Genomic DNA, 144179 nt, shown 5'->3' with positions numbered 1-144179 from the left:
ATTGAGGTTTCAGACAGGCAATGTGCAAACAGGCACTGCCTGGCTGAAATCCAAACTGCAGCTGCTGGTCTCAGACTGATAGCTGCACTCTAAAACCCTGAAGTACAAATTTCACTGCATGTTTCGTGGTTGTAAATTCCAGTGAATTGCACTGGGATCCAATCGACGATTTTGATCTGTTTTAAACAGAAGTTATTGTTTCTCCAAGCTGCTCTAGTGAATCTGTCAAATAATCGTTCACCTCCAATCCTAGTGATGGATTTTGCTGTGACTGAGATTTAGCCAAAATGATCACTGTGAGCTGAAGGGTTATCCAATGAATATCAGGGAGACTCAAGCCTGAGGAACTCTCATTCCCTCCTTGGTGTTGACCTGTTTTGTAACCAGGATCAATGTTTTTTTTTCTGTGAGTGTTTCACTAGTTAGTTTTATTCCTGAAAGCTGGGATGCGTTGAAATTGTATCTTCAGTGTGTTGAAATCAAGGCTCATCACACAGTCTTCAATGTTGACTCATTCTTTCCCAGGATCTCAAAACTGGAACTTTTACTTGGTCTTCTCAAGCGCTTAAAAACTAAGCTTGGTGCCATCTAATCACAACTTCCAGTTTCGCCTACTCTTGCTGATAGTCTTAAATGGCCAACTCCTTATCCTGAGACCAAATGGCCGACTCCTTATCCTGAGACCATCAACAAGGTTGAGGAGATAAGGAGTTGGCCATTTAATACTGAGATGAGGAGAAATTTCTTCACCAGAGGCTTTTGAATCTTTGGAATTCGCGACCCCAGAGGGCTGTGGATGCTCAGTCATTGAGTATATTCAAGACAGAGAGTGATAGATTTTTAGACACTCAGGTAATCGGGGGATCGGGTAGGAAAGTGGAGTTGAGGTTGAAGATCAGCCATGATCTTATTGAATGGTGGAGCAGGCTCAAGGGCCGTATGACCTACTCCTGCTCCTACTTCTTCAGTTTCATATCTGGAAGTATAAGGCTTTGTCCTTATCACTCGGCTTCTCAATAAATAAAGGTCATAACCCATCCTTTACAATTCACAGATGGAAATGCGTTTCCAAAACCAGACCTTGGTGAAACAGTTGATGGAGCTTCACGTCGGGATCCAGGAGTTAAAAAAGGAATATGATAGCGACCGAGAGCTGTCCGAGAGTGACAGTGATGATGGTGGCAGCCTAAACCGCTCGCACCATGGCCAGCAGGCAGCAAAGCCCCAGATACAGAATCGCAGGAACTCCCTGCCCTGACTTGTTGGTGGTGGGAACGGTGGGATAATTCATGCCTACGTAACTTAGTATGTCAGTGCAGTGGGATCGCTGAGACATTGACAAGTGCCACATGACTACTTCAAACTATTTTGAATATTGTATATTTTGTACGGTTGTTGTATTGCAGTGTTTTGCAACGTATTTCACATTATGTAAAGGACACATTCAGAACTCATCGAGCTAACGTAACATCAAGGTCATATGTTATTTTTGGCAAAGAGTAAAAAGTTTCCAATGGACTACTCATCCATGTTTAGTATGACTTGGTTTCTGTACCCCTTGAAAATGAATGAAGGAGTATTAGTGAACATAGACAAATGCTGCTCTGCCCACCACCACCTCTTGTTAATGTCATTAATGATTAGCTTTCTGAAGCTGCAATGTCCCGAATATTTTACTCCAGGTCAGATGTGGTGTTAGTCGTTTGGGTTCTTCCGATCTCCCGCCACAATTTTAGCGCGAACCTCTGACAAACAGAGTAAATGGCCATTTATGCTGTCTGCCTGGGGTTTCTGCTGATGTGGACATTTTACCCCAGCGAGTTTAGGAAACTGAAGGTTTTAAAGAATCGCCATAGCAGTTACAGAAGTAAATAATACAAAGGGCGGTGGAAGCCAATTCAATATTAACTTTCAAAAGGCAATTGGATATATACTTGAAAAGGAAACATTTTGTAGGGTTATGGGGAAAGAGCAGGAAAGTGGGACTAATTGGAGAGCCCTTTCAAAGAGCACAATGGTCAAATGGCCTCCTTCTGTGCTGTATGATTCTATGGGCTTTCTGCCCGAGAGTATGGGTAGTGAAGGTTATTGTTGCCCTCAATCTTAATGTCACACAGACATTTCAGACTCCCACAGGTGGATGTCAGAGAGTTAATGAATTTACTTTCTTTTGGACAAACATATTTTAATTTTCTACAAGGATGACTGGCTTCCAAGATATAGTAAAAGTCCATTTGTTTCATTAAGTTGCACAGTGCTCGTAGGTAACTTGTTTTTGTGTTTTCTGCCTTCTTTAGCCCTTCTGCTGGGTGCGTTTGTAGTATGAAGTGCATCCTAGCAGATGAAGTAGTACTTGTGGCTGGTTGCATAGCCAGTAGGTGCAAGTGATCCAGAATGCCATGTGGCTATACCTGTTCATAACCAGGAAGATCTGCCTCAGTGCCAGGGTTTCCTTGAGGTTCATTACCTTCCGAAGTGGTGCCTGCTTGTGCTGCAGTATGTGATCGCACAGAACTGCTGCTGGCATGCATACTAATTGCTTGCCCTAGTACTCCTCTGCACATGTCACCGCTGAGAGGCATCTCCTCGTGATGCCCACTGATCTGTATCAGCATAATGGGCGTCAGTGAGATCTTTGAATCCCTTCCTCAAGGATCCCTGCAATATTCTCCAAGCGAGTTGAAGTCAGCTGTGAATATTTGGATGTTTGGACCCGAAAGCCTTCATAGTAGCATTGGGAACATTCATAGAAAATGATTTCACTGTGTTTTTGGCTGTATAATAGATATACTAATGTGGATATAACAGTGCCATGTGGATGTCACTGGTATTGTTTTCTGCACAATGACAAACTGCAGTGTGATAACCAGAGGTCCAATATAACCATGCCATTCTCCATGCTGTGCATGTGGAGGTATTTAACAAGAACCATGTGTTCTAACAGCTTCTATTGAAAAGCAGGCACACTAAGCTATGTATCTTGATAGAACTTAAAAGGGGCATTCCACAAATTGTAACAGCTGCTCCCTGATCAACACCCACTGCAATTGCACTTTCATTATGAGTGATTGTGGGTAGCACTCTTGCCTCAGTCAGAAGGCTGTGGGTTCAAGGCAGACACTTGAGCACAAAATCCAGCCTGACACTCCCAGTGCAGTACTGAATGAGTGTTGTACTGTTGGAGGTGCCGGCTTTTGGATGCAACATTAAACCGAGGTCCCATTTGGTCTCTCAGGTGGACATAAAGATCCCATGGCACTATTTTGAAGAAGAGCAGGAAAGTTGTCGCCAGTGTCTTGGCCAATATTTATCCCTGAACCAACATCACTAATACAGATGATCTGATCATTATCATATTGCTGTTTGTGGGAGCTTGCTGTGTGCAAACTGGCTGCTGCGTTTCCTACATTACAACAGTGAATATACTTCAAAAAGAACTTCATTGGCTGTGAAGTGCTTTGGGATGTCCTGAGGTTGTGAAAGGCGCTATAGAAAGGCAAATTCTTTCCATGACACTGGAGGATGAGGAGGCAGTTAAAATGGAGCAATCGATTTACCCACTGGCCTCTCACTCTGACCGCACAGACTGCAATTATAAATTGGACGCCACTTTCCTCAGGGTCACTCCCTGCAGTGAACCTTCCAGCTTCTGCTCAGCGAAGTGGACAGTTTAGGGAACTCCCATAGCCATGTTGTGCAGTAACATTAATAACAATAGCTGCCTCCCTTTAAGTGCAGCAACATTTTAAGAGCTGAAGCATTCAGATTCTCTGACCCTTCAGCTGGCACAATGTTCCATGCATACATTAATAGCATGCAAGGAGCAAATGGGGTTTATTCTACCACACGTGGTGCTGTACATAGAATTATAGAAATTTACAGCACAGAAGGAGGCCATTTAACCCATCGTGTCCATGCTGGCCGACAAAGAGCTATCCAGCCTAATCCTACTTTCCAGCTCTTGGTCCGTAGCCTTGTACATTACGGCACTTTAAGTGCATATCCAAGTACTTTTTAAATGTGGTGAGAGTTTCTGCCTCTACCACCCTTTCAGGCAGTGAGTTCCAGACCCCCACCACCATCTGGGTGAAAACATTTCCCTTCAAATCCCCTCTAAACCTCCTACCAATTACTTTAAATCTATGCCCCCTGATTGTTGACCCCTTTGCTAAGGGAAATAGGTCCTTCCTATCCATTCTATTTAGACCCCTCATAATTTAAAACACCTCAATCAGGTCTCCGCTCAACCTGCTCTGTTCCAGAGACAACAACCCCAGCCTGTCCAATCTTTCCTCATAGCTAAAATTCTCCAGTCCTCGGAAATCTCCTCTCTACCCTCTATAGTGCAATCACATATTTTCTGTAATGTTATGACCAGAATTTCATGCAGTACTCTAGCTGTGGCCTAACTAGTGTTTTATACAGTTCAAGCATAACCTCCCTGCTCTTATAATCTATGCCTCGGCTAATAAAGGCAAGTATCCCGTGTGCCTTCTTCACCCCCTTATCTACCCATCCTGCTACCTTCGGGGATCTGTGGATATGCACTCCAAGGTCCCTCTGTTCCTCTACACTTCTCAGGGTTCTACATTGCAATACTAATTCATTGCACTCCTGCACAGACACATCAATGTACTGTAATGCTGCACCAAGCCACTGCACTGACACACATTACATCCCACTTTTATATCGCAGAATAGCATTGTATCAACACACCAAAAACACCGTCAATTAATGCAGCACAGCACTTTATTAAGGCACCATCTCATTGCACTGATGCACCAATGCAGCACACTACTTCACTGATGCAACACAATACTGCACCTGCACACCAATGTACAGCACCACAGTGCTGACACACCGATGCATATCCACACTGCACTCAGGCATCTCTTCCAGATGTGCACTGTTTATCATTTCAATTTTCTCTTGTGAATTTTGTCCTCATCAAGTTGAGGGATGTTGGTGCTGGAGAACAGAATATTTTCCACTTTTTGTAACCAGCCTCAGCATCGAGCACACAGTCGGGTACAGTATGAGGTAAATGCAGAGTAAGTCTCTCTCTAAACTGCTCGGGCACTCCCATGATTAGTACAGTACAGCTATTTCTGACAAAAGGTGATTGACCTGAAACGTTAACTCTGTTTCTCACTCCACTGATGCTGCCTGACCTGCTGAGTATTTCCAGCATTTTCTGTTTTTATTTTAGTACAGCACAGGTTAGTTGAAGAGTAAAGCTCCCTCCCTGTACACTGACCCATCAAGTACTACCAGGTCAGGATAAATGTGAAGTATTCAATATATGTGAAGTATTTAATATATCTCTTGACACCTACTCTGCAATCAAAAGGTTTTCTGCTGTTATAATTCTGGCTGAAAATGGCATTTGGGAGTGCTGCTGAATAAAGGGCAAATACATCTTTATGGCAAGAAAGGGAGTCCTGTTGGGGGAGTCATGTAGGCTCATCTCCTATTCCTAATAGGCAACTAAGTAGTATCAGAAGGTCACATTGCAGAGGGCTGGAATTTACAATGTCTTACCGTCCGGTTTCTGGGCGTTATTGGCCATTGTGGGCGCTAATCAGGTAAGTGGAAAATTCCCTACCTGAGTTACGCCGGCGGTTTTGAGGTACCGCTGGGGAGCGCACCGCCGGTGATCACCATTCTGAGATTGCCCTGGCGCGATATTTGGGTCAACGGTGACCTGTAGATGTTTATGGAAAAAAACGCCCACGAGGATCTGTAAGAAAAAGGTTAGTAATTGTTTTTTTGCTAATTATTGTACCTCTGCAAGAAAAAGGTTAGTAATTGTTTTTTACTAATTATTTTAAAAATCTGTTGTAGTTATTTAGTTTAAAAGGGTCTTGGGAATTTTTTTTTGGATTTTTTTTAGGTGATGTTTTTTGAAAATTATTTTTATTGTTTTTCTGCTGTTAGGCCCAACCTGCAGCCTCGGGCATCTCTTCCAGATGTGCACTGTTTATCAATTTTTATTGATTTTTTAAATTTATCGCTCATTTTATTTAGGAACTGCCAATCGACCCTAAATTGCACTTTATCGCCCAGAATGGGGGTGCAACGCCCATGTTTTTCGCTCGGTGGATTAAAAAATTTTTGGAGGGAAAGTTTTCGCCGGCGATAATCTTCCCCATCTTAGCGGTCTTTTGGGCAGCAATCAGGCTGATAGAAAATTCTAGTCCAGAGTATCCAACATATAATCTGGGAGACCCATATAGGGGGGAGGGGATTCAAAATAAGTTAGAGTAAATTTGAACCTTTGGCTTCGTGGTAACATTCCAGCCTGAGTCAGAAGGTGAAGGGTTCGAGCCCAATTCCAGATTGCCCCGGTGAGTGGAGACTAGAATATGGTCTCTAAACACTGGGTAGACACTCAGCGGGGGGCTCGTGTCTGGATGGAGTGAGCACAGGCTCAGGGGTAGTGGTCCCACCTCTGGGTCAGAAGGGTTGGGTTTGAGCCCCACTCCACACAGCCCCGGCAGGCGGAGACTGGAGCACCAGCTCGGAATACTGGGTTCACGTCCAGTGGCGGCACTTGTGTCCGATGGGTGCGGGTGATCCTCCCCTTGTAAAGGGTTGGTGGGGCTCCTGCAGCTTTAGTTACAGCCCACCTTGGAGAAGGTACTCTGCAGATAAACACCATGAGAAAGGCAACGGGAAAGCACGCAGCTACTCTTCCCTATTAAGTAGCTCAAGAATATCATGTGCTTGGCTTGAGTTAGTACCTGCCCCAGGGCAGAACACGATGGACTCAGAGTAGATTGTACTCCTCGGGGAAATGCCAAGGAGTTCTTTATTGCCTAAAGGATATTGAACTTGTTCAGATAAGAAGGATCACAAACAGTGTGGAAGGAAATGTTCATTAGAAAACAAAGTTTGTAGTGAAAGTGAGAACTCTTTTTCTCCCTCAGGAGAAGGTGATCCTGAAGAGACTGGAATGAGAAGATACTTGGTTAATTTGCAATAATGGCGGCATTTACACAGCAACGGCAACGTCGGTGTGAAGTGGTTTTGCTTTGTACCAATGATACATTTGTAGTGTAAGTTCACAATCAGGGCCCAACTGACTCTCAACAAAGTCACTTTGCACCAATGCTACAATTATAATTACACAGAATTACATAGGTCTGTTTCTGTGCTGTACGTTCTATGTAACTCTATGTATATCCTTCTATTCCTTTCTCCCTCATGTATGTATCGAGCTTCCCTTTAAATGCATCTATGCTTTTTGCCTAAACTACAAAGTGGTAGCAAGTTCCACATTCCTACCACTCTCTGGGTAAAGAAGTTGATGGGGGCACCACCCACACCCATTGGATACAAGTCCCCTTGCTGGGTGTGAAGCCAGTATTCAGATCCGGTGCTCCAGTCTCCACTATGCCGGGGGGCCCAAAGCCAACCCTTGATCCTGAATTCCTTATTGGATTTATTAGTGACTATCTTTTATTTATGGCCTGTACTGAGTGGAAACATCTTCTTTACATCTGCCCTATCAACCCCTTCATAATTTGAAATATTTCTATCAGGTCGCCCTTCAGTCTTCGCTAGGTGACGGCAATGTATTCTGCAATAGTTTCAGTTATAGTAGCAGCAATATTAAAAACAAACTAAGGGGGCGAAATTGACCCTCGCCCCGTTTGGAGCGCACAATTCAAATTGAATTGGAATTTATCGCTCGGCAAAAGCGGAACCTAAATGACCTGAAATTAGGGTCTTGGTGAAGGTACTCTGCAGATAAACACCATGAGGCGGTAGCAGGGCGAGAGAGGGGCGGCAGCGCGGCGATGTCACTCAGCGCAGTGCTGACCGGACGTGCCGCGTCACGCTGAAGCGTCACAACATCCATACCCTTCTCTTAAAGGGGAGGGCCGCTGCAAACTCTGCAGCCACTTCAGTGGCACCCACAGGGCCACCAGAGAAGGTGCCGGGTTGCCTGTTGGTGGCCCAGCCAACTGCAAAGTTGGCCGACAAAGAAAAAGATGGCAGCCGCGGCGCAAGGCCCACTCTGCAAAGCTGTCGGTGGCATCGCCCCGCGCAGACCTCGCTCCTGCGGGGCGATAAAGGGTCGGTGCGCATGCCGATTATGTCATCATCATGTGCATCGCCACCCAGGGCGAAAACTACGGGGTGCGGTGCAAAGTTTCCGCTGCCTGCCCCTGGGCATAAAGTCCTCATTGCCTCGTAACAGGCCTTTGGGAAAGGGGCAATTTCAGCCCTTAAATGTTCCTCTCCTTCTGTAGTTAATACATTCCGCCTGCAGAATTTAAGTTTTTTATTTGCAGAATAAGGAATGAGGAGTATTAATCTATATAATTAAATGTTTTGCTTCTGACACCTATTAAGTAGGCAGAGTACCTGTACGGTGCAGGAAAGTGTTGGGTGTGTTTGTATGGTGCCATACTGCTAGATTCTAATTTTAAGCAAATTGTGCTGATTGGTGCTTTTTTTTTAAAGAAAGTTGGTGAGGAAGCATAAGATGAGGCACCAAAAAAAATGCAAACCCTTGTCTTAAACTATCTCTTCAATTCCAAGCCACAAAATAAGAAATCATCCTGCTCTTTTTAAAAAATTCTTTTAAGCAGCCATGTTGCTTTCACACCCAAACCTAAAAAATAAAATTATTCGCATATAAAATAAATCAATAATTCTGGAAAAATTAATACATTGTCAATCTCATCTTCCATTATCTAAAAGAGCTCTTCACTCTATGGACCTGCTACTCTCTTACTGATCCTGGGCTTACCTCTGCTCTGATGAACCTTCATAAAGCACTGGTTCGGCCTCAACGAGAGTATTGTGACTAATTCTGGGCACCACACTTTAGGAAGGATGTGAGAGCTTTAAAGAGGGTGCAGAAAAGATTTCTAAGAATGGTTCCAGGGATGAGGGACTTCAGTTACATGGATAGACTGGAGAAGCTGGGGTTATTCTCCTTAGGGCAGAGAAGTTCGAGAGGAGATTTGATAGAGGTGTTCAAAATCACGAGGGGTCCAGACAGAGTAGATAGAGAGAAACTGTTCCCATTGGCGTAAGGATTGAGAAACAAAGGACACAGATTCAAGGTAATTGGTAGAACCAAAGGCGACATGAGGAAAAACCTTTTTACGCAGCGAGTGGTTATGATCTGGAATGCGCTGCCTGAAAGAGTGGCTTTCAAAAGGGAATTGGGTAAGTACCTGAAGGAGAAAAAATGCAGGGCTACGGGGAAAGGGCGGGGGAGTGGGATTAGCTGAAGTGCTTGTGCAGAGAACTGACACGGGCTCAAAGGGCTGAATGGACTCCTTCTGTGCTGTAACCATTCTATGATTTTTGATTCAGTTCCTGGAGTCTGAATTCTTTAGCTGGTCCTGGTATATTTCTGGTGTCTAAACATTCATGAACTCAATAGTCTCCCTTTCTGCAGGGAGTGCTGTACATTTAAAATTTGCAGCCATAGTATAGAAACATAGAAAATAGGTGCAGGAGTAGGTCATTCGGCCCTTCGAGCCTCCACCGCCATTCAATTAGTTCATGGCTGATCATGCAACTTCAGTACCCCATTCCTGCTTTCTCTCCATACCCCTTGATCCCTTTAGCCATCAGGACCACATCTAACTCCCTTTTGAATATATCTAACGAACTGGCACCAACAACTTTCTGTGGTAGAGAATTCCACATGCCCACAACTCTCTGAGTGAAGAAGTTTCTCCTCATCTCGGTCCTAAATGGCTTACCCCTTATCCTTAGACTGTGACCCCTGGTTCTGGACTTCCCCAACATCAGGAACATTCTTCCTGCATCTAATCTGTCCAATCCTGTCAGAATTTTATATGTTTTTATGAGATCCCCTCTCATTCTTCTAAATTCCATTGACTACAAGCCTAGCCGATCCAATCTTTCTTCATAGGTCAGTCCAGCCATCCCGGGAATCAGTCTGATGAACCTTCGCTGCACTCCCTCAATAGCAAGAATGTCCTTCCTCAGGTTAGGAGACCAAAACTGTACACAATATTCAAGGTGTAGCCTTACCAAGGCCCTGTACAACTGCAGTAAGACCTCCCTGCTCCTATACTTGAATCCTCTCGCTATGAAGGCCAACATGCCATTGAGGGAACAGTTCAGTACTAGGATTCTGGACAGAGTGCACAACTGGACAGTTCAATAAAAATGACGAGCACAGCCTGACTCAGGTAAATGATTAACCTCAGCTTCCTCCATTGGCCTTTCTAGTTCCACGCCATAGCTTTCCCTCTCCTGAACATGTTAAACTCCTAAGCCTTAGATCCTGCTCCCCCAGGGAGGCTTTGGTAGGCATCTGCTACGTTTTTGAATGTGATGGATGTGTTGAATTTTGAAGAAATCCAAGCTTTGCAGTTGTGATGTTTGAAGCATCATTACTATTGAATCTGCTCATGTTGAGCTACTGAAGCAAGCTGGAGACAGCCAGCTACAACATTATTTTTGTTAGGTGCGGGAAATGGAGCAAAGGTGGGTAAACAGAGTTGAGGTACAGATCAGCCATGATCTAAGCGAATGGCGGAGCAGACTCGAGGGGCTGAATGGCCTCCTCTTATCCCCATCCATCTTGCCCATGAGTACAACTGGCCCCCAAATGTGCCAATATCCTAGCCTCCCTCTCAAGTGCTGCCAGACTCAGCTCCCACCGGGTCTCTAACTGTTCCTCAATGGGGTTTATTTCTCTCCTTATTTCCCCCCCCAACACAAATGATCCTATATCCTAACCTCACACATCCTGTCAGACCCAGTCCTCTCTCCCGCCCAAACAACCTCCAAGTACTCCATTGTACCAGCCCGAGTGCTCCAAGTCCCAAGTCACCAAGTACTCCTGTATCATAACTTCTCCCTGACTCCTGCACCTCAGCCTCTCTCCCCCTACACTGAATGCTCTCAGGTCTCAAGCCAGCCTCCACAAGTAGTCATTGACCCCTGGCCTGCCTGCACTGCTCACAAGATGCCCAGACCTAGCCCCACCCCCAAATCTAGCCACCTACTGTCTCAGCACAACTTTTGTTCTCTCCTTCCGAGTCCCCAGCCCTCTGTCTAGTTCACAAAGTCTCTCCCAAACCCCACCCAACGTTTGGTCTTTGAGTTATCATCCACCAATACTGTCCATGGAGAATTGTTTGAAGTGACCTTCAGCACTGGTCAGTTAGCAAAAGACTTAGATAGAGACACAATTGTGCCACCACAAAACTGCCGCCATTTGCCTAGTTGAAATCACTGCTTCTGGACATTTTTAAAAGGGCTGCGTGCGTGCTCTATTCACTCAGCACACTTTAAATGCAGTAGTCAAAAACTTTTCTCTCCAGGTATCATTCCTCAAATTTATTGGGGGTCTTCGCCCAAACAAAACTCCTGAGATTACAGCCCCTGAGATTACAGCCCCTAATATTGGGTACGGTAACATGTTGCTGGACTAGTAATATAGAGGTCTGGACTAATGATCCATGAGACATGAGTTCAAATCTCACCACAGCAGCTGGGCAATTTATATTCAATTAAATAAATTTGGAATACATTTTTTAAAAGCTAGTATCAGTAATGGTGACCATGAAACTACCGGATTGTTAAAAACAATCTGGTTCACTAATGTCCAATTGGGAAGGAACTCTGCCGCCCTTACTGTTATATATGCACTCTATAGATATACTCTCTGTGTAGTCACAGTATAGTTGCATAAGATGGAGACTTGTTTACCTGATGTATTATCAATAAGGTTTATATTGTGTATATACATGCTGGCACCACTAGAGGGTGCAACTGGTGGAGACCGGGGTTTCCTGCCCTGGTGGCAGGGGCTGTATAAAAGGGGAGCCACCATGCTGCTGCCTCACTCTGGAGTTTGGAATAAAGGACCAAGGTCTCTACAGTTTGAGTACAACACATTGCCTCGTGGAGTCATTCATAAGTGCATTACAGACATAATAACTGATGACGAGAATATGGACCTTCATGCGATTATGGCTACCTTTGGCACACTAAAAAACTTCGCAGAGCGTGATGATTGGGATGCTTTCACGGAAAGGCTCGAGCTATCTTTCGTGGCAAATGACCTGACAGAGGAGACCAACGCATTGGCGGAGAAGCGCAAGGCTATACTGCTGACCAGTTGTGGGTCCGAGGTCTACCGCCTCGTCAGGGACTTGCTGGCACCCACAAAGGCCGAGGATAAGACATACAATGAGCTGACTGAACTAATTCGCGACCAACGTAAATCAAAAGAGAGCATCCTCACGGCCAGGCACAGATTCTACACTCGCCGCAGACCTGAGGGCCAGGAGATTGCAACATATGCTGCCAATCTCAGGAGACTTGCGGCACCGTGTGATTTTGGCACTCACCTCAACAAAGCATTGCGAGACATCTTCTTTATAGGAATTGGCCATGAGGGCTTCCTTCACAAGCTATTATCTGCCAACACCACAGTCAACCTGCAGGAGGCCATCAGCATCAGTCAGGCGTTCATAACCTCGACCTGCAGCACCAAGCAAATTATTCATCCTGTGGACTCAGCAAGTATTGTACACAGAATGGCGCCTTTCGCAGGCAAGACTGTAGAACATGGCTCTGCTCAGGGTAGAGAGCACAGACCTCAGAGTTCCAGAACTCAGAGTCTGCCGAGGGGTGCTAATTGAGTAGCACCATGCTGGCGTTGCGAAGGAAACCATAGGACTCACCAGTGTCAGTTTGCGGAGTACGTATGCAAAGCCTGTAACACGAAGGGCCACCTCCAGCGTATGTGTAAAAGAAATGCGACTCACCATCTAGCAGAGGAGTCGGTAGATGACTTTGAATCCAGCAGGAAGTATGATGATTTGGCCAGAGAGGCAGCTCAGCCCCAAGAAGTGGTGTATGGAGTGTATACCTGCACCACCGATTGTCCTCCAGTGAAGATGGAAGTCGAGATAAACGGCGTTCCAGTCTTCATAGAAGTGGACACGGGATCGAGCCAGTCAGTGATGAGCCAGGATGCCTTTGAGAGGCTATGGAATGAAAAACGACCCGAGCTGGTTCCAGTACAGGAAAAGTTGCGCACCTACACCAAGGAGCTGATCCCAGTCCTTGGTAGTGTGGATGTAAGTCTAATCCATAATGGAGTGGTGCACAAGTTACCTCTGTGGATTGTTGAAGGTGATGGTCCAACGCTACTTGGAAGAAGGTGGATGGGGAAGATCCAATGGAAATGTGAGGACCTCTTCACTCCAGCAATTGATGTCCCCCGTGCTCAGAGGCAGAGCAAAACCTTACCTTCGCTTGGGCCAGGCACCAGAGAACAGACCAGCGCAGCACCTGAGGCACAGACTGCGTGGCAATGATCTAACCGGAATGATCTCAAAGTACCTTCCCGGCTCCAGTGGCAGGACTCCTGGGGAGGAAGATCGGATTCACAAGCACTCTTCCAGCTTTTATGGCAGAATCGCGGGAGAGAAGGATCAAGGCGGTTGACCTCGAGGACAGAGGCAAGATGGCGTCCCTGCTGCAGCGAGGTGCAGCGTGGTGGAAAAAAAAGATGGCCGCGGCCAGACCACGAAGTTAAACGCTGAGGGACCAACACATGGTGTCTAACAAAGGAGTTGATTGGGGTAAAGCCAGCAGGGTTCTCTTAAAGGAGACCTGCAACCAACTGAACTTAAATAGACATTGTATGCATGGCAATCAATGTAACGAACCAATTAGAATGTAAAGAACAAAATGTTGTTGTGAGATGTCGGGAATAGAGTGTCCCCAAAAGTAGCAAGCGAGCGAATTCTGGAGGGTAAAGGTGCTGATCCTGATACCCTGCCCCAGGTGTCCCCTCAAGTTATAAGCGAGCGACCTCAGGAGGGTGAAGGCACTGATCCTGATGCCCTGCCCCAGGTCTATCCCATGCTGCAGGCACCCGATGGCACTATTCACCAAGGACTTGGAAACAAAAACGGCGCCAATACGCGCAGTCGGCCGCCGGTGCCCACCTCCCGGGTGGAGGCGGCGCAGCCCCCAGACCCAGTCGCTACCTCAGCCATGTCCGGGAGCGAAAGGTCAGAACCAACGAGTTCCCCAAACAGGACCTAGAACAGCCAGGTTCCCAACACCATTAGAGAACAGGCAGAAGATTCTGCAGCCCTCAAAGGAGGACAGGGAGGCCACACACATCTGTGACTCTGCCCACCACTAGGCAACGGCAAAGGCCCCGAGTCCTGGCAAGGTGAGCGAACTAAACCCACCCCGCTAGCAGGGAGCGCAGCACCGCCAACAGATGACTAGGACCTCGTCCGGTTGCTCTGGAACTAGTGTCCTCACATACCTGTACTACTACCTCAGTACTGACCATGACTGAACCATGAATGCAATCTACCCAATCCTGGTGCACGACCGTAAAACGTAATGAATATAAGTCACTGAACCAAGGTGTCATGATACAAACTGTAAAAACAAATCTGTTTTTCTTCCTTTCTTTGTACTTGATATGAGTCTGATCTTGTATGTTAATGTAATGGGCCAGCTGCATGATTTCACTGGGGAGGGGGGGGGGGGGAAAAGAGGAAAATGGATGTATGTAGCCATGGACATACACATGGATCACACCCAGAACCCATTGAAACCTCCACTGCATCATCGAACTATCCAAACTGGTAGCCACTACCCAACGTTGTGGCAAAAGGACTTGGGAGTTAACAGGGAGAGAGCCAAGCCAAAGCACAGCCAAGGTGCAAGGGCTATTGGCACTTAATTTTGGGGAGAGCTAAGCCAGAGCACATAGTGCAAAGGTAATTGGCACAAAGGACTTGGGGGGTGAGTGATGTTATATATGCAGACTATAGATATACTCTCTGTGTAGTCACAGTATAGTTGCATAAGATGAAAACTTGTTTACCTGATGTATTATCAATAAGGTTTATACTGTGTATATACATGCTGGCACCACTAGAGGGTGCAACTGGTGGAGATCGGGGTTTCCTGCCCTGGTGGCAGGGGCTGTATCAAAGGGGAGTCACCACGCAGCTGCCTCACTCTGGAGTTTTGAATAAAGCACCAAGGTCACTACAGTTTGAGTACAACACATTGCCTTGTGGAGTCATTCATAAGTACATTACAGACATAATACTTACCCGGTCTGGCCGATATGAGACTCCAGACCCACAACAATGTGGTTAACTCTTAACTGTCCTCTGCCACTCAGTTGTATTCAAGAAGATGACACACCACCAACTTCTCAAGAGGCGATTAGGGATGGGCAATAAATGATGGCCCTGCCAGCGATGCCCACATCACAGGAATAAATTGTTTTAAAAAAAATTTACACCCGCTGATATTACAATCTCTGGCATTACAGCTTTGGAAATTAGTTTCTGATAAATCTCCCATATTACAGGTTCAAAAATTAGTCTTTGATATTACATCCTGATATTAAAGCTTTAGGTATTGCACCCCTTGATATTACATCCTCTGATAGCACAGCCTCTCATATTACACGTCCTGATATTGAAGTTCTTAATATTGCAGCTCCTGATATTACAGCCCCAATGATGCAGCCCACAACATCACAGTTCCCGATATCCCAGCTCCTGACATCAGATTTTTAGATTAGATTGTAAGATTACAGCCTGACATGGCAGCTCCTGATGCTGCAGATCTGACACTGCAGCCTGATATTGTGGCCTTGATATTACTGTTCCTAACATCCCAGCCCTCGATATTGCAGCTTGTGATTTTTGCATCCCGAGGTATTAAATGTCTCTGATAGCTTCTGATCCTCTGGTGCTTGTACTGCAGCTCCCTCTGAGTAATGCCCAAATGTACTATTACAATGGGGGCATTCTATGATTTCAGTGCCTCTACCGATGTCTACCTGCCCAGCAAGTTAGTGCACTTAATTAGAAGACGAGTTGACATCCCTTTTTGTTTTGAAACAATTCTCCAGATAATATATATCTTTGTGATTAGGGTTTTATATGAGATCATATATCCACATATATGCCTTGGTATTCGGAGAGTGCTTCACCTCCTGTAACAACAGAAAATAAATCAATACCTGCTTTATCTGGGATTTTTAGCATGAATTCCTCTTTCTTGACCGTCACCCGGAAGCTTGATAAAGATTAAGCAAAAAGCTGGTAGTACTTTCCCAGTTACATTTTTTAAAGTAATTTCAGGACCTGGGGGAAGCTGGTAAAGCTGCATTTATTAACCATCCCTAAACAAGGAATTATAGACCGGTCAGCCTGACCTCAGTAGTGGGTAAAATGATGGAATCAATTATTAAGGATGTCATAGCAGCGCATTTGGAAAATGGTGACATGATAGGTCCAAGTCAGCATGGATTTGTGAAAGGGAAATCATGCTTGACAAATCTTCTGGAATTTTTTGAGGATGTTTCCAGTAAAGTGGACAAAGGAGAACCAGTTGATGTGGTATATTTGGACTTTCAGAAGGCTTTCGACAAGGTTCCACACAAGAGATTAATGTGCAAAGTTAAAGCACATGGGATTGGGGGTAATGTGCTGACGTGGATTGAGAACTGGTTGTCCGACAGGAAGCAAAGAGTAGGAGCAAATGGGTACTTTTCAGAATGGCAGGCAGTGACTAGTGGGGTACCACAAGGTTCTGTGCTGGGGCCCCAGCTGTTTACATTGTACATTAATGATTTAGACGAGGGGATTAAATGTAGTATCTCCAAATTTGCGGATGACACTAAGTTGGGTGGCAGTGTGAGCTGCGAGGAGGATGCTATGAGGCTGCAGAGTGACTTGGATAGGTTAGTTGAGTGGGCAAATGCATGGCAGATGAAGTATAATGTGGATAAATGTGAGGTTATCCACTTTGGTGGTAAAAACAGAGAGACAGACTATTATCTGAATGGTGACAGATTAGGAAAAGGGAAGGTGCAACGAGACCTGGGTGTCATAGTACATCAGTCATTGAAGGTTGGCATGCAGGTACAGCAGGCGGTTAAGAAAGCAAATGGCATGTTGGCCTTCATAGCGAGGGGATTTGAGTACAGGGGCAAGGAGGTGTTGCTACAGTTGTACAGGGCCTTGGTGAGGCCACACCTGGAGTATTGTGTACAGTTTTGGTCTCCTAACTTGAGGAAGGACATTCTTGCTATTGAGGGAGTGCAGCGAAGATTCACCAGACTGATTCCTGGGATGGTGGGACTGACCTATCAAGAAAGATTGGATCAACTGGGCTTGTATTCACTGGAGTTCAGAAGAATGAGAGGGGACCTCATAGAAACGTTTAAAATTCTGATGGGTTTAGATAGATTAGATGCAGGAAGAATGTTCCCAATGTTGGGGAAGTCCAGAACCAGGGGTCACAGTCTAAGGATAAGGGGTAAGCCATTTAGGACCGAGATGAGGAGAAACTTCTTCACCCAGAGAGTGGTGAACCTGTGGAATTCTCTACCATAGAAAGTAGTTGAGGCCAATTCACTAAATATATTCAAAAGGGAGTTAGATGAAGTCCTTACTACTCGGGGGATCAAGGGGTATGGCGAGAAAGCAGGAAGGGGGTACTGAAGTTTCATGTTCAGCCATGAACTCATTGAATGGCGGTGCAGGCTAGAAGGGCTGAATGGCCTGTTCCTGCACCTATTTTCTATGTTTCTATGTTTCTATGTCCTGTGAAGGATGGTGGCTCTTCTGTTTGAACCGTTGTAGTCCTTGCCGTGACAGTGGCCCCCATAATGGTGTTAGGTCGGGAATTCCAGGTTTTAGACCCAACAATGATGAAGGAACAATGATATATGTCCAAGTCAGAATGCTGTGTGAGTTGGAGGGGAACTGGCAGGTGCCGGTGTTGCCATGTTATTGATGCTCGAATCCTTCTTCGTGTTAGAGGTCGTGGGGCTGGGAGGTGCCATCAAAGCTTTTGCAGTGCATCCTGCAGGTGTTTGAAAACTGCTCATCGGTGGAAGAGGCACAACTCGTAGAAAGAGTTGGGGGAGGAACATCAGGATTCCATCCTGGGATTTGCAGGCGGGGGGACAAACCAATTCCAAAAATAATTTGGGGAAGCAAATATATATTTCATTGTTCACACGGTTTATGCACGTGTTATTTCTGGGTGATGCAATGCAGTGCAATTGTAATCTGAAGCCAGATTGACTAGCCAAGTGCATATTACATAACCACTAATATTCTGTAAGATGACCTGATTTCCTTTTGGTTGAATTACCCAATTTATATTGCAAGAAAGGGCGACAGTCTCCCTGTGCCCAGATGCAAGATAGCTAACTAAGGAAATAAGGGGTAGTATCAAATTGAAAACAAGGGCAACGTGGCCACGACTAGTGGGAGGCCAGAGGATTGGGAAACTTTTAAAAGCTGGCAAAGAATGACAAAAAAAAAAATGATAGAGGGAAGATAGATTATGAGAGTAAGCCAGCAGGAAATATAAAAAGAGATAGTAAGAGTTTCTACAGTACATAAAAAGGAAAAGAGTGGCTGAAATAAATGTTGGTCCTCGAGAGAATGAGACTGGGGTAATTAATAATGGAGAACAGGAAAATGGCAGAGACATTGAACAAATATTTTGTATCGATCTTCACAGTAGAAGACACTAAAACATCCCAATAGTGGATAATCAAGGGGCTATAGGGAGGGAGGAACTTGATACACTCACTATCATTAATGAAGTAGTACTCGGTAAAATAATGGGACTAAAGACGGAAAAATCCCCTGGACCTAATGCTTACATCTTAGGGTCTTAAAAGAGGTGGCTGCACAGATAGTGGATGCATTGGTTGTAATCTACCAAAATTCCCTGGATTCTGGGGCAGTCATAGCGGATTGGAAAACCTCAAATATAACGCCCCTATTTAAAAAAGGAGGCAGACAAAAAGCAAAAAACTATAGACCAGTTAGCCTAACATCAGTCGGGAAAATGCTGGAGTCCATTATTAAGGAAGCAGTAGTGGGACATTTGGAAAAGCATAATTCAATCAAGCAGAGTCAGCATGGTTTTATGAAAGGGAAATCATGTTTAACAAATTTGCTGCAGTTCTTTGAGGATGTAATGAGCAGGGTGGATAAGGGGTAACCAGTGGATGTGGTGTATTTGGATTTCCAGCTAAGGTGCCACATAAAAGGTTACTGCACAAGATAAAAGTTCATGGGGTTGGGAGTAATATATTAGCATGGATAGAGGATTGGCTAACAGAAAACAGAGAGTCGGGATAAATGGGTCATTTTCCGGTTGGCAAACATTGACTAGTGGGGTGCTGCAGAGATCGGTGCTGGGTCCTCAACTAGTTACAATCTATATTAATGACTTGGATGAAGGGACCAAGTTTAATGTAGCCAAGTTTGTTGATGATACAAAGATGGGTGGGAAAGCAAATTGTGCAGAGGATAGAGAATATCTGCAAAGGGATATAGACACGCTAAGTGAGTGGGCAAAAATTTGGCAGATGGAGTATAATGTGGGAAAATATGAGGTTATCCAATTTGTCAGAAAAAATAGAAAAGCAAATTACAATTTAAATGGAGAAAAACTGCAAAGTGCTACAGTACAGAGGAACCTGGGAGTCCTTGTGCATGAAACACAAAAGGTTCGTATGCAGGTACAGCAAGTAATCAGGAAGGCAAATGGAATGTTGGCCTTTATTTCAAGGGGGATAGAGTATAAAAACAGAGAAGTCCTGCTACAACTGTACAGGGCATTGGTAAGGCCACACCTAGAGTACTGCATACAGTTTTGGTCTCTGTATTTGAGGAAGGATATGCTTGCACTGGAGGCTGTTCAGAGAGGGTTCACTAGGTTGATTCCGGAGATGAGGGGGTTGACTTAATGAAGATAGGTTGAGTAGGTTGGGCCTATACTCATTGGAGTTCAGAAGAATGAAAGGTGATCTTATCGAAACATGTACGATAATGAGGTGGCTCGACAAGATGGAGGTTATCCACTTTGGCAGAAAAAATAGAAAAGCAAATTATAATTTAAATGGAGAAAAATTGCAAAGTGCTGCAGTACAGAGGGACCTGGGGGTCCTTGTGCATGAAACACAAAAAGTTAGTATGCAGGTACAGCAAGTAATCAGGATATTTCCACTCACTTATAAGGGAAACTAAAATTAGGGGACCTAGGGCCCAAGTTTCCACACGATAAAAAACAGGCGCTCCTCCGAGCTGGGTGCCTGGTTTTCGCGCCTAAAACCGGCGCCGGAAATAAAACTCGCGATTCTGGAGCGCCCTGCAGCTCCTTGTCTGTTTGGCGCGGCGCCCAGGGGGGGCGGAGCCTACACTCACGGCGATTTTGTAAGTGGGAGGGGGCGGGTACTATTTAAATTAGTTTTTTTCCTGCCGGCAACGCTGCGCGTGCGCGTTGGAGCGTTCGCGCATGCGCAGTGTGAAGGAAACATTGGCACTCGGCCATTTTTGTAGTTCTTTGTAGCTGTTTAATTTTTGAACATTTTTTAATAAAAGCACATTGCCATCAGCACATCAGCATTGAGGCTTCCTGCAGCCTTCTCACTGTCTCCTTCCCGCCCGCCGTCTGAAACGGCTTCCTCCCCCCCCCCCCCCCCCCCACTGCGGGCGGGCGGTCGGTCGATCGGTCCCGCACTCCCTCCCTCCCGCCCGCCCGCCAGCCGTCGGGAACGGCTTACTCCTCCCGCCCTGCCGTCGGGAACAAACGAACGAACTTGTGAGGCTGACTGAAGCACTTTCACACAGGTAGGAAGATGGTTTATTTAATCTTTTCTTTGCTTATAAATTTTTATTCAGGTTGGATTTATTTGTATAATATTTGTAGAAGTATAAATAAGGATTTATTGTAGAATTTAATGACTTCCCTTCCCCCCCTCCCCCCCCCCCCCCACCTCGTTCTGGACACCTAATTTGTAACCTGCGCCTGATTTTTTAATGTGTTGAACAGGTTTTTTCAGTTCTACAAAAATCTTCACTTGCTCCATTCTAAGTTAGTTTGGAGTACGTTTTCACTGTGGAAACTTTGAAATCAGGCATCATTGAAGAAAAAATTCTGTTCCAAAGTAGAACTGTTCTACCTGACTAGAACTGCAGAAAAAAAATGTGGAGAATTGCAATTTCTAAGATAGTCCGTTCTCCACCAGTTGCTCCTAAAAATCAGGTGCAAATCATGTGGAAACTTGGTCTCAGAATAAAGGGCTGCCCATTCAAAACTGAGATGAGGAGGAATTTCTTCTCAGAGGGTTATAAATCTATGGAATTCTCTGCCCCAGAGAGCAGTGGAGGTTGGGTCATCAAGGCAGAGAGAGACAGATTTTTGAGCGATAAGAGAGTAAAGGATTATTGGGAGCGGGCAGGGAAGTGGAGCTGAGTTCATGATCAGGGCAGCTATGATTTTATTAAATGGCGGAGTGAGCTCGATGGGCCAAATGGCCTAATCCTGCTCCTATTTTTTATGTTTTTACGTTTCTTATGGCAGTGATCCCAAGTGCTGCCCATGAAGCTGCTTAAATTTGATGTTGGCATTGGTATCCAGTGGTAGAAATCATCTGGGAAACATCTCGCAAGGAGAGTGTCAATTACAGCACTGGAACAATTTTGTCTCACAGGTTTGTGTCTGAAGGTGCTTTTCCAAACAAAGGAAGCATAGTGGAGCTTTAAGGGTGTGTATTTATACGTCAAGTAGGATTTGCTGTGCATCTGTAAAGCATGCACTCCCATATTCCACCACCAGGGAGCACCTTCCCTGAAGTCCCAAGGGAGCCCAGCATCCCTTGGGAGCACTGTATATAAGCCGGCCCCTAAGGCCTGCTCCTCACTCTGTAGTATCTTAATAAAGCCTGAGGTCACTGTTACTTTAACCTTCCTGTGTGCAGTCTCATCCGTGTAAGGAACACAATAACTGGCGACGAGCATACAAATCCAACACAACGATGCAGCAAACTGTGGGCATCCTGGAGAAATTCTCGGAGGATGAGGACTGGGAAGCCTATGTCGAACGGCGAGACCAGTGCTTTGTAGCCAACGAGCTGGACGGAGAAGGAAGCGCTGCAAAAAGGAAAGCGGTCCTCCTCACAGTCTGCAGGACACCGACCTATAGCCTCATGAAGAATCTTCTGGCTCCAGTGAAACCCACAGATAAGTCGAATGAGGAGCTGTGTACACTGGTTCGGGAGCATCTTAACCTGAGGTAGAGCGTGCTGATAGTGAGATATCGGTTCTACACATGCCAGCGATCTGAAGGTCACGAAGTGGCGAGCTACATCGCCGAACTAGGCGACTTGCAGGACAATGCGAGTTTGATGGCTACCTGGAGCAGATGCTCAGAGACTTTTTTGTACTGGGCATTGGCCACGAGACCATCCTACAAAAACTTTTGACTGTAGAGACACCGACCCTCAGTACGGCCATTGCGATAGCACAGGCGTTTATGTCCACCAGTGATAACACCAAACAAATCTCTCAGCACACAAGGGCTAGCAATGTTCATAAATTAACTGGATCTGTGTTTGAGAGCAGAAATGTACAGGGCAGAAACCACAAGTCTGCAACTGCCAGCAGGCCGCAGGTGACCCAGATGACTCAAAGTCCACAACAAAGGATGAATGCAAGGCGATTCACACCTTGTTGGCGTTGTGAAGGCTTCCATTCAGCCTATTCATGCCGCTTCAAAAGGTATGTTTGCAAGAGCTGTGGAACAATGGGGCACCTCCAACGAGCTTGCAGAGGAGCTGCAAGCTCTGCAAAACCTGCTAACCACCACGTGGCAGAGAAAGATCGGTCCATGGTGGATCGAAGCAATTTCGAGCCTCAGAGAGGTGGCAGATGCTGAAGTGCACAGGTGCACACATTTTCGATGAAATGTCCACCGAAAATGCTAAATGTAAAATTGAATGGCTTACCCGTAGCCATGGAACAGGACACTGGCGCTAGCTAATCCATCATGAGTAAAAAGATGTTTGAGAGACTGTGGTGCAACAAGGCACTCAGACCAGCCCTGAGCCCCATCCACACGAAACTGAGAACGTACACCATGGTCAAGGTTAGCTCCGAGGGCACGGTGCACGAAATGCCACTCTGGAATGTCCCGGGCAATGGCCCCACACTGCTTGGAAGGAGCTGGCTGGGCAAAATCCGCTGGAACTGGGATGACATCCGAGCACTATCACATGTCGATGAGGCCTCATGTACCCAGGTTCTTAACAAATTTCCTTCCCTTTTTGAGCCAGGCATTGGAAACTTTTCCCGAACCGAATCTCTCTCCCCGACCCGACCCAACGCCACCTACCTCTGATGCTGGGGACGGGCCCTGCCCGAAATCTCGGGCCCGGCCCGTTCAGCCTTCGGTCCCGACGGCAAACCGCTTCCTAAAGGCCTGCCTGAAGAACTTTCACACGGGTAGGAACATGGTTTATTTAATCTTTTCTTTGCTTATAAATGTTTATTCAGGTTAGATTTATTTGTATAATATTTGTATAAGTATAACTAAGAATTTATTGTAGAATTTAATGACTTCCCTTCCCCCCCCCCCCCCCCTCATTCCCTACGCCTAATTTGTAACCTGCGCCTGATTTTTTAATGTGTAGAACAGGTTTTTTCAGTTCTACAAAAATCTTCACTTGCTCCATTCTAAGTTAGTTTGGAGTATGTTTTCACTGTGGAAACTTTGAAATCAGGCGTCAGTGGCCGGACATGCCCCCTTTTGAAGAAAAAATTCTGTTCCAAAGTAGAACTGTTCTACTTCACTAGAACTGCAGAAAAAAAAATGTGGAGAATTGCGATTTCAAAGATAGTCTGTTCTCCACCAGTTGCTCCTAAAAATCAGGCGCAAATCATGTGGAAACTTGGGCCCAATATGTGCACATTCACAACCAATTCAACAACTTGTGTTAAACTACCTCATGGTTAATTACTGAAACAAGATCCATTTTTATTAATTCAGCTAATCTCTTGCTACACGGGTAAGAAGTAAATGGGCCTTCCTGTAAATCCATCTGAGCTTCTGTTTCTAAAATAAATAGCCGGTGGAGAAGCTAACAGGTTGTTAGTTTAAGGTGTTGCAAAGAACTTGTGGTCCTATTATGGCCATAACTTTCTCTAATCAGAGACTAAAACAAGGAATAAAGATTCTTATTTTTGTGTGGCATCCAGTCTGTTTCTGTTATGCAACAATTTAATGTTGGAACTATACAGCAGGTCAATCACATCTGAAAGAGCAAGAAAGGTTCATGTTTTAGGTGGCACCTTACACCAACTGTGTTGCGTTATGTTTATTTTTATTCATTCACGGGATGTGGACTTTGCTGGCAAGGCCAGCATTTATTGCCCATCCCGAATTGCCCTTGAGAAGGTGGTGATGAGCCTCCTTCTTGAACTGCTGCAGTCCGTGTGGTGAAGGTACTCCCACATGCTGTTAGGGAGGGAACTCCAGGATTGTGACCCAGTGATGATGAAGGAACGGCCGATATATTTCCAAGTCAGGATGATGTGTGACTTGGAGGGGAACGTGAAGGTGGTGGTGTTCCCAGGCGCTGCTGCCCTTGTCCTTCTAGGTGGTAGAGGTCGCGGGTTTGGGAGGCCAATTATTACAAAGAAATCCTACCTGAGTGCCTTAAAGAAGTACTGCAATGCTTTAGATTTGTTAACGTAGTTGATTTGTTTTACAGAGATTTAGCAAATTAAAATCCCTCCAGCCTATCTTATACCTAACGGCTGGATCTGACACATTCTTGGTTGTTGCATTACTTAGTCACTTTACAGGGTGTATAAGCCCGGGGATCATGATGGATAACTGGAGTCTTCCTCCTTTCTTGTCCCCTTCAAGTTGGAAACAGTATCTAGTCAAAATCTGGTAATATAATATGTACTTGTTGATGTGTCTCTTTGCAGCATATTATTTCCCAAATATATCCTTCTGAGTCCTTATCCAGATCTGGCACTGTTGATATGCTCTTGATTAGTCTCTTCTATTGGTACAATTGATAATAACAATGTTGACTTTGAGGATCCAAAAATGTAAACTCTTTCCCAGCTTGACCTGGTTGGATCATAGACCAGGTAAGCTGACCCGTCCTGGAACACAACCCCTTCGCCAAGCACATCTGAGAGTTAGTGAGGAAGGTAGAACACAGAACTGGAGATGGGACCTATCCAGCAGCTTTCTTTGGCTTCCATTTGAAAGTATTCCTCCTATCTTTAGCTCACCGGGAGTAACTCTGTAGAGCTTATAGCCACCTCAATTTGTGCTCAGGATGATGATAAAAAATCAAGAACTCCTGAGTGATGAAGCGTATCACAGTAATGATCAAGCAAAGGTGAGATAGTTTGAACTGGAAAGCACCTGGAAAGATAAGTATGGGTTACCAGAGAAGGACAATTTACTCAGCGGAGGAGGACCTTCACCCATGGGCATTAATTAGGGTTGGAGGAGTAGGATTACTCTTTCCATTACAGATCACCTACCATAAAATGGTGTCATTTATTACTCCAATATGGGAGTTTATTAATTCAATATGGATATATGCTATGAATTAATTGGTCCCAACATATTTAGAAAGCTTTATATTTGTCAGAAATTCTGTTTGAAATGGCGGTGTCGCTCTGGCAGTGAATGAACGTACCAGACATTAGTACTGCTCATATGATAACACCCAGAAATCTCAGACATGCAATGTAAGATGGAATCCCAGATACTTGTCTCTGTCCACATTTGAAATGATTCAGAAGCAAAAAATGGTCAATTTCTGCTGTGACCTTCATGTTTATAAGCAGAATATGACTTTTGAAAATGCTAGTCTCCATAAATCCTGCTCAGTATCTTTGTTGGCATAAAGCCTAACTGAAGGAAACACAACAATAAAATTGAGATTGCAAAACAGCACATCTCCCAATTGGTCTACATTTGTTCCATATTGCTCGTCATGCAGGTATTAGATCAATTAATTTCAAAGTAATTGCAAGTTATCTGGGCATAAACCATATTCCAGAATATCCAACATATAACTTGTACCTGCCACCTATATAAGTGGATGGCTGGATCTGAGCCAGCATCTCTCTATTGGTGATTCTCCTGGAAACAACTGCTTTTTTGAGTTTCCAGAGAATATTGTTTTGTACACACAGCACAATGGGATTGCATTTCAGTGGTCCTCTATCACTCAACTTGGCTAAGAAAAAACAGCAACAGCAGGAATGAGAACGAGTCGCAAGACATATAAGATGGCACCAACCAAAGACAGGAGCAGGAGACAGATACAATAAGGCCCAAGCAATCACTACTGAGTATATCCTTGGCATTCTTGAAGCAGTGTTCCAGATGTCTGGTCAGATCAGGAGGCAGATTACATTCAGGCTCTCAAGATCTCCAAATCATCATGTACTGCATGCTCCAGAGCACTGATCTGCAAAGAGGTCTGACCATTGAGGAGGAAGAGCAGAATCTAGGAGGCAAGAAAGAGGTAGTGAAAATGCGATAGCTCCTGGAGCATTGTAGCCAGTTCTGGTTACCAAGATAAGAGATGGATAAAGAGTTCAGAGAAGAGCCACAAGACTGATCTATAGCATTAGAAGACTGAGGTATAAAGAATCACTGGAGTAATTTGAGCATTTCAGTCTGGAATGAGAAAATGGAGAAATGGTCTCTAGAGGTACATAAGATAGAAAATGGTATAGAAAAGATAGACCTGTAAAATTACTTCAAAGTAAGTCGTGGAAGGTTAATTTTAGTGAGTCTGCTGGACCATTGGTCTTAGTGAGTCCCAACAGTTTTACATTTGGTTTGCATCTGGCTACACAAGCCCCGCACTTGTGCTCCTTGGCAGCACTACTATCACAGTAGAAAACCATCTAAACCATCTTAGGTAGAATAATCAAGGCAGAATTCCTACAATCACACAAGAAATAATTGGGTGCATTAGGGTGAGCTAAGGGGGCCGAATAGCTTTTCACATCCTTCTTTATCTTGTGATTTTGTCTGGTGCTATAGGAAAGTAAATCTTATATATAAGAATTGTATTGTTAATCCTCTGGCTACAGTGGGCTGTGCAAAATGCTGCTGCTCTCACATACTGAGCATGGCGTTTAAGGACCTTTTTTACAAGTGCTACTTGGTTTGGATAATGAGACACAAATCAGCACAAAGATGTCCAATCTACCCCTTATCCCACTGCCCATCCTCCCACTTGGTACGACTACTAGAGCAATGTGGTGGCAATTAGTGGAAGCATTAAGATGCCTGTTATAAGAGCAAACCTTCTATTTATTCCACTGCTAGAGTTGAAGGTAAGTTAGATCTGGTAGTATCTCACCAAGCTGGGTACTTTATCCAGTGTGTGAATAAGCGATGTGATGCTATAATGGTCCTTTAGCATTGAATTCTGGATAGGTTACTCTGTAAATCTATTTCAAGACACACTTTCTTTCATGTATACTTTCTATAACTCTATTCTGGAGAATAACATAGCAACACATTCATCTACTTTTCCTACTGAATGTGTGGCACAGAAGATGGTTTTTAAGAACAGATAACAGGCTTTGTACAGAGGAAATAATCTTAGATGGTATTCATGGTGTACATTTTTAATCAAAAAGAAGAACTGGCTGAATTCTTGCATTATTAATAGGAAAAAAACAAATCAAACCTTCATTCAGGGAATAATGTTAGAAGAATATTATATTTGAATTGTTCTTTAAATTATTTATGATACAATGATGAATATTTTTTTCTGACATTTGAGACAGAATGCCATGTAGCTCTGAAATTCACAAATATACATTGCTTAGGAGGGCAAGTGCCTGTCAGAGGAATTGGTGCCCTGCAGTGCTCTCTAATAATATTCAATTTGATCATTAATATCTGCTGATATTTTGGCTGTTGTCCTCAGGATTCAGAACTCCTTCTGGGATCAGATAACAGTGACAGCAAATTGTCAGGTTTCTATGCAAACAATATGTGTGGGAACCTCTGAGTTGGCATTATGAATCACACAAATATTTTCTCAGAGCTGAGAATGTATTGTAAGGCTAGTCTTGTTTGACGTTTCTCTCTAATACTTAAAATATTTAAATTCGGTAAAAATGGAACACCTCAGAGCTCCCACAAAATGAGAATATTTCTAATTCCATTAATAGTACTGTACAGCCATAAAATTAAATTGAACCCAGAGAAAGAGAAAAAAACTGAATCCAGTAACTGCACATTTAAAGTGGAAAAAGGAAAAAAACAAGGCCATTATTTAAGGGAACGTGAATGATAATTTCCTATACTTTATCCCCCTTGCATTAAAGGCCAACATTCCATTTGCCTTCCTGATTACTTGCTGTACCTGCATATTAACTCTGTATTTCATGCACAAGAACCCCCAGGTTCCTCTGTACTGCAGCACTTTGCAATTTTTTTCTTTGCACTTTGTAAATTGTAATTTACTATTCTATTTTTTCTGCCAAAGTGGATAACTTCACATTTTCCCATATTATACTCCATCTGCCAAATTTTTGCCCACTCAATTAGTCTGTCTATATCCCTTTGCAGATTTTTTGTGTCCTCCTCACAATTTGCTTTCTCATCTTTGTATCATCAGCAAACTTGGCTACATTACAATCAGTCCCTTCATCCAAGTCATTAATATAGATTGTAAATAGTTGAGGCCCCAGCATCGATTCCTGTGGCACCCCATGAGTTACTGTTTGCCAACCAGAAAATGTCCCATTTATCCTGACTCCCTGTTTTCTGTTCGTCAGCCAATTCTCTATCCATGCTAATATATTACCCCCAACCCTGTGAACTTTTATCTTGTTCAGTAACCTTTTATGTGGCACCTTATCGAATGCCTTCTGGAAAACCAAATACACCACATCCACTGGTTCCCCCTTATTCAACCTGCTCGTTACATCCTCAAAGAACTCCAGCAAATTTGTCAAACATGATTTCCCTTACATTTGTTTTAGATATCAGATCTCATCTCCCAATAGCTGATCTCTAAGTACTGTTTAAGACTTACAGCAGACCAATATGGCCTCTATTTAAATTTATGGAAGCAGCAGGCAAATATGTATTCATTGTACAGGGAGATCACCACTTTCTAAATAAGTGCACTAGGGATGTGCTATGATACTGGAATACTGATTCCACAGGTTATAATATTCATATTCCACTGGGACTTTGCATGGTACCTTTATTCCTGTTACATGGGGGATAAATTAGACTTTGTGCAAGTGTAAAGTGGGTGACAGCGAATCGGCAGCCTGTTTTACTTCTTTACTGATTTTTATTTCCAAGGATACAAAAATCTCAAGAGATGTAAAACGGGCTTCCAATTCGCTCTCACCCGTAGACTCTTGCGCAAAGTCAAAATTACTCTCCACAGTGTCTTGTTTCAGTAATAAACTTCAAAGCTCATAATTTATAAAGCTCATCCCACTTAAGTGTCAGTTTAGCTCAATCGTAGCACTCAGTAGCGGCACTCCTGCCTATGTCAGAAAGTCGCAGGAATCACGTGAAATTGATGCTCATTATACTGATATATATACTCATTATACTGAGCCAGGCGTGCAGCCCGAGCTATTTATCGACTGCGTGTCTAATCACACAAAGGCAACCAGCTAGTCTTAAAGGGGAGGTGGACTGTGGCCACAGACAAAGGGTTAAATTGGCTGCAGGAGCTTCAAATAGGGCACCCAGGTTCTCCAATTGGAGGCTCTAGCCCAGGCGGTCAGGAGAATGGAGATACTATTCCCTAATGAAAAGAAAGTCCTCAGAAGACAGGAGGAGGTATCTGAAGAGATGAGTGCAAAGAGTTTAGCTCCCAGGACATGGCTGCATTGCTGAAAGAAGTCCAGGAACTCACTCTCTCCTCCCACCTACACTCTCCCTACTTGCCTGCTTCCCTTCACTCTCCTATAATCACTGGCCGGCACTTCATGCCAACACCTATGCTTAGCACTACTGAAACGCTCACTTCCCCACACCTCAGATCTTGCACGTAACATCTGCATTATTCAATCATTGCAGCAACATTCACAAAAGTCCTGCCAATCTAGTTGTGAATAGTGGTGGATAATTAAACAACTAATGGGAGGAGGAGGCTCCATGAATATCCCCATCCTCAATGATGCTGGATCCCAGCACATGAGTGCAAAAGTCAAGGCTGAAGCGTTTACAACCATCTTCAGCCAGAAGTACCGAGTGGATGATCCATATCGGACTCCTCCTGAGGTCCCCACCATCACAGAAGCCAGTCTTCAGCCAATTCTGTTCATTCCACGGCTGCACGCACTGGATACAGCAAAGACTATGGGCCCCAACAACATCTCGGCTGTTGTGCTGAAGACTTGTGCTCCAGAACTAGCCGCACCTCTAGCTAAGCTGTTCCAGTACAGCTACAAAACTGGCATCTACCCGACAATGTGGAAAATTGTTCAGGTATGTCCTGTCCACAAAAAGCAGGACAAATCCAATCTGGTCAATTGCTGCCCCATCAGTCTACTCTCAATCATTAGCAAAGTGATGGAAGGTGTCATCAACAGTGCTATCAAGCGGGACTTACTCACCAATAACCTGCTCATCGATGCTCAGTTTGTGTTCTGCAAGGACCAATCAGCACCAGACCTCATTACAGCTTTGGTCCAAACATGGATACGAGCTGAATTCCAGAGGTGAGGTGAGAGTGACGGCCCTTGACATCAAGGCAGCATTGGACCGAGTGTAGCATCAATAGTAAAATTGAAGTCAATGGGAATCAGGAGGAAAACTCTCCACTGGCTGGAAGATGGTTGTGGTTGTTGGAGGTCAATCATCCCAGCCCCAGAATATCACTGCAGGAGTTCCTCAGGGCAGTGTCCTAGGCCCAACTGCTTCATCAATTACCTTCTCGCCATCATAAAGTCAGAAGTGGGGAAATTCGCTGATGATTGCACAGTGTTCAGTTCCATTCGCAACTCCCCAGAAAATGAAGCAGCCCATGCCCGCATGCAGCAAGACCTGGATAACTTTCAGGCTTGGGCTGATTAAGTGGCAAGTAACATTCGCAACACACAAGTGCCAGGCAATGACCATCTCCAATAAGCGAAAGTCTAACCACCTCCCCTTGATATTCAACGGCATTACCATCGCCGAATCCTCCACCATCAACATCCTGGGGATTACCATTGACCAGAAACTTAACTGGACCAGCCACATAAATACCGTGGTAACAAAAGCAAGTCAGAGGCTGGGTATTCTGCAGCAAGTGTCTCATCTCCTGACTCCCCAAAGCCTTTCCACCATCTACAAGACACAAGTCAGGAGTGTGATGGAATACTCTCCACTTGCCTGGATGAGTGCAGCTCCAGCAACACTCAAGAAGCTCGACACCATCCAAGACAAAGCAACCCACTTGATTGGCACCTTCAACATTCACTCCCTCCACCGCCGGCACACCATGGTTGCAGTGTGTACCATCTACAAGATGCACTGCAGCAACTCACAACTCACCAAGGCTTCTTCGGCAACACCTCCCAAACCCGAGACTCCTACCATTTAGAAGGACAAGGGCAGCAGGCGCATGAGAATACCATCACCTGCCAGTTCTGCTCCAAGTTACACACCATCCTGACTTGGAAATATATTGCCATTCCTTCATCATTGCTGGGTCAAAATCCTGGAACTTCCTCCCTAACAGGAGTTCCTTCATCACACGGACTATAGCAGTTCAAGAAGGCGGCTCACCACCACTTACTCAAGTGCAAATTAGGGATGGGCAATAAATGTTGGCCTTGCTAGCGACGCCGCAGAATACCCAACCACTAACCTGCTAGAGGCTAGAGGCGCGACTAGTTTTGTAACACGTCTTCAGCACAACAGCCAGGATGTTGTCGGGGCCCAGAGCCTTTGCTGTATCCAGTGCACTCAACTGCTTCTTGATATCACGTGGAGTGAATCGAATTGGCTGAAGACTGGCTTCTGTGATGGTCGGGACCTCAGGAAGAAGCCAACATGGGTCATCCACTCGGCACTTCTGGCTGAAGATCATTGTAAGCACTTCAGCCTTGTCTTTTCCACTCACGTGCTGGGCTCTGCCATCATTGAGGATGGGGATATTCATGGAGCCTCCTCCATGGTTGGGCCTATACTCATTGGCGTTCAGAAGAATGAGAGGTGATCTTATCAAAACATATAAGATAATGAGGGGGCTCGACAAGGTGGAAGCAGAGAGAATATTTCCACTCATAGGGGAAACTAAAACTAGGAGACATAGTCTCAGAATAAGGGGCCGCCCATTTAAAACTGAGATGAGGAGGAATTTCTTCTTTGTAAATCTATGTAATTCTCTGCCCCAGAGAGCTGTGGAGGCTGAGTCATTGAATATATTTAAGGCGGAGATAGACAGATTTTTGAGACATAAGGGAATAAAGGGTTATGGGGAGCGGGCAGGGAAATGGAGCTGAGTCCATGATCAGATCAGCCATGGTCTTATTAAATGGCGGAGCAGGCTCGAGGGGCCAAATGGCTGATTCCTGCTCCTATTTCTTATGTTCTTATGTTCTCCCGTTAGTTGTTTAATGGTCCACCACCATTCACGACTGGATGCGGCAGGACTGCAGGACTTTGATCTGATCCGTTGATTGTGGGATCGCATAGCCCTGTCACACTGCTTCCACATTTTAACATGCATGTAGTCCTGTGTTGCAGCTTTCCCTTGTTGGCACCCCATTTTTAGGTAAGCTTGGTGTTGCTCATGGCATGCTCTTCTACATTCCTCATTGAACCAGGGTTGGTCCCCTTGCTTGATGGTAATGGTAGAGTAAAGGATAGGCCAGGCCATGAGGGCGCAGATTGTGGTGGAATACAATTCTGCTGCTGCTGATGGCCCACAGCGCCTCATGAATGGCCACACCTGATCCCTTCTCACTTTTATCTCAATGTTAAAGCATAATAATGTATAGGGACTGAGAGGGTCTTATTTGCTCTGACTTTTTTTTAAGTTCTTACCATCACCGATCCCTCTCTCACACACATAACATGCTGGTAAAATGCATAACATCTCCCTCCTCACACATTTTCTTGCCAAGGCAAAGCCTCTTTGAAGAAGCATTCTGACTCCAAATTGCTCCTTTTTGCTTGTGTTTTGATTAACTGACAATCCTGTTTCTCTGTTGCATGTCTACAAGCTTGGTTGGTTTTACTGCCTCTGTAACAAACATGGGTTATACATAAACATGTCGCTATAGTAACACATCACTATAGTAACCTGTATTTGCTTATCAACATTGCCTATTTGGGCTGCCAGAACCCCAGAGTCAGCCTTGCGCACTGTATTGCACAACTGCTGCCATAGCAAATGACAAATACTCAGTACTATCCTTAATCTAAACAAGTTTTGATTGCAGGTGTGGTGTAGGCGTTGCCATTAAGTATTTGGCTTGGCATGAAAACTATGGGATCTTGTTCTTTTACATTCTGAGCTTGCAGCAATAATGTATGACTGTGTAGAATAAAGTCAGGAATGTTTAATCTGCTGGAACAAAACAGAAAATGTACCTGTATCATTATCTATTAACAGTCCTTCTTCCAATACAGCTACTGCCAGACATTGAACTACACACTGCTACATGCATTCACTTACCTTCAGAATGCTACATGACTGATACATAGAATTACATCGAATTTACAGCACAGAAACAAGCCATTCGGCCCAACAGGTCTATGCAAGTGTTTATGCTCCACATGACCCTCCCCCCCACCCCTCTTCATCTAACTCAATCTGTATCTGCCTTTGTTATCTCTAGATTTAACCAATCCAATGCACCCCTGGCTGGCCTCCCACATTCCAACCGACGTAAACTGGAGGTCATCCAAAACTCTGCTGCCCGTGTCCTAACTCGCACCAAGTCCTGCTCACCCCTCACCCTGTGCTCGCTGAACTACATTGGCTCCCAGTTAAACAACGCCACGATTTCAAAATTCTCATCCATGTTTTCAAATCCCTCCATGGCCCTCGCCTCTCCCTATCTCTGTAATCTCCTCCAGCCTCACAACCTCCCCCTGCCCCCCCCCTCCCATTAAAGATGTCTGAGCTCCTCTAATTATGCCCTCTTTAGCATCCCTGATTATAATCGCTCAACCAATGGTGGTCGTGCCTTCTGTTGCCTAGGCTCTAAGCTCTGGAATTCCCTCCTTAAACTCCTCTTTATCTCTCTTTCCTCCTATAAGATGCTCCTTAAATCCTTCCTCTTTGACTAAGCTCTATCACTGCCACACATACAAGCCAGGACTAACATGAAGCCAGTCAAAGTATCTAATTAATTCCCTATATTTTCCTTCAAGTCTCACTCCAGAGACTTGAGCACAAAAATCTAGACCAGCACTCCGTGGCAGTACTGAGGGAGCACCTCCCTGTCAGAGTTGCATCTTTTGGATGCAACATTAAACCGAGGCCCTGTCTGCTCTCGGGTGGACGTAAAAGATCCCATGGCCCTATTTCAAAGAAGAGCAGAAGAGTTTTCCCCGGTTTCCCCGGTGCCCTGGCCAATATTTTATCCCTCAATCAACATAGCATTTGTGGGAGCGTGCTGTGCACCAATTGGCTGCTACATTTCCTACATTACAACAGGGACTTCACTTCAAAAGTACTTCATTGGCTGTAAAGCATTTTGAGATATCCAGTGGTCATGAAAGTTGCAATAATAATGCTAGTCTATCTTTCTTGCTTATGGAAATAGTGTGCATTTTGTGATATGACAAAATATGTCCAAGTCAGGATGGTTTGTGACTTGAAGGGCAATTTATAGGTGATGGGTGTTCCCATGACATGGCTTCTCCTGTCCTTTTTGGTGGTAGCAGTTCTGGGGCTTGGAAGTGCTGTTGATATAAGCTTGGTCAGTTGTGCATACAATAATTAAAACCACAATCTCTGATCAAATCCTCAGAATTCATTAAAAAATAACCTACTTTGTGGAATTTTCCTCTTTGAATAAATGCATCCATCACACACAGCTGGAGGTGAGCCAGACCTGGATCACACATTGAGGAAACCATGACTGGAGCCAGGTCTCAATAGTGACATTTATGATTGTATTTCAGAGTCGGGAAAACAGTTTGGTGGAGGAGTGTGTTTGGGGACTAAGGGTGGGTGAGATTGGGAAGAGGGTAAGGGAGAAGGGGAGGGTGGATTGGGGGAGCAGGAGGACAGCTGGTTTGGAGAGAAGGGAGGGGAGGGGAAGTGGAGGGGTTGGTTTTGATGGAAGACTTTTTTTTTGGGGGGAAGGCTGATTTTAGCGGGAGGGGGAAGGTGGAGGGTGGAGAAGGAGGGGACGGGTCGAGGGGGAAGGGGAGGTGGAAGGGCAAGGGAGAGATTTTGGCAGGAGGGGGAGGCTTGTATTGGCAGGAGATTTGGGGGTGGGGGAGGGAAGGGGAAGCTGCTTTTGGCGAGGGGAGGTTTGGGGGGAGGGGGCTGGTTTTGGCAGCTGGGAAGGCTGGTTTGGGGAGGGAGGTTTTGGGTTGGGGAGTTTGTGGAGCTGGGTTTGGCGGGCTTGGTTTGGTGAGGGAGGGTTTTGGTCTGGGTTGGGAGAGGGGCTGGGTTTGGGGGATGTTTGAAGAGAGGTGAGGGGGGTTTGGGGAGGGAGTTGGGTTTTAGCCTGGGTTGGCGATGGGGCTGGGGTTTTTGGTGGGCTGGGTTTGGTGAGGGAGTTTTGGGGAGGGGTGAGGGGCAGGGTTTGGTGAGAGGATTTTGGTGAGGGAAGGTTTGGGGGGGTTGGGGAGTGGTGAGGAAGGTTTTGGTTTGGGGGAGGGGCTGGGGTTTTAGCGGGCTTGGTTTGGTGATGGGGATTTGGGGGGGATTTAGTTTGGGGTGAGGGGCTGGGTTTGGTGAGGGTTGTTTGGGGACAGGGTTTGGTGAGGGTTGTTTAGGGGACCGGGTTTGGGGGCAGGGGTGGTTGGTTTGGGGTGAGAGGCTGAGTTTGGTGAGGGTTGTTTGGGGGCAGGGGTGGTTGGTTTAGGGTGAGAGCTGGGTTTGGTGAGTGTTGTTTGGTGGACAGGGTTTGGGGGCAGAGGTGGTTGGTTTGTGGTGAGGAGCTGGGTTTGGGGAGAAACATTTGGCGGGCTTGGTTTCGTGAGGGAGGGTTTTGGTCTGGGTTGGGAAAGGGTCTGGGTTTGGGGGATGTTTGAAGAGAGGTGAGGGGGGTTTGATGAGCGAGGGTTTGGGGAGGGAGTTGGGTTTTAGCCTGGGTTGGCGATGGGGCTGGGGTTTTTGGTGGGCTGGGTTTGGTGAGGGAGTTTTGGGGAGGGGTGAGGGGCAGGGTTTGGTGAGAGGAGGGTTGTGGGACTGGGTTTGGTGAGGATTGTTTGGGGGACAGGGTTTGGGGAGGAGAGGGTTTGGGGGCAGGGGTGGTTGGTTTAGGGTGAGGGGCTGAGTTTGGTGAGGGTTGTTTGGGGGCGGTTGGGGGGAGGGGCTGGGTTTGGTGAAGGTTGTTTGGGGGATAGGGTTTGGTGAGGGGTGTTTAGGGGACAGAGTTTGGGGCAGGGGTGGTTGGTTTAGGGTGAGGGGTTGGGTTTGGTGAGGGTTGTTTGGGGGACAGGGTTTGGGGGCAGGGGTGGTTGGCTTGAGGTCAGGGGTTGGGTTTGGTGAGGGTTGTTGGGGGGAGGAGCTGGGGTTTTGGGGAGGGTTGTTTGGGTTGGGGGGAGGAGCTGGGTTTTGGGGACATGGTTTGGGGAGGGTTGTTTGGGTTGGGGGGGAGGAGCTGGATTTTGGGGGCAGGGTTTGGGGAGGGTTGTTTGGGTTGGGGGGGAGGAGCTGGGTTTTGGGGACAGGGTTTGGGGAGGGTTGTTTGGGTTGGGGGGAGGAGCTGGGTTTTGGGGACAGGGTTTGGGGAGGGTTGTTTGGGTTGGGGGGGAGGAGCTGGGTTTTGGGGACAGGGTTTGGGGAGGGTTGTTTGGGTTGGGGGCAGGAGCTGGGTTTTGGGGACAGGGTTTGGGGAGGGTTGTTTGGGTTGGGGGGCAGGAGCTGGGTTTTGGGGACAGGGTTTGGGGAGGGTTGTTTGGGTTGGGGGGAGGAGCTGGATTTTGGGGGCAGGGTTTGGGGAGGGTTGTTTGGGTTGGGGGGGAGGAGCTGGGTTTTGGGGACAGGGTTTGGGGAGGGTTGGTTGGGGTGGAGGAGCTGGATTTTGGGGGCAGGGTTTGGGGAGGGTTGTTTGGGTTGGGGGAGGAGCTGGGTTTTGGGGAGGGTTGTTTGGGTTGGGGGGGGGAGGAGCTGGGTTTTGGGGACAGGGTTTGGGGAGGGTTGTTTGGGTTGGGGGGAGGAGCTGGGTTTTGGGGACAGGGTTTGGGGAGGGTTGTTTGGGTTGGGGGGGGAGGAGCTGGATGTTTGGGGAGGGTTGTTTGGGTTTGGGGGCAGAGTTTGGGGAGGGTTGTTTGGGTTGGGGGGAGGAGCTGGATTTTGGGGGCAGGGTTTGGGGAGGGTTGGTTGGGTTGGGGGGAGGAGCTGGGTTTTGGGGACAGGGTTTGGGGAGGGTTGTTTGGGTTGGGGGGGGGAGGAGCTGGGTTTTGGGGACAGGGTTTGGGGAGGGTTGTTTGGGTTGGGGTGGAGGAGCTGGGTTTTGGGGACAGGGTTTGGGGAGGGTTGTTTGGGTTGAGGGGGAGGAGCTGGGTTTTGGGGACAGGGTTTGGGGAGGGTTGTTTGGGTTGGGGGGGGGGAGCTGGATTTTGGGGGCATGGTTTGGGGAGGGTTGGTTGGGGTGGAGGAGCTGGGTTTTGGGGACAGGGTTTGGGGAGGGTTGTTGGGGTGGAGGAGCTGGGTTTTGGGGAGGGTTGGTTGGGGTGGAGGAGCTGGATTTTGGGGACAGGGTTTGGGGAGGGGCTGGGGTTTTGGCGGGCTGCCTCGCGCTCTGCTCCAACCGCCCCCCGCAGTCTCGCGAGCTCAGAGCGCGCTGCTTTTGGCGCGCTGTCGTGTGGAAGATCGGCGGGGATTGGAGAGGCCGGAGCCAGCGCACCCTGCGTAAAATCCACCGCGGCAGCCGCTCCGTGAGTAAAATCCACCGCGGCAGCCGCTCCGTGAGTAAAATCCACCGCTGCTGCCCCTTTTCCGGTCCGAGTAACGGGAAGGCGAGCTCTTGTCCCCACAAAAGGCGCGACGTTTCCCCTCTCTAACTGAGGAGGGGGACGCGGCGAATGAAGCCGGCGTCCCCCCCATTGCACATCGAGCATTGCAGGCGTGCCGAGGGGAATGGGTGCAAATGCGGGGTCTGAGTGGCACCTTTCCCCGGAGAACACCCGGGTCGGTGCCGCTCCCTTCATCGGAAATGCGCTTCCCAGGTGCAGCATTGAGGCCCATCGCAGGACATCTCGCTGCCGTATTGATCCAAATTCGCAAACCGGGATGGAACCCTGGTGGCATGCAATCTTTCATTTGGACATTGCCTCTCCCTTGTAGAATAAGAACATAAGAATTAGGAGCAGGAGTAGGCTAATCATGCTCCATTATTGGCCATCACTATCGCTCAGAACTGAATAAGGTGATGGCACAAAGCCCACATATGTCAGGTCTGGAAGGGTGGTCGAGGCAGAAACCCTCGTCGTATTTTTTTAAAAAAGTACTTAAATATGCACTTGAAGTGCCCCAACCTACAGGGTTACGGACCTCGTGCTGGAAAGTGGGATTGGGCTGGATAGCTCATTTTCTGCCGACATCTGCCTCTTTCTGTGCCATACATTTCTCTGATTCTGTGCGGCTGCCTGCCCACTCTCGGATGCATTTCTGCTACCTGGAGATCTTGGGGTAACAGTGTCACTGCCCGGGACTCTCTGGGTGCACGATCCTCCTCTTGGCGTGCAAGTTTTGCTGACACTTTTGCATTGGTGCAAAGTTGTTTTGGGTGTGCATTGACGCAAAAGTGCCGGCAACAACTCCGGATCAGTACTGCTGCGCACGCTAAAGCCATAAGATACGAGACCCCTTCCCACCCAAGTGTTCCTCTCGCTCTGAGGCGAGTTCCCACTACGTGCAATGTTACTCCAACCTTAGTTACTAGTTTTTAAAGCGGAAAATCTCTGGCACTGCATCCACAGACTGCAAGTGGGATTTCATAATAAATATGAATGTACAGCTCACTAGTGTAACATCAGTGACCAGCTAATGCAGCTACAACAGTAATTTTTGAATCACCATCCCATTATATTAAATTGGAGACAAGCTACAAAAGTTATATACCGAGAATGGTGCAAGGCTGTCCATTAAATCGTAATAGCTAAGATTACAAAAACATGTAATTGAAGGTTTCATCTGAATTCCCTTGATAAGATAATTTTCTTCAGTGCTTACATATAATGCTTATATGGATATGGCATATTACCACATCAAAACCTCAATGCTTCACACAAAAAAATACTTTTGAAATGCAGTGACTGTTATGTTGATAAATATAAAAGCCATTTTACACTAATGACATCTCAACAACTTTTGATGTGAATGTTTTTTTGGTGATGTTGTTTGAGGCCTGTAGTTCTTCACATGCCGTGGGATCTTTAACAATACATCAGAATAGGCAGACAGTTACTGTTTAACATCTCATCGAACAGATGGCACCTGTAACAATGCAGCACTCCCATCAGTACTGCTCCAGGTTAAGCTACACCTCGATTTTAAAATTCTCATTCTTGTTTTCAAATCCCTCCATGGCCACGCCCCCTCCCTATCTCTGTAATCTCGAGCCCCACAACCCTCTGAGATATCTGCCCTCCTCAAAACATGGCCTCTTGTGTAGCCCTGATTTGAATCACCCCACCATTGGTGGTCGTGCCATCAGCTGCAAGAGCCAAAGCTCTGGAATTTCCGCCCTACATCTTGACCTTGTTCTCCTTTAAGATGCTCCTTAAAACCCACCTCTTTGACCAAACCTTTGATCATCTGCTCTAATACCTCCTGTGTGGCTCGGTGTCAAAATTTGTTTTATAACGCTTCTGTGAAGTACCTTGGGACATTTTATTACGTTAAAGGCGCTAGATAAATACAAGTTGTTGGTGTTGAGTGGCAGCCTAGGTTATACGCTTAAGTTCTAATATGGGGCTTAAAGTCACAACCTTCTGCTCCAGTGCTATCAACTTGATCACATTCTCAAATACTTAATAATATTTTTTATGTGATTAAATGTGTGTGTGTATATATATACATATATAATATCGCAAAAGTCTTGTGTTTGTATGCACTTCCTGTTTAGTCTCTTGTCATGCTATTTCCAACCTGCTTATTCTGTCACACTATCGAACGTACTACTATATTTACTCACCAATGAATTCTCCTCGTTCCATTTCCAAGGTAGTTGGCCCTGCTGTCCACCGCACCCGTCTGAGGCCTGCTAACGTGGCTGTTGCTCGATGCTTCCCTTCCAGATGCCTTTAGCTATCTCTTGTGTTGCCCCAACCTGAGCTCCACAACCCTGAAGTGGCCTTTACAGTCTTTTGATCTGGCCTATGACTTCACAGAGCACTGGCCTGAGGTGGTGTTTCTTCCATTCTCCTTGCAGAGGTAATGTCTGTTCTTTCCAGGTGATGGTTGTGAATAATAGAAGCTACAACAACAAAGATACCTTCTGGAGGAGGTGGGTCCTGGGAGGGGAGGCAGGCCAGAGGCTGTAAACAACTGCACTGTAAGTATTAATTCCTTCTGGAAGATGGCAGGAAATTTAGAGATGTGAGAGGAGGAATGGCCCAAGCCAATAACAATAAAAGAAATTATGTTTTGGGCGCCGGAATTTGGAATCTATGGTGAGGCTAAGTTGTCAAAAAAAAATCAAGAACCAGAAGAAGAGAGGCGGGTGTATTACCCAGGCCAATGGCAAGCAAATCAAATAAATAAGGGGAAAGAATTGGGAGTGAGGGAGATTTTCAAAATGAAATTAGGTAAAGCATAAATGGGCAAAAAAACAAGCCAATAAGTATTACTTAAAATTATAAAATATTTAGTTGCACCAGCCCCAAGGGAAATGGACTTGGGAGATGCAATTTGGAGATACGACAGAGTCACCTAGTATTTGCAGGCTTGTTACAAAAGTAACAGAAAGTATATCAGTTTAGTTTAGTATATCAGTAAGTTTAGAAGCCTGATTAGGCATTTTAAAATACCCAAAATGACTCCAGGTGTATCAAAAGTGTCAGAATATCATGACACTAGGTCTGATTTAATGGTACAACATTCAGCCTTCACCCTCTCTGTCCCCTACCCTTCCTCCCGCCTCCTTTCTCTTCTGTGCACACTGTTTCTCTTCACCCCCTCTACCCTCACTTCCCGATGCTCCCTCCTCCCCTACCCCTGCCTTGGTCCTGTTACCCCTCACACCCTCTACCCCTGCTGGACCTGAATAGTATCCTTAATCTCAACTCACCATATGCAATATCACGGGTGATTGACTGGTATAACAGATCAATAAAGTGGTATTACTCAATCTCCTGTTGCGTTGTACACAGAAAGTCAAGATTAACTGTTGCCTTCAGGTGAAACGATATTTGAGGGTGGGGATTAATTGGAACAAGGCATGCAGGTGTAAACTGGACCCTTTTAAAAGTCATACAGTCTGTTCTTTAATATAATTTTATTTTATATTATTTACAGTTAAATATCAACATACAGTAATTTGGGAAATAGAGTTGGTTGGAGCATATGAGCAGACTGAGGTGCTGGGAGGTGCAAAACTAAGGCACCATAGTGCCGCCACTGATGGGAAGATTCAGTTATAGTGTGACAAATTTACAATTGCACTTCCATTATTTATATTTATATATTGGGGGGAGGAAAGTTAACACGCGATTGTTACAAAACCATGACAACTAGAGCAAAGGCTTTGTAGATAGGAAGTGCATGTAAATGTATTTTTTTATATATATATAATATATAATATATATATTATATATATATATATATATCAATCAATCTCCCATGGTATTGTGGATGGGGAGTGAAGACCAAATGTTCAAGTGAAGCGGGGTTAGAGCCAGGAGGATAATTGGACCAGGGAGTCCTTGGGGCTGGATTTTCCAGGGGATCAGTGGGCACGATCAGTGGCGGGTCGGGTGGGAAAGTGTTTTTTCTCCCCCAGCAAGTTGGAACCCGGCTGTGAACCTGCCTCTATGCACCTTTCCCTGATGCTCGCCCATGGGGTTCACGCTGGTCGTGGACCACGTCTGTCATGCTGAGGCGGGAGTTCAGTGGCCATTGAATCAGCTATTGAGTTGACAGCTTCAAATGTACACTAAAAGCTCCCACCTTACAGAGATATCTTCCCTCAGCTACAAACTCTTTCTCACTGCTCCTGGCCCTCCCAGTGCTTCCTGTCTCCGGGCGACGACCCTATCCCAGGTCGAAGGGATGTCACCCCTAGCCCGGGCTGAGTGGCCTGACACATCTTACCTTGTCGACGGGGCCCACCCCCAGCGAGAGGCCGGGCGGGTGGGCCCCACCGACGACGACGCCGGGCTCCCACGGAGTACTTTGGGCAGGGCCCGCCCCCAGCGAGAGGTCCGTGGGAGCCCAGCGGCGGCGGCGGGGCCCGTTCAGCCCCCCGTTCAGTTCCCCCCCCCTTCAGTCCCTCTCTCTCCTCTCCCCTCCCCACCCCCTCTCCTTCCCCCCCACCCACCCTCCTTCCCCCCCCACCCCCCTCCTCTCCCTACCCCTCGCTGTCAGAAACAGAGAGAGAGAGACACTGACAGAGGCAGAGAGAGAGACACTGGGGGGGCCGTCCCAGCACGCTGTTGGAGGGCTCCTGGTGCTGCAGTCGGTGAGTAGAAACTTAATTTTTTATTTATTGATTGATTTTTTAATTTTTTGGGGATTGATTTATTGGTTGATTTATTGATTTATTTATCATTTATTATTGATGATGGCTCTTTATTTGTAAAAGTGAAGTGTTTAATGTTTGTAAACCCCCTTCTCCCTCCCCCCCCCCCCCCCCATCTCTTGTTCCCTATGCCTGATTTATAAGTGTAGGCAAGGTTTTTCCAAGCGTACAAAAATCTACACTTACTCCATTCTAAGTTAGTTTGGAGTAAGTTTTCGCTGCCTAAACTTGCAAAACGGGCGTACGTGGCTGGACACGCCCCCTTTTGGAAAAAAAATCTGTTCTAAAATGGGACTATTCTAACTTACTAGAACTGGAGCAAACTAAATGCCGAGAATTGCAATTTCTAAGATGCTCCATTCTAAACTAGTTGCTCTAATAAAATAGGAGCAACTCAGGCTGAAACTTGAGCCCATAGTGCTGTAGATTTGCGTCAACTAGGAACTTGCCCAAACTTATTTTGCTTCAGATTCTTACACTTAACCAGAAACGAAGCTTTCATCCCATCAATCTGGATTGGATTCAACGCCAAAGTGTGGAGGTGAAGCTAACTCTGACTGGTAACTCTTCTGCCCAAATGCCATTCAATATTATTTATCAAATTTACAGAAAAATCACTTTTTAAAGAAATATTTCAGGATAAGTTCTTAATTGGCCTTATTCTCAAATATATAACTAATTTTTATTAAAAAAAATATAAATATTTTACCACACTGGAGAAATTCACAATTCATGTTACAAGTTGCTGGCTGATTTGCGCATTAATAAAGGTGTATGTCATTCAGATGCCGTTATTTTTTTCAGCAAAATCTGGCTGAAAGTGTACGTTGTGCAATTACAGAATGTATTGTACACAAATTTTCAGAAAGCCTTTGACAAGGTAACACACACAAAACTATTGGAAGAGATTAAGGGGTATACACATAGGGGAATGCCAGCAAATTGGATTAAAAACTGCTTAGAAAGGAGGAAACAGAAATAATTAAGGGCAGTTTGTGGTTCGAAGTGTGTAGTGGTCTCAGAGGACTCTGTTTTGTAACTGCTTCTGTTTACTATGTACATCAATTCATTGGCTATAGGGCTAGAGGGTGTAGAGTCCAAAATTTGGCAGATGGAGTTCAATGTCAGTCACTTTCAGTTGGTACATTTCGGTATTAAAAAAAAAGTAATAATTCTTTGAATGGGGTAAGGTTGAGTGATATAGAAGAGCAGAGGGATTGAGGGGGCGTTAGGTTCACAACACATTAAAAGCAGGACCTCGAGTAGATAAGGCCATAAAAAAACTAATGGAATGCTGGGGTTTATTGCAAGAGATATAGCTTATAGAAGTTAAGATGTAATTGTGAATCTATATAAAACCTTAGTAAGATCACAGTAGGAGCACAGTGTGCACTTTAGGGTTCCACACTATCAGAAGGATGTTGAGACTTTAAAGACTTGAAAAATTGAGGCTGTTCTCATTAGAATAGAGGAGATTATGTGTCATTTGATGGAAATGTTTAAAATTATGAAAACATGGAGCTGAGTTGATAGAAACAGACCGTTTCCAGTGGTCGAAGGGTTTAGAAAGGGACTATTGGTAAAAGATTTGAGAGTAGGAGAAACATTTTTATATAGAAGGTTGTCAGGCTGTGGAATGTACCTTGGAGTTAGTGATTGAAGCAGGGAACATGTCAACATTTAAGAGAAGTTTTAGATAGGTGGTTGAAAGACAGAAGGATAAAGAGATTTGTGAAAAAGCAGGCACATCGGATTCAGACTGCTGCTCACGTGAAGGATAAACAACATGGCCTGGTTGGGCCGAATGGCCTGTTTCCCAATGTTAAATTCTTTGTGATGTATGGAATGAAAACGGCATTGAGCCCATGGGACCTGCTTTTTCCAACAGCCCATGCACAACTTGCATTGTTATGGGTCTTCCTCAATTTATTTCATGTTCTGTAGGGGAAGTGATAAACCCTACTAAAACTCCCAAGAGGATAAATCTTTCTAATATTTATCACTAATCCCAATTCTAAGCATACTTTTATGCGTTCAGTATAGAATCAGAATATTACATCATAGGAGTCAATTCGACCCAACGTGCATGTACCGGCTCTTTGAAAGAGCGATCCAGTTAGTCCCACTCCCCTGCTCTTTCCCCATAGCTCTGCAATTTTCTCCCCTTCAAGTATTTATCCAATTCCTTTTTGAAAGTTACTGTTGAATACAATAGAAAAACAACAAAACATACAGCCATTCTTTTAATTGTGTCTTTTTTCTGAGAGGCAGGTAAGAGTATGATTAACTATTATGGAGAAAACATTCTTGTGTTTACTGACATCTTTGTGTTTATATTTTGGTTGCACAATCAAAGAGAAAAATAAACAGTTATTTTCTCCCAAATAAAAATAATATTTAGATTTACAAGACTATCAAACTGAAACCCTATCTGTAGCCTCTATTGTTTAATATCATACTTTGATACTCACTCCATTTGTTCACAATCCATATTAAAGTTGCAAGTATAAGTAACTGCAGCACAGTTCTGTTGTTTGAGTAATAGCTGTGTCACAGAGATAAATAGCTTGCGATCAGTGAACACTGATGGCTGTGGCTGGCAGAAGCGATAAAACTCTGGCAAATATTTACTCTGAATAACCAGCAACTGTACTGGCAAAACTGATCAAATTCCATGCACCAAACCATCAGAATGACAAACTGGGGAGTTCTAAACATTTCTGGGAAAAATTTAGAATAGAATGACAAATATATTGCAGCTCTGCTTAAAGTCAAAACCCTAACAGTTTATATAACGTGCATCTCAATGATAAACAGGAAATGAAAAGGCCATTCTTGTGATATGTGCACTTAGGGTTCTTATACATAACTGTATTGTTACTAATTATTCGGTAATGTTTCACTACACTTTTTTCCCTCATCAGCATTTTCTCTAGCTTGTGGCAGGTGTAGCCACTGCAGCAATGTTTTATGCTTCCTTATTTTTGAGTAAGCGTGGACCACTCGCTAAGATTTGGCTTGCCGCCCATTGGGACAAAAAACTAACAAAAGCCCATGTTTTTGAGTGCAACCTGGAGATTACTGTTGAAACCATTATTTCACCCAAGGTAAAGTAACTGAATATGCAATAAATGAGCTAGTGCTGAAGTATTACTATATAAAATACAGTATCAAATTGCTTTGTACTCTGAATGTAATTGTAGTTGAACTTTAAGCTATTAGTTCACAAATTAGTGATTTACTCTACAATTCAAAGCCTTTGGCATTTCAAAATGCTTGCTCTTTGGAAAGGTCCTTAGCTGAGTTAGAGGTTGGAGATGCTCATTCTTCGTTGTTGGTTTAGCCTATTTTCACATCTCCTAATTAGAGTTTGTATTTTATTTTCTGTTCAAAACTGAGTAGAATGTTTACACAATAACCTGCTACTAAAGATGATACTAAATGTAAACATCAGTAAATATTCATGTTAAAATTATTTTCATTGTTCAGTTTTCTTGTGTGATGTTTTCACCACTTAATAATGTTTTTGTAAACTCACTGTCGCATTCTAAAAAAACTGCAGTGATATATACTCAGTTGTATTTTGCAAGTCACTGTTGAAATAGAAATCCATTCCTTGTGCATTTGAGTATACTGTCTCAATGTCAAACCCCTGGGGGCTGATATTCCGATCCTTTATGCTCCGTTTTTTGCCCCGGAGCGCCGGCAGTGAGGTCTTCTGGGCAGGCGGTCAGCCTCCAGCGCCCCACGGGGGTTTTCGGGGCTGGATCTGTGTGTGGCGTGGAGCAGTGCCACCCATAAGAGCTGCGCCGGTGTGCAACGCCCCTGGTTGTGACACCGGCGCGCTTTTCGACTCCAGCACACCCCGCAGTGAACGCCTGGGAAATTGGGTGGTCCAACCTAGGTAAGTAAGTAAGGTAAGTGTTTTTTCTTTTCATTGTTTTTGCGATTTATGTTGTGGCATGGGCTATGTATTCGGAATGTTTTGTGAGTTTTTTTCAGGTTTCTCCCCTCCCACCTCAGGCATCTCTCAGAGTGCTCCCAGCCCAGCTCTTTAACTCGGAATTTTCCCATGCTAACACCCAAGAGAGGTGTGCAACGCCTCCCTTAGCGCCAGACGCAGGGCCCAGCTGCCCAATTTTGATGATTGAGGCACAAACTATTCCCGGGCGCAAATTTTACTGCCCCGCCGCCATTACCGCTCCAAAATCATCAAAGCCGAAAATCCAGTCCCTGATGTTTTCCTTGCCTTGTTGGCTGTATTCTGTTTGGTAACGGATGTATCTGAATCATGTTAGTGTCTTCCAGCTCTGACCACTGGATTGTGGCTCAGCACATCCTCCCATAAGAACATAAGAAATAAGAGCAGGAGTCAGCCATACGGGCCCTCGAGCCTGCTCCACCATTCAATAAGATCATGGTTGATCTGATCTTGGCCTCAATTCCACTTTCCTGCCCGCTCTCCATAACCTTTGACTCCCCTATAGCTCAAGAATCTGTCTATCTCAGTCTTGAATATAGCCTCGAAAGAGTCCTTTCCTCCCAGAACTGCTGTCAATCAGGATCACAGGATGTTGGGAGAAGATGGCTTTCTGTAATGTCCAGATGAGACAGTGTCTGTGCCCACCTGAAGTTGACAATGCTGCAGAGGAGAGACTGGATCCTTGTCTGGTACAGAGTTCCTCTTTGCAATATTACAAAGTGTTTAGCAGTTTCCTAAATTAATATGTGGATTATAATATTGCCCAATGGCTAGATAAGATACACATTTTCTTGACTCCCATACAGGACTAAATTGCATTTGAAAATTGATTGCCTTTTAGGCATTTAACATCACTACAGGTTATCAAATATCCAATGGAATATACAGTACATCCTGTATATTTACTTCAATTATATGAATGTTTATATATGACGTGAATGTTTCTGACCTGTGTCAATGTCTGGATAAAATATATGTGCTAATAATAGACATTGGCAAAAAAGAAAGGATTTTGCTTGTGCTGAAATAGCTCTTTAGAATTGTTACAACACGATCAAATTGGTGGGTTAAAATCCACTATCTCCTTTAGCGCATTTTTTAAAAACCCTCTTCACTTGTTAATCATGTACTGTGGCGCAATTAGTTAATGGAAGGTGAAAATCAGTGCATGAATTTAATTGGCATATATACACCACTCTGTTGTCATAAAGTTTATGGAAATGATAGAAAGGTTCAGTGTTAAACCAAAAACAAGCTCTAAAGACAAGAAAATTAGACTAATACAAAAACAAAATACTGCGGACGCTGGAATCTGAAATAAAAACAGAAAATGCTGGAAATACTTAGCAGGTCAGGCAGCATCTGTGGAGAGAGAAACAGAGCTAACATTTCAGGTCGATGACCCTTCGTCTGAACTGGAAAAAGTTAGAGATGTAACAGGTTTTTAAGCAAGTATAGGAGCAGGGAAAGGGGGAGGGGAGGAAAGAACAAATGGAAAGGTCTGATAGGGTGGAAGGTAGAAGAGATTGAGAGACAAAAGGGGTGATGGTGCAAGGCAAAAGGAGACCGTAATGAGAAATTAGATTGTTGTCTATTGATTGACGTTTGTTAGATTCACCCGTGCAACAATGTGTAACCCAACAAGGCCAGTCAGAGCTGCTGCTGGGAGTAGCTTTTTGGGGAAGAGCATAAGTCATGTTAAAGGATCAGATGAAAGCTCCCCGATAGCCTAGTACGTTTATCAGCTGAGTTGCTGGACCGTAAAGATCAGGAGGGTCCCAGGTTAATGCTGAATTAGTTGATTTTAGCTGGGGCAATGGTAGGACTTCTACTATTGGCTTCAGGTCCCATGGGTTGCGAAAGAAGGAATATCAGCCTGAGTCCCCATTCCTGATTGCTGTCCAACAACCCTGCCAAAAGCCCATTTAAAGATCAAATGCATCTTTTAATGCAAGGTGTTCTAGTCAACCTTGATTAGGACCAAAGGAGGGACTGACATTTGCTAAACCATTGATGGAGACTCCAATAAGTGCCACAATAGGTGATTATGATGTGCATTTTTAGTGATGGATAGAAGTTACTTGGGATATGAAGAGAAATATGTGAGGTATACAAATAAATCCAAGCTGTATGATTAATTAGAACCTCTACTGTATAGCAAAATACATTTGTAGTGATGTTTGTGTCCCCTCTTTAGGTTAAAATAGCGCTGAGAACTTCAGGACACCTGCTTTTAGGGGTGGTGAGGATTTACCACAGGAAGGCAAAGTACCTCTTGGCAGACTGCAATGAGGCATTCACAAAAATTAAGATAGCCTTTCGTCCAGGTACTGTACAGTCACTGGAGCTCTACACAGATGTTTTGATTAGTATAAAATAATTTTGCTTTTGATTTTTGAAAGATAATTTTCTCATTTAGATTTTTATTTAAGATTTAATTTTACAGACGACAGTGCAAATATTGCTACAGGGCACATCAGAGCTTCACAGGCTTGCATTTTATCCTTCAGTTGGGTCGTCCACATCATATCGATGTGGATTTGGACATTATTGGATTTTATTAGAAACATTAATAAATCCCTCAAGTAAATCCTTATCACAGGCAGGCATTGGTTCCTTTTCTTGTGGCATCATGTCAATGTCACTGGCATTTAGAACATCCATCCTCAGAACTTCTGCCTTTTTGAATAACACATTATTAATAACTTTAGCTATTGTTACAATTGTTTACCTTATTAAATAATTTTTTCCATTATTTTTCTGTTGCTGTATGTCATCATGTGGCTCAACATCTGGCTGTTTAGATTACAAACTAGTATTGTTTCATAATAACCAGATTAAAAATAATATAATTATAATTGTTAAATAAAAAACTAAGGTTTAATTTGATACTGTACTTTGTTGAGTAGAGGAAGTATATTGAAAGTTTTGCAGCAAATAAAAACTCTTGTCAGATAAAAAGAAATCAACAGGGATAATTTAACATTTTAATTTTGTTCTATTCCTGCTGTCCTGTACACATTTATGATTTTTGCTGAGTCAAATTAATGTTTCTGTAAAATTGTGATTTTACTTATATCGAGGCTTATTGGTATTACTACAGGAGGGCTTTTTAAAAGTTCAGTCGACCATTGATTAGGCACAAAAGTGTGGCATATACTCATTGTTATACTTTTAGAGCACAGCATGGATTGGTAGCTAAATCTGATAGCCACATTCAAATCAATTTGTTCAAAGCAAAACCATTTAGCCATTTGCTTGTGGGGAGGATTTAAACCAGGAGATGATGGGCAAACAGAGCGGACTGAAAACTAGGGGAAGTAAAGGCTGAAACTGGAAAATGTACAGAGGCCAGGTGTTATGGGACAGAGAAACTGATGGCAGCAGACAATTTGAGTACAGACAGTCATGCAACAGGAATGTGGGCAGAGTATAAGAATATGACCGTGAATAAATAGATCAAGTTAGAGGATGGGGTAGCAGATGCCACACAATTCTGAACACAAATACAAGAGGGCCGACTATACACTATTGAAGTGAGTGACATTACCAAGGGAAAACAAATATTAGGATCTATTATAAATGCCTGGTCAAGAACGAAGATTAGGCTTGGGACATAATACTCAAATAAAACAGGCAGTTGAGAGATCAAATGTAATTGTAATGAGTGATTTTATTTTCTCTGGGATAAATTGGGAAGTCTGTAACAGGAGTAAAAGGAGTTAGATATATTTCTGGACATTATAATGAGCTGCTACATGGTTAAGAACCCTCGAAAGGGAGGGATGATTCTAGACATGAAGCTCCTGTAATAATCAGAAGAGGTTAAAGTGAGGGAGCACCTTGGAAACTGATCACAATATAGTTGAGTTTGTTAGTTTTTGATGGAGAAAGGGAGGAAGGCAGATTTTAAGGGTGCTCTGGAATTAAATGGAATATTTTCAAGCAATACATTACTCAAAGTACAAAGTAACCATATTCACTGGGAAACAGGTGCAGAAGAATAAGCAAAAAAACCTGTGGGCAACAGTAAAGTAATGTAGAGGATAAAATAAAAAATAAACTTTCCTCAAGTATAAATCTAGTGGTAGATCAGAGGATAAAGAAACCACAGGTCCATCTAGTCTGCCTTCCTGTTAGTAATTATAACCAATGATTTGTTTCTTTTCAAGATACTTGTCCAATTGGACTTTGAAGAAATCTGAGTAACTTGCCACTACAAACTCCCTTGTTCAATTATTCTAAAAACTAACCATCCTTTTGAGTGAAATAGCGCTTTCTTACGCTGCGTGAATCTACCCGTTTTCAGTGTATACAGTAAGCCCCTGCTTGCTATATTGGGAGCGGAAGAACTGAAGAGGACATGTTTCTTCAGGGCCTTTTCTCCACTGTCAGAACAGCATGGTGCTGTTCAGATATTCTGCCAATGGTTCAGGGCAGACATGGGCCATGCAGATAGCCTGATAATAGTGTGGGCAGAGTTCCTTTTTACTACATTTGTGCCAGCAGAATGGACCTCCAGGAATTTCAGGCTCTTTATCAATAACTTTACTGAAGTCCAAGTAAACCGCACCTCCTTATCTACATCCTAAGTTAGTTTATTAAAAAAAATATTAAATTGGTCTGGCATGGCTCCTCTTGTATATCCATGCTGTAGCTCCCTAAATGTTCTACCATCCTGTCCTTGATACACAATTTTCTCTGCTGCTGATAAACTGGCAGAAAGGCTGAAGTGGAGAATGAAACTAGATGGCAGGCAATATAAAAAAAAGTGTGAGAGGGTTTTCTAAATATTTTTGTAGCAAATATGTGTTTAGAGAAACATTAGTGCTCTACTGCAGGTGACACATTGGGTTTGATTTTCCTCTTGGTATTATGAGAAAAGATCCTGTGATTTTCCTGGCCTGGTCAATTTGTATGGTTCCGAATACTAAACAAGCTGCCCCTCTGAGCTCCTTCCAATATACCATGTATAATTTGCTCAAAACATTATTTAAAGCTCTGTTTTATGGCTCAGTGAGTGATTAGCCAATTCATTCAGTCTGAAAAGGTCCCAGATTCGATGATGGGTCTGTGCTGAATTATTTGGGGTAGTAGTATGGGCATTACAATTGACTTCATTATCTTTGGCCTATGAGGAGGAAAATCAGCCCGGGTTCCCACTCCTGATCACTAGTTAGTAATCCCTGTTGGAAAGTCCCAAGTGTGTTAAGCTTGGGTGAGGACAGAATCAAGCTCAGCAAGATGAATAATAGCCACTTGGCTGTGGCCACCCACAACAAATAGCATTGCAGGTAACTTCATGCTCATGAGCTATGGAAGAAAATCCCAGCCAGGTAATGAGCTTGGGGCAGCATGATAAACTGATACAGTAGAATGCCTCACTAATACATAATTCCAATTTACTGCCTGCAGTCATTGTTGTCGGGGAGGAATCAAATCATCGTGTTTCTTTTATTACTGCAGTTTTCTGCATCATTATTTGGAACAGTAGGAAAGAAAACTAGAAATTACTCAAATTGATCCATATCAAATCATTGTAAATTGCTAATTCATTTGGTTTGATGTTACAGATATTGTGGATCTTGCTGAAGAAAACCTTGAAGCTACTTACAATGCCATAACGCTCCCTGAAGAGTTTCATGATTTTTCCAATCAGCTGCCTGATGTGGAGTGAGTCCCTGAACTTTATACACTGGTGGGCTAAACTGTGCATGCATGCTGCTCAGTTTCGTGTTTTTCAGCTAAATTTGTGCTCTTAAAGGCATTTAGCTTGCTCGTTATAAACAGCTATTTTAGCAATACAGCTATTCTTGTACAGAGCAGATCTTTTTTTTTTAAGAAATGCTTTTCATTTTTAAATGCTTTTCATTTTTAAATAAAAGAAAACCTTTAATGTTTGCCTTTTTTCCGTTGCCATTTAAATCATGTTTATAATACCCGCACTTTGGAAAATGAAAATGTATGCGGGCAGGGGAAGGTTTACGTTCCTCTTTGATGGTCCTTTGGACCTGATCGATGCTGCACTGCAATGAATAAATAATTCCTGCCAATTTTTATTCTATTCTCAATCATATTTTTGTCACGTTGTGGCCCACTTTATTACGATTGAAGCCACTCGTGTCTCTGAAATCACCTTTTTGAGATTATTTCATGACACAGCTCCTGGTGTTGTGGCCGATTCCACCCGTTGGGTGAACTTTTCTGGCCGACTGACACTAAGAGGTCTTTCTGCCCACTTGTTTGCTGGTTGCATGGAGTTCTTAAGGTGACATAATGCCCAACTTTGTCAGCCATCTCACGGAGTGTTTTATATTTAATGGGCTCAATTTTCGCCGTTTTTTTAGCACGTGCCATTTTTTTTGGCGTAGGTATTTAAATCAAAGTTTCCCCCAGGAATCTGCGCCGGCGTAACTGAGTTAGTTACGGTTTTTTTACGTTGTTTTTTTTTGACGGGGGCGTTCCCTCATGTCTGTGCCAGTTTTGATGATTTTACACAGTTTGGCCGAAAAAAATTGCTGCTAGTTTGGCGTATCTGGCCACTCCCGAAAAGCCTTCTGGTGAGTTAACAGATAGTAGCACACATTGAGAAATCGGCACTGAAAGAGGCCATTGTTTTTCATCCAAATTTTTCGGAGGGAGTCAAGAATACTTTAAATATCCACAATAAAGGTGACATTTTTTTAACCTTTCAACGGAGTACATGGAAGTTTCAAGGAATTCTGAAGTTTTCTTTTTTTTAAACTCACGTCACCACCAAACATCTTCAAACAAGGCTGGAGGGTCGCAGCGCCGGCCGGCAAAATTGGCTCCGCGCCCGGACACGGGCTCCGCTCAAAACAAGCCCAGGGAGGGAGGTGGCGATCGGAAAACTGCACTCGGCAGCAAATAAGCCCAGGGGAGGAGAAGTCACAAGACTAATGAGCCGGAGGGGTGGGAAGAGTCACAAGATTGTAGAGACCTGCATGTGGTCCATACAGACGTTGGGGAGAGACAACAAAGAACCTGTCCTGCCTGCCTTTCTGCCGTTTTGAGCTTCTTGCAAAGGTAAAATTTAACCATTGGTGGAAAACCGACAATACCATACCTTGTGCGAGTCTTCTGCATCATGGTGCTACGGAGGAGAGTAATGATTCGACGTCATCGCATGAGGAACCTCAGAGCCCGTAGGGTGCTGGGCAGGAGGCCTTACCTACCTCAGGTGTATCGAGACACTTGTACTGCACCTGAGTGATGCAAACTTTTTCAGAAGGCTGCAATTCTGCAAAGAAGTTGTAACTGAGATATGAGAGTTGGTGAAAGCAGATCTGCAACCTAGAAGCGTCAGGGGGGCTGCTTTGTCAGTTGAAGTGAAGGTTACAGCTGCACTTTCATTTTATGCCTTCGGATCGTTTTAAGCTACAACTGGGGATGTGTGCGCCATTTCTCAACATGCAACACGTGTCTGCATTCGGCAGGTAACAGCTGCACTATATGCCCAGAGGAATGACGACATAAAGTTCCCCATGACCGCCCAGGCAATGCGTGACAGTGCTGTGGGCTTCACCAGGATTACTGGTTTCCCCAAGGTACAGGGCTGCATTGATTGTACCCACATCACCTGTGAGCACCTTTTGGAGGATTCCGAGATGTACAGGAACAGAAAAGGTTTCCACTTCATTAATGTACAGCGCGTATGTGACGACATGCATCGCGTCATGTCAGTCAATGCAAGATACCTTTGGAGCATCCTTGATGCGTTCATCCTACGCGAGAGCGTTATATCAGCCATGTTTCAGCAGCAACCAGAAGGGCAGAGCTGGCTACTGGGAGACAAGGTACAACCTCGCCACCTGGCTCATGATGCCCCTACACGTAACCTGAACGGAAGCTGACCGAGAATACAACATGTCGTGCAGCAATGTAGGGAGGACATTGGCATCTTGAAACAGCCTTTCCAATGCCTGGAACAGTCTGGAGCCTTCTTGCTATGCTCCCCTGAGATTGTCGGTCAGTTCACTATTGTGTGCTGCATGCTGCATAACTTAGCCATTATGAGGCAGCAGCAGTTGATAGGAGAAGACCCACCTGCGGTGAGAATGGCGATAATAATGAGGAAGAAGCAGATGACGAGCAGGAGGACGAGGAAGCCATGCAAGTACCTGAACCCGGAGCACGATGGCGGAGGAGGGGGGGGGCCATCGTGCCCCTTTAACGATTGCTTGAACCTTGCGCCAGCAGCTCATCCGTGAACATTTTGCTGCCTGAAGGTTTAGTGACAGCTATTCCAAATGGACTATGTTTACTGTTTGGAGCTGTTCGTAATGTTGTGTTGTGTTAATGGAACAAATGTTGGAAATTATTCTTGTTAACTTCAAAAGTTGTGTTAATAATCGAACAAATAATGGAAATAATTCAGTTTTAATGTAAAATATATTTTATTCAAAAGTTTAACAAACAGTTCTTTGTACTTAACTTTAATAAAATTATTCTTCGAGAATGAAAACTTTAAAGTTTTCAGTTACGATCACTTAAAAACTTTAAAATCACTTACTAACTTTTAAACTTGTAAATTTACATAACTTACAAAAAACTTTTAATTTGAGAACAACAGTTACAACAGTAACAATAATAACAACAACAGCAGCAGCAAAGAAAGGCTGCACCCATCTCTCCTCCACCTTATCCTAAGACCACCCGCTGCGCTTGTTCTTGGTGACTCCACAACCCCTGCCTGCAGGCGGTGGCGCAGTGTTTCTGGGGTTGGTGCCAAGCTTATTCTTTCTTAGATCTCGGGTAGTGCGCACATGTTGAGGGGCTTGTTGGAGTTAGCAGCTGCAATAAGGGAACACACCAGGCGGCAATGTGGAGGACCTGGCTTGGGGCACTTTAGAGGCTGGTGGGGATTGGAGTGGCGTTGATTCTGTCAATGGGCGCAGGATCTGGGTGTATTCTCTTATTGTAGCTGCTAACTCCAACATGCCATCCCTCATGCGCCCTGACAGTGTCTCAACGACCTGCAACATTCTCTCCCTCATGTTGACCAAAAGTGTCTCAACTACCTGCAACATTCCCTCCCTCACGTTCACTGATAGTGTTTGCACAACCTCTGACGTTCCCTCCCTGATGATCACTGACAGCGCATCAGCTACCTGTGACATTCCCTCTCTTGTGGTATCTGACATGGTTTCAGCTGACTGAGATATTCTCTCTCATGGTCCCGGACATTAGTCCCATTGCTGTTACTTCTCCCGACAGTCCCACTACCTCGTCACCCACCCCACTGATGGTGTCCAGGAGTGATCGCGTAAGGCCAATGCTCTCCCCACTCATTTCCATCATCTGAAGCACATCTGTTAGACCCTGCACCTCAGGAGAGCGCAGTCGAGCTCGCCGTCCCTCCCTCCCCACGGGTGTGGCTCACACCCCACCACTGGGACCCGCAGCCTTGGAAGGTGAGGCCCTAGGTGTGCCTCGCTGTACCACACCACTGGGACCCGCAGCCTTGGAGAATAACAAACCATGGAATATCCCACCAACACTCAAACCACTATTATCATCATAGGCAGTCTTTCGGAATCGAGGAAGACTTGCTTCCACGCTTAAAATGAGTCCTTAGGTGGCTGAACGTCCAATACGAGAGCCACAGTTCCTGTCACAGGTGGGACAGATAGTTTTTGAGGGAAAGGGTGGGTGGGACAGGTTTGCCGCATGCTCTTACCACTGCCTGCGCTTGATTTCTGCATGCTCTCGGCGATGAGACTCGAGGTGCTCAGCGCCCTCCTGGATGCACTTCCTCCACTTAGGGCGATCTTTGGCCAGGGACTCCCAGATGTCAGTGGAGATGTTGCACTTTTTCAGGGAGGCTTCGAGGGTGTCCCTGTAACGTTTCCTCTGCTTGCCTTTGGCTCGTTTGCCGTGAAGGAGTTCCAAGTAGATCGCTTGCTTTGGGAGTCTCATGTCTGGCATGTGAACGATGTGGCCTGCCCAGCGGAGCTGATCAAGTGGCTAGTCACTAGTCACGGAAGGGGTTGGCACCTTAATGGGCGCCACCTGCATCTCCTTCAGTAAAACAGTGGGGGCTTCATCCATCCCCCAATGCTCTTGGTCCGGAGAGTGGGATTGGAATATGTTGTCCTCCTCAGGCTCGTCCGCGTCTGAATCTTCTTCTGCATTGTCAGGGTTGGCCTCAAGTTCTGCAAAATATAACGGAACAGTCAAATGGTTAGCAGCAGAGGAGGGGGCAGGGTGGGTGGCATGAGTAGGCTCACACAGCGCAGGCAGCAGGCTCATTTGAAGGACCACAATGAATGATAGCCCATTGCATCAACTGAAGAGTAACTGACCGAGACATCCCCAGGAACCAAAGATTGTGCAGTACCGATTGCTCCTTTCCAGGCAGGACCCATCAAAGCAGCGACCCTCTCTTCCAAGAGTGTCAGTGGGTGCAGATTTGCTGGGCCGCCTCCTGTTTGAGTTCATACCCTTTTTGTTTGCTTCCTCTGCAAAGATGAAAATGCAACTTTTTATAGAAGATGTCTTTCTGCCGAGTGGGACATATACAGCTGGTCACATTTACAGTTGCAATTCCATTGAATAAATGAAAATATTACTTACACTAACTACTTGACCAAGGTCCTGGCACTTTTTACACTGGCCTCCAGATGTCGTAGTAATCACCATTGCACAGTAATCTTCTGCAACTTGGTTCCAGCGTTTCTTCATTTCTTTGGGTGGAACTTTTATGTGACCTCTGCTGGTGTCCAGCTCCTGCCACCTGGCCTCAATCACAATAACTAGTGCCTCCACTTCATCCTGTAAGAAATTCTTGGTCCTTGCACCACGTTGCATCTTGTACTGCAGCTCCAATTTTTCCAATGCTGTCACACAGCACTCAACATTCTGACACACACAACTGGTTCTTTAAAAATGGCCCATTTGAAGATCCGGAGCTGTACTGTGCATCCATTGGGATCACGTCAAAAACGTCTTTTTTTCACGCATGCGCAGAAGGTGTGACATCGTTTTTTCGGCGCAGACAGCAGGCTCCACCCCTCCACCCCCCCCCCCCCCCCCCAAGGCAACTGGACAGGCCTCACGGCGCCAAGTTTGAAAATACAGCAAGGAAACTTTGGACAAATATTTTTGGTGCATTTCTGGCCTAGAAAAACGGGCGTAACTTTGGCAATACGCCAAAAAACGGGCTTGGGCAAAATTGAGCCCATTATCTGGTACCATTACTTCACCTAAATCATTAAAGATTTTGAGCTGAATCTTAATTCCCAATAACTGGTGGGTTGGTGGTGTATTTGAGGTTAAAATGCAATAAAATCTGAAATGAATCCAATGTGCGTCGAATCCGCCTACTTACGGTTTTAATAGAGGTGGGACGAAGAGCGGGTGATCAATCCACACGCGGACTGGTCATTAAAATATTATAATAGGCTACCTGCTTTCATTTTAACATTCATTCTATTTTTAACTCACCTTGTCCGAGCCTCAGGAAACCCAGCAGCTGCAAGGAGGCGAGATGGGCTGAATCCAAGGCAAGTGCCTTTACAGCACTGGTTGTGGGCCAGGAGGAGCAGGAGTGCATGCTCCAGACCCAAAAAGCTACCCGGTGAACACCCTTCGCTCTCTGTCAGTTTGCTGCCCCTCATCTGCCCGCACCCTTCCAAAAACCATGATCCCTCTCATTCCTCAATATACCTACCTGCTCTTGTATGCTTCGGCCTTGTGAAGCAGGCTTCCCGCCCAAAAGGCCTCCAGCATGTTAACTGCCTGTGGGCGGGAACCCGCCCAAAAAATTTAAAGGAGCCGTGCAGTAAAAAAAACTGCAGGACATTCAGGAAGCTTGTTCTTCGGGTTTCACAACCTCACAATAGTCCACCTCCCCTGCATGGAACTCGTTTCCAGGCTAAAATCCAGGCCTTTGCCACTTCTCCTTCTAACATGTATCCTGAAATTTCCAAAGCTGATAATTTATTGTCAGTACAGGTTGAACCTCCCTTATCCAGAACTCTCTTGTCCAGAACCACCCCTTATCCAGAACCATTCCCAGCCACCGGGTGGCGCATACGCAGAGCTCCGACATGGACAAATTGAAATCCTTCCTCGCTGCCAACTCCCGCAATCACTGGCCTGACCCTGCGCCCCGCAATCCATCCCCCCCCCCCCACCCCCCATGATCTCTCTGCCGCACTCCTAGCCCCAAGCTAGCCAGCCCCGATATCCCCTTGTTCAGTACCTGTACCATCCAATTTAACATGACCACCGCTCAACCAGAAAAATCCCTTATCAAGAATAGGCCAGGTCCCGAGATAAGGGAGGTTCAACCTGTACTATTTCGTGCTTTCAGTAACATTCTAAACATGCTTGTAAGTATGAGATTGTAACAATTAAGGGTGGTACATTTCACTATTGTATCTCGTTCAAGCTCTACACGAGAGTGATGACACCAGTATTTCTGCCCATGCTTTCCCGTTCCATTCATGCTGACCTAACAATTCAAATACACTAGGTATTGAGCATTATAATGGCTGTAGGTTAAACATTCTCAATCACTGTAGTTACAGAATATCATACCATGCACAAATACACTTAAAGTGATTCACAGAGATTATGCTATTTAGAGGTAGTATTCCCCTCCCCTCAGCCTCATGAGCAATGCTGAGGTAAATTCACTTGTGATTTATAAAATTAGTGGTTGTATTTCTAATCAATGAAAGTAACACTTAGAAAATAAATGACAGTAAGGGTTTTCTGAACTGCAGTCTTCAGCTGTATTGTAACTAATGGAGATTTAATTTACTCTAGTATCTCATGGTCTGTAATGTAAGCTAATGAAAGGGTGCAGATGATTGTAATTATTCCCACCCATCCATACTGATTTGATCAGAGCACCCTGCTGAAAAAGTAACAAGTGGTGTGCAGGACTCCAAAGATGGCAAATCAATGCTTCAACTGGTTCTACATGAAAAGTGGTCCAGCCCCAGGCATTTACTCTTTTAGTACATCTGAGAGTTCAGCACTTATCTGTGAAATACCAGAGTATGCAAAAGACATCTCTGACATTGCTAAAGGGGAACATGTTTACGTCTCTCCTTTATATGCCTCTCTTCAATGAGCTGGTTGAGATTTGGAGCCCATTATGTGGAAAACCACAGGTACAAATCCACAGCCCCAGACTGAAATTTTCATACTGCATATTACTTATGCATTAAACAATTCCAAGCAATTTATTTCTTAATCATGATGCTATCTGCATTTATGCTGAATATTTTTTTTTAAATTGAGAGATTTATGTACATAAAACTCAGGTAAACTTCGGCTAGTTAAACAAAATAACTGCCTGAATTAGGACATAAAACGAGATAAATGTAGGATATATCAGTGTTTATTGTGAATAATTCTGTTGCACATTTAAACTATATACAGCTTTAGAGAATCAATGTAACCTTTGTATTACCGATGTAGACTGTAGTTGCTGCTCATTTAATTTAAATTTGACTTTGTCTCTAGTGCAATTGATGTTGCTGAGCACTTTACACTAAACCAGAGCACAGCCGAGGCGATCACCCTTAGAGAAGATATGTGCGGTATTCTTCAGGATAATGGATTTGGTGAGGAGAGATGATAGCTCTTTAAAGTTACTGCCTAACTAATCCATGATCTATAGTTGTGGTTAGAAATCACTCCATGGGCCCAAGTTTCCACATGATTTGCGCCTGATTTTTAGGAGCAACTGGTGGAGAACGGACTATCTTAGAAATCGCAATTCTCCACTTTTTTTTTTCTGCAGTTCTAGTGAGGTAGAACAGTTCTACTTTGGAACAGAATTTTTTCTTCAAAAGGGGGCGTGTCCGGCCACTGACGCCTGATTTGAAAGTTTCCACAGTGAAAACGTACTCCAAACTAAAGTAGAATGGAGCAAGTGAAGATTTTTGTAGAACTGAAAAAACCTGTTCTACACATTAAAAAAATCAGGCGCAGGTTACAAATTAGGCGTCCAGAACGAGGTTGGGGGGGGGGGGGGGGGAAGGGAAGTCATTAAATTCTACAATCAATCCTTATTTATACTTATACAAATATTATACAAATAAATCCAACCTGAATAAACATTTATAAGCAAAGAAAAGATTAAATAAACCATCTTCCTACCTGTGTGAAAGTGCTTCTGCCATAGTTCGTTGCCGCGGGGGATGGGGAAGGAAACTGCCGTTTGCCGCCACGGAGGGGAGGGAGGGGAAGGAGACAGCGGTTTGTTGCCGTGGAGGGGAGGGAGGGGAAGGAGACAGCGGTTTGTTGCTGTGGAGGGGAAGGAGACAGCGGTTTGTTGCCGCCACGGAGGGGAGGGAGGGGAAGGAGACAGTGGTTTGTTGCCGTGGAGGGGAGGGAGGGGAAGGAGACAGCGGTTTGTTGCCGCGGAGGGGAGGGAGGGGAAGGAGACAGCGGTTTGTTGCCGTGGAGGGGAGGGAGGGGAAGGAGACAGCTGTTTGTTGCCGTGGAGGGTGGGGAGGAGATGGAAACAGTGAGAAGGCTGCATGTGCTGATGGCAATGTGCTTTTATTAAAAAATGTTCAAAAATTAAACAGCTACAAAGAACTACAAAAATGCCCCAGTGCCAATGTTTGTTTCACACTGAGCATGCGCGAACGCTTCAACGCGCACGCGCAGCGTTGCTGGCAGGAAAAACATTAATTTAAATAGTACCCGCCCCCTCCCACTTACAAAATCGGCGCGCGTATAGGCTCCACCTCCCTGGGCGCCATGCCAAACAGACAAGGAGCTGCAAAGCGCTCGAGAATAGCGCGTTTTTTTTCTGGCGCCGTTTTAGGCGCGAAAAACGGGCGCCCAGCTCGGAGGGGCGCCCGTTTTTTATCCTGTGGAAACTTGGGCCCCATATGTTACATATTGTGAGAATGTGACTTCCCTTAGAATAAAGAGGTTTGTCTAGCCATTAGATGTAGACATTAGACTGGATTTGTTCTTACACTTATATTGTGCTTTTATGGTAGAAAACATCCCAAGGCACTTTACGTGGTGGGTGGGGTCAGGGGCAGGGAGGAGTGAAGCAAATAAAGGAATAAATGCTAAGCCATTGGGCTAGGAGGGAGAGCAAAAAAGTTGAACTTTGCAGAAATACTTGTTTAAATAGATGGTTTACCTCTTTCTCCTGCTTTGGACTTTCCAGTTCTCTGAGTGAGTGGTCATTCTGTCTGAAGGAGGCCTCAGCATTGAGGGAAGAAGGGCCTCATTCCCTTTAGGATGCTGTTAAAATGGCAGTGCCAAGCAAAATTTTTTGCAGAATTGAGTGCTCGTGCCCCAGATACTGGAATTGGCACTGGCCTGGCAAAACTCCATCTGCGTCTCTGGAGGAAGCCTCGTCTCACTCACTTACCTCTGGGAGCTTGTGGCCATCATAGACTTATGGGATTGATCGGTTTCTGAGTGTTGGAGAATCCTTAACACTTCCGGCACTTCAGTGTGAAATACAAGTTAATAATGCGGGTATTATAGCTTTCCACATTTTCAGAACGTGTTCTGGGAACAAACATTGTAGCCCATTTTATGAAATGGACTTGAAAATCTAATCAGACTCATCTCCCTTCACCAAGGGATAGATTTTCATCTTCACCTCCTGGCCAGTAATCTGGCGAAGTGGATCGCCTGCCCGCTATAGACCCTGCCTGATTTCAGTGGAACGATAGTTGAACGGGTTCGATAAATTGCAGGTGATCAGCTGCGGCAGATTGCTGTCCAGGTGGTGAAGATGCAAATCTAGTCGTGTATCTCTGGGAACTGAAATTTGCTCTCAAGTTTGTGAATCCTCCCTTTTTCTGAGTTAAAATTTCTTCGATGGAGCCTGTTGCCATGATAGCATTGGTTTCAGCCAGAAGAGTTAGCACACTTCAGGAACAGCTAGTTGATTAGGTCAGCATGATGACAAGGCTGATTTAAGAATTCATCCTGAAATTGTTTTTTCTTTCTATCCCTCACACAAATCGAAGATGGAGTGTAGATACTACTGTATGAGTGCTAAAAAGTCTTTAATGCATCATTTTGAAGGAACAAAAATTTGTGTAGAGCCCAATTTAGGGCACATATTTCTAGTACAGCCATAACAAAAAGTTGGCAACATGGCTGAGTGCCCTGCTTTGTTGCTAGGCAGCAGGAGGAAATTTTTTTTTTAAAAGTAATTCCATTGGGTCTTCTACTTTACTTGCAGGTCTTAAGGGCACGCTGGAGATGATCGGCAAGGCTGCCTTTGTACCTTTACTTTGTTATAACATAAGAAATAGGAGCAGGAGTAGGCCATATGGCCCCTCGAACCTGCTCCGCCATTTGATATGATCTTGGCTGATCCGATCATGGACTTGGGTCCACTTCCCCATAGCCGCATGTTCCCTTATCGGTTAAGAAACTGTCTATCTCTGTCTTAAAATTTATTCAATGTCCCAGCTTCCACAGCTCTCTGAGGCAGCAAATTCCACAGATTTACAACCCTCTGAGAAAATAAATTTCTCCTCATCTCAGTTTTAAATGGGCGGCCCCTTATTCTAAGATTATGCCCCCGAGTTTTAGTCTCCTCCATCAGTGGAAACATTTTCTCTGCATCCACCTTGTCAAGCCCCCTCATAACCTTATACATTTTGATAAGATCACCTCTCAGTCTTCTGAATTCCAATGAGTAGAGGCCCAATCTACTCATAGGTCAACCCCCTCATCTCCGGAATCAACCTAGTGAACCTTCTCTGAACTGCCTTCAAAACAAGTATATCCTTTCGTAAATATGGAAACCAAAATTGCACACAGTATTCCAGGTGTTGCCTCACCAATACCCTGTATAACTGTAGCAAGACTTCCCTGCTTTTATACTCGATCCCCTTTGCAATAAAGGCCAAGATTCCATTGTCCTACCTGATCACTTGCTGTACCTGCATACTAACCTTTTGTGTTTCATGCACAAGTGCCCCCAGGTCCCTCTGTACTGCAGCACTTTGCATTCTTTCCCATTTAAATAATAACTTGCTCTTTGATTTTTTTTCTGCCAAAGTGCATGACCTCACACTTTCCAACATTATACTCCATCTGCCAAATTTTTGCCCACTCACTTAGCCTGTCTATGTCCTTTTGCTGATTTTTCGTGTCCTCCAAACTTGGCTACGTTATACTCGGTCCCTTCTTCCAAGTCGTTAATATAGATTGTAAATAGTTGGGGTCCCAGCACTGATCCCTGCGACACCCCATTGGTTACTGATTGCCAACCCGAGAATGAACCGTTTATCCCGACACTCTGTTTTCTGTTCGTTAGCCAATCCTCTATCCATGCTAATATATTGCCCCCAACCCCGTGAACTTTTATCTTGTGCAGTAACCTTTTATGTGGCACTTGTCAAATGCCTTCTGGAAGTTCAAATACATCACATCCACTGGTTCCCCTTTATCCATCCTGTTCGTTACATCCTCAAAGAATTCCAGAAAATTTGTCAATCATGACTTCCCCTTCATAAATCCCTGCTGACTCTGCCTGACCGAATTATGCTTTTCCAAATGTCCTGTTACTACTTCTTTAATAATGGACTCCAACATTTTCCCAACTACAGATCTTGGGCTAACTGGTCTATAGTTTCCTGCTTTTTGTCTGCCTCCTGTGTTTACATACATAACAACAGTCACTAAAGTCCAGAAATGTTTAATTATGTGAAGCATCTTAGATGCAACAAGGAAGCTAAATAATGCAAGTATTTTGTTTTCAATTTATCAATCCAATGTATGCTGCCTTTTGGCCAGCGTTGTTTTTCTAAAGACACTACCAAGGTCCAACAGAAGCAACCTAGCCCCTTCTCTCCTGCAATATTTATACTATTTGGGCTGGTATTTTGGCTTTGATGTTTTTGGGATGGTAATGGCAGTGGGGTGTTTTTGGGGCGGGAATGGTAATGGGATGGTAAAGTTTGCGCCCGAGAACAGTTTGCACCTCAGAAAGTAACATTGGGCAGCCAAGCCCTGGGGCACAGCGCTAAGGGAGGTGTTGTACACCTTTCTTGGGCGCTAGCATGGGAAACTCCCGAGCCAAAGGGCCGGGCTGGGAGTACACCTGAGAGGTGCGGGGGAAACCTTTTTTTAAAAAGCCACAAAAACATTCTCAAAACATAGCCCACACCACCACAACACAAATCGCAAAAAAAATTAAAAGAAAAAAACAAACACAGTTACCCTTAGGAGTCCATTACTTACCTCTCCACTGTTGGTATCGTTGGACTGCCTGATTTCCCAGGGGTGGGGCACACTTCGGGGCGTATGGGTCGGGCAAGAGTCAAACTTCGTGCCGGTGTCGCAACCAGGGGCGTTGCACACTGGCGCAGTTCTTGTGGGGGGTTGTTGCTCCGCGCCGCCGCAAAATCGGACCTGAGGATCGCTGCGGGGCGCTGGAGGCTGACTTCCCGCCCAGAACACCTCACCCCCAGTGTTCTTGTTTCGAATAAAACTAATGCATTAGTGTTTTAATGGAGTATGCAGTGAAGGTAATGTGGGCAACAACAAACCGCTGACAATGAAAGATCCTAAAGAAGATATGTCCTTTGTGCTTTTCCTCTCATGAGTTTAAAAGAATAAGAGGCGATCTCATTGAAACATGCAAGATTCTGAGGGGAATTGACAGGGTAGACGCTGAGAGGCTATTTCCCCTGGCTGGAGAGTCTAGAACTAGGGGTTACAGTCTCACGATAAGGGGCCGGCCATTTAAGACTGAGAGATGAGGAGAAATTTCTTTACACAGAGGGTTGTGAATCTTTGGAATTCTCTACCCCAAAGGGCTGTGGCTGCTGAATCGTTGCGTGTATTCAAGGCTTCCCCAAATAACTTTACAGCCAATGAAATACTTTCTGAAGTGTAGTCACTGTTGTAATGTAGGAAACACAGCAGCTAATTTGCGTACCACATAGCCCAACAAAAAGCAATAAGATAATGACCAGATAATCTGTTATGGTGATGCTGGTTGAGAGATAAATATTGGCCAGGAGTCCGGGGAGAACTCCCCATTAGTTCTTTGAAATAGTGCCATGGGATCTTTTGAACCAACCTGTGAGGTCAGATGGGTCATCGGTTTAACGTCTCATCCGAAAGACGGCATCCCGATGGTTCAGCACTCTCTCGGTACTGCATTGAACAGCCTAGATTATGTGCTCAAGTTTGTGGAGTGGGACTTGAACCCACAACCTTCTGAGTTGAGAGCCAACCAAGAAGGTAATTAACTTTCTGTGTTCTTCAAAAGCAAGTTGAACTGAACCATTCTTATCCATCCCATAATAGGTAGATATTTTGTAATTTTACATCGGATTACATAGGATATATGGCACAGAAATAGGCCATTCGGCCCAACCAGTCCATGCCGGTGTTTATGCTCCACTCGAGCCTTCTCCCGTCTTTCCACATCTAAATCTATCAGCTTTACTCTCTATTCCCTTCTCCCTCACATGCTTGTTTAGCGTCCCCTTAAATGCATCGATACTATTCGCCTCAACCATTTCCTGTGGTAGCGAGTTGCACATTCTCGCCACTCTTTGGGTAAAGAAGTTTCTTCTGAATTCCCTATTGGATTTCTTGGTGACTTTCTTATATTGATGGCCTCTAGTTATGTTCTTCCCCACAAGTGGAAACATTCTGTATCCACTCTATCAAAACTTTTTATAATGTTAAAGATCTCCTATTTGGTCACCCTCAGCGTTTTTTCAAGATATGTATATCCTCGCATTTCTGTTATCATCTTTGTAAATCTTCTCTGCACCCTCTCCAGTGCCTCAATATCATTTTTTTAATATGGTGACTAAAACTGTACACAGTAATCTAAATGGGATTTAACCAAGGTTGGATACAGGTTTAGCATAACTTCCCTACCTTTCAATTATATACCTCTAGAAATAAACCCTAATGCTTGGTTTGTTTTTTATGGCCTTGCTAACCTGTGTCACAACTTTTAGTGATTTGTGTATTTGTACTCTGAGATCCCTTTGTTCCTCGACCCCACCTAGACTTGCACCCTCCAAGTAATAAATTACCTCCCTATTCTTCCTGCCAAAATGTAATACCTCACATTTATCTGTGTTGAACTTCATTTGCCAATTATAATATTAGAAAAGCAAATTATAATTTAAATGGAGAAAAATTGCAAAGTGCTGCAGTACAGAGAGACCTGGGGGTCCTTGTGCATGAAACACAAAAAGTTAGTATGCAGGTACAGCAAGTAATCAGGAAGACAAATGGAATGTTGGCCTTTATTGCAAGGGGGATGGAATATAAAAGCAGAGAAGTCCTGCTACAATTGTATAGGGTATTGGTGAGGCCACACCTGGAGTACTGCGTACAGTTTTGGTCTCCGTATTTAAGGAAGGATATACTTGCATTGGAGGCTATTCAGAGAAGGTTCACTAGGTTGATTCCGGAGATGAGGGGGTTGACTTTTGAAGATAGGTTGGGCCTATACTCATTGGAGTTCAGAAGAATGAGAGGTGATCTTATTGAAACTTATAAGATAATGAGGGGGCTCGTCACGATGGATGCAGAGAGGCTATTTCCACTCATGGGAAACTAAAATGAGGGGACATGGTCTTAGAGTGGTGGGGCCGCCCATTTGGGACTGGAATGGGAAGAAGTTTCTTCTCACGGGGTTGTGGATCTATGGAATTCTCTGCCCCGGAGAGCTGTATAGGCTGGGCCATTGAATGTATTTAAGGCAGAGATGCACAGATTTTTGAGCGACAAGGGAGTAAAGAGTTATGGGGAGCGGGCAGGGAAGTGGAGCTGAGTCCATGATCTTGCTGAATGGCAGAGCAAGCTGGAGGGGCCAAATGGCCTACTCCTGCTCCTATTTCTTATGTTCTTATTATGTGCCCATTCTGCAAGTTTATTAATGTCCTCCTGTAATTTGTTGTAATCTTCTTCAGTGTTGACTATCGCCCCCAATTTGGTGTCATCTGCAAATTTAGAAATGGTGTTTTTGATTCCAAAGTCTAAATCATTAATGTAAATTGTGAACAGCAGTGGTCCCAGCACTGATCCTTGTGGAACACCACTACCCACCTTCTGCCACTGTGACTAGCTACCCTTTATTCCTACGCCCTGCTTTCTGTCTTGAAGCCAACTAGCAATCCATTCTGCTACTTGTCCCCCCTGACTCTACATTCTCTGACCTTGTTCATCAGTCTGTTATGGGGTACCTTTTGAAAATCTAGATAAATTACATCTACTGTGTTGGGGTAAAAAGAAGACTTCTCTTCTTCAAGGTGGACTCCCTGATATAAGGAATCGATACCCACCCATATCCCTGCCCAAAAAGCACACCACGGAATCATTCAGATGAAACCTTGGATCAACCGGTTTTTATTCAAGCATGCAGGGGAAGGGTTCATGGCTGAACCTTCTAAGAACAAAGGTTTTACATCTACAGTTATACAGTTTCTGAGGTGTGTGACCTCCCTACAAAACCATTGATTGGCCTACTGCTATCAGCGAAAGACTAGCTCTGAGTGGTTCCCCCCATCTGTCTGTTCTGTCTCGTATTGAGCAATGTGACTGAGTACTGTAGACGCGAGTAAGTGTGACCTTAGTCTCTTTATTCTAACTCCAGAGTACCCATACAGCCTGGGAGGCCTGCTTATATACAGTGTTCCAAGGGATGCTGGGATCCCTTGGGACTCCAACAAATACGCCCTCTGGTGGCGGTAGAATGCAGGTTACATAGTGTTGCATACATAACATTGTCCATCTCCTATCATGTGTCGCCCTTCCGCACTGTTGATCAGTGGTGTCAACTTTGCCTCAGTTCCTCATGACGTGTGAATTAACCTTGTTTCCCAGGGTTTGCTATCTTCCCAAACATCCTTTCAGATGTTGCTACAATAGACTGTTGACTCCCTCCTGTCCTTTGTGGATGTGTTATTCAGTACTGAATATAAGTTTCCCTCAGTCTGTATTATTAACACAACGGATGGTTCATTAACCATCAAGCTTTGCTGCGTAGCAAGTTTTGCTGCTTCCCCTTCTTAAAACCCATTGTAAGTGAGTGTATAAGCGTGCTTTACATACATAAGCGAGTTTTACATACAATCGGGTCAATTTACGATATATTACAATCCCTACCGTAAGGTAGAGGAATTTCCGATTCCTCAGAACCTCCTAATACTGATAAGCCCTACAATCTGGACCATGTGCCAAATCAATTCACTACCTTCAGTATCCACTTTAGTGACCATCTGTGTCTACTTTCACTTTCGTGACCATATTTTATTCCCTTACAACTGCATTACCATTCTCTACTCTCTCTGTTACTTCTTCAAGAAATTAAATAAGGTTGGTCAAGCAAGACTTTCCCTTTGGAAATCCATGCAGACTATTTATTATATTTTTTGTTTCTGGGGGCCCAAGTTTCGGGCCACGCCTAGAACGGTGCAACCCCCACCAGGCGCCCAAAACTGTGTGGGAAGGGCACGGAGCACGCAGTCCCTAGCCCTGGCCGAATGGCCTCACTGGGGCTGCGTGGATAAGGCTGCCTCCCACGCCCAGCTCTTGCTTCCTCCCGACCGGACCCGACCCGCGCGCCCCCCCACCCGCGCTCCCGACTCCCCCGATGGACTGGACCCGACCTGACACCGACCCCGACCCGCGCTCTCCCACCCCCGGACCCGACCTGACCTCCCTCCACCTGCCCCATCCCCCCCTGGGACCGTACCCCGACCCCAACCCGACCCGCACTCCCCCGACCCGACCCGATGTACAACATCAGCACAATATGCAAGTGAGAGAAGATCAGAACGGAAATGCAACTGCTTATTTCAGGGAGATTGCAGACTGGACAGTTCCACACTGGATCACTGTTGTGAACAACTTGGGAGAGAATTCTGCAGAACCGACTGTTACACCTCGGGTGGAGTGATCCATCAGGGACACAATGCCCGAGGACATCCTCTTCACTTACCTGTAAATCCGGTGCTGGGGACGGGCCCCACCCGAAGTCTTGGGCCCGGCCACGCCTGGCCCGTTCAGCCTCCCCCTCCTTCCCCCCCCCCCCCCCTCCCCCATCTCCCTTCCTTCTCTCTCCATCCCTTCTCCCTCCCACCTCATCTCCCTCCCTTCTCCCCCCCCCTCCCTTCTCCCCCCTCCCTTCTCCCCCCTCCCCCCCCTCCCTTCTCCCCCCTCCCCCCCCCTCCCTTCTCCCCCCCCCTCCCTTCTCCCCCCCCCTCCCTCCCTTCTCCCCCCCCTCTCTCCCTTCTCCCCCCCCTCCCTCCCTTCTCCCCCCTCCCTCCCTTCTCCCCCCTCCCTCCCTTCTCCCCCCTCCCTCCCTTCTCCCCCCTCCCTCCCTTCTCCCCCCCTCCCTCCCTTCTCCCCCCCTCCCTCCCTTCTCCCCCCCCTCCCTCCCTTCTCCCCCCCCTCCCTCCCTTCTCCCCCCCCTTCCTCCCTCCCTTCTCCCCCCCCATCCCTTCTCCCCCCTCTCTCCCCCTCCCTCCCCTCTCTCCCCCTCCCTCCCCTCTCCCCTCCCTCCACCCTTCCCTCCCTCCCCTCCCTTCTCCCTCCACCCCTCTCTCTTCACCCCTCTCTCTTCCCCTCCACCCACCTCCCTTTCCCCTCCACCCCCCTCCCCTCGCTGTCAGAAACACAGACACTGACAGACAGAGAGTGAGCGACACACACACAGACAGACAGAGAGATAGAGACACTGACAGAGACGCACTGGCGGGGGGGGGGGGGGGGTGTCCCAGCACGCTGTTGGAGGGCTCCCGGTGCTACAGTCGGTAAGTAGAAAATGTTTTATTTATGATTTTTTTTATTTTTTATTTTTTATTAATTTTTTTTGATTGATTTATTGGTTGATTTATTGATGTATTTATCATTTATTATTGATGATGGCTCTTTATTTGTAAAACTGAAGTGTTTAATGTTTGTAACCTACGCCTGATTTTCTAAGTGTAGACAAGGTTTTTCTGAGCGTACAAAAATCTACACTTACTCCATTCTAAGTTAGTTTGGAGTATGTTTTCACTGCCTAAACTTTCAAAACGGGCGTAAGTGGCCAGACACGCCCCCTTTTGAAAAAAAAAATCTGTTTCAAACTGAAACTGTTTTAACTGACTAGAACTGGAGCAAACTAAATGCCGAGAATTGCAATTTCTAAGATACTCCATTCTAAACCAGTTGCTCCAAAAAAACAGGAGCAACTCAGGCCGAAACCTGGCCCCCAGATGTTCTATTTTCTCCTTCAGTCGGGATTCCATTATTTTTCCTATCACCAATGTTAAGCTGACTGGTCTATAATTCCCTGGACATGTTCTGTCCCCCTTCTTAAATCTCGGTATTACTTTAGCTATCCGCCAGTCCTCTGGCACTACATCTTTTTCTAACAAATTATTAAATATGTGTAGTAATGCCTCTGCAAATCTCTTCCCTAGAATCTTTTAAAATGCGTGGATGCAATCCATCCGGACCAGGGGTTTTATCCTCTGAGTTTGATTAGTTTATTTAATATATCCCCTTTTTTATTTTAAATGCACTCATCTCATCATCCAGTGTCATGTCCACATGTTCTATCTCCCTTGTAAATACTGAAGTGAAATAATGATTTAATATTTTTGCCATCTATCGTTACCTGTAGTATTATCAGTCTGTTCCTTAATGGCCTTAGTCCCATCCCAACCTTCCTTTTTTTTAAAATATTTTACTATTTCGTTTTATCTTCCTTGATAATTTAATTTCCTAGTTCCTCCTTGGCTTCCTAATTGTTTCCTAACTTCTCTCCTAATCTCTTCGTATTCTCCCTTATCATGCACTCCCCTGCTGTCTATGTACTTAATGTAGGCCTCTTTCATTACCCTCAATTGTTTCCTTATGGCTTTATTCATCCATGGAGTCTCGTTAATGTTTAGTTTGATCTTTGCTTTTAGTGGAATATATTTTTCCTGCACTCTGTTGAACACCGTTTTAAATGTGTAGGCTAAAGCTTTGGTAGAAGGATAGCTGTTCGTTAGGGACTGTTGTGCAATGGGTAATGATTAACCCTTTTTAAAAAAAAAATCTGACATTTTCTTGTTATCCATATATGAATTGTAAATGTCTATCCATATGTGAACATCTGCATCCGTATATGAAACAATCATCGTCACTGCTAAGCCGAATGTTGAGCTTTTCAAGTGAAGAAAATTCCTGCATTCGTCTCAGGATTGCCTGTGGCTTCACCATATGTATGTTTTTTTTAATAAGAAATTCTGTATGTACTTATTCTCCTTGCCAGGTGATGATTATGGAATGTTAAGGAATAGTGGTATCTTGGATGACAATCTGATGAGCACCAATGAATCGATATCTCCTCCAGCACCAGAAAATAATTCCAATAATGTCGTGAAAGAAACATTGGCATTAAATGGTGATAAAAATAGCTTTAAGAACGATGGATTTGGAGATGAAGGAGAAGCTTATATGTTAGGTATGTTTCATAAAGCATAACTCTCTATTCTTTTTCTTTCTGGTAATTTTAAATGTTTTACTCCCTTCAGCCATTTCCTCTTTAGTAGTTCTATACCTCGCCCGGTACTCTTCCGAAATATGAAAAATATAGGTAGCACAGGAAAAATTAGCCTTTCAGACTAGATGTATGTTATATTAATACATGTATTATGCTCCAGGTTTATTTGTACTATACATGGCTATCCAACTGTAGAGTAGCCTATTGTAACTGTTGGGACAGATGGTGGGAAATCATTTGGGCATGAAATCACTTGATAATTTGAAGTTCACTTGTGAACATGTGTATGATTGTGCATAGGACTAGTAAAAGGAGCATTGAACTGCAGGCTGCACTGTAAGTTTATAGTCTAAAAACGTTTGGTCTATTTGTAATTTGTTGGTTACACATTGTTCATTTGTCACAGTTCTTTCTATTTCTCATTGCAAGTTGCAGAACCATAATTATCATGAATAAGTGGGTCAGAAGTCTGCACTGTGAAATATCTAGCAAGTAAATGTATTTAGCCTTCCAGAGTTACACTCTCAGGTCTTCTAGTAAGTCATCCACGCTTAAGATACAGGGATGCAAAGCTTGAACTTTGACGTTGGCCTGTGACTAGACCAATAGGAATTTGGCCCCATTTTTAACCTCCTGATAACCAAGCATAAGAAATAGAAACAGGAGTAGGCCATACGGTCCCTCAAGCCTGCTCCGCCATTCAATAAGATCATGGCTGATCTGATCATGGACTCGGCTCTACTTTCCCGCCCGCTCCCCATAACCCCTTATCATTTAAGAAACTGTCTATTTCTGTCTTAAATTTATTCAATGTCCCAGCTTCCACAGCTCTCTGAGGCAGCGAATTCCATAGACTTACAACCCTCTGAGAGAAGAAATTTCTCCTCATCTCTGTTTTAAATGGGTGGCCCCTTATTCTAAGATCATGGCCTTTAGTTCTAGTCTCCCCCATCAGTGGAAACATCCTCTCTGCATCCACCTTGTCAAGCCCCATCATGATCTTATACGTTTTGATAAGACCACCTCTCATTCTTCTGAATTCCAATGAGTAGAGAGAGGCCCAACCGACTCAGCCTTGCCTTATAAGTCAACCCCCTCATCCCCGGAATCAACCTAGTGAACCTTCTCTGAACTGCCTCCAAAGCAAGTATATCCTTTCGTAAATATGAAAACCAAAACTGCATGCGGTATTCCAGGTGTGGCCTCACCAATACCTTATATAGCTGTAGCAAGACTTCACTGCTTTTATACTACATCCCCATTGCAATAAAGGCCAAGATACCATAGGCCTTCCTGATCACTTGCTGTACCTGCATACTATCCTTCTGATATACACCTCCTGATATCTGGTGTGATTTCACCTGTAGTAGATCATTCAAATTATTTGGTGTCACATACCTAGCTGAATAAAGCTATCTTGGTGTCATACATCTCCACCTCCCCCATACAATGGGCTCAATTTTCCCCAATTTTTTGCGGTGTTTTTTTTGGGAGTAAATTAAAATCTCCAAGTTTCCCCGAAGTTTCTATGCCGGGTAATTCACTTGGGTCCGATTTTTTTGCGTCACGGGGGCATAACCTGATGTCTGCGCCAGTTTTTGACATTTATGCAAGTTTTGGCCAACTTACATTTTTCCTAGGATGGCGTATGTGACCACTCCCAAAAAACCTTCTGAGCACTTAACAAAAATCAGCGCACATTACAAAATCGGCGCAGATAGACACTATTGTTTTTAGCCGAAGTTTTGGAGGGAGTGAAGAAGGCAGAGAATATGCATCATAAATCTTAATTTTTTCAAAGTCAAAAAGGAGAAATTGGAAGTGTAATGCAATTCTTGAATTTTTGATTTTTTTCAAAATACCACTGAACCTCCTCTCACTGGGCTCGAGGGTCGGAGCGTCGGCCGGCAGAATTGCTCCCTTGCCCGAACACGGGCTCGGGGCTCGGCTTCCACTCCCCCCGGGCTGCTTTTGATGCCGAGCCCCGAGGTCCTATGTCCGGACGAGGGAGCGATTCTGCCGGCCGATGTTCCGACCCTCGAGCCCGGTGAGGAGCGATTCGGTGACTGGGTGGTACTTTGAAAAAAAAATCAAAAATTCAAGAATTGCATTACACTTTGTTGCCCCCAAATGTCCTCATTTGCTTCCCGTTGTAAGCAAGCCTATTGCACATGCGCAGACCAGGATGTGGTCCATACTGGGGCATCCACCTTGGAGTGAGAGGGAAGAAGAAGTGCGAGTGTTTTGTCCTACTGTTTTGAGGTTGTTGCAAAGCTACAATTTAATTATGGGGCAATATTGACAATGCCATACCCCGTACAAGCCTTCTACATGCTGGTGCTGCGGAGGAGAAGATTGATTAAACAGCATCACCTGCGGAACCTCAGCACGTAGGATGATGGGCAGGAGGCCTTGCCTACATCGGGTATACCGAGACAGGCGTTCATACCTGCACCTGAGTGAGGTAGACCGTTTGAGAAGGCTGCGTTTCCGCAAAGAAGTTGTAACCAAGATCTGTGAGTTAATAAAAGCAGTCGTGCACCCTAGAAGCATCAGGAGGACTGCTTTGTCAGTTGAAGTAAAGGTTACAGCTGCACTTTCAATTTATGCATCTGGATCATTCCAGGCCACAACTGGTGATGTGTGTGCCATTTTTCAACATGTAACACATATCTGCATTCGGCAGGTGATTGCTGCACTATATGCCCGGAGGAATGACTACACAAAGTTCCCCACAGGGCTGCATTGATTATACCCACATCGCCTTGCAAGTACCTTTGGAGGATTCCAAGATGTACAGGAACAGTAAAGGTTTCCACTCCATGAACGTGCAGCTCGTCTGTGACGACATGCATCACATCATGGCAGTTGATGCAAGATATCCTGGGAGCACCCATGATGCTTTCATCCTACGCGAGAGCGCTATATCTGCCATGTTTCAGCAGCAGACAGAATGGCAGAGCTGGCTCATGACGCCCCTACACGTAACACATAGGGAAGCTGAATGGGATGTTGCACATTGCGACGCACAGAATAATAGAGAGGACCATTGGCATCTTGAAGCCGCGTTTCCGATGCCTGGACCATTCCAGAGGTTACTTACAATACTCCCCTGAGATTGTTGGTCAGTTCACTGTCGTCTGCTGCATGCTGTACAACTTAGCCATCATGAGGCAACAGCAGCTAATAGTAGAAGACTCACCTGAGGTGAGAGTGGCCGATGATGAGGAAGATGCAGATGACGAGGAGGAGGAGGACGAGGAAGCCATGCAACTACCTAATCCCGGAGCACGACTGTGGAGGAGGGCGGGCTGTCGTGCCCCTTTAACAATTGCTCGAGCCTTGCACCAGCAGCTCATCTGTGAACACTTTGCTGCCTGAAGGCTCAGTGGCAACTATTCAAAATGGACCATGTTTACTGTTTGGACCTGTTCCGTAATGTTGTGTTGTGTTAATAATGGAACAAATAATGTAAATGATTTTCTTTAGTTCAAAAAGTTATGTTAATAATGGAACAAATAATGCAAATGATTCAGTTATAATTTAAAATATATTGTATTCAAAATGTTAACGCTTGTTTGTACTTAACTTCACTTTAATAAAAATATTCTTGTATCAAACTTTAAACTATTCAGTTAAGATCACTTACAAACTTTTAAACTTGTAAATTTACATCACTTACAAAAAAACTTTTAATTTGAGAACAGTTACAACAGTAACAGCAATAATAATAACAACAGGAGCAGCAAACAAAGGCTGCACCCATCTCTCCTCCACCTTATTCTAAGACTGTCCGTTGCGCTTGGTCTTGGTGACTCTACCCCTGCCGGCTGGCGGTGGTGCAGCGTTTCTCAGGTTGGTACCAAACTTATTCTTTCGAGCATCTCGGGTAATGCGCACTTCTTGTTGGGGTGGGTGGGGCGTGGGCAGGCGGTAATGTGGAATGCCCGGCTTGGGCCTCTTCAGAGGTTGATCTGGGGATTGGAGTGGGAGTGGCAGTTGATTCCGTCAATTGCCGTGGGGTCTGGGCTTGTCCCCTTATTGCAGCAGCTACCTCCTCCCTCATGCCCCGACAGTGTATCAGCTCCCTGCAATATTCCATCCCTAATGTGTCCGGACAGTGTTCCCATTTCTCGCGAGTGTCATGTATGTAACCGCTATGTAACACCACTGCAATACGTAGACTACCTGAAGGACTTAACCTATGATCCCAGTAATACTTTGGGGGGGGGTTTCATGTATGTAACACCACTGCAATACTGTATATACTTAAGCAATGCACACCTTGACCACAGGGGGTGAACTTGTGGGAGACACTCCTTACCTGGTCATCCAGATATATAAACGGAGGTCCCACGCAGGGTCATCACTTCTTGGTCCTGTGAATAAAGGTCCAAGTCATAGAGTGACCTTGTCCATAGAATGTGCCTTGTGTGGGTTTTGTGCCATTGAGTAAGGACATTACATTGGCGACGAGAAAAGGGAATCAACGACCCACAAGAATGGCCACCGGTAACACAAAGAAACAGTACTGTGTTGGTGAGGACTGGGACGATTTCATTGAGAGGCTCCAGCAAAACTTTGTCACGAAAGAATGGCTGGGAGATGCAGCGGCCGACAAGCGATGGGCCCATCTGCTGACCAGCTGCGGACCTAAGACTTACGCGGTCTTGAAGGACCTACTAGCCGGCGGACAAAACCTTTGAAGAGCTCAGCAAACTAATCGATGAGCACCTCAAACCAGCGAGCAACATACACATGATTTTATACCCACCGAAGTCGTGAAGGACAGAGCATACCAGACTTCGTTGCAGACCTCTGGCGTTTGGCCAGCCTCTAAGTTCACAGACGCCTGCAGGGGGGAGATGTTAAGGGACTTCTTTATTGAGGGCATCGGTCATGTGGGGATTTTCCGAAACTTAATTGAGACCAAGAACTTGACTTTGGAAGCGGCGGCGTTGATGGCTCAGACTCTCATGGCGGGGGAGGAGGAAACCAAAATAATATACGTGCGCAATTCTGCCTCCAACCCGGCGGGGGATCAGGGAGTCAATATCATAAACTCGACTCAGAGCCCCGCAGGCAGGCAAGGGCAGTTCGACACATCCCAGGCAGCAATAGACCCCAGAATAGGTTTTCAACAGAGACAATGGCAGGCTGAACAGACATTTACGCCATCACAGTGGACAATGCGGTCCGGGATGGGGCCATTGACAACCACTAACAGGGTTCTCAAGGGCAGTCAAAGAGACAATCGGCAAGGAATGCCGGGTCATAGCTCCTTTGTTCACAACAATGGGAATCTCAGCTCATGCTGGAGGTGTGGGGGCAAACACTCTGCCAGGACTTGCAGGTTTCAACAATTTGCAGAAATTGCAAACTCAGTGGCCATTTAGCTCGAATGTGCAGGAAGCCTGTAACCAGGGTAATTTACGAGGCAGATGGACCAGAAGAGGGATCTGTGAGGCAGGATGAATCTTGGGGCAAATCAATGGACGCTGAAGTTCAGCGGGTTCATGTGGCAAACATCCACAGTTCATATACCAAAACGCCACCAATGATGATGAAGGTTCTATTAAACGGCATCCCTGTACGCAGGGAGCTGGACACGGGGGCCAGCCAGTCACTCATGAGCGTTCAACAATTCGAAAAGCTATGGCCACTCAAAGCCAGTAGACCCAAACTAGAACGCATTGAGACACAACTATGGACGTATACCAAAGAAATCATTCCAGTACGAGGCAGTGCAATGTTGGCGGTCACACACAATGGATCAGTGAACCGGCTGCCGCTCTGGATTGTCCCAGGCAATGGTCCCGCACTGTTGGGGAGGCCCTGGTTAGCTGAGATGAACTGGAAATGGGGGGATGTGCACGCAATGTCATCTGTGGAGCGAAGTTCGTGCTCACAAGTCCTACAACAATTTGAGTCACTATTCCAACGTGGCGTCGGGACATTCATAGGTATCAAAGTAGTGATAAGCATCACCCCGGACGCCAGAGCGGTGCCGTATGTGATCCGGGAGAAAATTGAGAGCGAATTGGACCGTTTGCTGAGAGAGGGCATCATCTCGCTCGTTGAATTCAGTGACTGGGCGAGCCCCATCCTAAAAGCGGATGGTTCTGTCAAGATCTGTGGCGACTATAAGGCCACTATCAATCGGTGTCCCTACAAGACCAATACCTGCTCCCGAGAGCGGAGGATCTTTTCGCCACGCTGGCAGGCGGCAAGCTGTTTACCAAGTTGGATCTCACTTCAGCCTACATGACCCAAGAACTGGCCGACGAATCTAAACTACTGACCACCATCACTACGCACAAGGGACTGTTCGTTTACAACAGGTGCTTGTTTGGCATTCGATCAGCGGCCGCGATTTCTCAAAGAAACATGGAAAGCCTGCTCAAATCCATTCCTGGAACAATCGTATTTCAGGACGACATCCTCATCACGGGTCGTGACACCGAGTAACACCTCCACAACCTGGAGCAGGTGCTACGCCGACTGGACTGGGTAGGCCTGCGACTCAAGAAGTCTAAATGTGTGTTTTTGGCTCCTGAGGTTGAGTTCCTGGACAGGAAGGTTGCTGCAGATGGGATTCGGCCCACCGAATCCAAAACAGAGATATTCGACGAGCACCAGGCCCAGCAACACATCGGAGTTGCGTTCATTTCTGGGACTCTTGAACTATTTCGTGAACTTTCTGCCGAACTTAAGCACGTTTTTGGAGCCGCTCCACGTGCTCCTGCGTAAGGGTTGTGATTGGTTTTGGGGGGACTGTCAAGAACAGGCTTTCAATCGGGCGCGGAACCTACTTTGTTCAAATAAGTTATTGACCCTGTACAACCCCTGTAAGGAATTGGTTCTGACATGTGATACATCGTCCTATGGGGTTGGGTGCGTGTTGCAGCAGAGTAATGCTGAGGGCCAACTACAACCTGTGGCTTATGCTAACAGGTCGCGTTCTCAAGCAGAACAGGGATATGGGATGGTTGAGAAGGAGGCACTCGCACGTGTCTATGGTGTAAAAAAAATGCATCAGTACCTTTTTGGCAGGAGGTTTGAATTAGAAGCGGACCACAAGCCATTAACATCCCTGTTGTCAGACAGCAAGGCTGTCAATGCCAATGCGTCAGCCCGCATACAGCGATGGGCTCTTACGCTGGCTACTTATGACTACTCCATCCGGCACCAGCTTGGCACCGAAAATTGCGCTGACGCGCTCAGCAGGTTTCCACTGGCCACCACCGAGGAGGCAGCGGAGCAAAGCGCTGAGATGGTCATGGCCGTTGATGCCTTTGACAGTGCAGGCTCCCCCATCACAGCCCGCCAGATCAAAATCTGGACAAACAGAGATCCCCTCCTATCTCTGATTAAGAAATGTGCCCTGACTGGGGATTGGGCGCCCGCACACAGAGCATGCCTACTATGGGGCAGCCGGATAGTCATGCCCCAGTGGGGCAGGGAGGCATTCATGAGGGAGCTCCACAGCGAGCATCCAGACATCGTGCTGATGAAGGCCATTGCCCGGTCACATGTTTGGTGGCCGGGAATTGATTCAGACCTGGTGCACGACGTGAGCCCAGCTGGGTAATGCCTCCAGGGAGGCCCCGCTCAGCCCGTGGCCCTGGCCCACCATGGTCACATATTCATGTAGACTACGCGGGCCCGTTAATGGGAAAAATGTTTCATTGTGGTAGATGCGTACTCGAAATGGACCGAGTGCATCATTTTGAATTCGTGCACGACATCCACCACTGTGGAGAGTCTACGTGCGGTCTTTGCAACCCACGGCTTGCTGGACATCCTTGTTAGCGATAATGGCCCATGTTTCACGAGCTACGAATTCCGGGAGTTCATGTCGGGCAATGGCATCAACCATGTCAGGACAGCACCGTTCAAGCTGGCCTCCAATGGACAGGCGGAACGTGTAGTCCAAATCATTAAACAAGGCATGCTCAGGATTCAAGGACCCTCCCTTCAGTGCCGCCTATCGCGCCTCTTGCTGGCCTATAGGTCCTGACCGCACTCGCTCACGGGGGTCCCGCCCGCTGAGCTACTTATGAAACGAACACTCAAAACTCTTGAGGGTACTGTAATAGACAAAGAGGGGAACAGGGTCATCATGGTTAAACTTAACAATGGGCAGATATGCCGTAAGCATCTGGACCAAGTAAAAAAAAGGTTCAGCACCGAGGAAGATCATGAGATGGTGCTCACACCACCGCCAGTGAACGAGCAACAAAAACATTCAGCAGCATGCACAGTCCCGGCGGTCAGGCCGGAATCACCACAGGTGACAGACACTTACGCCAAGGCTCAACAACCAGAGCCCCAACTGCGGCACTCCACGAGGGAGCGTAGACCACCTGAAGGACTGAACCTATGATCCCAGTAAGACTTTTGGGGGGGGGGGGGGGAGGTGATATCATGTATGTAACACCTCTGCAATAATGCATATACTTAAGCAATGCACACCTTGACCACAGGGGGTGAACTTGTGGGAGACACTCCTTACCTGGTCATCCAGATATATAAACGGAGGTCCCACGCAGGGTCATCACTTCTTGGTCCTGTGAATAAAGGTTCAGCTCATAGAGTGATCTTGTCCATAGAATGTGCCTTGTGTGGGTTTTGTGCCATTGAGTAAGGACATTACAGCGAGAATTTTGTTACTTCTCCTGACAGTCCCGATACCTCATCACCCACCCCACCGATGGTGTCCAGAAGTGATCACGTAAGGTCAATGCTCTCCCCACTCATTGCCATTATCTGAACCATATCTGTTGCATCCTGCATCTCAGGGGAGTGCTAACGAGCTCTCCTTCCCCTCCTCATCCAGGGTGTGGCTCGCTGCACCTCACTGGGACCCACAGCCTCGGACGGTAGAGCCGTGGGTGTGGCTTGCTGCACCCCATTTGAACCTGCAGCCGCAGACAGTGTAAAACCATGAAATATCCCAACACTCATTCCACTCAGGAAAGGGGCTGGCACCTCAATGGGCAGCACCAGCACCTCCTCCAGAGTGAGTACAAGAGTGCGGGCATCATCCATCCCCTCCCCCTCACCCCCATGCTCTTGGTCTGGAAGGTGGGATTGGAAGATGTTCTCTTCAGGCTCGTCCGCGTATAAATTATCTTCTGCATCGGCTTCAGCCTCGTCAGAGTTGGTCTCAAGTTCTGCAAAATATAACCGAACAAACAAATGGTTAGCGGCAGAGGAGGGGGGAGGGTGGGTGGCATGAGTAGGCTCACAGCGCTGGCAACAGGCCCATCTGAAGGATCATGATGAAACATAGAAACATAGAATGTAGGTGCAGGAGTAGGCCATTCGGCCCTTCGAGCCTGCACCGCCATTCAATGAGTTCATGGTTGAACATGCAACTTCAGTACCCCATTCCTGCTTTCTTGCCATACCCCTTGATCCCACTAGTAGTAAGGACTACATCTAACTCCTTTTTGAATATATTTAGTGAATTGGCCTCAACAACTTTCTGTGGTAGAGAATTCCACTGGTTCACCACTCTCTGGGTGAAGAAGTTTCTCCTCATCTCGGTCCTAAATGGCTTACCCCTTATCCTTAGACTGTGACCACTGGTTCTGGACTTCCCCAACATTGGGAACATTCTTCCTGCATCTAACCTGTCTAAACCCATCAGAATTTTAAATGTTTCTTTGAGATCCCCTCTCATTCTTCTGAACTCCAGTGAATATAAGCCCAGTTGATCCAGTCTTTCTTGATAGGTCAGTCACGCCATCCCGGGAATCAGTCTGGTGAACCTTCGCTGCACTCCCTCAATAGCAAGAATGTCCTTCCTCAAGTTAGGAGACCAGAATTGTACACAATACTCCAGGTGTGGCCTCACCAAGGTCCTGTACAACTGTAGTAACACCTCCCTGCCCCTGTACTCAAATCCCCTCGCTATGAAGGCCAACATGCCATTTGCTTCCTTAATCGCCTGCTGTACCTGCATGCCAACCTTCAATGACTGATGTACCATGACACCCAGGTCTCGTTGCATCTTCCCTTTTCCTAATCTGTCACCATTCAGATAATAGTCTGTTTCTCTGTTTTTACCACCAAAGTGGATAACCTTACATTTATCCACATTATACTTCATCTGCCATGCATTTGTCCACTCACCTAACCTATCCAAGTCACTCTGCAGCCTCATAGCATCCTCCTCACAGCTCACACTGTCACCCAACTTAGTGTCATCCGCAAATTTGGAGATACTACATTTAATCCCCTCGTCTAAATCATCAATGTACAATGTAAACAGCTGGGGCCCCAGCACAGAACCTTGCGGTACCCCACTAGTCACTGCCTGCCATTCTGAAAAGTACCCATTTACTCCTACTCTTTGCTTCCTGTCTGCCAACCAGTTCTCAATCCACGTAAGCACACTACCCCCAATCCTATGTGCTTTAACTTTGCACATTAATCTCTTGTGTGGGACCTTGTCGAAAGCCTTCTGAAAGTCCAAATACACCACATCAACTGGTTCTCCCTTGTCCATTCTACTGGAAACATCCTCAAAAAATTCCAGAAGATTTGTCAAGCATGATTTCCTTTTCACAATTCCATGCTGACTTGGACCTATCATGTCACCTCTTTCCAAATTCATTTTACCCACTACCGATGTTAGGCTGACCGGTCTATAATTCCCTGTTTTCTCTCTCCCTCCTTGTTTAAAAAGTGGGGTTACATTGGCTACCCTCCACTCCATAGGAACTGATCCAGAGTCTATGGAATGTTGGAAAATGACTGTCAATGCATCCGCTATTTCCAAGGCCACCTCCTTAAGTACTCTGGAATGCAGACCATCAGGCCCTGGGGATTTATCAACTTCAATCCCATCAATTTCCCCAACACAATTTCCCAACTATTAAGGATTGCCCTCAGTTCCACCTTCTTACCAGACCCTCTGACCCCTTTTATATCCGGAAGGTTGTTTGTGTCCTCCTCAGTGAATACCGAACCAAAGTACTTGTTCAATTGGTCTGCCATTTCTTCCCCGTTATGATTTCCCCTGATTCTGACTGCAGGGGACCTACGTTTGTCTTTACTACTCTTTTTCTTTTTACATATCTATAGAAACTTTTGCAGTCCGTTTTAATGTTGTCTGCAAGCTTCCTCTCGTACTCTATTTTCCCTGCCCTAATCAAACCCTTTGTCCTCCTCTGCTGAGTTCTAAATTTTCTCCCAGTCCCCGGGTTCGTTGGTATTTCTGGCCAATTTGTATGCCACTTCCTTGGCTTTAATACTATCCCTGATTTCCCTTCATAGCCACGGTTGAGCCAACTTCCCTCTTTTATTTTTACGGCAGACAGGGATGTACAATTGTTGTAGTTCATCCATGCGGTCTCTAAATGTCTGCCATTGCCCATCCACTGTCAACCCCTTAAGTATCATTCGCCAATCTATCCTAGCCAATTCACACTTCATACCTTCAAAGTTACCCTTCTTTAAGTTCTGGACCATGGTCTCTGAATTAACTGTTTCATTCTTCATCCTAATGTAGAATTCCACCATATTGTGGTCACTCCTCCCCAAGGGGCCTCGCACAACAAAATTGCTAATTAATCCTCTCTCATTACATGAATGATAGCACATTGCATCAACCGAAGCGTAGCTGACGGAGACATTCCCATGAACCGAAGCATGACTAGCCCGCGCAGTACTTAACATTTAGCAAAGCCAGACTGTGGAATTTGCAGGATTTACCCTCTCCCTCGAGTGTGGGCCCAGCTTGTGCAATGATGGTTCCTTTTCTCTAGGCAGCACCCATCAAAGCAGCAATCCTCTCTTCCATGGGTGTGAGTGGGTGCAGATTTGCCAGGCCTCCTCCTGTTAGAGTTCTCTCTCTTTATTGTGGGCCACCTTCCTCTGCAAAGATGAAAATACAACTTTTTAGAGAGGGTGCTGGGTGGGACATGCACATGGTCACATTTACAATTGTAATTCCAGTGAATAAATGAAAATATTACTTGCACCAACTGCTTGACCAAGGATCCTGCCACTTCTTTTTGCACTGGCCTCCGGACCTCGAGTTGTTAACCATTGCACAGTTACCTTGTGAAAGTTGATTCCAGCGTTTTTTCATTTCTTTTGGTGAAACTTTTATTTGACCGCTGCTGGTGTTCAGCTCGTGCCATCTGGCCTCAATTACAGTAACCAGGGCCTCCACTTCGTTCAGTGAGAAATTCTTGATCCTTGAGCCACGTTGCATATTGCAGCTCCGATTTTTTTCCACTCAGAATAAAAGTTCTTAACACGGCTGGCTCTTTAAAAATAGCTGAATGCAGACCAGGAGGTGTACTGGGCATGCGCGCCCATACCAGTCACGTAGAAAACGTCATTTTTTCTTTTGCGCATGCGCAAAAAGAAAGGGGAGGTCCTCCTTTTTTCATTGCAGACCTTAGACTCCATCCCCCAAAGCTAAAGGACAGGTTACGCGGCGTCAATTTCAAAAATTAAAACTGGGAAATTTATAACGTTTTTTTGGGGCATTGTCGGGCTCAAAAAAAATGTGCATTACTTCAAATACGCCAAAAAACGGCATTGGGGAAAATTGAGCCCAATGTATGTAAATTTTCTTTCTTGAATCAAAAACTGCAAATGTATTCAATGCCTTAGCAACAGTTGATTACAGTATTAAAGATACAATATAAGCTGGGATTTCCTGCCCTCCCTATATTTTGGATAAGGCAGAAATTTGCTTGGGTACACTCTCCGCTGTGTTCCCACCTTGTTCTGTGTCTCCTCCCACAACCCCCCAATTTCCTACTGCATGGCCCAGCAGTATAAAGTATCCCACCTGTGGATGGATGGATATGCGTTGCTCCGCTGCCGTCGGGGTGGGAGCTCCCCTGCTAAAGAGCTCCTCGGCAACTTTCCACCCTCGACCTTCCCTCTCCCACTGTCTAAACTTCCCCAGCCCTAGCCCTAATAGACCCTAAGAGGGGGTCTTAAACACTTAAATCCCCACTCTAATCCCAATCCTGTGAATCCCAAAAGTTCGGGCCTACCTCAGGCCTCCCGCCACACCACACATTGGTGACTCAGCGCACCCTGTGCCTCCCGGCTGGACCTCCTGCAGCGACTCGGCACGACCTGGGCCTCCCGACTGGACCTCCTGCAGCAACTGGACGACTTGGCGCACCCTGGGCCTCCCGGCTGGACCTCCTGCGGCGACTCGGCACGACCTAGGCCTCCCGGCTGGACCTCCTACGGCGACTAGGCGGCTGGACCTGGCTATCCCCCCCCCCATCTGGACCTCTCCTTCCCCACTGATGGCCTGGCCTCCTCTCCTCCTCCAGCACGTGGTGAGTACATTAGATGTTACCCCCCCCTGCCCTCCCACTCTGAACCCCAGTGGACCACTGGCCCGCCCAATGCCTGCCCCCAACCAAGCCTTGGACCACCTACCATCAAGGGCGCTACCCAGCGCCAAGCCTGCGGCCAACATCTCACCATTGGCAACTAGGCCCATACAGCAGTGCTTGGTCTCCAGTTGTCTTGGACCACCTTGCCACTGGACCAAGACCTTGCTCAGCTTAGCCGATGTGCAACGACCACCCCACGTTAAAAGAACTCAGGCACAGGCATCTTCCACTCTAACATGAAGTTCGAGACTTGGAACGCCGCACTGCCATAGTTGCCCAGGAGCTTAGACGCTTTGATATCGACATTGCCGCCCTAAGCAGAGAGCAGGGGAAGGCCAGCTCAAGGAACAAGGTGGAGGTAATACCACCTTCTGGAAAGGGAAACCAGAGGCAGAATGCTGCCTCCACTGAGTCGGCTTCGCCATCAAAAACGAGCTGGTCGACCACCTCGAAGACTCTCCCTGCGGTCCTAACGAATGCCTCATGATGCTTCGACTCACCCTATCCCGGAATCAGTACGCCACAGTCATCAGTGCTTACGCCCCAACCGGTGGATCAGATGAGGCCAAAGAGGGTTTTTAACTCCACCCTTGAAAAATCCCTGACCCGCATCCCCGCGGGCGACAAACTGATCCTCTTCGGCAACTTCAACGCCAGTGTCGGCAAGGACACAGACTTCTGGGGAAGCGTGATTGGCAGAGAGGAGGTAGAGGAAAGCCAACTCCAGCGGTACCCTACTCCTGACAAAATGTCTAGAGCATGAACTTGTCATCACCAACACCTTGTTGACAGAGGGACAAATACAAGGCATCGTGGCAACACCCTCACTCCAAACACTGGCACCTGCTCGACTATGTTATCTTCCGAGCCAGGGATCGCAAGGATGTGCGCATCACCCGTGCCGTGACAGGAGCTGACGACTACTGGACGGACCACTGCCTAATCTGATCCATCATAGACATCAACATTGCCCCAAAATGAAGGGGGCAGCAGAAGCAGTGTCGCAAAAAAGTCAATGCCGGGGCACTTAAGGACCCAGCTAAGAGAGCCCTTTACAGTCAAAGCCTCACCGCTAACCTGCCGTGTTTTGATGACCCCGAGACGCAGAATGCCCACAGCGCTTGGTCTGCCCTCCAGGCCTCCATAACCAGTGCCTGCAAAGAGATACTTAGTCACTCAACCAAGAAACACCAGGATTGGTTTGATGAGAATGATCAGGAGATTCAAGAGCTAATAGATTGCAAGCACAGGTCATTTCTGAGCCTTAAACAACAACCCAACTCTGGAGCAGCAAAGCAGCATTACAAACGGCTAAAGACTAAGGTCCAACAAAAAACTCAGGACCTAAAAAACAGATTGTGGATGGAGAAAGCACAGGAGATGCAACAGCTGGCCGACAGCCATGATGTGCGAGGATTCTTCATCGCAGTCAAGGCCACCTACAGTCAAAACACCGAAGACCCCACCCCGCTGCTGGCCAAAAACAGGGAAACACTCACCAAGGACACCGAGGCAGTCAGGGCCCGCTGGAAGGAGCACTTCGAAGATCTCCTCAATTGAGACTGCCTTTGACTCGAGTGTTCTCGACTCCATTCTGCAGCATGCTATCCGCCATCACCTCAGTGAAACCCCAACACTGCACGAGGTAGAAAAAGCCATAAGACAGCTAAACAACAAGAAGGCACGGGAGCGGATAGAATCACTGCTGAGGCACTGAAGTATGGCGGAGAGGCACTGCTGGCGCGAATACATGACCTCATCTCTCTCATCTGGAGGGAGGAGAGCATGCCAGGAAATCTTAAAGATACAGTGATCGTGACCATCTTTAAAAAAGGGGGACAAGTCCGACTGCGGCAACTACAGAGGAATCTCCCTGCTATCATCCACTGGGAAAGTCGTCGCTTGAGTCCTTCTCAACCATCTTCTCCCCGTGACCAAGGAGCTCCCGGAGTCGCACTGCGGGTTTCGTCTCCTCCGGGGCACAACGGACATGATTTTTGCAGCGCAACAGCTGCAGGAAAAATGCAGGGAACAGCACCAGCACTTATACATGGCCTTCTTCGACCTTACACTGTCAACCACGAGGGTCTATAGAGCGTCCTCCATTTCGGATGCCCCCAAAAGTACGTCACCATCCTCCGCCTGCTCCACGACGACATGCAGGCCGTGATCCTTACCAACGGATCCATCACAGACCCAATCCACGTCCGGACCGGGGTCAAGCAGGGATGCGTCATCGCCCCAACCCTCTTCTCAATCTTCCTCGCTGCCATGCTCCGCCTCACAGTTGACAAGCTCCCCGCTGGAGTGGAACTAAACTACAGAACCAGTGGGAAGCTGTTCAACCTTCGCCATCTCCGGGCCAGGTCCAAGACCACTCCAACATCTGTCGTCGAGCTACAGTACGCGGATGACGCCTGCGTCTGTGCACACACGCAGGCTGAACTTCAGGACATAGTCGATGTATTTACCGAGGCGTACAAAAGCATGGGCCTTACGCTTAACATCCGTAAGTCAAAAGTTCTCCACCAGCCTGTCCTCGCCGCACAGCACTGCCCCCCCAGACATCAAGATCCACGGCGTGGCCCTGGACAACATGGACCACTTCCCTTGTCTCGGGAGCCTCCTATCAACAAGAGCAGGCATTGATGACGAGATCCAACACCGCCGCCAGTGCAGCCTTCGGCCACCTGAGGAAAAGAGTGTTCGAAGACCAGGCCCTCAAAACTGTCACCAAGCTCATGGTCTACAGGGCCGTAGTAATAGCCGTCCTCCTGTATGGCTCAGAGACGTGGACCATGTACAGTAGACACTTCAAGTCGCTGGAGAAATACCACCTTGCCTCCGCAAGATCTTACAAATGCCCTGGGAGGACAGACGCACCAACATTAGCGTCCTCGTCCAGGCCAACATCCCCAGCATTGAAGCACTGACCACACTCGATCAGTTCCGCTGGGCAGGCCACATTGTTCGCATGCCAGACACGAGACTCCCAAAGCAAGCGCTCTCCTCGGAACTCATCCACGGCAAACAAGCCAAAGGTGGGCAGCGGAAACGTTACAAGGACACCCTCAAAGCCTCCCTAATAAAGTGCGACATCATCACTGACACCTGGGAGTCCCTGGCCAAAGACCACCCTAAGTGGAGGAAGTGCATTCGGGAGGGCGCTGAGCTCCTCGAGTATTGTCGCTGAGAGCATGCAGAAATCAAGCACAGGCAGCGGAAGGACTGTGCGGCAAAGCAGGCTCCCCGCCCACCCTTCCCTTCAACCACTGTCTGTCCCACCTGTGACAGAGACTGTGGTTCCTGTATTGGACTGTACAGCCACCTAAGAACTCATGCTAAGAGTGGAAGCAAGTCTTCCTCAATTCCGAGGGACTGCCTATGATACTGATGATGTGGATACAAGCTGCAAGGTAGGGAAATACATCCTCCAAAGTATTTCCTGCTATTTGTCTCTTTGCTGGACACTAGGAACGCCTGTTGGTCCTTGGTATCGAGCATTGCTGTGGCTTGAGAGGAAGGGCAGGGAGTAGCTGCAGTTTGTCCAGTCCCTCACGGACCGATGGATTGCACAGACCCATAAGTTCAGCACCTTTTGCAGACAACACAGAGGCTGCCTACCCCTATGCCGCAGCAGCAAAACTCCACCCTGTTATTTACATCCTGCCAATATGCACTGTTCAGGCTTGCACAAGAATAATGACCACTTGGGCGAGGTAGCAGAAGGTAGATGACCACGTACCCCAGAAAGGGAAGACAAGGGGAGAAAAGTGGCAGGATAAGAAAAAATTTAAATGTTTTGATAAATTTTCATTCGGTAAACAAATCCGAGAACTTAAGATATGATCCCACACCCTGACCCACAGATGTGCTATCCTTTGTCTGGTTTTAGACTTGGCGAAAGTTGGCAGCTAGATGAACCACAGTACACCTTGCATCTTTACAGGGTTTGGTTATTCCTTTGTCAACCAGATTTCTGCAGTCTGTACATGAAGCTTTGTTTAATCGACAGATGTGGCATAATTACAAAACCATAATTGAGGAAGCCGTGCTGTAGAAATAAATTCATTTGCTGTCAATAGGTATGTGTTTTAAGTGACTTATAAAAGTAATCCTTTCTATGAAGGCTAAGAGAATTTTCATTTTATTTTCAGAGGAGCTTCTCAGTGGCGAAGCTGAAAATGCCTTTGTGGATATTGCAGATACGAATGGAGGCATTATTAAAGATGTACCAAATAAAAAGTTAACAACTGATACGACCGGTATGGACTTTTATAGCATTTGAAGTGAAAAGTCATGTTGTGCATTAGTATGCTCCATGTTATATCTCCAGCCGAGCCGTTCAACTGCACCATCAAGGAAATCTTTTCATAGGCTAGTGATTTTGGTGTATTTGATCCAAAGATGAAAGGAACAACGGAACAGGAGGAGGCCATTCAGCTAAACGAGCCATTCAGTTAGATCATAGCTGATCAGTACCTCAACACCATTTACCCACCTTAGTTCCATATCCCTGAATACCCTTACCTAATAAAAATAACACCCAGTTCCAAAAATCTTATTAATTTAACTGGTATGAAATGGCAGATCTAAATCACGAGCCTACAGTTTCCTTTAATCTAAATGCCACACCTGTAAAGTTATTTTTGAGCCAGTGAGTGAAACCTTCCATGCCACAGGTGGGACCTTGGACTGAGTGGGCAATTTATCAGAAAATTGTCAGTGCTTCTCCCGTGAGTTTCTGTATATTGACATTAATAAATGGAGAATTGTGAGCAATACACCTGAGTTTTTTCTGATGAGCCCCCTGCTGCATCCTAGCTCCTGCCTATGGTGCAAGGCCTCAAAGTTCTGCCCAATTACCTCCCCATGAAGTCAGTGACAGGGTTCAGAATTATGAGTGAAGATTGTTCACACTAGATCTTTGCCCATTCAGCACAGCCCAACAACAGCAGCTCTCGCCTAGAACAGCAGAAAACTTAGTAATCTTGTAATGAACTGTTGACCAATGTAAATGAAGCATGCACAAATCCCTGGCAATGCGGACCTGAGCGGCGGCGGCACAAAGAGCTGAGCAGAGAAGGCCCAGAACAGGTCTGAGCAGGAGCGACGGCTAAAAGAGGGATGAGAGAAGGCCCAGAACACAGACAGACCTGAGTGGGAGTGGCGTAGCATAATGAGCTGAGCAGAGAAGCCCGAAAACACAGGCGAACCTGAGCAGGAGAGGCAGCGGTCAAAGAGAGCTGAGCGGCGACTTCAAAAATTCAAGGAGTGACGTCACAGGACAGCAGGTATGTGATTGGTTGGTGAGTATTACAGCTCTTTTGCTCTGTAGGAAAGTGCCCAGGTGGGAAAGTGGATTAAATTCAGAACTGGGAGAGTATTAACTACTATAATTTTATTTGATTAATAACTTAAACTAAATTAATTAAAACTATAAAATAAAAATAATTGTTTGAATAAATACTTTAACTATTATATAAATAAAATAAGGTTGATAGAGATGGCAGGGCAGGTGGTGTGTCGTAACTGCAGCATGTGGAAGTTGGTGGAGACCAATGAGATCCCGAGCAGCCACATCTGCGGTAAGTGCCTGCAGCTCAAGGAACTTCGGCTCAGAGTTGTTGAGCTGGAGTCCGAGCTGCAGACATTACGATGCACGGGGAGGGGGAGAGTTACCTGGACACTTTGTTCCGGGAGGCAGTGACACCCCTTAGGTTAAGCAGTACTTTAGAGTTTGTCAGTGGTCAGGGACAGGAGTGTGTGACTGCGAGTCAGGAATGTATGGGGACCCAGGATATAGTGATAGAGAAGCCTCAGCCCGTGACATTGTCCAACAGGTACGAGGTACTTGCTGCCTGTATGGATGAGAACAAGGACTGCAAGAAGGATGGGCAAACTGATCACGGCACCATGGTACAGAAGGCCATTCACGGGAGCGGTGGCGGGGAGTAAAAAGGAATGTGGTTGTGGTAGGCGACAGTATAGTAGGGGATAGATACTGTTCTCTGCAGCCGCGGCAGGGAGTTCTGGAGGTTTTGATGCCTGCCCAGTGCCAGTGTTAAGGATATCTCCTCGCGGCTGGAGAAGAATTTGGAGAGGGAGGGGGAGGACCCAGTTGTCGTGGTCCATCTAGGAACCATCGACATAGGTAGAACTAAGAATGAGGATCTGCTGAGGGAGTTTGAGGAGCTAGGATCCAAATTAAAAAGCAGAACCTCTAAGGTAATAATCTTTGGATTGTTACGTGAGCCAAGCGCAAATTGACATGGGGACAAACAGATTAGAGTTTTAAATGCGTGGCTTAAAGAATGGTGTGGGAGGAAGGGGTTTCAGTTCATGGGGCACTGGCACCAGTACTGGGGAAAGATGGAGCTGTTCCATTGAGACGGGCTCCACTTAAACCGGGCTGGGACAGTGTCCTGGCGAACCGAATAACATGGGCAGTAGACAGGGCTTTAAACTAAGATGGGGAGGGGGAGGTTTCAGGAGATAGTGAATTTAAAAGCAGAAAGATAAATGTCAAGGCTCTAGAGCAGAGTAGAGTTTTGGGTAAAAATAAGCAGAGTGGGTCAGGAAGAGACAGAGAGAGTAACAAAGAGCATCAGTGACTACGGTGACATCAGGGAAAAATAGAAATAAGTCAAAGCTAAAGGCACTATATCTGAATGTGCGAAGCATTCACAACAGAATAGATGAATTAATAGCACAGATAGAAGTGAATAGGTTTGATCGAATAGCCGTTACGGAGAGTTGACAAGATTGGGAACTAAATATTCCAGGATACTTATCTTTTATAAGTGAGGCAAAATGAAAAAGGAGTGGTAGCTTTGATAATAAAGGATGCGATAAAGACAGAGAGAAAGAATCTTGGCTCCGAAAATCAAGAAGTAGGATCAGTTTGGGTGGAACTAAGAAACAGCAAGGGCCAGAAAACATTGGTAGAAGTTGCTTATTAGCTCTCAAACTGTAGTAACGTAGGGCCGAGCATAAATCAGGAAATTAGAAGCACATATAACAAGGGTAATACAGTAATCTTGGGGGCCTTTAATCTACATTTAGACTGGGCAAACAAAATTTGCAGTAATAGTGTGATGGGTGAATTCATGGAATGGATACAAGATCAGTATGTTGAGGAACCAAGTAGGGAACAGGCTATTTTAGATCTAGTATTGTGCAATGAGAAAGGGTTAATTAATAACCTTGTGGTAAAGGGGCCTTTAGGGAAGAGTGACCATAATATGATAGAATTTTATATTGAGTTTGAAAGTGATTTAGTTAAATCCACAACTAGGGTCTTAAATCTAAACAAAGCAAACTATGTAGGTATGAGGGGCGAGTTGGCGAAGGTGGATTGGGAAACTACATTAAAAGGCATGACGGTAGACAAGCAATGGCTAGCATTATAGAAACATAGAAAATAGGTGCAGGATTAGGCCATTCGGCCCTTCAAGCCTGCACCACCATTCAATATGATCATAGCTGATCATTTTTGAAACTTTAGTACCCCATTCCTGCTTTCTCTCCATACCCCTTGATCCCTTTAGCCGTAAAGGCCACATCTAGCTCCCTTTTGAATATATCTAACGAACTGGCATCAACAACTTTCTGTGGTAGAGAATTCCACAGGTTCACAATTCTCTTGAGTGAAGAAGTTTCTCATCTCGGTCCTAAAAGGCATACCCCTTACCCTTAGAATGTGACCCCTGGTTCTGGATTTCCCCAACATCGGTAACATTCTTCCTTCATCTAACCTGTCTAATCCCGTCAGAATTTTATATGTTTCTATGAGATTTCCTCTCATTCTTCTAACTTCCAGTGAATATAAGCCTAGTCGATCCAATCTTTCTTCATATATCATTCCTGCCATCCCGGGAATCAGTCTGGTGAACCTTCGCTGCACTCCCTCAATAGCAAGAATGTCTTTCCTCAGATTAGGAGACCAAAATTGTACACAATATTCCAGGTGAGGCCTCACCAAGGCCCTGTACAACTGCAGTAAGACCTCCCTGCTCCTATACTCAAATCCTCTCGCTATGAAGGCCAACATGCCATTTGCCTTTTTAACCGCCTGCTGTACCTGCATGCCAACTTTCAATGACTGATGGACCATGACACCCAGGTCTCGTTGCACCTCCCCTTTTCCTAATCTGTCATATTCAAATAATATTCTGCCTTCCTGTTTTTGCCACCAAAGTGGATAACCTCACATTTATCTATATTATACTGCATCTGCCATGCATTTGCCCACTCACCTAACCTGTCCAAGTCACTCTGCAGCCTCTTAGCATCCTCCTCACTGCCCACACTGCCACCCAGCTTAGTGTCATCTGCAAACTTGGAGATACTACATTCAATTCCTTCGTCTAAATCATTAATGTATATTGTAAATAGCTGGGGTCCCAGCACCGAACCTTGCAGTACCCCACTAGTCACTGCCTGCCATTCTGAAAAGGACCCGTTTATTCCTACTCTTTGTTTCCTGACTGCCAACCAGTTCTCTATCCACGTCAATACATTACCCCCAATACCATGTGCTTTAATTTTGCACACTAATCTCTTGTGTGGGACTTTGTCAAAAGCCTTTTGAAAGTCCAAATACACCACATCCACTGGTTCTCCCTTGTCCACTCTACTAGTTACATCCTCAAAAAATTCTAGAAGATTTGTCAAGCATGGTTTCCCTTTCATAAATCCATGCTGACTTGGACCGATCCTGTCACTGCTTTCCAAATGTGCTGCTATTACATATTTAATAATTGATTCCAACATTTTCCCCACTACCGATGTCAGGCTAACCAGTCTATAATTCCATGTTTTCTCTCTCCCTCCTTTTTTAAAAAGTGGGGTTACATTAGCTAACCTCCAATCCATAGGAACTGATCCAGAGTCTATAGAATGTTGGAAAATGATCACCAATGCATCCACTATTTCTAGGGCAACTTCCTTAAGTACTCTGGGATGCAGACGATCAGGCCCTGGGGATTTATCAGCCTTCAGTCCCATCAATTTCCCTAACACAATTTCCTGACTAATAAGGATTTCCTTCAGTTCCTCCTTCTCGCTAGACCCTCGGTCCCCTAGTATTTCCGGAAGGTTATTTGTGTCTTCCTTAGTGAAGACAGAACCAAAGTATTTGTTCAATTGGTCTGCCATTTCTTTTTCTCCATTATAAATTCACCTGATTCTGACTGCAAGGGACCTACATTTGTCTTCACTAATCTTTTTCTTCATTATACATTCAATGAATACATAATTTACAGCAAATATACATTCCTTTAAGGCACAAAAACTCCACAGGAAAAGTGGTCCAACCATGACTAACAAGAGAAGTAAAAGATAGTATTAGATCAAAGGAAAAGGTTTATAATGTTGCCAAAAAGAGGAGTGGGAGGATTTTAGACTTCATCAAAGGAGGACCAAGAAATTGATAACAAGAGGGAAAATAGAATATGAAAGTCAACTAGCAAGAGACAGAAAAACAAACTAAAAGCTTCTAAAGGTATCTAAAAAGAAAAAAATTAGCAAAAGTAAATATGGGTCCTTTCAGGCTGAGACAGAAGAAATTATAATGCCGAAATGGCAGATAAATTAAACAAATACTTTGGGATCGAAATTCAGTACCACTGTTTTGGAGGCAGTAACACTGCCTGAATAGTGATTTTACCGCCAGGCGGTAATCACTGCCTCAAACTGCCAATTTCAGTTTTACTGCCAATTTCAGTTTTACCACCCAAAGATGAGAGAGCAGCATTAAAGGTGGCATTGCACACTCATCCTTGGGCGCCAATGGAGTGGTAGCTCAGGAGGCCTACTGAATTTCCCAACGGTAGGCTGCTGGCATGCAAGCTGTATAAACTTGGGGGCAAAAAGTTTACGAAAACTTCTGACCCACACCCACACTTCTCCACTGGTGCCATTAATACATAAATGCTGAAAAAAATTGAAGTTAACAACTTGCCTTGATCTCTGGATGATACCGCCCCGGAGTCCCCGATGTACCGACAGCTTTTCCAGGCTGTACAAATGCCTGCTGGTAAGGCCACCATACCTACCTAATTTCGCAGCCGCGGTGCCAAGGGGGAATTGCACGCTCGATGACATCACCACGTGGGTGGGGGTAGAGCGCACAGTGGTACCTCTTGGCGATGCCCCCACCGCCCAACTAACTCTCGTGTGCCAAGGAACCCGCTACCTGCTGACAGTAAGTCTTTAGCCGCCTCTGTCAGGCACTAACATGTGGCGTTGCAAATGGAATTTTGACCATTTGTGTCTATCTTCACGGAAGAAGACACAAAAGACTTAACGGAAATAGTGAGGAACCAAGGGTCTCATGAGAATGAGGAACTGAAATTAGTAAAATAAAGTACTGGAGAAGTTAATGGGACTGAAAGCCAATAAATCCCCTACGCCTGATGGCCTACATCCTAGAGTTTTGTAGAGGTGGCTATAAAGATATTGGTTTTCATCTTCCAAAATTCCATAGATTCAAGAACGGTTCCCATAAATTTGAAGGTAAATGTAACCCCACTATTTAAGAAAGGAGGGAGTGAAAAAACAGGGAACTACAGTCTAGATAGCCTGACATCAGTAGTAGGACAAATGCTAGAATCTATTATTAAGGAAGTGGTAACAGGGCACTTAGAAAATAATACAGGTTGAACCTCTCTAGTCCGGCACCCTCGGGACCTGACCGGTGCCGGAACAGAGAATTTGTCGAACCACAGGAGGTCACGCCTAGCCTAGGCTTACTGGTACCTGAAGACAGTGCCCAGGCTCATGAACGTCTCCACCACACTCCGGTTGCGAAACTCGGGCCTCGCTCTCTCTCTCTGCTGGTTTGTTGCTCTCTTTTTTTTAAGATCGTGTCTCCCCGCACCCGCTGCACCTGCACCCTCCCCGCTGCACCCGTTCATGCTCCAGACACGGGACTGATGCCGAACCACGGGTGGTGCCGGAACAGAGTGCCCTGTACTGGAGAGGTACAACCTGTAATAGGATTGGGCAGAGTCAACATGGATTTATGACGGGGAAATCATGTTTGACAAATCTGTTGGAGCTTTTTGAGGTTATCGCTAGCACAATAGAAAAGGGGGAACCAGAGAATGTGGTGAATTTGGATTTTCATAAGGCATTCAATAAGGTGCCACACAAGAGGTTATTGAACAAAATTAGGGCTCATGGAATTGGGGGGGTAATATACTAGCATGGATTGAGGATTGTTGGTTAACAGACAGAAAACAGAGAGCAGGAATAAACGGGTCATTTTTGGGTTGGCAGACTGTAACTAGTGGGGTACCGCAAGGTTGCGAGCCCCGGTGGGCAGAGGAAATGTTTCAAAGCCTTCTTGATTAAGTGCAACATCCCCACTGACACCTGGGAATCCCTTGCCCAAGATCGCCCTCGGTGGAGGAAGAGCATCCGGGAGGGCGCTGAGCGCGGCGGCAGTCGGGAGCAGCATCGGGAGTTCGTTGGTGAGGCCTATAAAAGGCACAGCAGGGAGTCCAGGCCCCAGCGTCGGCGGCAGTCGGGAGCAGCGTGAGTCCGTTGGTGAGGCCGATAAAAGGCACAGCAGGGAGTCCGGTGCCCAGCGTCGGGAACAGCGTGAATCCGTTGGTGAGGCGTACTTGTGCAGCTACAGGGAGAAGGCAAAAAAGTAGAAAGAAACAGAAAGGTGACATCACAGCCAAGGGGGTAAGTGATTGGCTGATTGGTGAGTAGTTTTTCTTTTTTCTCTTCTATAACAGTGAGTAAACTTTAGCATTGTTGTTGCCAATTTAAGTGTATCTAAGGGTTAAGTCATGGCAGGAGAGCTCGGTCATGTGATATGCTCCTCCTGTACCATGTGGGAACTCCGGGACACTTCCAGTGTCCCTGATGACTACGTGTGCAGGAAGTGTGTCCGCCTCCAGCTCCTGACGGTCCGCGTTGCGGAATTGGAGCTGAGGGTGGATTCACTCTGGAGCATCCACGATGCTGAGAATGACGTGAGTAGCACATGTAGCGAGCTGGTCTTACCACAGGTGAAGGGTCCACAGCCAGCTAGGGAATGGAAGATCAGCAGGAAGAGCAGTGCAAGGAAGGTAGTGCAGGGGTCCCCTGCGGTCATCCCCCTGCAAAACAGATACAGCGTTTTGAGTACTGTTGAGGGGGATGACTCATCAGGGGAGGGCAGCAGCAGCCAAGTCTATGGCACCATGGCTGGCTCTGCTGCACAGGAGGGCAGGAAAAAGAGTGGGAGCGCGATAGTGACAGGGGATTCGATTGTAAGGGGAATACATAGGCGTTTCTGCGGCTGCAACCGAGACTCCAGGATGGTATGTTGCCTCCCTGGTGCAAGGGTCAAGGATGTCTCGGAGCGGGCGCAGGACATTCTGAAAAGGGAGGGTGAACAGCCAGTTGTCTTGGTGCACATTGGTACCAACGATATAGGTAAAAAAAAGGGATGAGGTCCTACAAAACGCATTTAAGGAGCTAGGAGCTGAATTAAAACGTAGGACCTCAAAAGTAGTAATCTCAGGATTGCTATCAGTGCCACGTGCTAGTCAGAGTAGGAATCGCGGGATAGCTCAGATGAATACGTGGTTTGAGCAGTGGTGCAGCAGGGAGCGATTCAAATTCCTGGGGCGTTGGAACCGGTTCTGGGGGAGGTGGGACCAGGACAAACCGGACAGTCTGCACCTGGGCAGGACCAGAACCAATGTCCTAGGGGGAGTGTTTGCTAGTGCTGTTGGGGAGGAGTTAAACTAATATGGCAGGAGGATGGGAACCAATGCAGGGAGACAGAGGGAAACAAAAAGGAGACAAAAGCAAAAGACACAAAGGAGATGAGTAAAAGTGGAGGGCAGAGAAACCCAAGGCAAAAAACAAAAAGGGCCACTGAATATAAAGGGGCTGCAGGAGGGGTCAAAACTAAAAAATCATGGCTTAAAAACTAGGATTAAAACACTCTACCTAAACGCACGCAGCATTCAAAATAAAGTAAATGAGTTGACGGCACAAATCATTACAAATGGGTATGATTTGGTGGCCATTACAGAAACGTGGTTGCAGGGTGGCCAAGACTGGGAATTAAACATACAGGGGTATCTGACGATTCGGAAAGATGGACAAGAAGGGAAAGGAGGTGAGGTAGCTCTGTTAATAAAGAATGATATCAGGGCAGTTGTGAGAGACGATATTGGCTCTAATGAACAAAATGTTGAATCATTGTGGGTGGAGATTAGAGATAGTAAGGGGAAAAAGTCACTGGTGGGCGTAGTTTATAGGCCCCCAAATAATAACTTAACGGTGGGGAGGGCAATAATCAAGGGAATAATGGAGGCATGTGAAAAAGGAACGGCAGTAGTCATGGGGGATTTTAACCTACATATCAATTGGTCAAATCAAATCGCACGGGGTAGCCTGGAGGAGGAATTCATAGAATGCATACGAGATTGTTTCTTAGAACAGTATGTTACAGAACCTACAAGGGAGCAAGCTATCTTAGATCTGGTCCTGTGTAATGAGGCAGGAATAATAAACGATCTAGTAAAAGAGCCTCTCGGAATGAGTGATCACAGTATGGTTGAATTTGTAATACAGATTGAGGATGAGGAAGTAGTATCTCAAACGAGCGTACTATGCTTAAACAAAGGGGACTACAGTGGGATGAGGGCAGAGTTGGCTAAAGTAGACTGGAAACACAGACTAAACGGTGGCACAATTGAGGAACAGTGGAGGACTTTTAAGGAGCTCTTTCATAGTGCTCAACAAAAATATATTCCAGTGAAAAAGAAGGGCGGTAAGAGAAGGGATAACCAGCCGTGGATAACCAAGGAAATAAAGAAAAGTATCAAATTAAAAACCAATGCGTGTAAGGTGGCCAAGGTTAGTGTGAAAATAGAAGATTGGGAAAATTTTAAACGACAGCAAAGAATGACTAAGAAAGCAATAAAGAAAGGAAAGATAGATTACGAAGGTAAACTTGCGCAAAACATAAAAACGGATAGTAAAAGCTTTTGCCGATATATAAAACGGAAAAGAGTGATTAAAGTAAATGTTGGTCCCTGAGAAGATGAGAAGGGGGATTTAATAATGGGAAATGTGGAAATGGCTGGCTGAGACCTGAAACAATTATTTTGCTTCGGTCTTCACAGTGGAAGACACAAAAACCATGCCAAAAATTGCTGGTCACAGGAATGTGGGAAGGGAGGACCTTGAGACAATCACTATCACTAGGGGGGTAGTGCTGGACAGGCTAATGGGACTCAAGGTAGACAAGTCCCTTGGTCCTGATGAAATGCATCCCAGGGTATTAAAAGAGATGGCGGACGTTATAGCAGATGCATTCGTTATAATCTACCAAAAGTCTCTGGACTCTGGGGAGGTACCAGCAGATTGGAAAACGGCTAATGTGACGCCTCTGTTTAAAAATGGGGGCAGACAAAAGGCAGGTAACTATAGGCCGGTTAGTTTAACATCTGTAGTGGGGAAAATGCTTGAAACTATCATTAAGGAAGAAATAGCGGGACATCTAGATAGGAATAGTGCAATCAAGCAGACGCAGCATGGATTCATGAAGGGGAAATCATGTTTAACTAATTTACTGGAATTCTTTGAGGATATAATGAGCCTGGTGGATAGAGGTGTACCGATGGATGTGGTGTATTTAGATTTCCAAAAGGCATTCGATAAGGTGCCACACAAAAGGTTACTGCAGAAGATAAGGGTACGCGGAGTCAGAGGAAATGTATTAGCATGGATAGAGAATTGGCTGGCGAACAGAAAGCAGAGAGTCGGGATAAATGGGTCTTTTTCGGGTTGGAAATCGGTGGTTAGTGGTGTGCCACAGGGATCGGTGCTGGGACCACAACTGTTTACAATATACATAGATGACCTGGAAGAGGGGACAGAGTGTAGTGTAACAAAATTTGCAGATGACACAAAGATTAGTGGGAAAGCGGGTTGTGTAGAGGACGCAGAAAGGCTGCAAAGAGATTTAGATAGGTTAAGCGAATGGGCTAAGGTTTGGCAGATGGAATACAATGTCGAAAAGTGTGAGGTCATCCACCTTGGGAAAAAAACAGTAAAAGGGAATATTATTTGAATATGGAGAAATTACAACATGCTGCGGTGCAGAGGGACCTGGGGGTCCTTGTGCATGAATCCCAAAAAGTTAGTTTGCAGGTGCAGCAGGTAATCAGGAAGGCGAATGGAATGTTGGCCTTCATTGCGAGAGGGATGGAGTACAAAAGCAGGGAGGTCCTGCTGCAACTGTACAGGGTATTGGTGAGGCCGCACCTGGAGTACTTTATGCAGTTTTGGTCACCTCACTTAAGGAAGGATATACTAGCTTTGGAGGGGGTACAGAGACTATTCACGAGGCTGATTCCAGAGATGAGGGGGTTAACTTATGATGATAGATTGAGTAGACTGGGTCTTTACTCGTTGGAGTTCAGAAGGATGAGGGGGAATCTTATAGAAACATTTAAAATAATGAAAGGGATAGACAAGATGGAGGCAGAGAGGTTGTTTCCACTGGTCGGGGAGACTAGAACTAGGGGGCACAGTCTCAAAATACGGGGGAGCCAATTTAAAACCGAGTTGAGAAGGAATTTCTTCTCCCAGAGGGTTGTGAATCTGTGGAATTCTCTGCCCAAGGAATCAGTTGAGGCTAGCTCATTGAATGTATTCAAGTCACAGATAGATAGATTTTTAACCAATAAGGGAATTAAGGGTTATGGGGAGCGGGTGGGTAAGTGAAGCTGAGTCCACGGCCAGATCAGCCATGATCTTGTTGAATGGCGGAGCAGGCTCAAGGGGCTAGATGGCCTACTCCTGTTCCTAATTCTTATGTTCTTATATTATGTTCTCGTCGCCAAGAGCATGCAGAAAACAAGCGCAGTCATAAAGGAGCATGCGGCAAACAAGACTCCCCACCCACCCTTTCCTTCATCCACTGTCTGCCCCACCTGTGACAGACTGTAATTCTTGTATTGGACTGTACAGTCACCTGAGAACTCACTTTTAGAGAGGAAGCAAGTCTTCCTCGATTTCAAGGGACTGCCTGTGATGATGATGGATGACCGCAAGGTTTGGTGCTTGGGTTTCAGCTATTCACATCTATATCAATGATTTGGATGAAGGGACCAAATGTAATATATCCAAGTTTGCTGATGATACAAAGCTAGGTTGGAATGTAAGTTGTGAGCAGGATGCAAAGAGACTTCAAGGGGATATAGATAGGCTAAGTGAGTGGGCAAGAACATGGCAAATGGAATATAATATGGAGAAATGTGAAGTTATCCATTTTGGTAGAAAAAATAGAAAAGCAGAGTATTTTTTTAAATGGTGAGAAATTGGGAAATGTTGGTGTTCAGAGGGACACAAGAACATAAGAAATAGAAGCAGGAGTAGGGCATTTGGCCCCTCGAGCCTGTTCCGCCATTTAATAAGATCTGATCTTGGGCTCAGCTCCACTTCCCTGCCTGCTTCCCATAACCTTTCGCTCCTTTATCGTAACTCTCTGTTTTCTGTTTGCATGGATAGAAGATTGGCTAACTAATATATTACCCCCAACCCCGTGAGCTGGGTGTACTTGTACACGAATCACAAAGTCAACATGCAGGTACAGCAAGCAATTCAAAAAGCAAATGATATGTTGGCTTTTCTTACAAGAGGATTTGAGTATAAGAGTAATATATGACCCTGGTGAGACCACATCTGGGGTATTGTGTACAGTTTTGGTCTCCTTACCTAAGGAAGGATATACTTGCCATAGAGGGAGTGCAACAAAGATTTCACCAGACTGATTCCTGGGATGGGGGGATTTTCCTCTGAGGTAAGATTGAGTAGACTAGGCCTATATTCTCTAGAGTTTAGAAGAATGAGAAGTGATCTCATTAAAACATACAGAATTCTTACAGAGCTTGACAGGGTAGATGCAGTGAGGATGTTTTCCCTGGCTGGGGATCTAAGAACATAAGAATTAGGAACAGGAGTAGGCCATCCAGCCCCTCGAGCCTACTCCGCCATTCAATAAGATCATGGCTGATCTGGCCGTGGACTCAGCTCCACATGCCCGCCCGCTCCCCGTAACCCTTAATTGCCTTATTGGTTAAAAATCTGTCTATCTGTGACTTGAATACATTCAATGAGCTAGCCTCAACTGCTTCCTTGGGCAGAGAATTCCACAGATTCACAACCCTCTGGGAGAAGAAATTCCTTCTCAACTCGGTTTTAAATTGGCTCCCCCGTATTTTGAGGCTGTGCCCCCTAGTTCTAGTCTCCCCGACCAGTGGAAACAACCTCTCCGCCTTTATCTTAGAAACATAGAAAATAGGTGTAGGAGTCGGCCATTCGGCCCTTCTAGCCTGCACCGCCATTCAATGAGTTAATGGCTGAACATGCAACTCGGTACCCCATTCCTGCTTTCTCGCCATACCTCTTGATCCCCCTAATAGTAAGGACTTCATCTTGTCTATCCCTTTCATGATTTTAAATGTTTCTATAAGATCACCCCTCATCCTTCTGAACTCCAACGAGTAAAGACCCAGTCTACTCAATCTATCATCATAAGGTAACCCCCCTCATCTCCGGAATCAGCCTAGTGAATCGTCTCTGTACCCACTCCAAAGCCAGTATATCCTTCCTTAAGTAAGGTGACCAAAACTGCACGCAGTACTCCAGGTGCGGCCTTACCAATACCCTATACAGTTGCAGCAGGACCGCCCTGCTTTTGTACTCCATCCCTCTCGCAATGAAGGCCAACATTCCATTCGCCTTCCTGATTACCTGCTGCACCTGCAAACTAACTTTTTGGGATTCATGCACAAGGACCCCCAGGTCCTTCTGCAACTCAGCATGTTGTAATTTCTCCCCATTCAAATAATATTCCCTTTTACTGTTTTTTTCCCCAAGGTGGCTGACCTCACACTTTCTGACATTGTATTCCATCTGCCAAACCTTAGCCCATTCGCTTAACCTATCTAAATCTCTTTGCAACCTTTCTGTGTCTTCTACACAACCCGCTTTCCCAGTAATCTTTGTGTCATCTGCAAATTTTGTTACACTACACTCTGTCCCCTCTTCCAGGTCATCTATGTATAATGTAAACAGTTGTGGTCCCAGCACCGATCCCTGTGGCACACCACTAACCACCGATTTCCAACCCGAAAAGGACCCATTTATCCCGACTCTCTGCTTTCTGTTCGCCAGCCTTTTCTCTATCCATGCTAATACATTTCCACTGACTCCGCGTACCTCTATCTTCTGCAGTCGCCTTTTGTGTGGCACCTTATCGAATGCCTTTTGGAAATCTAAATACACCACATCCATCGGTACACCTCTATCCACCATGCTCGTTATATCCTCAAAGAATTCCAGTAAATAAGTTAAACATGATTTCCCCTTTGATTGATTGCACTATTCCTATCTGGATGTCCCGCTATTTCTTCCTTAATGATAGTATCAAGCATTTTCCCAACTACAGATGTTAAACTAACCGGCCGATAGTTACCTGCCTTTTGTCTGCCCCCTTTTTTAAACAGAGGCGTTACATTAGCTGCTTTCCAATCTGCTGGTACCTCCCCAGAGTCCAGAGAATTTTGGTAGATTATAACGAATGCATCTGCTATAACTTCCACCTTCTCTTTTAATACCCTGGGATGCATTTCATCAGGACCAGGGGACTTGTCTACCTTGAGGCCCATTAGCCTGTCCAGCACTACCCCCCGAGTGATAGTGATTGTCTCAAGGTCCTCCCTTCCACATTCCTATGACCAGCAATTTTTGGCATGGTTTTTGTGTCTTCCACTGTGAAGACCGAAGCAAAATAATTGTTTAAGGTCTCAGCCATTTCCACATTTCCCATTATTAAATCCCCCTTCTCATCTTCTAAGGGACCAACATTTACTTTAGTCACTCTCTTCCGTTTTATATATCTGTAAAAGCTTTTACTATCTGTTTTTATGTTTTGCGCAAGTTTACCTTCGTAATCTATCTTTCCTTTCTTTATTGCTTTTTTAGTCATTCTGTGCTGTCGTTTAAAATTTTCCCAATCTTCTAGTTTCCCACTAACCTTGGCCACCTTATACGCATTGGTCTTTGATTTGATACTCTCCTTTATTTCCTTGGTTATCCACGGCTGGTTATCCCTTCTCTTACCACCCTTCTTTTTCACTGGAATATATTTTTGTTGCGCATTATGAAAGAGCTCCTTAAAAGTTCCTCAATTGTGCCACCGTTTAGTCTGTGTTTCCAGTCTACTTTAGCCAACTCTGCCCTCATCCCACTGTAGTCCACTTTGTTTAAGCATAGTACGCTCGTTTGAGACACTACTTTCTCATCCTCAATCTGTATTACAAATTCAACCATACTGTGATCACTCATTCCGAGAGGATCTTTTACTAGGAGATCGTTTATTTTTCCTGTCTCATTGCACAGGACCAGATCTAAGATAGCTTGCTCCCTTGTAGGTTCTGTAACATACTGTTCTAAGAAACAATCCCGTATGCATTCTATGAATTCCTCCTCCAGGCTACCCCAGAACCAGAGGTCACAGTCTCACGATAAGGGATCGACCATTTAGGACTGAGATTAGGAAAAATGTCGTCATTCAGAGGGTGGTGAATCTTTGGAATTCTCTGCCCCAGAGGGCTGTAGAGACTCAGTCGTTGAGTATATTCAAGACAGAGATCAATATATTCTTCGATATTGATGGAATCAAAGAATATGGGGATAGTGCAGGAAAGTGGAGTTGAAGTAGAAGATCAGCCATGATCTTATTGAATGGTGGAGCAGGCTCGATGGGCTGAATGGTCGACTCCCTCTCCTAATTCTTATGTTCTTATGCACTCAGTGCAACAGTCAAATGCTGTGATGTCCATTACAGCGACTGGCGGTGCTGTGCATGTGGAGATGTTTGGCTCGAGGTCAGGTTTCAGCTTCTGACACAACTCACCTACTGCCTCCATCGTAAATCACAGTATACAAAAACAGAGCTTCTCGGGTTAAATGCACTTCAGCCTAATGTCAGAGGTCATCTGTCCATGTCTGCTGCAGTGCCATCTACCAGGCAACCATCCTTTGTCCCTCCTTTCCATCCAAGTAACATGGATAAAACAAGCCTCATACAGAAAGCTACGGTGTCAGCATAATTTATATTGACTAAACATGGTGACATTCGTACAGTCACCAAAGAAATGGACTATAATAAGCAGGTTAAATGAAATAACAGCTGTGCCATAAACTATCAGCAGGCAGTAAATAAAGTGTGTGCGCTGAGTGCATAATAACATAAGAATGAGTTGACCTAGAATGAAAAGTGCAAAGTTGGCCTCTTGCAGACCAAAAGACCCTTTGGAGCCTGGGCTGTACATCAGTATAATACCCATGAACAGCTCCTGAGCACAGGTGCAATGAACTGCATGCAGCTACTAGAATCATTATTATGCAGGTACAGCAGGCGGTTAAGAAAGCAAATGGCATGTTGGCCTTCATAGCGAGGGGATTTGAGTACAGGGGCAGGGAGGTGTTGCTACAGTTGTACAGGGCGTTGGTGAGGCCACACCTGGAGTATTGTGTACAGTTTTGGTCTCCTAACTTGAGGAAGGACATTCTTGCTATTGAGGGAGTGCAGCGAAGGTTCACCAGACTGATTCCCGGGATGGTGGGACTGACCTATCAAGAAAGACTGGATCAACTGGGCTTGTATTCACTGGAGTTCAGAAGAATGAGAGGGGACCTCATAGAAACGTTTAAAATTCTGACGGGTTTAGACAGGTTAGATGCAGGAAGAATGTTCCCAATGTTGGGGAAGTCCAGAACCAGGGGTCACAGTCTAAGGATAAGGGGTAAGCCATTTAGGAGCAAAATGAGGAGAGACTTCTTCACCCAGAGAGTGGTGAACCTGTGGAATTCTCTGCCACAGAAAGTGGTTGGGGCCAATTCACTACATAAATTCAAAAGGGAGTTAGATGAAGTCCTTGCTACTCGGGGGATCAAGCGGGTATGGCGAGAGGGCAGGAATGGGGTACTGAGGTTTCATGTTCAGCCATGAACTCATTGAATGGCGGTGCAGGCTAGAAGGGCCGAATGGCCTGCTCCTGCACCTATTTTCTATGTTTCTATGTTTAACTGCACTGTGGCTTTACTTCCTGGAGCACACGTAAAGAAGCTATTTTTACATTTGATTATTTTAATAGGTGATTCAGATGTTCCTAATCGTTTAGTTCAAACGGAACGCGTTCTGTGTGATCAAACAACTCTACTGTCCAATGAAGAGGAGGGCTTTGCCTTACAGCCAGTTGATACTATTGGTTAGTTTTATTCTTCTTTATCTCTGAAATACTTCATGCGTTGTTGGGTTAGTTGCTTCTTTATTACTGGAAGTAATTAGTGTTTGTATAAATGCAGTTCCTGTTTTCAACTTCTTGATCTTATGTAAGAAACTGTTTGTTCTTCGAGAAAGTCAGTCATTAGCGCTGAGTGCCGATTTTCCCCTGGGGCCCCCTGACAGGTTCCAGACAGGTGCAGCGTTCCAGAGTTGTGCTACGCTTACAGGAGAAAAAGTCCGCACCTATTTCCTGGCTCTGGTCATTTGCACAGCTGGATACACTCCCCATGGAGGGCCACCCCTGAAAGTGGGAAAGTTGAAACAGGCGAGCAATAGACAGTTGGCCCCAAGGCCTAAAGGTCATGCTGTGGGAGGTGGAAGTCACCTGCTGCATCTTACCCGGGACTCCCGCAATCCCTCCTCCAGCTTTTAGGAGAACCCATCCGTTTGAATGCTCCACCAGCTATCACAGAGGAAAGTGAGGTAGAAGGGCTGGAAACACCTCCTTCTGCCTTGACACAGGAGCAGTAATAGCTCTTGGAGGAAGGCTTGAATATCCTAGGCCAGTGTAGTGGGAAAGGAGGTCTGATGTAACTGGTCAATTCCCTTCCTACTTATTCGTTGTTGAACACTCTTAATTTGCAGACATTGGTGCTCGAGTTTCTCCAAGCATGGGCTAAACATTATTAGAGAATCCAAATAGAAAACATGATCCTTTTTACAGGTAGTGGCATAAGTCACAGGCTAGAAATTTGGTTGGAGGATTCCTAAGGCGCTAATGCTGGGCGATCGCTAAATTTAGCGCTGGAAAATTTTTAGCAACAGGAACAGCAAAATTCAGTATTTGCACCTTGACAGTGGAATGGAGTGCTAAGGGAAGCGTTCCACACTTCTCTTAAGACGCTAGGCCAGGTGCGCAACTGAATATGCCGTGCTAAAGAGCTAGCTTTGTAGCGCCCGAAGAGAGGCCTCCCTACAACAACAACCAAAATATTCCCTATACATTACTCACCCCACATAAAAAAATCGCAAAAGAAAAATATCTATCACTCTTACCTCATACAGTCATTCCTTCCCTTAGTGCCTCGGGATAGCTCTGCACGGTAGCTTTCTCAGGCGGCGTCACTATGGGTCAGCGCAAAACAAATTTTGCTTCTGTGTCGATACTGGGGGCATTGCACACCGCCGCTGTGCTTCCGGGCATTACTCCTCAGCGCCGCTGTTACCGGCACACTGAATTTGCCAAACGGCACTCGCAGCTGCAAACCCTTTAGCGCCTCTCACGAGGGGTGCTATCCAACTAAATTTCTAACCGTATGTCTTTGATGTTCAGGCTCATTACTGGCATCCTGGACTAGTCTCATTCCAATTTCCTTCTGTTCTTGCAGCTTCAGGGTGAGGTAGAACTGTTTGAGAATTGCTTTGATTGTGGTTTCTCAGTAGGGCAAGATGAGTACTTAGCTCTAGATAAATAGGATAAGTCCGGGGATAAATAGGAGAAGGATGAGATTTATTCTGTAGGTGAGCCTTCAGGCAGGCAAATATTTTTTTTTGCTTTACTTGGCACAAGTAAAAACAAGCCAATGAATTGATCACCAGTTGTGTCTAGAAAACCTCACAACCTGTCAAAGATAGATGGCTTTTGTAGGGTGCCAAAACAGGGTCTTATGTTAATCATCAAACCCTTTTGCATGATAACTGTGTATCCAGTGCACTCCAGGCTTTGCAAGACATCCCAGTAGTGGTAACCCCCAAGCTGCATCCTGTTAACCACTGAGGTCTGTAAGAAAGGTGATGTAATGCTCGGCCCTGGCAAAGAGGGTGTTGGTCACCTGCTTAATACAGCTGTGAACTGCAGACTGTGAGATGCAGCTGATCTCTGCTGCACCAGTGGTGTACAAATTCAGGGCTATCATGATTTTGAGGACCACTGGCAAGGTATGCTTTCCTGTTCCGGCAGGCAGTAGGTTGTTTTGCAGGGGGTTGCACAGATCTGCAACAGCCTGTCAAAAGAAGCCTCGTCCTGCACTGCTCTTCGGATAGGTCCAGGAAGGTAAGTCCTGCACGCAGCCCCATCACCTGGTATATTCTGAGATGCCCAGCAAGTGGTGTGGTGCTTGCTGAGGCTACTGCTGCTACTGCACTTCCTCCCTCAAGTCTTCATACATAAGAAAGAAGGAAGAATGGTTCCCATAATAAGAGACACCTGATTAAAGGACAGTAAGGCAACATAAATGTAGAAATCGCGATTTGGAAACTGATGACATTCCTGGCAATCCAGACAGCAAACAATCCTGTGATCCAATGAGCTGCAGCTGAGAGCCCCCTTTTATACTGCTTCAGGAGTTCTTAGACGCCAGCAGGTCCGTGAGTGTATGGAGCATCCACAAATTTAAGTGAAGGTGTAGTAGTGTACAGGTGTGACGTCATCAGAATGTGGAATTGACCTTGTAATTAGGGGATGGTGCAGGACAGCCACAGACATGACGTTAACCCCTCCACACCCGCAGCATTCCCACTGGGCAGGGACTTCTAGTTTGCCAGTTAACATATGGTGAATACCCCATTGCTTTGAGTGGTATTTTCTCTAAGTTGACCATGTATATTATGTCTGCTTTTTTCCATGAATGTATAAACGTGGCAGTATGCCTATTGTTGGAAAATGTGTATTTTTGACTTTGTAGCTTTTACTGAAACCAAGGCAGAATGACTAATGTAAGAATTATGTATAGGATAGCCTGTAGTGATTTATATATTATTTATATAAGTGCTGAGCAGTTTCAAAAACTTGCTTTCCCCTATATAATATATATGTATTTATATTTTAAATGAATGTTTAGTGATGGTATTCTCTTTCAGCAAGGCAGTGTACAATGTTGTAATGCGGTCTGAAATCTACCACACTTACAGAATAAGAGGCAGACTCGTGAATGGTAATTGATACTTACAGTACAGTGTCAAAGATGTTGTAAGCACCATGGAATAAGTCATACAAGTGTACCTTGTACTGATATTGTTCTTAGTTTCTTCAGAAAAAAAACGGGGTAAGAGGAGACGGAAACTTACTGTGGATTGTGTTAAGGAGCTTGATAGTAAGACCATTCGTGAACAGATTGGGGACTTTTCTGACATAATCGCAACAATAGAGCTGGCTCCACCCACCAAGAAGCTGATGATATGGAAGGAGACAGGTGGAGTTGAAAAACTCAACTCTCACCCTGCCCAGGCCTTGATAAATGACCGATTATTAAAGGTAACTCATCGTGTTTATTTTTAACATGTGCCATTGTGATGGTGAAAATTAAGAACATCCCCCAAGTAAAAACATTTGCTTCACTTTTCCATTGTTTGTTGAAACATTCCTATTAGATTTTTTGAGGGTCAGGTTAAATATTTATCACACAGATTTCTAAAAACATCTTACCAGAGTGCCTCAAAAAAGTATTGAAATGTTTTAGATTTGTTAAAGTAGCTGATTTGTTTTACAGAGACTTAGCAAAAGGAAGCAACAGATAAAATATGGCCCAAGTTACACAGTACCAGAGGTTACCGACAATATGGTGGCATCCAGTTCGGATAGAGAGTGACTTTTTTTTCTTGAATGACATGGGGCATCTTATGAAAATATTTCAGCTGATATGGGTAGAAAGGCACTTGGTGATTTTGTGTTCAGATGAAAAACATCCTAGGTTCTTCTCATGGCCATCAGCAGCAGAGATGGTGTTGCTACATTTAATGCAATGTGTAAATCCCTCAATCAAACTATAATTTGGCAGTTCCATCAGTATAGATCTATACTGGAGAGTGCAAGAGTCAAATTATATAGGGTATGTTATTGATATTAGGCGAGGGCCCAGGGACAGCACGGGCCAGCCCACACTGCGATGTGTGCGCGCTCGGTCTGTGCAGCAGAGCTGGTCTCCAGTTAGTCTTGGGTAATCCTTGTCACTGGACCAAGACCTAGCTCTGTCAAGCCCGTGTGGTGGCTGGTGTGCAATGGCCTCAGGCATCTTCCACCTTTCACCATGTGGTTCGGGATCTGGAATATTAGGTCCTTCATTGAAACACCTGTGAACTCATCCCTTTTTGGCGTGGAAGCAAGTCATCCTCGTTTCGAGGGACTGCCTATGATGATGATGTCAGCCTATTATGTTACGGAAGGACAAAAAGATGATTGTTTTTTGTAATCATATATTTTACATAAATAGTAACTTATGAGAAAGTTATGACCCGTGGAACATAAATGCAGTGAGGCATGTACTTCAACCATAGTTACTGGCCAGTAACTGACAGGAGGCCCATGTCAGTACACATTCATTTGTGGTGGTTGTGAGCAGACTTCTCCTGGAAACATACACCCTGATATTAGATGGCAGGGCACACAGATAGTCCCTGGTGTGACCAGTCCTTGTGTGAGTGCATTAGAGTATGTCATGTTTTATCTGGTTGTATACCCCACAAAATGTCTGCTGCTTCTGTTTAGCTTTTCTGCGATAAATGGGGACAAGGAAAAAACACTCACCTTTAATGGCAAGCAGGACTCCTTCAAAACTGCTGCACCAACGGATTACCTCCCCCTGCTGGTCAGGCTCCTTGTGCCCATTTTCCACCAACATCACTAAAAAACAGATTATCTGGTCATTATCTCATTGCTATTTGTGGGAAATTGCTGTGCGCAAATTGGCTGCCGTGTTTCTTGCATTACAACAGTGACTACTTTTCAAAAGTATTTAATTGGCACTTTGGGACCTCCTGAGGTCATGAAAGGTGCTGTATAAATGCAAGTCCTTTTTTATTAAGATTAAGAGGAGCTAACTTCACAAAATTCACTGAAGCTAGCTGACCTGCCGCTGCAGGCTTGCCTGAATTGCAGGTCAGCACAGCCCCAGTTTTGCTGCCGTTTCAAAATCAGGGCTATAAACTTTTGGTGGCAAGTTTGCTGAATGCCAGAGTATTGGCAGGTATTCTTGTATCCCATTGTTGAAAAAGGTCCTTGTGTGCAGCAACCAATGTACGCAATACAAACTTTTTACATAATTGTGACTTATAAATTACTTTGTGTTTTATTTACTTTATTCATCAGTTGTTCAGACATTGCCTTAGAAAAAATCTAACTCGGGAGCAAAATGATCAGAGTAATGGTGTAGGGAGAAGATCTGGTATTGAACAAATGAGAAATGAGGAACACAATGTAATTGGTGAGTAATGAAATATTTTTTTTGTCGGGTTTTAAGTATATTTTTTCTGTACTAAACCATCATTTCAGCTGTAGCTCTTCAGTGGCACTAAAGGATCCACTCTGAAAATATTAATTCATCTTTACTTTTACAGATGCTGATGGGACTTACTTTGTATTTCTTTTTAATTTACCAAATTTTCTTCATTTCTCTTTCGTGATGCACCTGGTTGGGAATAGGGAAGATGTTTATTAAAAATATTTTTGAAGGTTAAGCTTTAAAATTCAAACATCACAAAATACTTAAGAGCCCTGATTTTACATCCACATTGCAGAGCCTCATTGGTGGCAGGTACAAGTCACGAATCAAATGCATGACCGTGTGTGCTTAATTTGTCGCACGGCAAATTTTCCAAGGCATGATTTTGCTGGGCCAAATGAATCCGTGCTTCAGGCAAGTGAAAGCCCCATGTTAGAATTATTGAAATAAGGTGCTATGCTAAGTTGGGCAAATTTTGGCAAATTTCTGCCCCAGCAGCAGCTCGCCCCATATAAAATTGATGCACAATAGCTCCAGGCCTGGTCTGATTTGACATAATCCTTAAAGTAAAGTTGCTATAGTTGGAGTTGATGGTGAATGAGCTATTTTTGCTTGTGTATCTTTGGATTTTTGCAGAAGATTTCACTTTGCTATACAATACTTGCCTGCAATCTTTTATTTTGTCGCTGTTTTACAAGAAGCAACAAACTGTTCTCCACATGAGAGTGATGATCACAAAAGCATTAAGCTTCTATGTTACAGTGAACTTTCAGGCCACTGCAGGGGATATCTGCTAGATAAGTAATTCTGTTCTTCATTATAAGTGATGTGAGGCCATGTTTATCATTGAAAATTAGACACCAACTGGAGAGAACACAGAATTTTTACTGCTGTTGACCCCCCCAAGAGTCCAGGGCTTTAAGGAATACATGTGGCCATCAGAGCTCCACATAAAATCATAGAATAGTACAGCACAGAAGGAGGCCATTCGGCCTATCGAGTCTGCGTGTGCTCTTTTGAAGCGCAACCCAGTTAGTCTCACTTCCCTGCTCTTTCCCCATGTTCCTGCAATTTTTTCTCCTTTAAATATTTATCCATTTTCTTTTTGAAGACTACTATTGACTCTGTTTCCACCATCCTATGAGCCAGTGCATTCCAAATCCTAACCACTCATTGCGTTACAAAGTTTCTTGTCGCCTCTGTTTCTTTTGCCTATCACCTTAAATCTGGGCCTTCCCATTATCAACCCTTTAGCCACTGGAAACAGTTTCTCTTTATTTACTCTATCTAAACCCTCATTATTTTAAACACTTCTATAAAATATCTTCTTAGCCTTCTCTGCTCCAAGTAGAACAACCCCAGCTTCTTAACACTATGCTTCTCTTTGGTGGCCATATAAGGCTTGCTTGGTGACCTTACAAGGCTTGCAACTGCAGTTTTCCCAAGACCTGAAAGGAAGGATCTCCATCCTTGGCTCAGTGGGCAGTACTTTCGGCTCTGAATCAGAAGGTTGTGGGTTCAAGCCCCACTCCAGAGACTTGAGCACAAAAATCTAGGCTGACACTCCCAGTGCAGTGCTGAGGGAGAGCTGCACTGTCGGAGGTGCCGTCTTTCGGATGAGTCATTAAACCAAGGCCCCATCTACTCTCTCAGTTGGATTTAAAAGATTCTATGGCATGAGTTTGAAGAATAGCAAAGGAGTTATCCATGGTGTCCTGGCCGTATTTATCCCTCAATCAGCATAACTAAAAATAGATTATCTACTGGTTGTGAAAGGCGCTATATAAATGCAAGTCTATCTAATCTATCTATCTTATCTATCTAATTTAACTATCTTATCTATATCTAATTTAACTAAATTATCTATCTATGTTAACTGCCTCTAACAACAGTGGAATATAACCCAGGGCCAAAGAGGGAGCGCGTAGGCCAGCTGAGTGGGGGAATTGCTGATACTCCTCTAACTTTGGTCTCTTGAGCATCCCCAATTTCAGTCGCTCCAACATTGGCGGCAGTGCCTTCAGCTGCCTAGGCCCTAAGCCCTGGAATTCCATTCCTTCTCTGCCTCTCTACCTCTTTCCTCTTTGAAGATGCTCCTTAAAATCTACCTCTTTGACGAAGCTTACAGTCGCCTGCCCTACTACCTCCTTGTGTGGCTTGGTGTCACATTTTCTTTTATTAGGCTCCTGTCAAGTTCCCTGGGACGTTTTACTATGTTAAAGGTGTTATATAAATACATGTTGCAGAACGGGGCCCATCATGAGGGACACCAACTGCACAGCAAAGCTTCTAAAGGCAAAAATAAGCTGGGCCATGAGGAGGGGAGGGGATGGCCTGAGGCTTCACCAAAGTGGCCAATTTTTTAATTATTAAAATGAATTGTATAAAGAAATTACAAATTTAAAAAATATTTATTTAAAAATAACTTAAAAGTTACATATAAAATCAAATACTTATTCTTCAGAAGCTTCTGGTAGGTTAAGATGGTGATTAAAGTTGTCAGGGAGAGTTCACAAATTTACTTCAGAGCCATCTAGTGGCCGGTGCCTGTAATTACAGTTGACATTGGAAAATTAAAAAAGGAAATGTGGACATAGGAATTTATAATGGGAAAAGTTGATACTACTTATTCATTCACGGGTGGCAAAGCTAGCTTATATTGGCCATCTCTAGCTGCCCTTGAAAAAGTGGTGTTGAGCCGTATTTTTAAACTGCTCCAGTCTGTGTGGTGAAGGTATTCCCACTGTGCTGTTAAGTAGGTTACTCTTATTATACTCCTTTGTAGCGGTTTGATACAACTGAGTGGCTTGCTAGGCCATTTCAGAGGTGAGTTAAGAGTCAACCCACATTGCTGTGGGTCTGGAGTCACATAAGTGTTAGACCAGGTAAGGATGGCAGGTTTCCTATAGGACATTAGTGAACCAGTTGGGTTTTATGACAATCTGATCGATTGCTTCATGGTCACCATTACTGATACCTGCTCTTTATTCCAGATTTATTTAATTGTTTTCTTTTAACTAAATTTAAATTCACAAACTGCCATGTGGGATTTGAATGCACATCTCTGGTTCATTAGTCCAGGCCTCTGGATTAATAATCCAGTATCCTAACCACTACATCTGGGTAATCATCATTGGCAGTCCCTCGGAATCGAGGAAGACTTGCTTCCACTCCTGAAGTGAGTTCTTTGGTGGCTGAACAGTCCAATACGAGAGTCACAGGTGGGACAGATAGTCGTTGAGGGAAGGGGTGGGTGGGACTGGTTTGCCGCATGCTCTTTCCGCTGCCTGCGCTTGATTTCTGCATGCTCTCGGTGTTGAGACTCGAGGTGCTCAGTGCCCTCTCAGATGCACTTCCTCCACTTAGGGCGGTCTTGGGCCAGGGATTCCCAGGTGTCACTGGGGATGTCGCACTTTATCATGGAGGCTTTGAGGGTGCCCTTGGAGCGTTTCCGTTGCCCATCTTTGGCTTGTTTGCCGTGAAGGAGCTCCGAGTAGAACGCTTGCTTTGGGAGTCTTGTGTCTGGCATGCGGACTATGTGGCTTGCCCAGCGGAGCTGATCAAGTGTGGTCAGTGCTTCAATACTGGGGTTGTTGGCCTGGTCGAGGATGCTAATGTTGGTGTGCCTGTTCTCCCGGGGAATTTGTAAGATCTTGCGGAGACATCGTTAGTGATGTTTCTCCAGCAACTTGAGGTGTCTGCTGTACATGGTCCAAGTCTCTGAGCCATACAAGAGGACAGGTATTACTACAGCCCTGTAGACCATGAGCTTGGTGGCAGTTTTGAGGGCCTGGTCTTCAAACACTCTTTTCCTCAGGCGGCCGAAGGCTGCACTAGCGCTCTGGAGGCGGTGTTGGATCTCGTCATCGATGCCTGCTCTTTTGATAGAATGCTCCCGAGATATGGGAAGTGGTCCACGGTGTCCAGGGCTACGCCGTGGATCTTGATGACTGGGGGGCAGTGCTGTGCGGTGAGGACAGGCTGGTGGAGGACCTTTGTCTTACGGATGTTTAGCGTAAAGCCAATGCTTTCGTACGCCTCAGTAAATACGTCGACTATGTCCTGGAGTTCAGCCTCTGTATGTGCGCAGACGCAGGCGTCGTCCGCGTACTGTAGCTCGATGACTGAGGTTGGGGGTGGTCTTGAACCTGGCCTGGAGACGGCGCAGGTTGAATAGGTTCCCACTGGTTCTGTAGTTGAGTTCCACTCCAGCGGGGAGCTTGTTGACTGAGGTGAAGCATGATGGCGAGAAAGATTGAGAAGAGGGTTGTTGCGATGACGCATGTCGTCGTGAAGCAGGTGGAGGATGGTGACGAACTTTTGGGGGCATCCAAAACGGAGGAGGACGCTCCATAGACAGTGTCAAAGGCCTTTGTAAGGTCGAAGAAGGCTATGTATAAGGGCTGGCGCTGATCCCTGCATTTTTCTTGTAGCTGTCGCGCTGCAAAAATCATGTCCGTTGTGCCCCTTTGGGGATGAAATCTGCACTGTGACTCCGGGAGGAGCTCCTCGGCCATGGGAAGAAGATGGTTGAGGAGGACTCTAGCGACGACTTTCCCAGTGTCTGATAGCACGGAGATTCCTCTGTAGTTGCCATAGTCGGACTTGTCCCCCTTTTTAAAGATGGTCACGATCACTGCATCTCTGAGTTCTCCCGGCATGCTCTCCTCCCTCCGGGTGAGAGAGATGAGGCTGTGTATTCGCGCTATACTTCAATGCCTCAGCAGGGATTCCGTCCGCACCTGTAGCCTTGTTTTCTAGCTGTCTTATGGCTTTTTCTACCTTGTGCAGTGTTGGGGTCTCACTGAGGTGATGGCGGGTAGCATGCTGCGGGATGGAGTCAAGAAACTCGAGTCTAGAAACTCGAGTCAAAGGCAGTCTCGATTGAGGAGATCTTCGAAGTGCTCCTTCCAGCGGGCCCTGACTGCCTCGGTGTCCTTGATGAGAGTTTCCCCATTCTTGGCCAGCAGTGGGATGGGGCCTTGAGTGTTTGGACCGTAGGTGGCCTTGACTGCGATGAAGAATCCTCACACATCATGGTTGTCGGCCAGCTGCTGTATCTCCTGTGCTTTCTCCATCCACCACCTGTTCTTTAGGTCCCGGGTTTTTTTATTGGACCTCAGTCTTGAGTCGTCTGTAATGCTGCTTTGCTGCTCTGGAGTTGGGTTGTTGCAGGCCACATAGTCCGCATGCCAGACATGAGACTCCCAAAGCAAGTGCTCTACTCTGAGCTCCTTCATGGCAAACGAGCCAAAGGTGGGCAGCGGAAAGGCTACAAGGACATCTTCAAAGCTTCCCTGATAAAAGTGCAACATTCCCACTGTCACCTGGGAGTCCCTCGCCCAAGACTGCCCGAAGTGGAGGAAGAGCATCCGAGAGGCGCTGAGCACCTCGAGTCTCATCGCCGAGAGCATGCAGAAATCAAGCGCAGACAGCGGAAAGAGCGTGCGGCAAACCAATCCCACCCACCTCTTCCCTCAACGACTATCTGTCCCCCTGTGACAGAGTCTGTGGCTCTCGTATTGGACTGTTCAGCCACCAAAGAACTCACTTCAGGAGTGGAAGCAAGTCTTCCTCGATTCCGAGGGACTGCCTATGATGATGATAATGTTGCATAAGACTCAGAAATGCCCTGCGTTTGCGATCTATTAGCTCTTGGATCTCCTGATCTGGGTAATAGTAATATAATAACTTGACCAAAAAGCGTGACACAGGGAGTAAGGTTTCTTGACGGGAAAGATTTTAATGTAAAGTATAAATAAAATAGTTTTCAAAGTGTGAGTATGGCCAGCCCATGCAGATTATATTTGAAGTGTCCTGTTTCCTAACAATGCTTTTACTTGTTTCTCTTCCCTCTCCAACTCTTTTTCTAATTTGGTAAAGATTTGCCCATGATGGAGGAGCTGTGTAATATGCAAGAGTCCATAATAATTGAATCCAGCAGGATCAGCATTGACCACACACCAATGTCAGTGCAGAAAATAAGCACAGACAGGGACAGTGCATCTGAAAAAGAGATCAATAAATCTGTAAGTATCTGTACTTTCACAGTTTCTCTACTCTGAATTAGCAGCAACATACTTCTTAAGGATGTTAGAGGTGGTTTTATTGCTACCTAGTGGGAAACCTACTAATATTTATTGTGGAAACATCTGAAGGGGTCAGGACAGTGATTGTGAGGGAACAAGTTGGGGCAATGACTCCCAGAAACATACAGAAATAATGAAATTGTTTATAGGAGATAATAGGTTCGGAGGGCATTTTAATGCAAAAATTTGGCAAAAAACAATTTTTCAAAAACCTTGGCCAAGAAATTCCGAGCTAATCCCACTCCTGAGGTGAAGAAGTTGAGGAAACTGGTGACTTTGACAGCCACTGGTAAGGCATGTCCACCAGGTCCTCTGGGCTGCAGATCTGTTAACATATTTCTGCTGCACTTTCAGCAAATTAACACCAGCGGAGCAAGAGCAACTCTGAGGAATTTCCCGGTACTTATCTTGTAGCAAGATTAGGGCGGTGAATTTTTGTGTGAGGTTCTCCTGCCTGTCCACCATAACTTCGGCAGAATTACCATGGAACCTCCAGAAAACGGTGATTATGCTGAAGTTGTGGCAGACAAATAGGAGAACCCCACATGGAAATACACCCTAAAAGTCTTAACCACATAGACATTTCCTCTGTATAATGTCTGTTTAAAAAAAAAATCTCTTTAATTGCATTAGTAAATGGTCTATGCTTTTGTGACATGTCAGGACGTCTTCCCCCTATATTCTTCCAACCTCCTCAAGAAGTATCATTGCAAGCACAGAGATGCTCAACTCATGTCACCTATAAGCTCTGTCAATGAGTGGTTCACTACTCAGTCCTGGATGCCATCAAGACGGTTTCTCTTTTTAAAAAAAAAATGTTTACCTCCGGATATGAGGTACTGGCAATTGCCCATCACTACGTGCCTTGACAAGATGATGGTGAAGGTGCTTTGAGACTGGAATGTTTAGCACTGATCCAGCACAGACCGTATTCAGTTGGTTGTGGATTTCCCAATCTCAGGATGCCTCCTGATGAATTGAAAAGAATGTGAGCATTGCTGGACCCTGTGCAGCCGTCTACAGACAGAGGTTCCCAGCTGAGGCTTACCTTCCTGACAAATTGGTGACCTAAGTGGCACTTTTTCAGCGTACTGCAAGAAGAAAGCCCCCACATAACTTCTGCAAGGTAAGAGACTACAGGTGTTTTTTAAATTCAGATGACGCAGCGACTAACTGCAGAATGCTGTGCTACATTGTGGTGCACTGTGGAAGTGCCTCTGCAAACATACCAGTCTCAAACCTATCATTGCAGAAAACTAATGGAGGCGCTATGTGTTTACAGTGAAGCAGAGAAACATAGAAAATAGGTGCAGGAGCAGGCCATTCGGCCCTTCAAGCCTGCACCGCCATTCAATGAGTTCATGGCTGAACATGCAACTTCAGTACCCCATTCCTGCTTTCTTGCCATACCCCTTGATCCCTCTAGTAGTAAGGACCACATCTAACTCCTTTTTGAATATATTTAGTGAATTGGCCTCAACAACTTTCTGTGGTAGAGAATTCCACAGGTTCACCACTCTCTGGGTGAAGAAGTTTCTCCTCATCTCGGTCCTAAATGGCTTACCCCTTATCCTTAGACTGTGACCCCTGGTTCTGGACTTCCTCAACATTGGGAACATTCTTCCTGCATCTAACCTGTCTAAACCCATCAGAATTTTAAACGTTTCTATAAGGTCCCCTCTCATTCTTCTGAACTCCAGTGAATACAAGCCCAGTTGATTCAGTCTTTCTTGATAGGTCAGTCCCCGCCATCCCAGGAATCAGTCTGGTGAACCTTCGCTGCACTCCCTCAATAACAAGAATGTCCTTCCTCAGGTTAGGAGACCAAAGCTGTACACAATACTCCAGGTGTGGCCTCACCAAGGCCCTGTACAACTGTAGCAACACCTCCCTGCCCCTGTACTCAAATCCCCTCGCTATGAAGGCCAACATGCCATTTGCTTTCTTAACCGCCTGCTGTACCCGCATGCCAACCTTCAATGACTGATGTACCATGACACCCAGGTCTCGTTGCCACTCCCCTTTTCTTAATCTGTCACCATTCAGATAATAGTCTGTCTCTCTGTTTTTACCATCAAAGTGGACAACCTCCATTTATCCACATTATGGGCCCAAGTTTCCACACGATAAAAAACGGGCGCCCCTCCGAGCTGGGCGCCCGTTTTTCGCGCCTAAAACGGCGCCGGAAAAAAAACTCGTGATTCTGGAGGGCCCTGCAGCGCCTTGTCTGTTTGGCGTGGCACCCAGGGGGGCGGAGCCTACACTCGTGCCGATTTTGTAAGTGGGAGGGGGCGGGTACTATTTAAATTAGTTTTTTTCCTGCCGGCAACCCTGCGCATGCGCGTTGGAGCGTTCGCGCACGCGCAGTGTGAAGGAAATATTGGCACTCGGCCATTTTTGTAGTTCTTTGTAGCTGTTTAATTTTTGAAATTTTTTTAATAAAACCACATTGCCATCAGCACTGAGGCTTCCTGCAGCCTTCTCACTGTCTCCTTTCCGCCCGCCATCTGGAACGGCTTCCTCCCCCCCCCCCCGGCTACGTTCGGTCGATCGGGCCCGGACTCCCTCCCTCCCGCCGTCTGGAACGTCTTCCTCTTCCCCCCCCCCCCCCCCCCCCCCGCCTCCCCCGCTGCGTTCGGTCGGGCCCGCACTCCCTCCCACCATCTGGAACATCTTCCTCACCCCCCCCCCCCCCGACTGCGTTCGGGGCAGTCGGGCCCGCACTCCCTCCCTCTGCGTTCGGGCGGTCGGTCGGGCCCGCACTCCCTCCCTCCCGCCCGCTGTCGGGAACAAACGAACAAACTTGTGAGGCTGGCTGAAGCACTTTCACACAGGTAGGAAGATGGTTTATTTAATCTTTTCTTTGCTTATAAATGTTTATTCAGGTTGGATTTATTTGTATAATTTTGTATAAGTATAAATAAGGATTTATTGTAGAATTTAATGACTTCCCCTCCCCCCCCCCCACCTCGTTCTGGACGCCTAATTTGTAACCTGCGCCTGATTTTTTAATGTGTAGAACAGGTTTTTTCAGTTCTACAAAAATCTTCACTTGCTCCATTCTAAGTTAGTTTGGAGTATGTTTTCACTGTGGAAACTTTGAAATCAGGCGCCAGTGGCCGGACACACCCCCTTTTGAAGAAAAAATTCTGTTCCAAAGTAGAACTGTTCTACCTGACTAGAACTGCAGAAAAAAAATTGTGGAGAATTGCGATTTCTAAGATAGTCCGTTCTCCACCAGTTGCTCCTAAAAAATCAGGTGCAAATCATGTGGAAACTTGGGCCCTATACTTCATCTGCCATGCATTTGTCCACTCACCTAACCTATCCAAGTCACTGCAGCCTCATAGCATCCTCCTCGCAGCTCACACTGCCACCTAATTTAGTGTCATCCGCAAATTTGGAGATACTACATTTAATCCCCTCGTCTAAATCATTAATATACAGTGTAAACAGCTGGGGCCCCAGCACAGAACCTTGCGGTACTCCACTAGTCACCGCCTGCCATTCTGAAAAGTACCCATTTACTCCTACTCTTTGCTTCCTGTCTGACAACCATTTCTCAATCCATGTCAGCACACTACCCCCAATCCCATGTGCTTTAACTTTGCACATTAATCTCTTGTGTGGAACCTTGTCGAAAGCCTTCTGAAAGTCAAAATATACCACATCAAATGGTTCTCCCTTGTATACTCTACTGGAAACATCCTCAAAAAATTCCAGAAGATTTGTCAAGCATGATCTCCCTTTCACAAATCCATGCTGACTTGGACCTATCATGTCACCTCTTTCCAAATGCTCTGCTATGACATCCTTAACAATTGATTCCATCATCTTACCCACTACCGATGTCAGGCTGACCGGTCTATAATTCCCTGTTTTCTCTCTCCCTCCTTTTTTAAAAAGTGGGGTTACATTGGCTACCCGCCACTCGATAGGAACTGATCCAGAGTCAATGGAATGTTGGAAAATGACTGTCAATGCATCCGCTATTTCCAAGGCCACCTTCTTAAGTACTCTGGGATGCAGTGCATCAGGCCCTGGAGATTTATCGGCCTTCAATCCCATCAATTTCCCCAACACAATTTCCCGACTAATAAGGATTTCCCTCAGTTCCTCCTCCTTACTAGACCCTCTGGCCCTTCTTATATCCGGAATGTTGTTAGTGTCCTCCTTAGTGAATACCGAACCAAAGTACTTGTTCAATTGGTCCGCCATTTCTTTGTTCCCCGTTATGACTTCCCCTGATTCTGACTGCAGGGGACCTACATTTGTCTTTACTAACCTTTTTCTCTTTACATATCTATAGAAACTTTTGCAATCCGTCTTAATGTTCCCTGCAAGCTTCTTCTCGTACTCTATTTTCCCTGCCCTAATCAAACCCTTTGTCCTCCTCTGCTGAGTTCTAAATTTCTCCCAGTCTCCGGGTTCGCTGCTATTTCTGGCCAATTTGTATACCACTTCCTTGGCTTTAATACTATCCCTGATTTCCCTTGATAGCCACGGTTGAGCCACCTTTTTTTTATTTTTATGCCAGACAGGAATGTACAATTGTTGTAGTTCATCCATGCGGTCTCTAAATGTCTGCCATTGCCCATCCATAGTCAACCCCTTAAGTATCATTAGCCAATCAATCCTAGCCAATTCACGCCTCATACCTTCAAAGTTACCCTTCTTTAAGTTCTGGACCATGGTCTCTGAATTAACTGTTTCATTCTCCATCCTAATGCAGAATTCCACCATATTATGGTCACTCTTCCCAAGGGGTCTCGCACAACGAGATTGCTAATTAATCCTGTCTCATTACACAACACCCAGTCTAAGATGGCCTCTCCTCTAGTTGGTTCCTCGACATATTGGTCTAGAAAACCATCCCTTATGCACTCCAGGAAATCCTCTTCCACCGTATTGCTTCCAGTTTGGTTAGCCCAATCTATGTGCATATTAAAGTCACCCATTATAACTGCTTCACCCTTATTGCATGCACCCATAATTTCCTGTTTGATGCCCTCCCCAACATTCACAAGTATTCCATGGAGATACTATGGGGGATTGTGGGGGGAAGAGAAGTTTTGTAACATGAATGATAATGCACAAGAACGTATATTGATAATACTTAATAGTTACAAATATTTTTTATAGGCAAACTCTGACATTGACTTAATACCAGTGGAGCTTCCTCTTGATGACTCTTTAGTTGTTCATCTTTCTACTGGAGAAGGTCAGCAAAATGAAGTTGCAGAGGTGAGTAAAATGTAAATGCTCCATGCAACATTGACGGAAATGAGAAAATGAAGAGCTAAGGCTAAACAGAGCTGCGTAAGCTATAAATTCATTTTATAATTAGATCCTTGTGAAAAACAGCTCAATGTCCAACTAATCTAACAGAGTTATTTGACAGATTCATTGAGGTGTAGGTGGAAGAGCAATGGATATCATACTTGACATTTCTAGCTAAAATTGAATTGCATGAAAGGGGAGGCGATCACATGGAAAGGAAATTGGTTGGGAGGTAAAAAGCAGAAAGCTGTTATAAAAGGGACACTTTTGGATTGGCGGGCAATGGCTAGTGGTACCCTCCAACATCGACACTGCTTTCCAGTCTATATAAATGATTTGGGAAAGAGTGGAGGATTTCAAAGTTTGGAGATGATAGTAAGCTTGGAGGTATAAAGGCAAATTTAGCGAGGCTGTGTACCTAGTGGCACAGGCACAATAGCTGAATGGCCTTCTGTGCTGTATGATTCTGTGATAGTGTAAGCTGAATGACCAGAAAATCAGGAGTGCAATGAATCCTGTGTGCTGACCTTCATGCCCAAGTCTCCAATATGCCTTCCATCGAGCAAGGTCTCTGCAACAAAAGCATAATCTCACTAATTTAGCCCACAGAATTAAAAATTACAAAATAAAGTGAGTGGAACAATGGTAGAAGTAGTATAACCTAAATTGGGAAGCACTGGGTTGGGTAGGTAAATAAAGGGATTTAGGGTCTTACTATGTCAAGAAGTATTTCCTCAAGGATGATTAATAGAATGACCTGGGTACTTTAATGGGGTAGTTCGCTGCTGTGTTGGGGGAATGTAGATTTTGATGGAAGGATGAGCTCAATGAACCTCCCTCATCTGTGTTCTTTTTCATGAATTCATGGGATGCTGGCAGGGCTAGCATTTATTGTCCATCTCCAGTTGCCCTGAGAATTGAGTTGGTGGGCCGCCTTCTTGAACTGCTGCATGAAGCCATTTTGATACAATCGAGTAGCTTGCTAGGACAATTGAGAGTTAACCTTGTTGGTGTGGGACTGAAGTCACATATAGGCTAGACCAGTTAAGGACGGCATTAGTGAACCAGTTGGGTTCTTGTACCATGCCAACATCTTCATGGTCACTTTTACTGATGCCAGTTTTTTATTACTGGATTTTCTACTGGATTCAAATTCTCAACCATAGTGGGATTAGAACTCAATCTCTATTATTAGCCCAGGACTCTGGATTATTACAAAAGCAAAATACTACGGATGCTGGAATCTGAAATAAAAACAGAAAAAGCTGGAAATCTCAGCGGGTCAGGCAGCATCTGTGGAGAGAAAAACAGAGTTAATGTTTCGGGTCGACGACCCTTCGTCAGAACCCTCTGAATTATTAGTTTAGTAACATAACCACTACGCTACTTGTGTTTGTCTTAGTGAATTGTGATAGATGTTTTAAAGTGAGAACAGTTAAAATTTTAATCTTCACTCTGATTTATTGCATAGAAGCAAAGTAGAGCAGCAGATCTGGATTATGATGAGACGCGTTGCAACAAAAGAACACAGCACCTTTGGCACAGCCTACAGGTATACATTTTCACAGTACTTCCCTGTATTTACAGGCAAAGCCAACTATCTACTAGTACACATAATGGGCCCAAGTTTCCACACGATAAAAAACGGGCGCCCCTCCAAGCTGGGCGCCTGGTTTTCGCGCCTAAAACTCGCGATTCTGGAGAGCCCTGCAGCTCCTTGTCTGTTTGGCGCGGCGCCCAGGGGGGGCAGAGCCTACACTCATGCTGATTTTGTAAGTGAGAGGGGGCGGGTACTATTTAAATTAGTTTTTTTCCTGCCGGCAACGCTGCGCATCAGAGCGTTCGCGCATGCGCAGTGTGAAAAAAACATTGGCACTCGGCCATTTTTGTAGTTCTTTGTAGCTGTTTAGTTTTTGAAATTTTTTTAATAAAAGCACATTGCCATCAGCACTGAGAAGGCTGCAGGAAGCCTCAGAAAGTTGAGGCAGCAGTTTCCCGACTACCTCCCCCTTTTGCCGTCGGGAAATGGCTCCTCAATTTCTGAGGCTTCCTGCAGCCTTCTGTCTCTTTCCCTCCCGCCGTCTGGAACGGCTTTCCTCCCCCCCCCCCCCCCCACTGCGGTCGGTTGGGTCCCTCCCTCCCGCCCGCCCGCCGTCTGGAACGGCTTCCTTCCCACACACCCCCCGCGTTCGGTCGGTTCCCTCCCGCCCGCCTTCGGGAACGGCTGCCTCGTTTTGTGACGCTTGCTGCAGAATTCTCCGTGCCTGAAGCACTTTCACACAGGTAGGAAGATGGTTTATTTAATCTTTTCTTTGCTTATAAATGTTTATTCAGGTTGGATTTATTTGTATAATATTTGTAGAAGTATAAATAAGGATTTATTGTAGAATTTAATGACTTCCCTCCCCCCCCCCCCACCTCGTTCTGGACGCCTAATTTGTAACCTGCGCCTGATTTTTTAATGTGTAGAACAGGTTTTTTCAGTTCTACAAAAATCTTCACTGGCGCCATTCTACTTTAGTTTGGAGTACGTTTTCACTGTGGAAACTTTCAAATCAGGCGTCAGTGGCCGGACACGCCCCCTTTTGAAGAAAAAATTCTGTTCCAAAGTAGAACTGTTCTACCTGACTAGAACTGCAGAAAAAAAATGTGGAGAATTGCGATTTCTAAGATAGTCCGTTCTCCACCAGTTGCTCCTAAAAAATCAGGCGCAAATCATGTGGAAACTTGGGGCCAATGTGTTTTAAAATTATTCTGTTTGTCATGGCTACTTTAACACCAGGGGAAAGAAATTAGTTAGGGGTGGCCAGTGCAAACTGGGCGCAGGGAACGATCCCTGCTGCTCAATTGAAATTGGACCTCAAGGCTCATTTAAGTTAGACCGCAAGCTGTGGACGCCTCAGCTCCAGGTGTGCAGCTCGCAGGTGAAGCGGACACGGATTTCGAGCTCCTGCAATGCCAGCAGTTGCCCTTGTATAGGTCCTATGGGGAGGTGGGGGGAAGAATCATGCAGGCTCCGGCTACTGTCCTCCTGGGGGTCACAGTGTTTACTCCTGATGAAAATATGACCGCTTCTGTCCTTCCAGCCATGGCCTCTTTGTGCTCCCGGTTAGCCTCTGTGTACTCTGCTTCCCAACCCTATCTGCAGTTTAATTCCGTGAAAACGCCATATCCCTTCAGTATTGCCAAACTCCAGATCTATCCCCAGTGCTGTCAAATGCCAGATTCCCAAGTGCTATAGACCCCATTATCTGATCCAAAAGGCCGCCAAATTCTGGAAAACATGATCTTCGCTGAAACCCCAGATAACGGAGTGCTGCAGACCCTCTTTTTCCCCCCCCCCCCCAATTGTTCCCAAACACTTTAGTTGTCCCACATTCCCTCATGTGCATCCAGACCTTACCCTACCTTACATACTCCTAAACCTCAAGCCCACCTCCCCCCCCCCCCACCACCATACTTCCAAGATCCCAACTCATTGAATGCTCCCAAGCCCAGATGTCAAGGCTCCATCCCTCATGGAACTCCCCGGCAGCAATCGCACGAGTGTCTCCCTGCCCGCGCATCCATTTCTGACGGACCCCACCCCACCCCCATTTCTTTCAGCCTCTGACCCACTCCCCACACCATAATTTCTCTCTCGCTTGTATTTTATCACTTTTGCTACAGCTTCTCTGTGCTGGTAGCTAACATCAACCCAGCAATTGTGCTGCTATTTTAGGCCTTAAAAAAGGTAAAGACCGAGTACATAGATAAAGGAATGCCTGTAAGGGTCATGCAGGTAGATTGGGCCAGGTACAGAAGAGAAGAAATATAGTTAAGAGAAGCCTTGTACAAACTGTGAACGAGTGGGACCAATAGGCAGATCAGCACCACAATGAGAGAATTCTGAGAGACGTACGGAGAAGAATCATAGAAATTTACAGCACAGAAGAAGGCCATTCGGCCCATCATGTCCGTGCCAGCCGACAAGGAGCTTTTCAGGCTAATCCCACTTTCCAGCTCTTGGTCCAATTCAAGTGCATATCCAAGTACTTTTTAAATGTTATAAGGGTTTCTGCCTCTGCCACCCTTTCAGAGTGTGAGTTCCAGACCCCCACCACTCTCTGGGTGAAATAATTTTCTCCTCAAATCCCCTCTAAGCCTCTTACCAATTACTTTAAATCTATGTCACCTGGTTATTGACCCCTCTTCTAAGGGAAATACGTTCATCATAATTTTATACATTTCAATTAGGTCTCCCCTCAGCCTCCTCTGTTACAAAGAAAACAACTCCAGCCTATCCAATCTTTCCTCATAGCTAAAATTCTACAGTCCAGGTAATATCCTTGTAAATCTCCTCTGTACCCTCTCGAGTGCAATCACACCTTTCCTGTAATGTGGTGATCAGAACGGCATGCAGTACTCTAACTGTGGCCTAACTAGTGTTTTATACAGTTCAAGCATAACCTCCCTGCTCTTATAATCTATGCCTCGGCTAATAAAGGCAAGTATCCCACACGCCTTCTGAACCACATTATCTACCTGTCCTGCCACCTTCAGGGATCTGTGGACATGCACTCCAAGCTACCTCTGTCCTCTACACTTCTCAGTGGCCTACCATTTAATGAGTATTCCCTTGCCTTGTTAGTCCTCCCCAAATGCATTACCTCGCACGTCCCCAGATTAAATTCCATTTGCCACTTTTGTGCCCACCTGACCAGTCCATTGATATCTTCCTGCAGTCCACAGCTTTCTTCTTCATTATTAACCACACGGCCAATTTTTGTATCATCTGCAAACTTCTTAATCATACCTCCTACATTCAAGTATAAATCATTGATTTAGATGAGAAAAAGCAAGGGACCTAATACCGAGCCCTGCGGAACCCCACTGGAAACAACCTTCCAGTCACAAAAACACCCATTGACCATTTCCCTTTGCTTCCTGCCTCTGAGCCAATTTTGGATCCAACTTGCCACTTTGCCTTGGATCCCATAGGCTTTTACTTTTGGAACCTTATCAAAAGCCTTGCTAAAATCCATACAGACTACATCAAATACACTACCCTCATTGACCCTCCTTGTTACCTCCTCGACAAATTCAATCAAGTTAATCAGACACGATCTTTCCTTAACAAATCCATGCTGACTATCCTTGATTAATTCTTGTCTTTCTAAATGAAGATTTACACTGTCTCTCTCAATTTTTTCCAGTAGTTTTCCCACCAACGAGGTTTGGCCTACTAGCCTGTAATTACTCGGTCTATCCCTTTCTCACCTTTTAAACAATGGTACCACGCTAGCAGTCCTCCGGGACCACACCTGTAGCCAGAGAGGATTGGAAAATGATTGTCAGAGCTTCTGCTATTTCCTCTCTTGATTCTCTTAACAGCCTGCGATACATTTCATCTGTGCCTGGGGATTTATTCACTTTTAAAGATGCCAGACCCCTTATTACTTACACTCTCACTGTTTATTTCATCTAATATTTCACATTCCTCCTCCCTGATTGCAATGCCTGCATCGCCCCTCTCTTTTGTGAAAACAGCCGCAAAGTATTCATTAAGAACCATACCCGTGTCTAACAAATCAGAGTGGAAGGCACATAGAGTGACACAGAAAAAATTTGAGTTGGAAAAAACAAGTGAAACAATTGCAAGAGAGACAATTTTATTTTTCTGCAGGAGATTAAGTGTATTATGTATTGGATTGCTTGTAACGACAGAATGTTATACTTGGTGGTATAACACAACTGTTACAAAGTAGAATATCCTGCAACACAGTGAGCAATGCCACAGGAGATCTGCTAATAAATGTCAGTTTGAGATCTTGGAAAAAATGGCTTTGTTCGAAGGGCGCAGAACGCTTTAAGATTAATCTACCAGGTAAATTGGCGTTCTCCTGGACATTAGGGCCATTCAAACTGCAGTTGGATCGATAACTGAAGAACAAGGCCTCAGGAGCAGATCGAACCCCCGCCAAAACACTAAAACATGGCAGAGAAGCACTATTGGTGCGAATACATGAGCTTGTTTCTCTTATTTGGAAGGAGGAGAGCATGCCAGGGGATCTCAGAGACGCTGTAATCGTGACCATCTTCAAGAAAGGTGATAAGTCTGATTGCGGTAACGACAGAGAAAGTTATCGCAAGAATCGTCCTCAACTGCCTGCTCCCTGTGCCGGAAGAGCTCCTCCCAGAGTCGCAGTGCGGATTCCGCCCACTAAGGGGCACAATGAACATGATCTTCACCGCGCGACAAATTCAAGAGAAATGCAGGGAACAACACCAACCTCTATACATGGCCTTCTTTGACCTGACAAAGGCCTTTGACACTGTCAACCACGAGGGATTATAGAGCTGTACGCAAAAGTTTGTCACCATCCTCCGCTTACTTCATGATGATATGCAAGCCGTGATCCTGACCAACGAATCCACCACGGACCCAATTTGTGTACGAACCGGGGTGAAGCAAGGCTGTGTCATTGCACCAACACTCTTCTCGATTTTCCTTGCTGCAATGCTACATCTCACTGTCAGTAGGCTTCTCGCTGGAGTGGAGATAATCTATAGAACAAGCGGGAAACTGTTCAACCTCCATCGCCTTCAGACCAGATCCACGGTCATGCCATCCTCTGTCATCGAATTACAATATGCAGATTTCTTTGTCAGAAGCAAGCGGAAACCACGCGGAAGGAGCGCATGACAACCCAAGCACTTCAACCAATGTCCTTTCAACCACTGTCTGCCCAACCTGCGACAGAGACTGTAGTTCCCACATTGGACTAATCAGTCATCTGAGAACTCGACTCCGAGGGACTGCCTAAGAAGAAGGAGTTAGATGCTCGGCTGGGGAGCTGGAATACAACAGGAACAGAATGATGTGAATGGTCATTTTGTCCAAGTTGACTTTTTCTTTTAGTCCGTGCAAGCGTAGCTTTTGAACATCGAGTGTAGGTGTATATTATCCGATGCAATAGCGCCAGTTTTACTCCCCGCCAGAGTTGTGCACTCTTGTATGTATACCTGCATTTGCTTATCTAACGTGCAGTTCCACCTGCTGCTGTTGGTGGCGCCGCTGAGCACACTGGTGTGTAGCAGCGTGATATCGCCGCCAGCAGGAAAGACAGTGATACTGCAGCCTTATGTGGCATTTAACCGCCATGAGCCAAAGGTGGGCAGAGGAAACGTTACAAGGACACCCTCAAAGCCTCCCTGATAAAGTGGAACATCCTCACTGACACCTGGGAGTCCCTGGCCAAGTGGAGGAAGTGCATCCCGGACGGCGCTGAGCACTTTGAGTCTCATCGCCGAGAGCATGCAGAAATCAAGTGCAGGCAGCAGAAAGAGTGTGCGGCAAACCTGTCCCACCCTCCCTTGCCCTCAACGACTATCTGTCCCACCTGTGACAAGGACTGTGGCTCTCGTATTGGACTGTTCAGCCACCTAAGGACTCATTTTAAGAGTGGAAGCAAGTCTTCCTCAATTCCGAGGACTGCCTATGATGATGATGATTAACCGCCGTGAAAATTTGAGGTGCACTGCATTATCGGTGTGGATGTATAACCAAACAGGCCAGGTTCTGTCTGACTCCTTCTTCATTCTTGATTCAATTGATTTACAATAGGGTAGATTGGATCATGTTTCCAAAATTGAAGCTTTTTACTATGCCACTCGGGTAACTGTACAGGAAGCGTCACTTGATAGGTTTGGTTTAGAAACATTTACACCATCGTAAATTATAACTTGGTGCACTCACTAAAATTCATTTTTTGCCCATGTTGTGGATAATAAGCTGTCCTGTGAGAGCCTCACGTTTATTTTTATCCATAACTAGTTTATTTTCCAGCAGACAATAGACTGAAAATCCACAGGGCTTCAGGCACACTCCTGCCAAAACCAGGTCAGTAGGGTAGCAGAAGAACCAGAGCTCGTATACATCGGCTCGCGGCCTCTGCTGCTATTTTCACAACTCCGTTCACAAAACATGATGCCCTGCATTAGATCAAGGGCAAGGGGCTCCCAGGTTGGGATTTCCCTCTGTTGCAATCTGAGATCTGCAGGTACTCCGGATGAAATGAGATATACCAGCTAGCAGGAGTGATCCTCGTCTGGGGTGGGAGTGGAGGGAGAGGGGGTGTGGGAAAGGGGTTAGACCTGCATTCCTGAAGAACTCTAGCAGCATCAAATATGAATCAGCTCCCATTGCAAGAGGTTAATAGGCCCTGTGAAAATTCAAGTTGAAGCTGCTACCAAAAAGCCAAGTGCTGCATCCCCCAACCCTGGACACAGCCACAGAGGTTCCAAGCAAACGATTCCCAGCACTTGCGCTGAGGGAAGAAACTGATAGATGTCAGTGACCCATGTGTGTCAGCTGTGGCTCAGTGTGTAGCACGCTTATCTCTGAATCAAAAGGTTGTGGGTTCAAGTCCCACTGGAGAATTGAGCACATAATCCAGGATGATACTCCAGTGCAATACTGAGGGAGTGCTGCACTGTCAAAGGTGCGGTCTTTCAGATGAGACGTTAATACGAGGCCTTGTCTGACCTCTCAGGTGGTCATGAAAGATCCTATGGCACTATTTTGAAGAGCAAGGGAGTTGCCCCCGGTGTCCTGGCCAATATTTATCCTTCAACCAACATCACTATAACAAATTATCTGGTCATTATCACATTGCTGTTTGTGGGTGCTTGCTCTGTGCAAATTAGCTGCCACGTCTACTACAGTACAACAGCGACTACACTTCAAAAGTACTTCACTGGATGTAAAGCATTTTGCGATGTCCTGAGGTCGTGAAAAGCACTATATAAATGCATGTTATTTCTTTCATATATTTGTCTGATTAGCTGTCCTAAAGCAACAACTATGGGTGCAGTCAGATTAAGTTTATAAAGTGCCCAGGAGGATGAAACATAGAAACTAGGTGCAGGAGTAGGCCATTCGGCCCTTCGAGCCTGCACCGCCATTCAATGAGTTCATGGCTGAACATGCAACTTCAGTACCCCATTCCTGCTTTCTCGCCATACCCCTTGATCCCCCTAGTAGTAAGGACTACATCTAACTCCTTTTTGAATATATTTAGTGAATTGGCCTCAACTACTTTCTGTGGTCGAGAATTCCACAGGTTCACAATTCTCTGGGTGAAGAAGTTTTTCCTCATCTCGGTCCTAAATGGCTTACCCCTTATCCTTAGACTGTGACCCCTGGTTCTGGACTTCCCCAACATTGGGAACATTCTTCCTGCATCTAACCTGTCTAAACCCGTCAGAATTTTAAACGTTTCTATGAGATCCCCTCTCATTCTTCTGAATTCCAGTGAATACAAGCCCAATTGATCCAGTCTTTCTTGATAGTCAGTCCCGCCATCCCGGGAATCAGTCTGGTGAACCTTCGCTGCACTCCCTCAATAGCAAGAATGTCCTTCCTCAAGTTAGGAGACCAAAACTGTACACAATACTCCAGGTGTGGCCTCACCAAGGCCCTGTACAAAAGTAGTAACACCTCCCTGCCCCTGTACTCAAATCCCCTCGCTATGAAGGCCAACATGCCATTTGCTTTCTTAACCGCCTGCTGTACCTGCATGCCAACCTTCAATGACTGATGTACCATGACACCCAGATCCCGTTGCACCTCCCCTTTTCCTAATCTGTCACCATTCAGATAATAGTCTGTCACTCTGTTTTTACCACTAAAGTGAATAACCTCACATTTATCCACATTATACTTCATCTGCCATGCATTTACCCACTTGGAGATTTGGAGATACTACATTTAATCCCCTCGTCTAAATCATCAATGTACAATGTAAACAGCTGGGGCCCCAGCACAGAACCTTGCGGTACCCCACTAGTCACTGCCTGCCATTCTGAAAAGTACCCATTTACTCCTACTCTTTGCTTCCTGTCTGCCAACCAGTTCTCAATCCACGTCAGCACACTACTCCCAATCCCATGTGCTTTAACTTTGCACATTAATCTCTTGTGTGGGATCTTGTCGAAAGCCTTCTGAAAGTCCAAATACACCACATCAACTGGTTCTCCCTTGTCCACTCTACTGGAAACATCCTCAAAAAATTCCAGAAGATTTGTCAAGCATGATTTCCCTTTCACAAATCCATGCTGACTTGGACCTATCATGTCACCTCTTTCCAAATGCGCTGTTATGACATCCTTAATAATTGATTTAATCATTTTACCCACTACCGATGTCAGGCTGACCGGTCTATAATTCCCTGTTTTCTCTCTCCCTCCTTTTTTAAAAAGTGGGGTTACATTGGCTAAACACAGTAGCACCAGTTTTGACAGTTATGAACAGCTCCAACTTTGCAGGGATGGAACAATGACAGTGTAACTTTGTTGTAGGGGTACGGTAGTGTGGTGGTTATGTTACTGGACTAGTAACCCAGCAGAACATGAGTTCAAATCCCACCACTGCAGTTTAAGAATTTGAAATCAGTTTTATAAGGCTGGGATTGAAGCTTTTTGATTGTTAATTAAAAACCAAACTGATTCACTGATGTCCTTTAGGAAACCTACTAACCTAACCCAATCTGCCCTGTATATGACTCCAGTCTCACACCAGTGTGGTTGATTCTTAATTTCCCTCTGAAGTGGCCCAACAAGCCACTCAGTTCAGGGCAATAAGGAATGGGTAATAAATGCCAGTAATACCCACATCCCGAAAATGAATTAAAAATAACGATCTCTAGAAGTTACTATCTTAGACTGCTCGGGTTTTACACTGGGTATAACAAGCTGAGACCTCCTGGGCACTTTTTAAACTTAGCCAGAGTTGTTTTAAATGTTTTGAGAAAACAAGCACAAAACTGTCTTGTGGCCATGAAAGTTTGATGGGGTACCATAAGTAAGATTTGGCATGATTAGAAGCAATTCTGTAACAGTGCATCCAATTTTTTTTATATTCGTTCCTGGGATGTGGCATCGCTGGCAAGTCCAGCATTTATTGTCAATCTCTAATTGCCCTTGAGAAGGTGGTGGTGAGCCGCCTTCCTCGACCGCTATAGTCCGTGTGCTGAAGGTACACTCGCAGTGCTGTCAGGGAGGGAGTTCCAGGATTTTGACCCAGCAACGATGAAGGATCGGCGATATATTTCTAAGTCAGGATGGTGTGGAACTTGGAGGTGGGGGTGTTCCCATGTGCCTGCTATCCTTGTCCTTCTAGGTGGTAGAGGTCGCGGATTTGGGAGGTGCTGCCGAAGAAGCCTTGGCGAGTTGCTGCAGTGAATCTTGTAGATGGTACACACTGCAGCCACGGTGCGCCGGTGGTGGATGGAGTGAATGTTGAAGGTGGTGGATGGGGTGCCAATCAAGCGGGCTGCTTTGTCCTCGATGGTGTCGAGCTTCTGTGACTTTGGACTGCTTCATTATCTGAGGAGATTTAAAAGTGAGTCCCAGATGTCAACAGAGCTAACAATTGCACAACTATAGGTTGTTTCAGCTGCACAGCGGCAATCTACATGTCTTCTCTGCATCCTCCCTGTAGTGGAAATTACACCTGCTCCCACTTAAAATGTATTTTTTTCCATGACTCAGAACTATGGAGCTCGTTATCTCCCTCAATATTTCCTTCCACCTAAAACCTGCAAGCTTTTTAAATCCAAACCTAATTGTTACTTCTTGATTTATTTAATCTCTGCTACCCTTTTCAATCCTGCATCCTCGGCCATTTTCCTATAATTAGGTTTCTTAGTCTATAAAAAAATAAACATGTGCTATCTGACATTTAAGGGTGGAATCATAATTCTCAGACATACCTTCCTACATGATAAGTAACAACATGAAATAAATTCATGTATTAGTGTAATGTAAAACTGCAGGAATATTGTTTGCCAGCAAATTCCTGATAAAGTACATGCTGCATCAGAATTAGACACTCCTTTTTAGAATTACTTCATCCTATGTTACCAGCACAGTCATTTTGAGTGCACTTGCACGATACAGTTGTGATATATGAGTACTCTACTGGATTAAATTCAGCTGAGCAATAGGCATCACTCAGTTTTGATTTATTTCCCGATCTACTTTCTACCTAATCGGCAGTGAATCTTCTGTTTTTTTTCTTGTTCGCTGTCCGTTCATTCTGGTGAATTTGGATCTCCCGAGATAGTACTCCTGCCATCTCTCTGAAGGCGTTGACCAATATAAAATGCTAAAATCAAACACCCTGTTCTGCCATTAACTTCACTTAGGAATGGAAATGACCTATCTCACCTTGTTCATGGGTGTTGTGAGCTGCCCACCCCCCTGCATTTGCCAGCCTTCCTTCTGGTCAGTACCCAATGAAGAACAGCGCCAGGTAAAAACTAAATGAGGTTCAGGAAGCTGGTATGGTGCCAGACTCCCCAACAACAACAACTTGTATTTATATAGCGCCTTTAACGTAATGAAATGTCTCAAGGCGCTTCACAGGAGTATTATGAGATAAAAATTTGACACCGAGCCGCAAGAGTAGAAATTACCAAAGCAGGTGACCAAAGAGGTATGTTTTAAGGAGCGTCTTAAAGGAGAAAAGAGAGGCGGAGAGGTTTGGGCAGAGAGTGCCAGAGCTTGGGGCCCAGGCAACAGAAGGCACTGTTACCAATGGTTGAGCGATTATAATCAGGGATGCTCAAGAGGGCAGAATTAGAGGAGTGTAGACATCATGGGGGGGGGGGGGGCGGCTGAAGGAGATTATAGAGATAGGGAGGGGCAAGGGCATGGAGGGATTTGAAAACAAGGATGAGAATTTTGAAATCGAGGTGTTGCCAGACCGGGAGCCAATGTAGTTCAGCGAGCACAGGGGTGATGGGTGAACGGGACTTGGTGCGAGTTAGGACATGGGGCAGCAGAGTTTTGGATGACCTCCAGTTTACAGAGTGTGGAAGATGGGAGGCCAGCCAGGAGAGCTTTGGAATAGTCAAGTACATAAGTACTCCTCATTTTTGTCTACCCTACTGTTCCATCACAAACCCCTTGCTTCATGATTTTAGACTTTTGTATGCTTTTGAACTTTGATGGTGTTCTGCACAGTTAGTGTTGCCCCTTCACCTGGGGCTTCGATTTTTTTTTTAAAGCATCACTTTTCACCTGGCTATTTTCCATGCTGTTAATGGCAGCGTCCATTCATTTTACTTCTGTTTTTTTTTGTAGCGGATCCATAACAGAACAGGTGCAAAATTCTTCAGCTTACTGGAGCTGTGCAGGAACAACAATCGCAAACAGGCTTCTGCTAAATTCTACAGTTTCCTGATGCTTAAGAAACAATTAGTGCTCGAACTCACCCAAAAAGAACCCTATAGTGACATCATTGCAACCCCAGGAGCAACATTTGCCCTCTGAGTACTTAACTGGTATTGTTTTTGTCTCGTTTAAAATAGCCTTCAGAATTACAAGAAATATTTTTATACCTTCTAATGTTAAATAATTACAACATATGATTCAAATGATGCAGACTATTCACATTCCTCAAGTCACAAATGTCTTAAAATAAACTATTTTTTAATTTTTCTGACCTGAGATACTACAACAGTCCTCCTGGGATAAAGGGAGAGTTTAACACTTACAAGTAAATTTAAACATACTGAGCAATCCCAAAAACCTGTTTAAACTCTCAGAATTAGTTGGACTCTGGAAAGAGTCAAAAAAGATTCCCATCAGATCTACTGCTTCAGTAGCTTGGTACCAAAATTCCCCTTTAATGACCGGAGTGTAGCTTAACATGTGAAGAGAATTCAAAGGGCATTAAATGAAGGTCAGCTTAAAGCACTACAGCAGTACCATGGCTCTGCTTCCACTGGTTAGCGACAGTGAGGTTAGCAGTTGCTCAGAATGGGTACTTCGGTCCAGCTGTCCTCTACTTGCATTTACTCACCAATGTTCAGTCCCACTAAGTTAACTTAAAGGGCAGATTTTCCTGATCCTCTGCATTGGAACATTGGACTGACTTGGGCTCAACCAATACAGGAAAATTGTGACGGTGCCCACCCGAGTATCTTGCCTCCACCATGCCCAGTAGCCCCAGAGACAAGTCTAGGTAAGCTACCCTCAAAAATCTTCATTGGTTGTCGATGCACTTATTTACCTTGGTATGTTGTGAATGTCTTTATTCTATCATTGTGTCCCGTTAGCATTGAAAGTGTTCAGCGAGATTACACATTTCTTTACATCAGCATAATTTCAATCATAAAAATATTATTGTAAAGAGTTAGTTTAAAAGTTTTTTGTTTTCACTGTTTTTTGTATTTAAATGCAGTTGTATTGTTGCAAATAGCTTAATTTGCTCCACACTCTGTTTCTGGATACTTGTTATAGTCATCCCTTGTGGCTATGCTCACTTTGAAGACAGGTAATTATTTTTCTTTATCCAGAGGTATTGCCACAAAATAATCTGTATTTGCTTCTGTCACTCAGTGGGGAGTGTTTGTTTTGTGGTCTTTGGAACGATGGTGTTTGGCTGTGATTATTTAACCTTTACATGTAAATAAACATGTTTGCTGGTGTTTGCAAACAGTGGGCTGGCAGAGTCTTTCATTGCGCAGGTGTGCATTCATTATGGATATTAGCTTTTTGACAGGCCAAGAAATATGCTTTGGGAGATTGGATTTAAAACATTCACAGCAACACAGAATCAATCATTGTAATATGTCAACATTTTATTTAACATTAATTTAGTTGCATTTTTTTTAAAAAGCAGTGTGTACAAATACAATTGTATAGCAATGCAGCATAAAGCCGAGAACAGTAAAAGGTCATTTGGCCTAACAAGGTTGTTCCAATTCAGGCTACTTCCCAATACTTGTGCCCACCACAAAAAACAGCTTCCGATGAGCTGGAAGTCGACCTTTTGGGTGAAGAAACAATGAAGTCGACCTTTTGGGTGAAGAAACAATGAACCCTTATACTGTTGAGTATGACTGGAAATAGTATGGATATCACCGCATTCTCCTGAGCTCTCAAAATCAGTGGAAAAACGCCTGCTAACAGACCATAACCTTTTGGCTAAACTAGTTCAAATTTATTGCAAGAATAAGTCAGCGCACTAGAAAGGAATACATTATTTACCTTTCACTGGTACATTCATCTGTTTTCTTTGGGATTCTTAGTCCTTTTCCAGAGGTCATACAAGGTCTGTAGCATTGAGGAGTTCTGTCTTGCCCCTGTGATATCTGGTTATATGTTTGAATCACGTGAACTAGTGACAGCAAATGCTTCTTGTATTTATTCCCAACTGAGCTGCTTGTTGATACAGATCTGTCAGTGAAAATCAGAACAAAGACACATTATAGTAAGAGATAGCTGCATTCCATGCACCAACCTGATTAGATACAGGTTCAGCTCTCTCATATCCACATAACGCCTCGATGGCCTATAATGGGATTAAAAATAGAAGCAGCTGTCTGACTTGTAGAAGAAAACCCCTGTCCTGTGCCCTGCATCCCCAACAGCTCTGGCATCGTGTTGGAACTAATAGGACAAGAAAAGTTCCCTCTGTAAGGCTTAGTTATCTACTCGATCAACTCCCTGAGCAATCAAATATAACAATAGGGTCTATTAGTGACAGTGACCGAATGAAAGGTTGTTTCTCTTTGGGATTCTGCCATGCTCATATTATCCTGCCAACTGGCAAAACCCAAGCACTGAAACATAGAGCAGAAGAAAAGTCAGGAACGGAAAAAGGCCATTCAGTCCATTGAAGCATGTCCCAGATCTTCCTGGCTACCATCCAGCTGCATCTTACACATCCCTACTGTTTTTGTCTTTACAACTTTACCTGGCAAATTGTTCCAAACATTTGGCAATCTAGAGTAAAGAGAATCGCTTTTACCCCAGAGTGGGTTTCGGGTAGGTGGGGTGCATGGGTGAGTGAAACACACGCACAGGTTTAAATTTAAGGCCCAAGTTTTTTAACTCCCGGGCCTCAATGCTACTAATCCACTTCCTGCCCGGAACGGGAGTGAGGAGGGCAAAAAGTGGCTGTCTGCAGGCAAAGATCGGGAGGCTCTTGGCCATAAGTGGCAGGGAGGGGGGATTTGGGAGGATCTCGCAGGAGTCCGGGGCAATGGAGACCCTGACTTTTCTTGAGGCCTGGAAGAGTACTCCTGCTCCACAAAGGTAAGTTTTAGAAAGGCCTCTTCTGTCTTGGGACCAGCATCTGCCTAGCAGGAAAGCAGGTCCCAGTTAGAATTGGGACGTAATAAGGACCCCGATTTGCGTATGTTTATGAGGCTCCCACCTGCTTTAGGCAGGCATCTCACCCCCTGCAAAATGCTGCAGGTTAGCATCGCAGACGGTCGGGATCTGAGACGGATATGTTTATATCTGCCGGGCGGTTAGGGTTAAAATCGAATCCAAGGAGCTTTTCCTAAGATCTGCTTTAAAGTTATTTATAATTGTCTGGGATGTGCTTTGGGATGTCCTGAGGCTATGAAAGATGCTAGATTAATGCAAGTTCTTTTCTTTTTCTCATTTATCTTCTCCTTTTACTGGCTTAATTTGAAGTAATATTCAGCAGGAAATGAGAGGGGCCAGCAGAAAATGTAGAGAACGGTCCAATGTCCAGATCAAGACTGTCTGAGAAGGAGGGCAACAATCCTGAGCAGTTTAATTAAACTCTCAATAAAGGGGCCAACCTTGGGATTTGTGTGGTTCACTGCTCCCTGTAGTACTTCTAACAATGCCAACATCAATCAGCCCCGCAGTAACTCAGTAGAGGAAACCATTGCTGATATGGTAAACCCATCCTTACATGCACACATTCTCACCTTGTTGCCTAATTAGCTTTGGTTAAATTATCCGCGTACTCCATTGTGAGATGGTGCCTCCTATTCGACGTTCTGTCCATTCTGCACTGACAGATAAAATGGTGGATTTTGAAATACAAAAGAAATAATCCCCAGCAGACGATACAGTTGCATTAAAGAGCGCAGAAAGAAGTCAATAGTAACAAATTAAATATCTGCAAACACAGTCATCAAAGGCATTTTGCAGCAAAATACAGATCAGTTTAGGTATGTAAGTTGGTGAAATTGCCATAAAAGCAACACTGGTAGGTTGCAAAGGCAATGGCAAACGAGCTGCTCCAAAAGTTTTATTTATGGTCTTTTTCTCAACCTATAAATAAAATATCAGTTAAGAAAATATTTAGAAATTTTAATCAACAAGTCTGAATTAAACTTCATTTAGTGTTAAATGAAGGTTTAAAGAGGCACACCATTTCTTACAAGTGGAGAGATCCAGAAAGCGAGGGGGTGTATTGTCCCCTTGAGGTGCTACTATGGTACATGAGGTAAAGAAAGGATTTTTCTTGTTGGCAGTCAAAGGAAATCTTCCCAGAGACCAGTAATCTAAAGAGCCTGGCAGAAGATGACAACAGGGTGATTGCTCTCTTAACACCATAAAAACCTACTGCAAATGTGGAATAAAGTGACAAATCGAAGGAATAATACCAGGATGAATCTGTCCTGAGGATGCATTCAACAAAGTATGTCCTGCTACTCTTCTACTGTTCACTCCTCTAAATCACTCATTCAACCTTAGGGTCCTTTGAATAGAAACATAGAAAATAGGTGCAGGAGTAGGCCATTCGGCCCTTCTAGCCTGCACCGCCATTCAATGAGTTCATGGCTGAACATTCAACTTCAGTACCCCATTCCTGCTTTCTCGCCATACCCCTTGATCTGCCTAGTAGTAAGGACCTCATCTAACTCCTTTTTGAATATATTTAGTGAATTGGCCTCAACAACTTTCTGTGGTAGAGAATTCCACAGGTTCACCACTCTCTGGGTGAAGAAGTTCCTCCGCATCTCGGTCCTAAATGGCTTACCCCTTATCCTTAGACTGTGACCTCTGGTTCTGGACTTCCCCAACATTGGGAACATTCTTCCTGCATCCAACCTGTCTAACCCCGTCAGAATTTTAAATGTTTCTATGAGGTCCCCTCTCATTCTTCTGAACTCCAGTGAATACAAGCCCAGTTGATCCAGTCTTTCTTGATAGGTCAGTCCCGCCATCCCGGGAATCAGTCTGGTGAACCTTCGCTGCACTCCCTCAATAGCAAGAATGTCCTTCCTCAAGTTAGGAGACCAAAACTGTACACAATACTCCAGGTGTGGCCTCACCAATGCCCTGTACAACTGTAGCAACACCTCCCTGCCCCTGTACTCAAATCCCCTTGCTATGAAGGCCAACATGCCATTTGCTTTCTTAACCGCCTGCTGCACCTGCATGCCAACCTTCAATGACTGATGTACCATGACACCCAGGTCTCTTTGCACCTCCCCTTTTCCTAATCTGTCACCATTCAGATAATAGTCTGTCTCTCTGTTTTTACCACCAAAGTGGATAACCTCACATTTATCCACATTATACTTCATCTGCCATGCATTTGCCCACTCACCTAACCTATCCAAGTCGCTCTGCAGCCTCACAGCATCCTCCTCGCAGCTCACACTGCCACCCAACTTAGTGTCATCCGCAAATTTGGAGATACTACATTTAATCCCCTCATCTAAATCATTAATGTACAGTGTAAACAGCTGGGGCCCCAGCACAGAACCTTGCGGTACCCCACTAGTCACTGCCTGCCATTCTGAAAAGTCCCCATTTACTCCTACTCTTTGCTTCCTGTCTGACAACCAGTTCTCAATCCATGTCAGCACACTACCCCCAATCCCATGTGCTCTAACTTTGCACATCAATCTCTTGTGTGGGACCTTGTCGAACGCCTTCTGAAAGTCCAAATATACCACATCAACTGGTTCTCCCTTGTCCACTCTACTGGAAACATCCTCAAAAAATTCCAGAAGATTTGTCAAGCATGATTTCCCTTTCACAAATCCATGCTGACTTGGACCTATCATGTCACCTCTTTCCAAATGCACTGCTATGACATCCTTAATAATTGATTCCATCATTTTACCCACTACCGATGTCAGGCTGACCGGTCTATAATTCCCTGTTTTCTCTCTCCCTCCTTTTTTAAAAAGTGGGGTTACATTGGCTACCCTCCACTCCATAGGAACTGATCCAGAGTCAATGGAATGTTGGAAAATGACTGTCAACGCATCCACTATTTCCAAGGCCACCTCCTTAAGTACTCTGGGTTGCAGTCCATCAGGCCCTGGGGATTTATCGGCCTTCAATCCCATCAATTTCCCCAACACAATTTCCCGGCTAATAAGGATTTCCCTCAGTTCCTCCTCCTTACTAGACCCCCCGACCCCTTTTATAACCGGAAGGTTGTTCGTGTCCTCCTTCGTGAATACCGAACCAAAGTACTTGTTCAATTGGTCCGCCATTTCTTTGTTCCCCGTTATGACTTCCCCTGATTCTGACTGCATGCTTTGCATGCACGGCCAAAAAACAGTATGGCACGCATTCAGGATGCAAGTTCCACTTGAGCTGTTGCATTGAAATCTTAATGGTGCTTCCAGCAACAAATACTGCCAACTCCTATTTACATGATGCATGTTCAGTTAGTGATGCACAGGATGGAGTGCAAGATGGCTACGTGGATGCCATTCATTACTCCTGCACTTTGTAAAATGGAGTGCATTAAAATTCAATTGTTGCTGTTAAGTAGGTGCAGGCATGACTAATGAGAGTGGAAACAATTTTAACTGGCAGTGCAGTTACTGCGATGGAGGTTGGCTGCAGGTATCCTTGCAGCAATTGGCATCGCTCTGCAACTGCCTCGTGAATATCCAGAGCCTGCAGACTTAGTTGCTCTCAGTCACGCTAGGTACGTCTGCCGGGGTTTTCATGAATGCTGGGTGTGGACAGTCCGAGAATGAGGCCCCTGAAATTCTATAGGAGAGTGAGTTAGAGAAATGGGCCCTCTTTGGCAGTGAACCTCTGCAGGACCTCAAGGAGAGCAGTTCAGAGAGAATGGGAGGAAGTGGCAACTAGGGTGAATACCACCTCCAGATACGGCGCAGTAGAAGCAGTTCAGGGAGAAATGTAATAACATTACCAGGTGTGGCAAGATGGGAGAATTCGCCATCACCCTCTTAATATAATGTGCCAGACATTTAGAATTCCCTCATACTGTCTAAAAGTACTTTCAGTGCTTTCCATGAATGCCCATTTGTGCAGTAGGGAAAGGATGTCCAATTTTTGTAGCTGGGGCCAGATACATGTGTGTAAACCAGCGAGTTAAACCGCACGATTTCACAAAATGTGAGTTCCAATACACAGAAAATTCAAGCATTCCCAAACACAAAAGTTCAAACTCCCATCTCCCCCCGCCCCCCCCCCCCCCCAACCATATATAAATGTGGTCCGTTCCCAAATCTCTCACTTCTGCGCAAACATGATCAAAAAAACCTTAGCAAGAACACTCTCCGACTACAACTTCAGTGGAACTAAATTTTTTAGTCACCCTACAAAATGGGGGCTCCCATGGGGAACCCCATTGTGACACTACTGTGCATGCACCAAAAGAAGGCAGTCACTCCTATATAAATGGAGCAAGAAAGGGTTGAGAAATGTCTTAAAATCTTCCTATAGAGCTCTATTTCTGTCAACAGCACAAATCCTAGCAACCAAGGAAACCCCTATTTATGTGGACAGTTGGATGAATCACAGGCTGTACTGGCATAAACAGAGGGAAATTACATACACACGGGTCCACTGGGAACGGGTGGGTGCTTATGATACCATTAATATCATACTGGAGTACTGGGCAACAACTTGCATTTAAATACAGTTTTTAAAATT

General features: G+C 45.3%; 2 protein-coding genes across 6 annotated transcripts in view; both read left to right on the top strand.

The window, feature by feature from the left end:
- Positions 1 to 1765, top strand: part of LOC139277117 (alanine and arginine-rich domain-containing protein) — a 6456-nt gene extending 4691 nt beyond the window's left edge. Inside the window, exon 2 of the mRNA XM_070895134.1 lies at positions 1055 to 1765. Coding sequence (XP_070751235.1) covers positions 1055 to 1258 — 204 coding nt within the window. The 3' untranslated portion in view covers positions 1259 to 1765. The remainder of the gene's footprint in view (positions 1 to 1054) is intronic.
- A 36047-nt stretch (positions 1766 to 37812) lies between these two features.
- LOC139277658 (double-strand-break repair protein rad21 homolog) lies at positions 37813 to 137970 on the top strand. 5 transcript variants are annotated; one of them, XM_070896418.1, is made up of 15 exons: positions 37813 to 37917; positions 40208 to 40417; positions 45647 to 45829; positions 48902 to 49031; positions 52278 to 52377; positions 60205 to 60305; positions 71966 to 72157; positions 89739 to 89846; positions 106770 to 106883; positions 109924 to 110153; positions 111984 to 112098; positions 118000 to 118145; positions 123348 to 123449; positions 124957 to 125037; positions 136614 to 137970. In XM_070896418.1, exons 3-15 carry the CDS (start codon positions 45686 to 45688, stop codon positions 136800 to 136802), a joined length of 1752 nt encoding a protein of 583 aa, XP_070752519.1. In that variant the 5' UTR covers positions 37813 to 37917; positions 40208 to 40417; positions 45647 to 45685; the 3' UTR covers positions 136803 to 137970. The 5 variants fall into 5 exon arrangements, with proteins under 5 accessions (XP_070752519.1, XP_070752518.1, XP_070752521.1 ...); XM_070896417.1 differs by having other exon boundaries at positions 40208 to 40538; XM_070896420.1 differs by having other exon boundaries at positions 37818 to 37917; positions 40212 to 40538.
- Positions 137971 to 144179: the final 6209 nt, after the last annotated feature.

The sequence above is a fragment of the Pristiophorus japonicus genome, chromosome 12 (assembly GCF_044704955.1).
Source record: "Pristiophorus japonicus isolate sPriJap1 chromosome 12, sPriJap1.hap1, whole genome shotgun sequence".
Taxonomy (NCBI): domain Eukaryota; kingdom Metazoa; phylum Chordata; class Chondrichthyes; family Pristiophoridae; genus Pristiophorus; species Pristiophorus japonicus.
Note: the sequence above shows the minus strand (reverse complement) of the source record. Positions and strands in the feature narration are given on the sequence as shown.

Coding starts and splice junctions, on each gene's coding strand:
- LOC139277658 (XM_070896418.1), top strand. CDS start 45,686: ATGTTTTATGCTTCCTTATTTTTGAGTAAGCGTGGACCACTCGCTAAG. Junction 45,830..48,901: donor AAACCATTATTTCACCCAAG/GTAAAGTAACTG, acceptor TCCCCTCTTTAG/GTTAAAATAGCGCTGAGAAC. Junction 72,158..89,738: donor AGGAGAAGCTTATATGTTAG/GTATGTTTCATA, acceptor TTTTATTTTCAG/AGGAGCTTCTCAGTGGCGAA.